The 144179-nt window shown below is 41.0% G+C and overlaps 7 protein-coding genes and 1 long non-coding RNA gene across 10 annotated transcripts in view; 4 read left to right on the top strand and 4 right to left on the bottom strand.

Moving 5' to 3' along the window:
• The window catches only part of LOC133127716 (uncharacterized protein C18orf63-like), a 16152-nt gene extending 7820 nt beyond the window's left edge, over window positions 1–8332 (top strand). The window contains exons 11-14 of the mRNA XM_061240805.1: window positions 1684–1867; window positions 3222–3830; window positions 5800–5883; window positions 7867–8332. Of these exons, the coding sequence (XP_061096789.1) occupies window positions 1684–1867; window positions 3222–3830; window positions 5800–5883; window positions 7867–7989 (1000 nt within the window). The 3' untranslated portion in view covers window positions 7990–8332. The remainder of the gene's footprint in view (window positions 1–1683; window positions 1868–3221; window positions 3831–5799; window positions 5884–7866) is intronic.
• Window positions 8333–31053: 22721 nt separating this feature from the next.
• Window positions 31054–47982, bottom strand: dipk1c (divergent protein kinase domain 1C). Its single transcript, XM_061240511.1, has 4 exons — window positions 47425–47982; window positions 34309–35049; window positions 33182–33346; window positions 31054–31739 (listed from the first exon to the last, which is right to left on the bottom strand). The coding sequence occupies exons 1-4, from the start codon at window positions 47611–47613 to the stop codon at window positions 31494–31496; spliced, it is 1341 nt and encodes a 446-aa protein (XP_061096495.1). The 5' UTR covers window positions 47614–47982; the 3' UTR covers window positions 31054–31493.
• A 2306-nt stretch (window positions 47983–50288) lies between these two features.
• afg3l2 (AFG3-like AAA ATPase 2) lies at window positions 50289–67365 on the top strand. Its single transcript, XM_061238381.1, has 17 exons — window positions 50289–50531; window positions 52001–52100; window positions 54511–54579; window positions 55296–55411; window positions 55520–55672; window positions 55938–56012; window positions 56488–56612; window positions 58570–58843; window positions 59182–59319; window positions 60299–60452; window positions 61306–61413; window positions 62033–62158; window positions 62340–62450; window positions 63282–63397; window positions 64417–64617; window positions 65170–65364; window positions 66161–67365. Exons 1-17 carry the CDS (start codon window positions 50433–50435, stop codon window positions 66401–66403), a joined length of 2403 nt encoding a protein of 800 aa, XP_061094365.1. The 5' UTR covers window positions 50289–50432; the 3' UTR covers window positions 66404–67365.
• A 1323-nt stretch (window positions 67366–68688) lies between these two features.
• On the bottom strand, window positions 68689–71717 carry tubb6 (tubulin, beta 6 class V). The gene is made up of 4 exons (XM_061238382.1): window positions 71406–71717; window positions 70711–70819; window positions 70341–70451; window positions 68689–69957 (listed from the first exon to the last, which is right to left on the bottom strand). Exons 1-4 carry the CDS (start codon window positions 71460–71462, stop codon window positions 68894–68896), a joined length of 1341 nt encoding a protein of 446 aa, XP_061094366.1. The 5' UTR covers window positions 71463–71717; the 3' UTR covers window positions 68689–68893.
• Window positions 71718–72682: 965 nt separating this feature from the next.
• cidea (cell death inducing DFFA like effector a) lies at window positions 72683–77011 on the bottom strand. 3 transcript variants are annotated; one of them, XM_061238383.1, is made up of 5 exons: window positions 76809–77011; window positions 76075–76213; window positions 75333–75488; window positions 74465–74637; window positions 72683–73512 (listed from the first exon to the last, which is right to left on the bottom strand). In XM_061238383.1, the coding sequence occupies exons 1-5, from the start codon at window positions 76847–76849 to the stop codon at window positions 73410–73412; spliced, it is 612 nt and encodes a 203-aa protein (XP_061094367.1). In that variant the 5' UTR covers window positions 76850–77011; the 3' UTR covers window positions 72683–73409. The 3 variants fall into 3 exon arrangements, with proteins under 3 accessions (XP_061094367.1, XP_061094369.1, XP_061094370.1); XM_061238385.1 differs by having other exon boundaries at window positions 75336–75488; window positions 76809–77005; XM_061238386.1 differs by lacking the exon at window positions 76809–77011 and adding an exon at window positions 76381–76425.
• Window positions 77012–79735: 2724 nt separating this feature from the next.
• On the top strand, window positions 79736–88443 carry eci2 (enoyl-CoA delta isomerase 2). Its single transcript, XM_061239359.1, has 10 exons — window positions 79736–79890; window positions 81217–81379; window positions 81619–81717; window positions 82326–82511; window positions 82867–82936; window positions 83306–83408; window positions 84295–84415; window positions 84891–84980; window positions 86204–86347; window positions 86890–88443. The coding sequence occupies exons 1-10, from the start codon at window positions 79838–79840 to the stop codon at window positions 87043–87045; spliced, it is 1185 nt and encodes a 394-aa protein (XP_061095343.1). The 5' UTR covers window positions 79736–79837; the 3' UTR covers window positions 87046–88443.
• Window positions 88444–99203: 10760 nt separating this feature from the next.
• Window positions 99204–121089, bottom strand: LOC133127085 (uncharacterized). Its single transcript, XR_009708585.1, has 2 exons — window positions 120963–121089; window positions 99204–99324 (listed from the first exon to the last, which is right to left on the bottom strand). It is a non-coding gene; the product is annotated as an uncharacterized LOC133127085 (long non-coding RNA).
• Window positions 118154–130276, top strand: inhbaa (inhibin subunit beta Aa). Its single transcript, XM_061239713.1, has 2 exons — window positions 118154–118397; window positions 127708–130276. Exons 1-2 carry the CDS (start codon window positions 118169–118171, stop codon window positions 128499–128501), a joined length of 1023 nt encoding a protein of 340 aa, XP_061095697.1. The 5' UTR covers window positions 118154–118168; the 3' UTR covers window positions 128502–130276.
• Window positions 130277–144179: the final 13903 nt, after the last annotated feature.

Genomic DNA, 144179 nt, shown 5'->3' with positions numbered 1-144179 from the left:
TCACAAAAATCCCCCTGCCTGTCAATACGCAGGAGGTACTGGTTATTCAGAGACTTGAATTAGCCTGTGGGTGGAAACTCATGCAAACTCCACACAGAACGGGTCCTTCTTGCTATGAGGCACCAGTGCTATTCACTGCCCCACACTGTAAGCAATTTTTTGTCAAATACAAGTTAGGTAACCATAATTTATCAGCCAATGTACTGGTCGTCAGGAAGTCATTTGGTTTCCAGTTCGATCCCTCGTTCTGGGTGTGTAGCAGGACACATAACCCCCAATAGCTGGTTGGTGCTTTGCATGGCAGCCTATCGCCATTGGTGAGTTTGTGTGTGTGTGTGTGTGTGTGTGTGTGTGTGTGTGAATGGGTTCATTGTAAAGGGCTTTGGATAGTGCTATATAAATGCAGTCCATTTACCATATGATTGTGAAGATTAACGTGTCAATACAATGTTACTGGAGTATGTATAAAACAATATATAAAACCCTTGACAACTTAAGACTGAGCTTGCGCATTTTATATATACACTCAGTCACCACTTTATTAGGTAGACACCAGCTTGTTAATTCAAATATTTAATCAGCCAATCATGTGGCACCAACTAAATGCATAAAAGCATGCACATGTGGTCAAGAGGTTCAGAAATGTGATTTAAGTGACTTTGACTGTGGAATGATTTTTGGTGCCAGACAGGGTGGTTTGAGTATCTAAGAAACTGCTGATCTCCTTGGATTTTCACGCACAGCAGTCTCTAGAGTTTGCAGAGAATGGTGAGAAAAACAAGACATCCATTGAGCAGCAGTTCTAAGGGCAGAAACGCCTTGTTAATGAGAGAGGTCAGAGGAGAAGGGCCAGACTGGTCAAAGCTGGCAGGAAGGTGACAGTAATGCAAATAATTACACATTACAACAGTGGTATGCAGAAGAGCATCTCTGAACACACAATGCCTCAAACCTTTTAAGTGGATAGGCTACAGCAGAAGACTAAATAAGTTTAATAAATCCCTAATAAAGTGCTCACTGAGTGTATATGTTGACTTTCTGAACAAATGATTATTTTGACACCCTGTTCATTTTTACCAACCAATTTTCCATCAGCAACAAACATACAGACGCTCACTTTTTACTTTTTGGCAATAACCTGGCAAAAAGGGCTTTGTTTTTCAGAGTTTCTGATCCTCTAACGCTAGACCCTGAGTCATTTATTGCCAAGATAAAGCAGCCTAGCACAGAGCCCCGGGACAATGTTGCCAGCCTTTTCAGAATGTGGTTTTCATTACGAGAGGAAGAACGGTAATTTCATGCAGACTCTGTAGGGGCTGATGCTCTTTGTAAGGTCTGAGATCTGTGTTTGTATGAATAAGGCTGCAGACTTAGCGGGGATTACATTACAAGTTGTGTGTGAGGTCATGTGGAATGAGTAATGTGTATTTTGCGCTTAAGGAAGTTTGCTTGAACGTGTATTAAGAAAATAATCAATTTGTCACACTCTACTTGAGAAAGACATGTATTGATAGATGCATGCTGTCTATCTGCAATAGATGGATGGATAGAAGTACAAACAGACAAATACATTCAGTGATTGATATGGATAGTCATACTGTGTGAAAATCCCTCAAAGACTGCACATATGTTCTGTTTTGATTTATGTATCAGTCTTTTCTCATGTCCTTAACCCTGGCTTAGATACCCCCTGTGCTGCATCAGGGCTCTGCCCATTCAGCGCTTTCCCAGGATCGACCTGCAGGGGGCACTGAGTTCCTTCTTGTTAGACCTGAGACCTAATCTCCAGAGTGTATGTGGCTTCACCATCCGCATGACAAGCAAGCCCTGCTACCCCACCACCAGCCTCACTACCACTAGCTCACAGGTACAGGAGACCTATCCATGTACACTTGTGTACACACACACACACACACCAAACATATTCACAAGCACTCACACTGACACGTACACAGTTTGGTGATCCAACTCTGTTGGATTGTGGGAAACTCCAGATTGTGTTTATTTTTAGAACTGAAAATGTTGATTGATTCCTGGTCTCTGTTCTCTACAGAGAATGAGAGCTATCATAATTGTTTTGTTCTTTCAAATCTTTAATTAATTGTGAAAGGACTATATATTGGGGTTAAATCTGGAATGTTCAAAATGATCATATTTGTTTTTTGTTTGCAAATACTGATGAACAACAGATAGAGATGCAAAACAAGAACCAATTTTACACTGGTTTAGTCAATGGCTATTGAATACTTATTTAATTCAACTTTCCTTGTTCATGTTAGCTCCAGCCCAGACTGTGATAATAACATAACAGTTGCTTATGTAGTATTTTTATTCTTATAAACCTCCAACCCCCAGAAAGTCTGTTATTAAGCATATTTGTGTAATATCTGGAACATGGTTCAGACGAAAGCCTGAACATGATAGTTTTTTTTTATGTCATCAAATTTTCATTCTACGAGAACATAGGAAAAGGAGTAGAAAAACATGTGTTTCATTTTTTCCTCTGGTGTCGGAAAAATAAGGATTAATGGTTCAACACTGTGAATGTATTTCTTGTCCTGGGGCAAGAACCCTTTGTCTTTCTCTTGGCTATGTGAGAGCGGACTTTGGCAAATGTCTCTGAGTGCTCACACTTGGTTGAATATGGAATATTTTCTTCTAAAATACTTAAGTGATTTGTCCAATCTGTGAGAAAGAAATTATAATTCTGAGGTGAAACAATAGTAGACGCCACATTAGGTCATTTCCTGCGGTCTGTTGCAGTCTACAGATGGAGAAAGTCTCTGCCAGAGCTAAGCGTATTATATTTATATTTGTCCGGGGAGCAGCTGGGTTATTTGACAAATGATGTGCCATATGATTGAACAATAAATCTCTACTCTTGAGCCTGCACAGATGTCTGTAAGGCCAATTTGGTGATGTACATCCTGGCGTGCGGTGCTCACAGTGACTTCTATGCTATAAGTTAAAGGAAACAAGGCCATTTAATTTGCATTTGTTTAGTATGCACAAGTGTATTCTCGATGGCACCTGGTTATTTTTTATTGAACTTGTTTCTCAGCTTTCTTTCTAAATAATTGATGCGCACTGCGCAAATGCATTATCATATATATGCATGTGAAATGCTATTATCCTATTAGTGTGTTTAGAGCTGCCATCACGACGGGAATTGTGTGTTATACTGCTGCTGTTTCTCCATAATTCTTGTTCTCTGATTGCAGGGTTCCTGCAGCAAACCGGTCAATCTGAAGAGCAGATCCTCCAGCCGGCCGGTGCTAACTCAGCTACCCCCCAGCCTCCCTCGAAATGCCCCATTTGGAGGAGCTGCAGAGGGGCGCTGTCCAAGCCAGCCAGGTGGGCGTAGCATTAGCCACCAGTACAGCGGGGGTGAGGCGGAGGCCCCTCTCACTGATACCACTCCCAAAAACGGGCCTGACTCCACCTCCGCCTCTGCTTTTACCCCTACTCCTGCCCCCGCCCACAGAATCGTGCCCATCTTTAGAAACAAGGCGCTCGAACGACACGTCAACGTCACCAAGATCCTGGCGGAGAGGAGGCAGCAGAGGCGGGAGGAGGGTCTTCATCACCTGCTGGGGTCCGATAGGCCCGCCCCTGGCCCCGCCTTTTCCTCAAAGCGGAAAGCGGATGCCTGCCTCGGGGTGGGGCAGAGCCTGCCTGGCCCCGCCTCTCACCCCAGAGTGGGGAGTCCCTCATGCCTGCAGGGGCATAATAGTGTGGGTGTAGGGAGAGACCATGAGCCCAGAGGGACTGTCCCACAATTCCCTGCCATGAAGACAGAGATTCCTGCAGCAATCCCTAGCAGTGCCGGGGTGAGTCGGGCCGTAGAAACCGCCATCCACCTCATTCCTTGTTGTGGTTATGTTCCAGAGCAGGGGTGTCCAGTCTTATCTGAAAAAGGGCCGGTTTGCGTGCAGATTTTGGTTTTATCCCAGCAGTATGACACCTGACTCTACTTATGAAGGTCTAGATTGGAGACCATGATCAGTTGTCTAGGTGTCATTGTGCTGAGCCAAAACAAAAACGTGCACCCATTCCATTATCATTTTGGATGAGATTGGACATTCCTGTTCCCGTGGCTACACTTCTCACATGATGGTAACATAACATATTCATTTGGTAGAGTTTGTGAAATGTAATTTTTTTTCTCTGTCAAATCTGTCTTTAAACGTATGTATACCGGCATAGATTACTTGGAATATGATACACATGTTTATTACACAGTGCCAAAGTATATCTAAAATTGTTTTGGCTCTTTAAAAGTTTTTTGGCTCCATACTCCAGCACGTTGAACTTTTAAATAAAACAAGGACTATGAAGTTAAAGTGCAGACGTTTAGCTTTTTTGAGGTTTTTACATCCATATTGGGTTAACAGTGGAGGAATTGCAGTTGTTTTTATACAAAGTCCCCACAATTTTAGGGGACAATTGGCTGTTGTTTCTTGGACAGGTGTGTTAAGTTTCATCATTAGTTCATGCATAGAAGAGCTAGTAAAAGGTCAAGAGTTGATTCTGGGAGTGCCTTCTGCATTTCATTTGTCTCTCAACATGAGGACCAAAGAAGTGTCAATGCTAGTAAAGCAGCCATCATTAGGCAGAAAATCTTAATTAATCAATCCGAGACAAAGCCAGGTGTGTCCTGACCAACCGTTTAGTACATTGTTAAGAAGCAAATCGCACCGATGAGCTCAACAATGGCAAACAACCTGACAGACCATGAAAGACCAGTGCAGTGGATGACAGAAGAATCCTTTGAAAACCCCCTTGTAATAGATCAAGAACACTATCCAGGACGTAGATGTGCCAAAGACGACCATCAAGAGAAGACTGCGCCAGCATAACCTCAGGGAGAGTTCACCAGAATTTGCAAACCACTCGCAAGCCTCAAGAATAGAATGGCCAAGTTACAGTTTGCAAAAAAAGACATAAAAAAACCTGTAAATTCTGGAAACTGTACCAGTGTGATGGGAAGAGGAACGTGTGGAGAAAAAAGGAACAGCTTATGATCCAAAGCATACCACCTCATCTGTCAAACATGGTGGAGGGGGTGTTATGGCTTGGGCATGTATGGCTGCCACTTGAACTGGCTCGCTTGTGTTCACTGATGATGTCACTGCTGACGGCAGCAGCAGGATGATGGCGAAGTATTCAGAAACATCTTGTCTGCTCAGATCCAAGCAATTACACAAAACTGATTGGACATATAGCCAAAGCAACCAAGGAGTTTTTTCCTGCCAAAAAGTGGAATGTTCTTGACTGGCCAAGTCAATCACTTGATGCAATTGAGCATTTCACTTGCTGAAGACGAGACTGAAGGCAAAGAGAAACAGGCTAGAGACCTCAGCTCTTCAGCCGCCTGCAGCACAGGCCTGGCAGAGCATCGCCAGAGAAGATAGCCAGCATCTGGTGATGTATATGAGTTGTAGACTTCAGACAGTCAAATCAGCAAAGGATTTCCAACGCAATGTTGAATATGATGACTTTATTTCAGTTAGTGTTCATTTGTCCAATTACTTTTACTCCCCTAAAATTGGGGGGACTATGTATAAAAAGGTCTGTAATTCCTACATGCTTGACCCAATTGGGATGTCAAAACACAAGTTAATTGTCTGTTTGGCTTTGTATATAAAGCACTAAATCCCATGTCATCGTGCGGTCGCAGATTGCGGACCGTTTATGTGCCGCGTTGTGTAAGGGCATAAAACATTTTTACAGTCTCGTGCCATTTTCAACTTCTAGTTACGACTCCCGTTGAAGTGCTGAAACTTGTGTTTATCTCAGGGAGACTGGTTCCAGTCTAAACCGAAGAAACCCAAGGTCAGTGTTGTGGAAGTGGACGTGGAGCATTATGCAAGAAGCCATCAGGTACTGCAGCATGCCCTCTGTTCTGCTGGGTATACTCTGTGTGTGTCCCTCAATGGTGCAGATGCTTACCTGCTACTTGACCCGCACATAAGTCAACGATATTGTTTTAGACATCGGTGTTTAGAGAAGGGCTCGGCAGGATCGCCCTCGGACATCTAAGATGCTGTCAGGTCCCTTAAATCTTTTTCAATGAACAAAAACCAAACAATAAATTTGGGGTTGTCTGGACCAGCTTTGCCAACTCAAGATTTAGGGCATCGGGAGGTCATGTGAGTGCATAAACTTGTCTTCCCACTGCATTTATTATGGTGCGGTCATTCGTGTCATTCATGACGCAGGAATGCATTTCTGGTTAAAGAAAATACACCATAGTTAGCTTGTGGCAAGCTGGGTAGTTTTGTTAAAAAATAGGATTTAAAGCCCATCTATAACAACGAAAAGCCCCGAGAGACTAAACTGTGTTCAAACCTCAAAAGATATATATGACCGCGCCTCACCGCCTTAGAGTATCATAGCGCTTTTGAGATCACAGTTGATCTTGACGGCTGTAAAAGCAAAAGATTGCTTGACATGTACAGATCAAAGACTGTTCTGTTTTCTTGATTGAAGCCTGATAAACATATATTCAGCTGAACTGATGGAGTAGGCCTATGATTTAATGTATCTGGCATGCGACGCCCTCCCTTACTTCATATAGCCATAAAACAGCCTGCCTCAGGAACATAATCCAGATTGTCTATTTGTAATCACTCTCGCTCTGCACTATGGACAGGGTGCCTTTCCATTACAAGAGTAATAATATTTCTGTAGTGCTCAGTGCCAGGGAAAGGTGCTCAGCTGCACTTCCATTATAAATAGATGACTGCCTCTAAGGTGCAAAGCCAAAAGTTCTATGATGTCTGTACGAACAATTAACCGCCTTAAAGTTTCTTTGTGCCATCATTGCATAGTCATACAATTCATTTTGAATGTATTATATGAATACATGTGTAATCAGTGAGCACTTTATTAGGTGTTTATTAGATTTTTTTTTTTTTTGACTTAAGTCTTGCTGCTGTAGCCTATCCATTTTATTTGGCAAGTTGTGTGTTCAGAGATGGTCTTCTGTATACCACTGTTGTAATGTGTGGTTATTTGCATTACTGTCACCTTCCTGTCAACGTTAACCAGTCTGGTCATTCTCTCTCATTAACAAGGCGTTTCCGCCCATAGAACTGCCGCTCACTGGATGTTTTTTTCACACCATTCTCTGCAAATTCTAGAGACTGTTGTGCATGAAAATCCCAGGAGATCAGCCATTTCTGAGATACTCAATCCACCCTGTCTGGCATCAACAATCATTCCACAGTCAAAGTCACTTAGATCACATTTCTTTGGTCTGAAAAACAGCTGAATGTCTTGACCATGTCTGCATGCTTTTATGCATTTAGTTGCTGCCAAATGATTGGCTGATTAAATATGTGCATTTACAAGCTGGTGTACAGGTCTAAATAATGAAGTGATCACTGAGTGTATATATTTGTATGGACTGCATCAATGTACAATATGCAAAATAAATACTAACAATAGTAAAAATGTGGCGGAATTGTATTGATAAATAAAGGTTCTTTCAGAAGCTCTTTCAAGGTTTCTTGCAAAGTGTTTGATAAATCAGTGATCCAAAAATGCCATAAAAAAATTCCAGCATTCAGACTATGTTCAAATGAAATAACATTTAATGAAAGTGTAATTAATTAAATGTTACTTGCACAGAGGTTTCTAGCCCATCTGTTACTTGCCTCACTGTTTGCAAAGAAAAACACTTTAATTGCAGGGTCAAAGTGACAAATATTGAATGCAGACTGTAGAGATTGACAGTCAGCCTTTTGCACTGGTGAGAAAAGAGCTGCCCCTCAAACAAAGGAAGCCGAGGGAAAATAAATGAGGATTGATCGAGCGGAAGGGCTGATCGGGCGATTGACGGATTAGCTCCTCTGCCCGCAGCTGTCAAAGATCAATGCTGCGACGCTGCAGGCCTGGCTGAGGGGACGAGGCGTACCTGTCCGCTCCAAGGACAGGAAGGAGGAGCTGGTCGCCAAGGTCATGCACTGCCTGAGTGAACTGTGAGGACCAGCAGCTCCGGGGTCTGGTCTGGCAGGTTGAGTAACCGGCGCGTTCATACTCGACGCGTTTGCCCTGTTGTTCGTTCCCAAGTCACAAGCTAGTGCCAGTTGCACTTCCCCTTCAACCATTACAGACCAAAGGAATGGTCTGTGGGTCTTTCTGCATTGATTGTAAGGATGACATTAATTTTACCTGAACTTTGTGTTTAATTGAATTAGCACACTTTAGGCCTGATTTGCCAAGACCTTTAGCTTGTACAAAACCAAGAGCATGGCCAAAAACATGATTGTTTCGGATTCAAATACTTTTCTGTGCTCGATTGATCTTGCCTGGTGCGATTGAGCCAACCGACCAATAGCATGGCCAAATACATGATTGTTTTGGATTCAAATACTTTTCTGTGCTTGATTCATCTTGCCTGGTGCGATTGAGCCAACCAAGAGGACCAGAAGGAGAGGTTTGCACTTTTTGAGAGCATTTCATAGGTTCCAGTACATCAGACAAGCTCAGTAAAGTGTTGAGAACACCATAGAAAATTGACCTTGGAAAATTCTGCAGAGTATTTGTTTTGTACCAACTGTTAGTTTTGCATGTGCTGCAAGATTTTGCACATGCTAACGGTCTTAGTAAATCAGGCCATTTCTGCCTCAGTTTTTATCTGTGAACACGAAGGTATGCTCTTCACTTTGGATGTTCTTGTGGTTTCATATTTCCTCATTTGACAATGAGTTGAAACTGTAGTTTTCTCTCTTTAAAGTTTAAAGAACAAAACTGCTCCTTTGTGGTTTTTCCTGCTTTAGAATTCATACCACACTGGGATAAGTAGTCAAAAGCTGTCGAATAAAGGAGTAAGCAATTACTTTTTTTGTAATGATTTGGACTTAGGACACATGAGCCTGCTTTATTGCTAAATGTAAAACACATCATTGGAGAAAATTCAGAGCTTAGTGAATAAATTGTCCTCATATTTTCTTCTTGGAGAACTTTGTCAGGTTATAGTGTAGTAATGTTGGGTATAGTAAGCGGTAAAATGTTAGAGCTGGTTTTTAAGATAACCCTGACTAAACTGAATGTCAAAGAGAGCCATCTGAGCGAAGTGTAGATTCCAGTATCCTTCACTGCAGGCAAGCTACAGAGCTTTCGATCTTTGAAAGGCGAGAGATACATTGCTCAAGTTTATTTTTTAAAGTTTATGCAGGGAAAATCGTTATGACCTAAAATAATCTCTGAAAGGCAGGTTCCTTTCAAGGGTAAGAACATCTTTTCTTTCTCATGGCTATAACATTCTTGGGAGTGAAAATGTTCCATGTATCAAAGCTTCTAATACAAACCAGACTCTTGTTGGTTTTTTCCCCCCCTTGTTAAGAGTAACTGTTATTCATTAGCGTGAGGGCCACTGCTTCACACAGTTCTGCAGATATACTGTACAGCATATGCCACCCTTGTCAGCACCGTTGCATGTTGGTGTTATAATTAGTTGTAACGTGAGATGTGTGTAATAATAGCTGCTTCCCAGTTGACATGGAGCCAGCAAACAAATGTATGTGTTTGTATTCATTGTGTTATTCTTGTTAAAAACAAGCAAAGCCTGCAAGAAGTTTGAGATCAGGCCAGATTGGTTATTTGTCATGGCAATGGGATATCTTCTTGATATTCATGATATTCAATGTAGAAGGGCTTCTCTGTTATCAATATCCACACAACTGAAAATATTTATGAAATGCATTAAAGGTTGTCATACATAGTAGAACAAGTTTACAAGGCTGGATCATTGGCATAGAGATAGCTGCTTATTAAAGTGTTTAATAGAGTGCTGCTTAGCAGTAACCAGGCAGCAACCAACATGCAGTTCTTTTTCTGCCTTTCAAGACACCGTCTTTCATGGCGATTATCATCAACACTGAACCTTTGTTCAGCCGTTTCCAAAAGAGTGGGCCTCATTCTTAGGTGCAAGGCCTATGTGCTTTTGCATATGTGCGAGTGTGTGCGTGTGCATGTGTGTACGTATGTGTGTGTGTCTGCGTGCGTATGTGTGCGTGTGTGTGCATGCACACACGCATGTCGTTATGTGTGCATGCGTGTGTGTGTACGTGTGTGTGTGTGCGTATGTGAACTTGTGTGTGCGTGCATGCACACGTGCATGTCTTTGTGTGCATGCGTGTGCGTGCGTGTGTGTACGTGCACACGTGCATGTCTTTGTGTGTGCATGCGTGTCTGCATGTGCTTGCATGTGTGTTCGTACATACACCAGAGAAACAGGTGTGAGGAATGCAGTGCCGCTGTAGGAACACTGGGAGTAGCTGAAGCTGCTCCAGGAATGTCTGGCGGAGCCGTCACCTGGGGCCAGGATCAGGCATTCCGACAGCAGGGACAGGCCACGTCACGCACTGACCCCATTGCCACGGCAGTGCTCTGTTTACATGATCCATGGCCCCTCGGAGCGTAAGGCAATCCGTCTCAGACTAATGGGGAGGTAATGGCTTTTTGCTGCGTTAAAGTTTATTGGGGCCACCGAGAAAAACATCATTGAGGTTCACCGTAGGTGCAAACCTTTTGAAATTGAATATTGTGCTTAGAAGCACACAGTTCACTTCTTGACCTCCTGCACAGGTTAGAACACATTTGGGCTGGATATAGAGTAAAGGTTTCAGTTTCTTGCTGTTACTTCCAGTTATTTTTCATGCGAATAAGTCATTCTTCATTTTATGAAATTATTAAAATTGCTAGTGTCTGTCCACTGTTGATTGCCTGCAATTTCAGTTAGATGTGCAACAGCCTAATGTTGTACTGTATGTCCCTTGATACCCCAAACAAGCTGGCTTGTTGTCAGGCAAAGCATTTATTTGCATGTGTTACAAGAGATAAATAATTGTTTGGCATCAATCTACCAAAACTTTGATCATTGTTTTCGGATCATTTGTCTTCCATATAAACAGTGTGTTGGAAACTTCCTTGCTGAGATTTATAGATGCCTTATTACTTTCTGTTGGACAGGGAGGAAGACATCTGGGTTCCTTCTTTCTTTGTTCTGATAAGAAAACATTTTTATTTATGACAGGTGTTTAATGTGATTGATTATACATCTATGTGTTATTTTTTCCTTTTAGTTTTTTCTTTATTTCCTCTGTCTGTGCCTGAATTAGACTTGACTCCAGTTAAAATAGTGATGCAAGTGGTGAAAAACATTGAAGTGTTTCATATTGTGGGAGCAATGATACTTCTGGGAAAATAGCGAAATAAAATGTTTAACACGTAGTGTAGTATTCTCCTGACAGATAAAATGAATGGCTCAGGCTCATCTAGAAATCTGAAATGGATCCAGCCAAAATGCTAGTGTTGCTATTTCAAGTTCACAGTCTACATAACAATCTATATTGTATTAGCCATAATGGCTGTGCACTCATATTAATTTTCTAGGAATTATATTGAAAGAAACATTCTCTGTTGAAAATACATTACAGATTGAAAATGAGACATTTTATTGTAAAACTTACCATTGGGTTCAAAACCTTGAAAGTGCTTAATATATAGGCATGTAGATATTTGACTATTTTGACTATATTTATTCAATGTGCATTTCATCAATAATGCTTATACAGTATCCCACTAAATCCAAATCCAAACTGTGACACAGTAAATTCTATTACAGGTATGGTTTTAAAAATATGCATTATCCTTGATTAACTTCTGTGATGGGTTGTCACTACAAACAAATCTTGCCTATTTTTTACTCTTATTAAATTATTTAGCATGTAGGTCCTTGGAAAGTGCTGGAATTTGGCTTTAGAAGTTTAGTAGGAGCCATGAAATAATAAATGAACCTCTTTATAATTCCTAAAATGCCCATATTGGACAATGGGATGGAGATGCATGTGGATACCATCCAAAAACCCTGAGCTGATCTGATTATTGCCATTCAAAACAAATTAAGTTGTTCAAAACAACTCAAGGCTAAAATGCACTGTAAGGAACCGCAAACCTGAGCTTTAAATGTTTAGATGCATTAAATGGTAAGACGAGACATGTGTCTGGGTTGAAGGGACTTAAACAACAGTTTTCATGCAATCACTTCAGAAAGCTGGGGGTCCACAGTCGTTCACATACAGAAGGAAAATTGGTTGCAGTCCTTTGAAAGCACCCATAGCTGGGCCTTTGTGGTGAACTTCAATGTTTTATGTGAGGACTGTGTCTGTTCTGGAATTCATAGATACTAAAAACTAAAAACTAATTTCTTCCTGGTGTGAGGCCAGGCCTTTATTGGCTGCAGATAATTCACTAAAAATAAAGATCTTAATGGAAACATCACACTTATTATGGAGTGGAGTCAAGGTTCTTGTACTTTTATACAACAGTGGAGCATGCTTAGGAAAAAATGTATAAAGTTTCCAACAAAAGCAGCCCCTGACAAAACACATTTTAAGTTATTATTTAATGTTATCACCCATGTGAAAAAGTAATTGCTCTGTTAAGCTTAATATCTGGTTGTACTACCTTTAGCACTAATAAACGCCACCAAATTCCTCCTGAATTTTGATATCAGTCTTTCATATTGCTGTGGAGGAACTTGAGCCCTCTCATTTTTGCAGAAGACAAATTGTTGAATGTATGGATGACATTCATTTTACATTAACTTTGCGTTTAATTGAATTAGCACACTTTAGGGCCTGATTTGCCCAGACCTTTAGCTTGTACAAAACCAGGAGCATGGCCAAAAACATGATTGTTTTGGATTCAAATACTTTTTTGTGCTCGATTGATCTTGCCTGGTGTGATTAAGCCAACCAACCAATTCAGACCAATTGTTAGGTTTTTGAGCATCAACTGCTCGTTTCAAGTCCTGCCACTGCATCTCTATTGGGCTGAAGTCATGACTTTGACTGAGGGTTGAGAGGACTTGCTTGTGAATAATATATTTTTTGCTGAGATGCAACAGATAAAAATTTGGAGTTGCCTTGCTATTATTTACCTACTTCTGTGTCAGTCATTCAAGATTCCATTGTTTTATTTCTGTTCAAATTTCAGAACAAAAGCTTAAATGTGCTTACATCTATGGCTGACATACAAAATGTAGCTTAAAGAAAAGAGAATATATATTATCTACATTTAGGTTAGGCTAGGTTAGGTAAGTTCACACAGAGTGTAAAATACATTTTTAACACATACAATTTTAACATTTTATTATTTCCAAAAAGCAGTGTCACCGCTGCCTGGTCTCCGACAGGCTGCTGTTACAGTACGTCTTTGGCATAATAAGTGGACTGTGTCTAAGCAGGTTCAAAGTGAATGCTTCCTTTGTTACTTTAGTCTGCTTCGACTTCATTCTTCTCTCAGAAGAACAGAAATAAATGGGAATGTGGACTGAAGAAAGAAGCTTAAAAAGTGCCCTTGTCTCCATCTTTCTTTTCTGAACCTGTTCCATATTATTTTCTGTGACATTTGAAAACTAATATGAAGAAAGTGTTACTTGACATCAGTTACTTCTACAGCTCATGATTTCAAACCATTTTAAAATGAACAAATGGTTCAGTTTTATCCAATTCTGCAGCATAATTTTTATAGTCTATCTTCAGTTGAGTTCATTAGAATGTCTTGGTTTCTTCATATGTTTGAAGACTCACAGAGGACATTCAGGGTCAACAACGATGCAGTATATTTTCAGGCCCAGAGTTAGATGTGAATGACATCAAAAGCTTTGGTTCGCATTTTTTGCTCTGCAGATTTGAAACATGCTTGCTGCTATGAATAACAGATTCAACTTTTTATTGCTGTCCTTGTTTTAGATATAAGTTGCTGAGTTGACATGATATCATAACCTTTGTAAATAACTACTGGGAAATGGTTATTTCATCATTAAGTGCAAGTTGTTGGCAGAGCAGCAAGATGAAAAAATGGCAGTGGGAGTCTCTGTGCTGTAGCCTAATATCATTTTGATTTCCCGATGGACGGGGATTACAATTTGAATTAAGCTGAACCATTTTTTATATATTAAAAATAAATATTTGGTGCACAGCGATGACCAACAGCTTGATGATTAAAAAATGGTTAAAATTGATAAATGTCCCATCAGAGTATATATTGCTCTCTTCAGATAGCAACAGGTCGAGAAAATTGTGAAAGTACAATAATCACAATAATAACAGCCTGTATTCTAATATAGTCATTGAGGTCCATTGATTGACGTTTTTGTCAAATACCCAACCCCCATCAACAAGTCAAACACATTATATAATTTCACATACTTCTTATTCAAAAGCTGAATGGCTCCTTATTTATAAGCATACTGAATAATAATACAATATTTTGAGAATGTATTTAGATGCTCACCGATATAAAATGGGGTCATGTCACTGAAAATACCCTCTATTGTGCTGTTAACAGTGTTTTCACGGTCTTCCTCAGAAAAGATAAATGAATACAGACACCACTGTAGGTAGCTTTAGGATGGTCCAATTGTGGAAATGTCGTCACTATGAAAGGGAAAACAGGGAGACTGCGTTTTAGTGATCTAAAATCAGGACAAATTGAAATCGTATTCAGCATATAGCTATGTATTTAAACCAGCGCTATATACCAGTGCTTATATTTAGCTTTTACCAATCTATTTAAGAGGGAGCAGTGTACCGGAAGCATCGTTCCCAGATCATCCGTATTACCTCCCCATTAGATGTCCATTTTCTGTGGTCGTAGCAGCTATCATTTTGTACGATTTTGCCATGAAATATCTGACAGCTAAGATTCGCTAAATCGGGCGTCATGCCAAGAGATCCAAGACGGCCAACTAAATATATCTTCTACGATTTGGAAATTTTGTCTGTGACTGCAGAATCGTAGCAAAAATCGCACAGTATATACCCCGTATATGGTCATATGGTAATGTGGAAAGCCTACCTTTAGGAATATTGCCACAGTTATTTAAATAAATCAGTCCCAAGGGAGCCATTAGAAGGGATGGGATTAAGTAGTCAAACCATCACTTTTGCTGTAAAAAATTATTGACTTTATATTTCTGCAGAGAATATGGGGCTTTTTGGGCTTTCACCATTGACTTAGAATGTGGAGGGTGTTGTTTCAAGTTCTTTTTGCAACGCGTTGCAAAAGGCGTTGCAGTTCGCTCTTTAGCCAATTAGGGTTAGGGCTTCACTTCGAGAGGCTTGTTGTTGGCACTTGGTAAGGCAACCAAGGAGTTTTTCAGGGCCAGAAAGTGGGTTGTTCTTGGCTGACAAAGTCAATCACCCAACCTGAATCCAATTGAACACACATTTCACTTGCTGAAGACAAGGAACCAGGCCCCGAAATAGGAACTGATGACGGAAACTCACTCACTCTCTCTCAGTAAATCTAACCTTATTAGGGAGACCGGTGAATGTACCATAACAAATTGATGATTTTCTAAGCTGAAGGTAAACATCAAGCGATGTGATATGAATGCTATAAATGATATGTTGAACAGTGTGAACAGTGTGAACTGTCTCCTGGTTTTGGTATCACAACTCCTTCCCCATAATTTTCCTTGGAATCTAACACTGGTGATTCCTCTGGGTGGCAGACTTTAGGCAGAAATAATAAATATGAAATATGATGTTATGTTAGTTCATTTAGGTTAACTATTTTTGGTCCCATAAAATGGGGGACTGTATAAAAATGGTTGTAATTCATACATGGACCACTGGATATGGATGTAAGTGCCCTTAATTTAATGTTGAGAGTCTTTAAATTAAGGGTACTTTAACCTCATATTCATGTTTTCATTTCAGATACAATATGGAGTACAGGGCCAAAACAATGCACTGTACTGTAAGTCAAAGTCAATAATGATAATAGTTTTCTGACTTGTTTGGAAATGTATATATACAAGTAAAGATCAGACCTGGGCCAATTATGTACCTTTAACATTAGCTGTTCTTGACAGAGCTTGCCTGGTACGCTCAAATGGCAAAATACAGATCCCGCCCATCTGGCATGCCAGGCAGGCTCAATCAAGCCTCAAAGTATATGAAATGATTTCAATAGTATCTGAGATGGGTCTGCTGGAAAAGCAAGAAATAACATTCTGTAATCTGTAAATCCACAGAGTAATGCTGTGCTATTCCCCAGTCTGTCACATGCAATCACTGTCCATTCAGATTGTAGAAAATAAAGGCCCTTCTCCTCTGACCTCTCTCATTAACATCTTAGGCATCTTCGCCCACAGATGCCTAAGATGCCGTTCACTGGGTGTTTTTTGTCTTTCGCACCATTCTCTGTAAATGCTGGAGACTGTTGTTTGTGAAAACCCCAGGAGATCAGCAGTTTCTGAGATACTCAAATCACCCCATCTGGCACCAACAATAATTCCACGGTCAAAGTCGCTTAGATCATATTTCTTCTCCATTCTGATGATGGTCTGAAAAACAAGTGAACTGCTTGACCATGTCAGCATACTTTTATGCTTTGAGTTGCTGCCACACGATTGGTTGATTATTTATTTGCATTTACACGCTAATTTATAGGTCTGCCTAATAAAGGTGGTCACTGAGTGTATAAATATTGCAGTCCTTCAGTCTGTAAGTATTTGGACAGTGGTACAATTTCTGTTCTATTGGCTCTGTACTGCAGCACATTGGTTTTGAGATGAAACAATGAATATGAGGTTAATGTGCAGACTGACAGCTTGTTACAGGAATGTGTGGTTTTTTTAGTTGGCTTCAGCTGTTTCTGATTTGTCAGATGTATTCAATCGCTACCCTAGTGTAGGTATAAGAAAGCTTTCATTATCTAGGCTTGATTCTAGGCTTTTGTTTGTCGTTATTGGCTTTTGTCCACATGAGTAACTGAAGTTAACTAAATTATGTAAAATGTTATTGCCAATTTAACTTTGTATGATTGTATTTACTGTACAATAATTGTTAGGGGTGCCAATAATATTTTGGCACCTATGGTTTTCAGAAATAATGAGATCACTGAATAAAAACGTTAAAGCATGAAAGTAAAAGTATTGAAATAAAAATATGTAAAAGTATGTGTTCTTTATTATGTGCAGCCTTTTCTTCATTTTAACAAGGGTTGCAATAATTCTGGAGCTGAATGTATGTACAGTAAACAAATAAACAGTATAATTATTGAGAAACTTAAACTGCCACCGTGTGAAAAATACTTTACGTCATTAATGTTTCAATCAGACCAATCAAAATCAAACATTCATTTAATATTGAAAAGATTTCACTAAAGTTTAATCAGGATTTCATAATTATTGGTTTAGTACTTGGTGCATCCATCTCTGACAAGGATAACAGAATAGAATCTGCAATGCTTGACAAGGTTAAGGAACATTCTTGGGTTTGCGCTTATCTTCAGTTGAGCCTACAGGTCTTCGATTGGATTGAGATCAGGTGCCTGAGATGGCCAATGAAGAACATGGATTTTTGCATTTTACTGTCCTTCAAGATGAGTGAATGACAAAGGATGACTCAGTTCACCCACAACCCCCCTTTCCCCAACCCATGAAGTTCCCAAACAGTAACATGTTGTCTCTGCGTGGATTATTTCACTCACTGACCTTTCAGTGGTTAGTTTTGCAAAATACATTTAGAGTCCAGATGCAAGTCAATCTGCATGTCTGTTCCATGCCATGAATTTAGCCAGATTTGTAATGGCAAAAGACAGTTTTATTACTTGTGTCTTGAGGTTAAACAGCCATTCAAGTACAATTTCTCTTCAGGTTTGGAAAGGGGAGGTTTGCAGTGTTCGAATGAGCTTGAACATGACTGCTTGATTCCTGGTAAATATCACATGTCTGAATGGATTGAATTCCAGCTTAATGCCTATTTCCCATTCATTCTAGCTTTCTGCAGCTGTATTAATTTGGTTATTTTCCTGTTACACATTGAATGCTTCCCAACATATCAGCTGGACAATCTTGCTTGGCTCAATAATATACCAGACATATTTTAATAAATGTAGTCTGGAATCTTCTGTGGTATATTGTGATTCAGAAGATACTGTGCTGGAAAAAAGAAGTTAGAACAAAAGCACATTGGCGTTGAAAGAGGAATGCATCAGTTCTGCAGAGCTGTAAACCTCAAAGTGCCTCTCAGGTGAGATGAGTCTGACCTGGGGTTTTCCTATCATTAGCAACCTGTCAGCGCCTCCATTCCCTCACGCTCCCCCTATCTCCGCCCGAAACCTAATCGCGGAGGTGCTCGGGGAGATAGCCGGCCAGATGCGGAGCCTGCCAAGAGATACTTTCCTAATCGAGAGATGTCCCCTGTGTCACATTTTCCCCTTCCTCGCAATTTCCCTCCTGGTGGGGGAAATTTGCCGCCCAAAGTAAAGAAGTGTCGGCCTGGGATTTGCACAGCACCGCCTCCTGTCATAGCTCAGGTGGTTCTGGGGAGGGTTTGTCCTGGGAAACAGACGACGGCATACATTATGGAGCGGGGGGCCCTGGAAATATTTCACATCCCGGCATACCACCTGACCTTTTCAAATATTTCCAGACTAGAGCGTTTCCAAACAACTGCACAGCTGATAACCTTCAGAAAAGCAGAAAAAGAGGTGAGCACCTGGACCCTTCTAGTTAGCTCTTCCATGAACCTCAGCATGCTCTTCTGCATAGGAAAGGCTAATAAGCTGATCTGCTCTAAGGAAAAAAATGACACTGCATGATTTATTAAAGCTTTTTCTTCTGAATTAGATCTCAGGGTAATTTGTACTTATCATGCTCCCTCTGCCATGACTAAGGGCCTTGTGAGGTACTCAGACCGAATCTCATCCATACCTCCCCCCCTCCCCCATCTTTCCCACAGAGCGGAGAGAGCGCCATAGATAGTGCTGTCAGTTGAAACGTTCTCTGGGCTGTATTCCCTGTTAAATCTGATGGAAGTAAAGGGCTCAGGTTTCTCCCACAGCTCACCGGGTTTCACTGCGTTCGGACTCTGGAAGAATAGCAATGCACAGGGACGTTACGACCAAGGAATGAGAAAAAGTAAGGTTGGGCGAAGGGAACAGCTGCCCCGTCGTTGCTGCAGTGTCTACCATTTTCAACGGTGTCAATCGCACTGCGAAACACTCGAGCAGAGCTGGCAGGAATTAGTCGACTTGCACATTGTTTGCGTTAATAATGAAATAGAATGCGTAACATGGAACAAAATAAGCTTGCATAACCCCTAAAAGGACCCATAGAATTTCTGGCAATTAACTTGGTTCATTACTGTGGTGAAAAAAAAAGAAACTTTTTGGAGCCATATAAATGTCACTCCAGGCTTTCCTTCACTCAGCTGGAATCTGTACACGTGGAAACTCGCAAACCAGAAATTTACGGATTTATAATAACCTCCTGCTATATTATTTGAATGCCTTGGGCTGGTTTTCATTTCCAAGGCAAGATTCATCAGCCAAAGTATGATTTGTCTCTATCATCAGAATCTGGGGCCTGTTTAAAACGTGATTGAAAAAAACACTCTTTATAATCCGGGGTGTTCTCAGGCAGTTGTGCTTTCTTTTAACCCTAATGTTATGTTAAGATTTTATGACCGCTTTTATGTTTGTGGTCAAATTTATCTTAACAGTTTGAATTGAAAAAAAGATGTCGCCTATTTATTGTCTCCCAAATGGCTAGCCTTTTATCCATAAATATGACAAATCTGTGAGAAACATTTCATTTTAGGGCCTGAGGTAAGTGAAAGTTTGACACCTGTAGGGGAAAATGGGAAAGTTTGACATCCATATGGAAAAATGGTTATATATTCACTTACATTGTACACAGCTACAGAGGGTAAAGCTAACCCCATACATTGCATTATCTCATTGCATTATGGTTATTTAATGTTTGATCCCACCAAATTAGAAAATTGAAAGAATTATACAGTATCAAGATAAAAAAAGGCTAATTGGTTTTTAAGAAACTGAATGGGGTCAAATAGACCCCAAACATAATATAAAGGTTAAATGTAAACAATCAAATACACTCAGTGATCACTTTATTAGGTAGACCTGTACATCAGCTTGTTCATACAAATATTTAATCAGCCAATCATGTACCAGCAGCTAAATGCATAAAAGCATGCAGATGTGGTCAAGAGGTTCAGCTGTTTTTCAGACCAAATGTCAGAATGGGGAAGAAATGTGATCTTAGTGACTATGGAATTACAGCCAGACAGGGTGGATTGGGTTTCTCAGAAACTGCTGATCTCCTGGGATTTTCACGCCACAGCCTCTACAGTTTGCTGAGAATGGTGCAAAAAACAAAAACATCCAGTGAGCAGCAGTTCTGCAGACAGAAATGCGTTGTTAATGATAGAGGTCAGAGGAAAAGGGCCAGACTGGTCGAAGCTGACAGGAAGTTGACAATAACGCAAATAGCCACCCATTACTATATTGGTATGCAGAATAAATACCAAATACAGTGCTCTCTGAGTGTATATTCTTCACGTCCAATATTTTAAAAGCAGATATGCACAGAGCTGGCTTGTTTTTAAACCAGCAGTCCTGGGATCTGGAATTATGAGTTGGTATGGTATTGTTCAGTTGCATTTTGTAGTGCTGTTTTGAGCTGCCATGGTTCAATATCAGGAACACAGGTCTTATTAATTTGCAATTGGTCTGATCTGACATATAGAATGTGACCCACAGTACAACCCCTTTGTAAAATAACAGCAAGAAAAGTCATTTTCTATTTTACCTCATTAATTAAATGGGAAGGGGGTAGGGGGGTTGTATACAGTCACAAGTCTACAAGTCATTTTCATTTCATCCAACCACCATTTTCAGATCAATGGCTATGGCTGACTTGTAGATTGTAAACAGCAGAATTTCATTACAGTCAACTAAAATATGTCACATTAACATGTAAAATCTGTTTCCAGAGATTCTTAAGTCTTATGAGATTATGACATTTTTTACTTGGTCTGCCTTAACAGTATTAGACGGCAGCCTACTACCTACAGCCTCTCCAGAATCTATTTTATAAGCACCTTCCCATTTCGATGATTTTGTAAAAGACAAATGTATGTCTTTCATTTAGACATTATTTGAATAAAAATGTAATGCTTTGAATTTATTGTGTTGGTTAAGAGGAAACATATTTCTGAAGGGTGTGTGCGCGTCGCATGTGTGTGAGTGTGTGTGTCTGAGTGTGCATGTGAGTGCCTGCTCTGTGATACGCAGAAGAAACCCCAGTAATATTCGGAGTGTTATAACATTTTTCCCACAAGCTGTTTTCCTTTATTTATGACCAAAACATAATGCAGTACCTACAGTACCCGCACTAGGCCCTGGCAACACATCACTCCCATCCTCCATCAACTACACTGGCTCCCTGTGCAATACCGTATTCAATTTACAATCATTCTACTTGTTTTCAAAGCCCAACATAATCTTGCACCCTCTTATCTTTCAAACCTCCTGACCCCATACCAACCAACCCGCACCCTACGCTCCACCAATACCCACCTCCTGCTCACCCCCACTGCACATCTCCGTTCTATGGGTGACAGGGCGTTTAGTGTAGCTGGTCCCAAACTCTGGAACTCCCTCCCACTTGCACTACGGAATATCACCTCACTGTCCACCTTCAAATCCAAGTGTCCTTGGGTGACGTGAAAGGCGCTTTAAATAAAATGTATTATTATTATTATTACAGTTAGGCTAGGCTAGATGTGTTCTCATACACACACAAATACACTGTGTGTGAGAGCGAGAGAATGAAAGAGAACTTAATTTGTTATTCAAAAACTTGCTGTGTTCCCTACAATGGATATTACTTTTTGTTTTTCGTTTCACACCAGATGGAGAATAGCTGTTATCCACATTAGTAGCACAGTAGGTATTTCTTCTCACGAAATGCGTTCCAATGAGTTATAGGAAACACCCCATGATGCAATGTGTTCATATACAGACCTTGTGAAAACTGACACAGCAGCACATGAAATCTACAACAGGAAATACTCCAATGCACCACATTGTAATGAACAAACTATATTTTTGTTTAATCCAGGACAAAATCTTGAATCTACTCTCCAAAGCATCCTGATACAGTTTTGATCTTGGTCTTTTCACACTACCATAAAAGATAAAGCAAATTTAAGTAAACAGAATTATCCAGAGATACTAACTGACACCAAAATGAGTCACATGAAATAAACATATATTTTTACCTGAATTAATAGCATGATTCAGATGTGACACATTCTGTCAAGGGCGTACCTATCCCATTTTAATATTGGCTTCTTGTTGGTATGGTTCTTTTGAAGAAAGAACGTATTTAGTGCGAGTAAAAACTTTATATTGAGATCTGTAAAAAAACTAATGGCAAGGAAAGTGAAGTTCCACCCTGCTTCACAATGTGCACAAAGCCTTTGCTTGTGCCTTTGTTGAGCGACATTTCTCCTAAATCGCTTGAGTGGGTTGTCCGGGAGACTCACTGTTTATACAATGAGTCAATTGTTGAGCAGAAGACCATCCCCTCAGAATAATAAATCAATTTTTGATTTGATTTTCTCCCCTTTTCTCCCTCTGCGATATTTAACGCCTTCCGTCTTTGCCAAAGAACACTTGTTTACTGCCTGGAAAGCCTGAATGTTGTAGCTGTACGGCGTGCTTTTCTAATTTTATTTATATTTTGACGCCAGGCAAAGGTTGCCAGGATAGTTACTATCAAAGGAATTGCCAGTGTTGTGCCATTTTTCTTTATTCCTTTAAAGGGATGACTCTCTCTGATTCAACTTTCAGAGGGAAACCTTGATCAAATTTTCAGAGCTTTTTCAATTATTTTTTATTTATTTTCCATTTCAATCTTTTATGACCCCCAGCTTTGCCCTTGCTGAAAATGGTTATATGCTTTTACACATTTTCTGCCAATCTGAGAATCTCATTTAGCCTTAAAATATCTCTCCACTTGTCTATTCGATAAAACTCCTGAGCATTATTTTCTTGACAATGTGAACACTGCAGACAGCAAGAGGCTGGGGGAGAGCTATGCTGAATTCTTGGCACCGATATTGCATGGAAAATAACTTGTGTTCAGCAGGTCACCCAGGACAAGTGATTAATCACATATCCACAATTATCTTAATTAAGTTGTCAATAATGTGCTTTTTGTGTTGATTTGCATTCTCTCGTTCACCACATTAATCACACCACCATCACAGCTGATTGGCAAGAGGACTTAAACCGACTACCAGTGTAATGTCAAAATGGCTGCCGCATGCGTACTTGTTGACGCATGTCATGACCTCATTAATCAAGAATTTGCCTTTGTTGAATGTTCCTGTTCTTTGTCATTTCCATCGGTGGGATGTTTATAAATTGCCCAGGATTAACCACACCCCTAAACAAACAAGCACCAGTGACAACACTCTCACACATTCCAGAACCTTCACTTCAAACAAATCTCTCTTCTGGAATAAGACAATACAAACTCGACATGGTAACACAAACCATAGCAAGGCCATCATAAGGAGAAGGTTTTCCAGCCAAACCACAATACAGAACACAGAATGGATAGGCAATGTGTAATAAAACCAGATTATCTTAAACAAGTATGCATTTGACTAGCAAAGTTGGCATACCTTTACAACTTCAAGCTTTTATCCATCTGCAGCAAAAGGTTTTTTTTGCCAAAGGAGCTAGAAACAAGTGTTGAATATGAGCTTGTACAGCAATGGAGAGACGTATGATAGTTAGAAAAGCTGGGGTTTTTTCTTTGAGTGTCTAAAAGATTTGTGTATTCCACTGGGCATCCTGTCTGTATGGTTAATTAAATAGTGAAGTATGCAATGATGGGTAGACCAGGAGGCTCACAGAGAAAATCTATTTGCACGGTGTGACACATTTGGCAAGGCTGAATTTGGATGCATTTTTGTAGGTGGCATCAACAGCCTTGTGTTGGCAGGATACTGTTTTGACAGTTTTGAGGCTTTTCAAATCAGCAAGTGAGGCAAGGTTTCCTCATTTAGTAAAAATTGAATTTGGCTTTGGAGTCATCAAGCCAGATGGCAAGATATTTGCAGTAGTCAAATTGGCCAGAGTGAGTACTGTTAGAGTGTAAAAAGCACTGTTGATCAGATATTATATTAGTTTTTGTTGGCTTACAACATAAGTCAAAGCTCTCTGCTGGATTTCTTTGAACTGCGATTCTATGCAGCATGCCTGGTCTAATCCAAAACTACTGGTTATATCAGTAAAGCAAACAAATGTTGTACTGTCACAATCAGGCTCAAACTTAGGAGTGGGTATAGCTTCTTATATAATTATCTTTGTGTATAATTGCTGTTGAAGCTAACAGAAGGAAGACTGTTCATTTCATTTTTAAACTCAGTTGTTTTGGATGTTTCAAAATAACGATTAAATAATCATTTGCTTTGGCCTTAGAATTATGAAACAATCTTTCAATAGAAGAAGCTTCGGTGAACTAATAATTGAAGCCTTGTGCAAGACAGCACCTCCAGGATCGCAAAAATACTGCAGTTACAAGCCAAGACTAATGATTATCTGGCTTAACTCAATTCCCCATCTCTCCATTAAGGAGAAGTGTTTTCTGGGTAGGCAAACATCGTTTTCAGTGCTGCTGGGAAAGAGTGTGGATTTGGAGCCTGTGGATTGACCTAATATTTTATTTTACCTGGAAGCCTATTTATTTAATATTTCTATAACAAACTCAAACTTCATATTAACAATTAGCAATTCAAATGAGATGTTGATGATGTGTAATTTTACTATTTTTTCCGTGCCTGTTAATGGTTATATACCTGCCTATACCTTTCTGTTGTGGTAATGTCAATAACAATTGTCTTTGTAGTTATTTTAGACAGGAGTCGCTATCCCAGTTCATCAGGGCTGTTTTGGAACACAAAGATAAGAGGCAAGACAGTAGCAGTTTCCTCCTGTCTCAGACACAATCACACAGCCCTATGACCAGAGAGATGGGAAGCGATAACCTTTGCCCTAGACTTAAAAGGGGTCAAGATCAGTTAATTTCATGAAAGACTCCTCAGGCCGCTTCAGCATTTACTATGTTTCAATTTCAACATTTTGAAAAAAATAAGGACCATAGTCCAGCAGTTTCTACATCTTGCAATACTGGAGGACATTTATTGGCTATGCTTCGAATTGCTGGGCACATCTGAATATTATAGAGTATTTTATGATGTATTGTGGTATAGTTTAAAATGATACAGCAAAATTGTCTCCAGGTCGTTTCCAGATTGGTGGACATGACATTGACATTGAGTAATTTATGTGTTGAATTTGGGAAAGTGGAAATCAGTGACCTGGATTCTCTGCTGGGCCTGACCTGTAGCTCCTTTAGATACATTTTTCCCAGGGGGTGAGAAACTCTCAGAATGCTGAATCTTTCCCCGTATTTAACCGAACAGCTGGAAAACCCGGTGGTATGTGAACCTTATCACAGTGCTGACGGCAGAGAACTATGTCTAACCTCATTGTTAATCTCTTAACAATCTCCCTCCGCTTGCTTCCAGAATAAACAGGTACTGAAATTCTCATGTGTATGGCTTAATGCTGCCTCCTGCTTTTCCTGGATCCGGCTGCTGTGTAAAATTCCCAGGCCTGATTAGTGTCCATCTGGATCGGCCTAAGGCCCATTTATAGTCCCACTGGAGGATTGAAGGAACAAACCCTCACTGGAAATTGAAAGAGGCAGAGTTAATGCACAGATGCTGTTGGAAACAAGAGAGGAAACTCATGGTGGCAGTTTGGCCAACCACAGCATTTTATTTGCACATGTTGTTGTATCAAAGATGCAAATAAATAGATTTTTAATACAATATAAAAAGCTCAGCAGCTCTTGACTAAATATCAATACTGTACTTCTCAGAATTAACATGATTTATTAGTTCATTGATATTTTAATGTTTTATTAATATAATTTGATATTTATGCAAACAGTTAAGATAAAATCTAAAACAATAATGTTTGGAATCATCTGAATATATTTGTGTACTCGTCTCAGAACTTTCTAAATTCTCTGCAAGTTACTGCAGATTTAGCTTAGCACAGTGCCATCATATAAGAACATCACAGGATGTTCTTTGTTGTCAAAAGTAAAGAATAATAGTCTGTCCCTGATGCTCTCACAATGAATTGCTATCCTGTCAGAAGAAAAACACCCTCTTGTGCAACTGTTTCTAAAAATCTTTTCCCAGAAACAATTCAAACCAAGTAGATGCAATTGAACACAATTATACAATCATTATCTTGAGCGGCAAGGGGCTCTCCCCTCCTTTCTCCCTACACATCTCACTCTTGCCTGATCTCTGGCACGGACATGAACAGTATTAATTCAGAAAGTTAGCTTTTTCCATACAAGATATTCATTTGGCTGAATGAATACATATAGGGCCAGTTTCACAGACACCGTTTAAGAATATCCATTCAAATTGAATTGAATCTGTGTCTGTGAAACTAGTCAATAATGTAGAAAAGTACGTATGCTTTGTGGATCAGTTTACATGTCTCAAATGTAAAGGATCGAATAACCACAGCAGAATGAATACAGCTTGGTTTCCACTGACCAATATTAGTGTATGTGTGTGTGTGTTGCTATGACACATATTTTCTGACTAATGCTTGGAAAAACAACTGCTGAATCTGGGCTGAATGTGTCCTTAATTTGTTTCAATTAATAAGAGTTCTGTTTTGCATCCTTGCCAGTTTTATTAGAAACACAAATGTCACATTTAATTGTGAGACAAATTTGAGGTCAAATGTTAATTAAACCCAGACGTGTCTTATTGGTTCCCTAGATATTGGCGGAAAGATGTTTACAATTTTCTTCTCCCCACTGAGACCAGATCACTTCAGGAAGATTGTTGAGCTTGACACAAACACGTCTTGCCTTTTAAGAAATGTGCTGTATTTTATTATGGATTTTTAATTGGTTCTTATGCAGAAATGTAATGCGCAGTTAAAGAGACAAATGGATTCTTCCCAGCCTGATCTATTGATAATGCTTAAAGGACCATACTGCTGAGAAGGAAGCGGGCACTGGAAGTCATTTCTGGCTATGGTTTTACACATTATAAACATGCCTATTTCATCTTGGCTTCTTTGGGCTCCAGGCCAATGTGCTGCAGCATGGATAGTTGGCCAACTTGCTGTCGGCTTGTGTCGTTTTACTGTGGAAACGCCTCTGACTTGCCTGAGGTAAAGATACTCCATGCAGCTAAAGCAGGTCATTGAAAATGCTTCGGGGAAGGGTATAAAGTGCTGCCTGAATTCAGGAGGGCCTTTCGCATTTTTTGGCTATGATTCACCGCAGTGCTCAGCTACATTACTTACCTTAATCAATGTCCCAAAATAATCACTGTTTCTATTGAAAAATATCCTGGAGGATGCATAAAGTGCCCCCATTTCATCCTCCATTGTTCTGAATCAATTGAAAGATTTCATGGACAATAAAAGCTCAATAGCTTCAAAATAAAAAGTTATTTGGAGAAGGGTATAATTGCATCAAATTAGGTGATCAAACCTGCGATTAAGATTTCATGTTAACCTTTCATGTTAATTTTCTTTACAACATCTTTTATTTTCTTCTCTTTTCCTTTTTATGTTTAGTCTTAGGTTGTAAATTGTTTTCCCTGTCATGTGTTGTTTTGTAGTTGTTTGTGTTTGTTCTGTCATTGTTGTGTATTGGATTGTTCTGTTTGTGCTGTAATTATTTTTTTGGGACCTCCTCGAAAACGAGAGGATACCTCTCAAGGGGTTTATCCCGTTACAATAAATTTCCTACTTTAACATTTGACATTAAATTTGTTCTCCTTCAATTTTTGAATTCAGAAACCTAATTTATCATCACTGGTTCATGGAATTCTGGGTAAGCCGTATATGCTCATTTCTCGAATGTCATGTATTTATTAAGACTAAACCAAATGGCATGCTGAAGTCCCCTTTGCTCATGTTCCCCATTTCATGAAAGCCATTAAGATGGTCTTATAGCTAACTTCTGTCATTTTAAATTGAGCGAGAGAGTGTGTAATGGAGTAAGGGAGAGACAGCTCTGGGCAAATCTGTTGAATGGGTAGCATTCAAGGTGAAAGGGCAGGACTGTATGTGGATGTATTACGGCGAGTCATGGTGCAATATGCTACAACAGCTTTAGACTTCATCGTAAAAATTCACGCATTTTGGAAAACATATTGAGTTCTTATGTTCATTGAGGTTGAAAGACTGAAGGCAATAAAATTATTAAGGTGACAACATTTGGGAGGGTGGCCTGTAGCGTAGTGGTTAAGGTAAATGACTGGGATACGCAAGGTCGGTGGCTCTAATCCCGGTTGTAGCCACAATAAGATCTGCACAGCCATTGGGTCCTTGAGCAAGGCCCGTAACCCTGCATTGCTCCAGGTGAGGATTGTCTGTAATGTAATGTAATGTAACATACAATAACCACATGGCGGTGGTCCATCATGTACTTCGACTCACTGACTGAAATAGAAACTGGCCTACACGTTTGCATTATTTTTATCTATCCAAGTTACCTGATTTTAAATGTGAATTAATGAATAAGCTGGAGACCTTATCTCATTAAGAATTTCTTCTCGTCCCTGGAGGTAAATTATGTGCAAGACCAGACAAATTTGTCTTTCACCAAGACAGCTTGTTCAGCTCATCAGGGATTTTTTTCCTTTGTGAGAAACGAGGCTAAGCTTTACTGAGTGCACTACTTGATGAAACCTTTCTGGTGAGATATATTTTCTTTCATTTTCATGATTTAGCTGTCACCAGACAAGTGACCTTTAGCTGTGGTGCCAGAAGAGAAAAGCTTATTGATATCTGATAGCTCTGGTGTGATTATATCCGTGAATACCCATTCATAGCTGCTTTGGTGTTGAATGCTGACAAACTTCATTTTCATACACAAATATCGTACACAAAAAGGAAATGCTAATGTTTCAAGCTTCTCTCATGTGTGGCAATGGTTTTGTAGCATGACAAAATAATAAAAATATATATATTCCTGGCTCTTCTCCAATTGAACATAAAAAGATCCCTGCAGAAATCATAGGCCGTGTGTAATCCTCATGGCCAGTCATATTTCTATTTTGACATAGGCCTTCAGATCGGTATTTATTCATAGATTGCATTAATTTTTCCACCGTTTTACTGACTTCTCATCTCACTTTGGCTAAATGCCTAAATGTGAAATGTAAATGTAAAGAAGAAATTATAATTTGTAAATAGCTGTGCAACTCGCATGCCCTGTCAAGTTTTAGTAACAACCATTCAGTTTGAGAAAATAACATTGCTTCAGGGTATGGTAACATTATGCCACAAATGTTCTGAACATTTAACCTTTGGGCCATGGGCCCAGAATAATTGCTACTTTGTGCTTCTACCTCAAAACACTGCTTCCCAAGTGTAAACACACTATTGCAAGGATTTATTTCTTGGTTTATTTACCTAAAATGTGTTTGGTTTTTAGAGAAACAGTTCTATTCTTCTCACACCTGCACTGGAGAAAATTGTCATGACTACTGACTCACATACAGTACTGCGCAGAAGTCTTAGGCACCCTAGATTTTTAAAATATAAATGTGGTCTTGTTTGGATGTTTATTGCTTTGTTTTGAGATTTCCAAACATTTTCCAAAAATTTTATGTTACAGATCATTATTTGGTATTTTGACGGTTAACTGTTCAGTGCTGTAGTAAATTGTTTGATATTTAGAAACTTTTCATTTCATTTCATCTTCATGGCTTTTGTTTTTACTTGTGCCTAAGACTTTTGCACATTACGGTACATATTGTAAATATGTTGCAACAAAGCCCCACAGGATTATCATTTCAGATAAACTACTATGGACCTGTAATACACCTTTTCAGTGGTGCTTACCTGTGCTACAACAGTGCTAACGTGCTAGCTTCAGTTTCCTTGTGTTCTGCAATACAATTTGTTTCTTTTATTTCCTCATCTTTGTTTTTTTCACTCTGTTCCATAACAATTTTCTGTATTACGTGTAATCAAATAAAATATTCAGTTGTGGGAACAGTGCTTCTGTTGATTTGTATTAATATCCTGTCTTTCTTGGAAATATGAAAAACGTGGTTAGTGTTAACCCCTATCCAGAGGAGCTATAATAAAAATCTTGGCACTGTTGCCCCCTTTAGATGAACAGCTTATGTCTTCAGACTATTAAGCAATTATGCAATTTATGCCAACGTGTGCAATTTTGGCTGCTCATGTTATATAATACGGTAGTATTCTGGGTTATTCTGAAGGGAAGATATTACCAGACGAACGGAGGGAATTAGACTGATGGCCTGTCCTCTCTTCATCTCCCTTTTACAAGACCAGTATAAAGTTGGCAGTGAAGCCTACCGCACTTTGAATCAAAGGTAGGTCTGTGCTCTCATCTTCCATGCATGACAGTGACCTAGCCCATGACCTCCGCACACCGGAATGTTCTCCCATTGAGAGGAGCTCACCGATCACTGCTTCTGCTCCCTCGGGGGGAGCAGAAGCAGGCCCCATCATCACCACGGGGGCTGCTAGCAGAGACCTCCGAGAGTTGTTGTGAAGAAACAGAGACAAAATGGCGTAAATCACAAGTAACGGGCTGGAGTTCATCGGCAGGTGAAGTGTCACTGCCCCTTGTCACATTGCCCTTGTGACATGTTTAGTCTTCCACTGTTTTCTAAGAGGGTGATGGCGCTTAGTCTATCAACCCCCCTCTCCCCGCCTTCCCCACCTCCCCGCCCTTCCCTGTCTAGGAAATGAGCCGCGAGGCAGTTGGAACCGGATCTTTACGGACAGGCAAATTTCGCCCACTTTCCTGAACCTGTGAAATGAAGGAGAGGAGAGAATCGACATGACCCTGTCGGTTCGAGGAGCCCAGCTGTGAAGAATGCAACACAGATGCTAATCTCCCGAATTTCCTGTCCATTCCCCCTGCAGGGCACTGAAACGCTGTGTCAAAGAGAAGGTGATCTGACTGCAAGGGTCTGTTGTTATTTGTAGCTACACGCATGAGGGTACACTAATAGCCTGTACCATGGATTAAAATTCAGCACGGTGAAATGGGTAAATGACTGCATATGGGATGTCCAATAAAATTGCACAAGCACAATGTGCTAGAACCCTGAAGATCACCAAAATATGTTTTATTTCTCACAAATGTTTGCAGTGGTGAGCATGTTATCAATGGCAGTACAAAATACAACTCAACTATGTTATGCTTGTTTCTCAACCTGTCCAATTTTCACTGTATACGCCTTCAGCCTACACCAGTTATTGAACCCATGCGATATCGATGAGCAGTGTTATGATGCATCATTATACATATATCTCCATCACTGATCCTGTTTTCTTCAACCACAGGCCAACTCCCAATGGTGCATCAAAATATGTAGTACGGTCAAATTGTCCCATTCTTCTTCAGTCTTAGCACACACATCTGAGGATGTACGTCAGCCCCACAGTCACAAGATGGCTGCCCACCTCTCACAAAACACTCTCACAATGTTGCTGCAATGTAATGGCAAGTTACAACACAACATTCCAGTAGAAGTCTGTTAGAAGTTGAGTGCCGTGTGTGAGCGTCCCTCCGCGTCCCCCTGTCTCGGGCCGTCACGTAGGAGCTGTTTGAGGATGGCGAGCAGGCGCTGCTGGATGGCGTGGCTGCGCTCCGTCTCCTCGCCCCCCGCCGTCTCTGCGCAGTCCTGCACCGCCCGCTGCAGCGCCACCTGCAGGGGGAGCCCCGCCCTGGCACCCAGCAGCGTGGGCGAGAACCACAGCCTGAAGATCTTGTCACAGATCACCTGGGAATGGGAGGAAAGAAGAGTGAGCTAACTGGGGAAAAGGGATTTCTTTCAGGACAACGCCTGTCTGAAAAGTGAGGCATTTATGCCATTCTGTGGGGACAATGAAGCCTCATGAAACTAAAAATGGGTAGAGCTGATGTGTCAGATAGGAATGGTTCTTTTTTTGGGAGAGTCTTTTGACTGGCTCATGCAAGTCAGTGTACATAGCACATGCTACAGTAGCTCAATCGATCTTTGAGTTACTGAAGCCTCGCTTTCTCAACACTGCATTTTCCCCATTGCATATCTTACTTTTAAAGCACTATGCTCCTATAAATCTGCAATGTCTGCTCCTTGAAGTTTAATAAACTCAACAATGCAATTCAAGGTCACTCGTCTACTATTTAATGTATTTTCCACCCGATTTAAGAAGCTTATGCCATGCAATATTCATGTGCTTTCAATGTAAATGATTTGTTTTTGTTGCCATCAGCCATACTGATTATACTCTGTTGAGACTCTGAGTCACGGTTTCCCATCCTCCGCGTTGACGACAAATAAACAGGGCTCGCTGAGAGTCGTGATTAGCGTTTCAATTCGACATACCTGTGGTGCATGAATGTGCCTTGTCAAAATGTGCCTCACAATTAGTTTTGCCCCCTGGGCTTTTGGAAAATAGCAAAGAATGAAGCAAAGAGTTGCCCTGAGAAGAGGATTAGTCACTCTTTTTGCAAACATAATGGAAAATTGCAGTTCCACACTTTAAGTCCGGTATCAACGTTTGAAAGTTATCTGGTGCAAGAAATGTCTAATTTAATTATGCTAATACTCAATCAAGTGTACGATTGGCGTGAAATCTTTCAAATTGAATTATGCTGATACTCAATCAAATTATTCTGAGTACTGGCATAATTGAAGTGTGATGGGGGTGATGGGGATGGGGTTGTCTTAGGACATTGCTGTTTGGCAAGTCAGTTACTGGACAGCATTTTCTACTTTGTTTTCTGCTCATGAAAATGTGTTATTGTAATGTTTAAAAGCATCAACACAAGCACCACTGGCCTGATCAGTGATCAAGATCATTATTATTTTGGAAACAAACACAACTTAACTGAAGTCTAATTGTTATTTAAAAATCATAATAAGGCTGAGCATAATGTTTCATAAATTGCTTTACATATTGTTGTTTTTTGCTCCTTATCTGCATGCACACACAGGCTCCATTGTTTTATATTGTTTGCCACTGAAGCCAGACTTTAAATTTGATTAAATATATCTGTAGACCCAGCTGACTTTATAATGATGATAATTATCATAATCAAAACAAACAACAAGGGGTTCAAAAACACCTGCACATGGTAAGAGAATTGAGCAAGAGAATATGGAGGTCTGATTATATGCATCTGAATTTTCAGACACGCATTATTTCATTACACTGTTTCACCGCCTTCATTGCCTACCTGTAAGTTGCTGTTTATTCGCTTTGAGCCACACTTGTTTTTATGCACATCACATTTCGAGATGCAGTCAAAAAAGTTGCAGTCATCGTCGTTGGTGCAGTTCTGCTCTAGAATGTCCTGCATTTTGGGCTCGAAGAAAGCCATGTCGACATCAATGGCCACGACCTGCCCAGCAGCAAAGACAAAAGGAAATTATGAGAAAAAACTTGAGGTCAAGTCCTGACAAATGTTAAAGTGTAAATGCAAATTACAGCAATACTGAAACCCAAAAACTATAGATGCTTAACACCTAGGCTAATGTTGAGTACTTGCCCAGGACATAACGAAGGGCTACAAGCATCTGTGACATGCAGTATGAAAAATAAGCCAATGCATGACACACTATCTGTCAAACATATTTCTAAATGGGATACTATAAAGATGTAATTAATGCTTGAATATAAATCAGGCCATTATTTCTATGTGCCTGCAGCTAAATCCCCCAACATGACAGCCGTCTGATACACAGAGTGGAAAACTAGATGCAAGGTAGCAGAATACATGTTATCACGACCATACCACAAAGTACCACACAGATGTCAACAAACATTGAGGAAAATGGAAAAGACTCATAAAATATGAATGCAAACCAATTTTACTGTAATTACATAGGACACAATGACTCACATTGAAATCCCAGGGCTTTGGGCTTGCATTTATGGAGCCCTCCAGGTCCTCATTTTGAAATAGCGACTAAGCATTGTTTATGTTAACATTCAGGGTAAATAATTCATAATTATGAATAAGGACACCATATGCTGTGCCTGCATATGTAAATGTAAAAAGTATAGTACATGTTCATTGAGAATGCCCTTTTAAAATTACCAGAATAGGAAAATCTGCCAAATGTGAGTCGGTAGGCATGTCTGTGTGTGTGGACATAATAAAGATAAATTCTAATATCATTTATGGCCCTAATAAAACATTTTGTACTATGCAATATAATCTTTGGCAATGAAAAATGAAAGTCTTCTTTTGAATTATCAACATAATGCCTGTGACAGCCGTGAATGAACAGAATGAAAGTTAATAATTATGACTGATGGTGGTCAGTTGGTAGGAAACAGAGTATGATGCCCCTGTCTCACCGTGAGATCCTTCCTGATGGCAAAGTTCTCTGGCTTGATGTCACAGAGGTGGAGGCGGTGAGAGAAGTCGTTCTCAAAATGCCGGACCATCTCAAGGAAGCTGAGGGCGATCTGGTGCACCATGTCCCTCTCCATCCAAACCCCATGGCCTGAAGAAAAGGAGTGTGAGAAGGAGGAGGAGGAGCCATCACCCGCTGACCCAGACAGGCCTGAAATCTCCTCCAGAGAGAAAAGGTTCTGGTTCCAGGCGTGGCCAGCGATGAGGTACTCCACAGCGTAGAAGTGCCCGCAAGACCCCAGCACCTTCACGACATGCCGGCTGAGGTCCTGCAGGACTTTGAAGAAGGCGTACTCCTCCTGCTGGAGCAACGACCAGAGGGAGGCCACCTCGGCCCGGGAGTAAGGCCGGCCCTGCTCCCGCAGTCTCTGGCTCCACAGCTGGGGCACCGTGGCGTTTCGCACCTCCAGCCCAAGGGAGCTCTTGATTTCCAGCATGGCGTAGAAAACGATGTCCATGGGCGACAGGTCGGGGGCGTCCTGGTAGTCCAGCAGACTGAAGCTCTCGTAGGAGGAGAAGTTCTCCAGCTTGGACTTCAGCACTACGGGCACGCCCCGCCAGTCGGCCTTGATCACCTTCTTGCCATTCTCGAAATACAAACAGCGCTTGTACTCTAGTTGCCTGGTCACACACAGGTCCTCACAGAGGTCTCCTGTCAGGATGCCCTGTTTGTACTCCTTGCACTGGAAGAGACGGTGAACACACGTGAGCAGCATGTCAGCCTGGGATTTTATTATTAAAATACATAACAAAATATAACATTAAAACCTGTTTTATGTTAAAAACAGTAAGGTATTTAAATAGTAAATGGCACCAATTTTGAGCAATTTATTTTCCATTTTCATACAACTGGCAAAAAACATTTTTCAAAACCCACAGTTTTATACTAAAACCCCTCTGGTCAGTATTTGATTTCTATCTGGTAATCCTTTATCTATCTTGTATTTATTGAAAATCTTTTTCAATATTCCTATTTTTCATTATTTCCAACTCATTCCTACCACTGGCAGGCAATTGGAGTAAATGTGTTTTCTTGAGTTGGAACCACAACACAAGAACAAAATATTGAACTTCTTGGCAAAAGGCTTGTTTTCAGTCAAACATGTCTTAGTAAGATGTTTCAATCCATCCATTCATAGACTCTGACAAATGCACAGGGAGTATTAGCTATACAGTACATCAACCCCAATGCAACAGATCATACTTTCATACTTTCGATATTCCTCTCAAAAATAATGTCTGGTGCCATTTTATTACCATTAAGGAACATGTATATAGGGCTCAGTTTGTGTTCACTTGACCACAGAACATGGGAGGGAAAAGTGCCTTTGAGATGCAGCTTGGCAGTTCTTTACTGCTTACATTTTTGTGGCTGCTGCTTCACGAGAAGAGGCTAGTTTGGCCTGAAAGAGTAGTTTTGAGATGATCTCATCATCAGCTTTGATGGTCCCATCAATTCCAGAATTGCTTTAAAATGTAAGATCTCAAATTGCCCGTGGATATGAGTTTGCCTCCTGAAACATTGTTTCCTCACATCCTATTTGAAGACTTTTACATTACATTACATTATTGGCATTTGGCAGACGCTCTTATCCAGAGCGACGTACAACAAAGTGCATACCCAGACTTGCATTCTCTTCCTTTCCATGTCGCAACCTTCCCAGAAGATTTAATCATCTCGATAATAGGTGTTTGGTGGAAAGTGGAAACATCTGCTTCTTTTGATTTTCTTTTGAAGTCCTCTTTGCATAGACTTTTAAGACAACTCTCAGACAGACTATGTCAGCAATCACTAATAATTGTTTGCTGAATCCTGTGAGTAACCTTCTTTTAAATCTTATGGTAACAATCTTCAGTGTAATGCTAAACGGAGGTGGAAAGGGGGGCGAAGTGGTGGAAATTAATGTTTAAGGAGGATTACATTCAAACCATTTTCAGCCACATTCCAATGTAAACAGCTGCCACCTTTAGTCCAGAAAAATGGCTAATGGCTTTAACTATTTAATCTGTTGGGCAGTGACAAATTTGCATATATTTTTTGTTTTTTCCACAGTAACTACTTCTTGTCTGCACAGCCACCACCAAATGTGAGCACTCAAATCTATAGCGGTCTGAAGTAGTGCGTGTGTTCCAAAAGTAGTGTTGCAGCAGTGCCCTTTTTCATCATTAGGAGCTTGCATCATCATTACAGAGCGGAAATATCTGTTTCAAGTAAAGTACCAAAAACTCGCCACAGGGAATTTGATGAGGAGGGAATGTGCATTAAACACAGAACTCTCATACAGTTCTTAATGAATAACATAGGCATTTGAATCATGGTTATGTTTTGTTTCTATTTATACAGAAATCAGACATAAATATGTATTTCTTTGTACGGGGTGTCTCTTTTTCACAGAACGGGACAAGAGACAAAAATCTGAAACCATCTCTCACAATAAAATAAAAACAAACGGCATTCCTAATTGTTGCTGGTTTCAACATCCATGCAGAATATGATTTGAACCAAGTGTTTTTTGTCCTGGAAAATAATGCTGATGTTAACAGTTTATGCTGTTATTTTTTGTTGTCACAATTGTACCATACCTGTACCATGTTACAAATATCCTACACATTTGACAAGATTTACGTTTGTTTAAATTGTACTCAAACCATTCGTGATCACCTCAAACACAATGTGACTTATTGTAACAAAAAATGTTTGCTCTCTGAAGTGATATTTCACAGCTTTAAATAATTCATTGAGAATTTACAGTTACAATTGTGCCGGTTCTCCACTATGATAACTTTGCCATTTCACAAATAGATTTTGTATGTGGTGAGATGGTTTTAATAATCATTGTATCAATTAAATAGTTGCTTTTTTTTTTTTTTTTTTTTTACAAATTCAGAGTCTCATGACTTGACTTTTCAGAGTCTATGCAGTTTGTAGAAGATTATTTTTATTAAATGTGCCCATTATTTAGCCTACGTCCTTAATCATTGTGTGTGTTAACAGTTGCTGCCATTACCGGTCTGTCCGCCCACGGTTTCTTGAAGAACATTCATAAGTCATACACTTAATATAGCTGACCACAGTTACTGACTTTTGCAGATCATCTACCAATTTATCTAGACTTATTTTACAGCTACTCTAATGAATGCTTGGAGGTTGGAAGTTGGAATTTTCAACAAAGAAATTCCGACCTCCGACTCTGAATGGAACGCAGCTCTGCTGTGTAGTTTTAAATCTGTGCGTAAATTGTTAACTTTGTAGATTATCTACTGTGGTACCGTGTATAAATTGACGATAATTTCACTGAAAACAAGATATTTCAAGAAAAAGGTTTATAGTCCTGCTTTAGAGAATGCTCACATTTGCCACCTGGTTGGAAATCTTGCTACAAATGACTGCTCTGCCTGTTACATGCCAAAATGCAACACGGCTGCCCCCTTCTGTCTGAACCTCGCAAGTATTTTTTCCCAGCTGGCGGCATTCTTGATATTGCTCAACACTTGGGCTACACTTAGCCAATTTAAAATGAATCATTCCTCCATGTGGATTCACATAGGTCACACAGTCCTGATCTACTCTTTGTCAAAGGTACTCATGTCTTTTTTTCCTTCATGCTTTATATGCCTCTATATATTTCTATGTGAATTCTGAATACCTTTTCCCATCTGCAATGGCATTTCAATTATTATTTACAAGCAAACCACTTTTATGATATCCATGTGCTATATTTTACAAATGTGTGAGTTGCCTAATATCACTACAGATAAGACTATGCAGCGAACTATTCCCTTGGCAAACTGGTTAGCACAGTTTGGCTACCATATAGGGTGAGAATGATATCTCTTCCAGAAAAAGGCTGTAAAGTCAAAATAATTTGAATTGCCTCCACGCCGTTCCTGGCATAGTTTTTTTCAGATTTTATGGTAAATCATTAGTGCAACATTTGAACAAATTACTTTCATGGTTGGTTAAAGTGAAGCTATTTAAATGTTTGGAGTATTACAGGAATTGCAATAACTTGGGGGGTGACCTGAGAACATAGCAGTTGCACTGCTGTAAAGAATTTGTGAGCTGACATTTAAAAATCATTTGGTTTTGTGCTTGTTGTAAGTAATTCCCCATGTGGAAGACAAAGTTAGTCTTTCTTATCAGATGCAGTAATCTACTTGCGGTCAGTTGGAATCAAGGGGGGTCTTTGTTGGACGGGCTCAAGCATTGAATCAGAGACAGACACATTCCATATTCTTTCAGCTCATATAAATTCAGCTTACAGAGAACAAAAATACTTCTTCACACTTAACGTAATTATGGAATTTCAGTTGACATTTGCTGAAATCAAGCAAAGCACATTATGTATGGGTTTCTGATCTTGAGGGCAATTATGGTTTAGAGTAGCACCTCTAGTGCAGGCATTCCAAGTCGCATTGCAGTGCATTTCAGTTTTGATAAATAAATGAACCTGTAATCATATTTCAGCTCTCCCTTAATCTTCTCAGAGAAATATGTAGTATCTATATGGTATATTACTCATATGACGTTTACTGTAAAGAAGGACTTCTTCAAAAATCACAGCCTGGATACTCTTCTTAAAATATTTTTGATTTCTGTTGTGAGATTTTTGCTTACATATACTGCATTTGCAGTTTAACAGAAGAAAGCTTGTGGCTGCTACTCATTGAATAAATAAAGGGCTGCGCATGAGCTGGTCAGTGTTGGCATGCAAGGAATGTCCTGAAATGGTGGATCAGGGTCTTAAATTTCTCACACAGTTCTGGATAAAATGAGTGAGCGTTGAAATACAAAACTAAGAATAGACCCTTTGTGTCAGACAACTCTGTGACCATTAGAATAAAAAAACATGTACACACATGCAAATATACAGTATAATGCTGCCATCGTTATATTGTTCTACTTGAAAAAAAAAGGAACAATCCAGTGCTTAGTTTCAATCTCCAAACACCAGTGAAAGTTACCGCAGTAGAGGACTGCTTCATAAATACTCTTTAATTGTGTAGAATGGAACTGCAGAGTGGCATTTTGGGTGGAAAACATTACAATTAAATGCATTCATCCCTAAGCTGACAAACAGAGAATTGTGGGTAGCCTGCTTTATCATAGTTCAAGGCTGTAGCTTAGAGGAGAGTCCTGCTTTAGAGAATGCCCCAATGATTCTCTCCTACACTATAAATTGTAGCATGGAAACATACCAAAATATGATCTGGATGAGAAGCAGCTTTCCAAAGGAAGATGTTATCAAGGTCTGGGACACTCAAACACTACTAAAGTGTATTCATATAGCACAAAAATAAAATACTGAGACTTATCTTTTAAGAAGGTGGCTCACAAGACCTCTATCTGGATATGGATATGTTTTTTGCAATCTATCATTCATCTTATGAGCAATGTATTTAATAGAACATTCATTTCTCAAGATTATTAATATAAGTAATGACATATCATTTTAATTTTAAAATTTCAATTTTATCTAGCAATGCTTGGGGTTTATTTATTAACATTAAGCAGTTTGCACTTATCACCTTCTCAAATACTCCTGTACTAAATCCCTGCATCTTTATTTTTTTCTGAAAACATTTTCATGGAGACTTGTAGGGAAAGTTCCTGCCTATTTGCCTACCCTCCATTATGTGCAGTTTGCCTTCCCAATATCATGCTGCATAAGTTCAGAGAATGAGCACTCAACCTGTCATTACTGCAGATTGGTTGTTTCAGGGAAGGTCATATAACTATCCTTTGCAGATTATTAAAAAACTTTATAGAACTGATTGAAACGTATAAAACATGCCTGCAGTCAGATGCATGTATGTGCCCAACAAAACTAGACTACATAACATTTGTCAGGCTATTGTAGGGTTTGGAGAGCACCTTATTCTTAACTTGATACTCATGAGACACTGTATGTCAAGAAGGAAAGAACTCCAGCCTTGCATTTCGTTAAGGGATTACAGTAATGTAGACATGTTTGTATAGATTGAAGAATCGCAGGCTCAGAGTTTGACAAGATCCCTTTCCCTGGGACTAACTTCATGAGTGATGGAGTCTGACTAAGAAATTATGCTATTTAAATCATATACTCTGTGGTGAGCATTGAACATTTTCCGTATTCACAGAAGATATCACTCTTCAGTACCTTATTGAATAAATCAATATGCCTATTATGTACAATAACAATACAGAGGTTCTGGTCTCAGATAGAGTTTGTATGGGAGGAAACTATAACAATATACAGTGTACTTGCACATGCCTATATGTTTTATTTAAAAATATTGTAGGAGGAAGTGTGTCTAGACAATTTAGCAAGATGGCTAAAGATGGTTTGGTTCTGATCTCTCTCTCTAACAATGCTTTTTGCCCACAGTACTGCTGCTCACTGGATGCTTTTTGTTTGTTGTAAACTCTAGAGACTGTTGTGTGTGAAAATCACAGGAGATCAAAGGAGTTTCTGTGATATTCAAATCACTTAGTCTGGCACCAACAATTATTCTACCATCAAACTCACTTAGATCACATTTGTTCCTAATTCTGACATTTGGTCTGAAAAACAGCTGAACCTCTTGACCGCGTTAATTGATGCCACATGATTGGCTGATTAAATATTTGCATTAACAAGCTGGTGTACAGGTCTACCTAATACATTGCTCACAGTGTACACACACATACACACACACACAAACACACACAAATAGTGTAACCATCAACTGAACAAGTGATTTCCACACATTCTAACAGCCTAAATTTTGTATGTTTCACATTATACTGCATCTGTCTAGGCATTTGCCTAGGCCCCATGTCCCTTCAGATATCTAAGGGGATTGATGAACTTTCCTTTGCCAAGTCATAAATATTAACATATTAGCATATACAGTTAGGTTGGGTCAATGTCCTGACAGCTAACAGATTCTGATGGGAGAAGGACTGTATTGTTTTCACCAAATGATTTCCACAGACTCCCAGTGGTTTGACAGCCACACCCACCCATTCCTGCATTCAGCAGACCTGTCACAAATAAAGTTATAAATTCCAGTATAGACAGACTAGCCTATTTCTGCCTGTGTGACTCCACGTTACCTCAAACATAATACATTTAAATTACTGTTGAAATATAATAATACCCAGATTAATAGAATTTGATCACATTGGGAAAACACTTTTGGGAATGCCTATATTCCAAGTAACTAAAGAAGGAACAACAAGCTACTGCAATTTTTTACAACTGCTAACAAGCATTTTTTTATACTGAGTTTACTTTTACTCCACACAGTTAGCACAACAGCACGATATGTGAACAAAGTTGTAAAATATTTTTTTTATTGCTTTGACAAAAAATGCATTCAATGGACACAGTTTCCAAAAATCTTGTATTCATTTCTCAGTCTGGCTAAACCACCAAAAATAAATTTCTACAGCCCAATTTGCAAATGTTTGCACATTCTATTTCAAAACTGTTAAACTCAAGTACAAAACCTAATGTATAGGCTAAAATTGAAGTGGATAGCAATTTGCTAACCCACAAATACTACATTGTAATACATTCAAAATGAGCAAAGTGCTAATTGAAGTTGATGCAGATTGTGCTTCTGATTGTGAATTGGCTATTTAAAAGAACAATCACACCTGATTCAGTTGGAGACCTGAAAATTTCAATTTCATCTTTGGAATCATTTTGTTCAAGATGGACCCAGGAAAAAATACAAAAGTATATGAAAGAGGAAGACAAATGGCTGGATGATGGAGGGGGAGAGGGAGATAAGTATGAACTTGTGGTGCCATTAAACATAGAGGATGGATGCTGGATGCTTGGATATATCAGCTGATGTTTGATCAGGCATGCACAGAGGTTTGTTCCCCAATGTATAGCAAGAGAGCACATATGGTGTGATGTTGAGAACATGTAGCCAAATGAAGTAGACTGGGTAGACAATAAACAGCATTACTGTACCTGAGACTTCCAGTATTTTTTTCACTGTAAACTACATCTATTTTACTGTATTCGATTATTGAAATTTTATTTGTTTCTCATTTTCAATTGTAATAGCTATATGCCAATAAAATCTTTATTGCAGCATGTTGATGACTTGTCCTGTTGCATACGTATACTGTGGTACATTCCATCCAGTAAAGATGTGTCATTCTGCATTGTAATGGAATGTTTGTAAAATAAAATAAAACATTGCTACACGATGAATCAAAGAACAAAAACAGTACTTTAATTACAAAGACAAAATCTGTCACTTTGTTACACAATATAAACATTGTAGTAACCAAACACAATTTAAATTTGTCAAAATTTGAAATATCTATTACATCAAATGTGTTTATTTAGAACACACTGACTGTTCAATTTTTTTCCCAGGTTTTTCCAACCTTGCACAGCAACATTTTCTAAACGGGGTAAGGTACTGCTTCGGTAAAAAGCACATGATGGACATAACCAGATTTGACATGAAAAATGTGACAACCACCCCCAAAGTACATTTTTTCCAAAGTTGTATTTAGTGACAACATGTTGTAGCCTAACAAAACCTATATAAATGATATCCACAGTTTGCAATGTTGATAATTGTTTGAAGATGAATTAATAGCATGGAAGTATAGAAGGAAAACATCAATTAGTTGAAATTTTATTTTTTGGCATTAAAAACATTAAACCGCCCCCTCACTTCAATGATGTGTGGCTTATTCATTTAGGTGAACTGAATTGATACCAAAATCTTTGAACAGCGCTTTCTAGAGAGTGAGATATAAGCCGTGTGACAACCATCTTCGGTCTCCTTTATGATGAGTTATGATAAAGTGAACTCATTATTGAAATATACTTGTTAGCAATTGTAAAAATAAAAAATAAAAACTTGAAATGAAAAAACTGCCTGTTGAATTTGACTTAAGGGGCATTCATCCATGCAATGTTTTTACCCTCCGTGTTAAATAAATAAAACATTACAGTAGCCCTACAGCAGACATTAACGTACCCAGAACAAAGCCATCCATAACTCAGGGGGAGAGAACGGTAGCGGAGACCGGAGAGAAAATTCTGGGTGTGCACAAAACAGATGGCATGGTCATTAAAACAACAGAACTCCGAACCGGCTATAAATATACTTTGACGCGACTTGTACGCGCGGCACGACTACAAGGGTGGCTTGCTCCCAGTTTCACTGGATCACAGTCTAATGAAGGTAATATACTGAGCTGGTGTCCTCACCCACTCCCTGGCTCCCGCGTCTGTCTTTGTAAAGGAGGTAGCCTGAGGCTCGTCTTTGTGTGTGGGTTAAAACAGGCTCAGGTTGTGAAGCGTTCCGAGAGCTTTTTGTTACGCATCACAAAAGGAGCGAACTGGCGGTTACAACATGAAAAGAAAACACTTCAACGGAAGTACATAATACATTAAATAGTATGTATGGGTCGGGAAGGAAAACATCTGATAATGTGAAGAAGACAGGTGTGTGACAAACAAAACTCTATTGTAATTATAGAATGATCCCAAAACATTGGAAACCTAGCTTCTAATGCAGCTGCATAATTTGTATTTCTTTTTGGTTGCATTAAATGAATGAAATTAAATTTGTTCATTCACATTCTAACACTGCTCAGCATTTCCCAATCCATCCCAACCATAGCATGATTTCAGGTTAATCTGTGGTGTGATATGGTGTTGAAATGTATATCATCAGAGATTCAATGCAAGGCTACTGATGTATACTTTACTGCAGTCCTGGGACCACAGATTTGAAAGCTGAACGGTACAAAAAAAGTACATCCATTTCTCCCAGCAAGTTCTCGTTATCTGAAGATATGCTTACTTAAGACTGAAGAAACCATGGAAATGTGAATAGGGCCAAACTGAATCACATTACTTTTTCTTTCATCGAGGACAGAATGCAGCTGTTTTCTGTTGTCTCTCTCTCTCTCTCTCTCTCTCTCTCTCTCTCTCTCTCTCTCTCTCTCTCTCTCTCTCTCTCTCTCTCTCTCTCTCTCTCTTTTTACCAGCTGCTGGCTGGATTTATCTTTTGGCACAATGCATGGGAATCAAAATGGGTTTCAAGGGACTTCAGTAACATATATTAAGGTTAAAAAAAAGATATCACCTTAATATAAGGAATCCTTCTGTCTGGAAACAATCTGTGATAAATATAATTATTTAATTAAAATAATGCAGTACAGTATCTCCATATATTAAGCATTGATATGAAGATGAACGGATACATTTGGCAGCTCCACTGACCTTATTTTCAGAAAGTGGTCATTTTTTTATTCTTTCACGAAATCTAGCCTGTTGTACCAGGAGAAATTGTACACTTGGGAAAGCCACTTAATCTTTCTTCAGTAGAGTCACAGCTGGCTAAATGTCCAACAGAAGGTGAGAAAATATGGACAGAGGGAATTACTCAGGAATGCATGCCGGGCAGACAGAAAAAAAACTGTACTGTATAAAGTAATACGTACAGTGGGGTCTGAAAGTCTGAGACCACACCGAAAATCTGGGGGGTTCTTTTCATGTAATGACGAAAATAAACAGAAAGTTTAAGGATTTTGTAAAACAAATGAAAGTTACTTCAAAGCTTTGCGAGACCTACCTGAAGACCAAAGAAGAGCAAGGAAAGCTGCACAATCCACAACTACCTGACCTCAACCCCATTGAATATTTATGGACACTTGAAGACTGACAAAAGCAAAGCATTCAGTAAAATCACAAGATGATCTTTGGAACATTGTCAAATAATGCTGGGGTAACATGCAGTCCAAGTCCAAGACAGCTCAAGTGCACATTGCCATTAAAGCAACAGGGGGACATACCGAACACTGAATTCTGAAATGTAAAGCAAGATTCAACTTTTCCCTCAAATCGTCATGCTGATTATATCATTTGTAAGTAAAAAGTTTGGATTAAATTAGAGAAAAATGCAAAATAGAAGCATTTTCACTGGCAGTCTCAGACTTTTGTACCCCACTGTGTGTACCGTAAATAATGTATACAGAAAACAGTTACTGTTTTTAAAGTGATTCCTTCCAAATTTGCTGCTCAAAGTTAAAAAATGAAGCCAAACACAGCATTCATATGTCATACGAAGCTGGTATCATTTCAATGTTATTGCTTACTGCACCCACATTTGCTTACAAGACCAACAATAACACACAAGAAGCCAGCATTTACATTGTGTTAGTTTCACGCAAACATACTTTTACCACTGCCCGCATCACACTGGCAGTTTATATCCTGGAATAGATGCAGCGATTATGAAAGAAAAACAACCCGAGATTTAGTCACGTCTCGCCACAGTAGAAATTACAACATTCCCATGCAGTAAATTCCTGGCTGGTTGACCAACGCTGAGGAGAGTTGACAGTGGTTTGAGCTTAACAGTGTTGTCTGACTTCTCCAAGCCAGAGGTTATGTGTGGGAAGGCCAGCTTGACTGCAGCTCTGTAGTTCTAGGCATTGAGCCAAAAGGAGTCACAGAAGCCAGAGTCTCGGCTTGCAGTTTGACCTATTTGTCTTTACCATGCAGATTTGCCATCAGAACACATTGCAGTATGATTGCACTGCGACCTTGATGGGCAAGTACACGGCTGGTGGAAGTAGTTTGAGATCTGTTAACACATTTACAAATACCTATTTGAGTGATTGATACCACAAGTAATGAGAACATTAATTCTCAGTTTTATTTGACAATTTCCTTTGGTTCAGTTCAGTTGGTCACTGGTTCAGTTCAGCTGGTTTTCATCACTTGTTTTTTCCTCTCTGATTATTTTGCACCTGCATTACAGAAATGTAAACCCCCAAGGGCTAGATTCTGCAAGCTTTTAATCTTTTAATTACTGCATGTTTCTGGTTCCTGAATTGGTTCCCTCTGCCCATTTTGCGATGGTTTCATAAAATTCTGTTAGCAGTTTCTATCTCAAGCTCTTGTTTTTGTCATCCGCCTAATCTTTTCAACTGTGGTCTCTGAGGTGAAACTGTACCACATGTCCTAATGGACTGACTGCAGCATTAAGAATTATCCAGTTTACAACCATTCTCTTTCTCTTCTTTTCTGTCATTTTGAGATTTTAGTGGAAAGACATTTTTGAGATCCCCTCTATTGCCATGTTTGGGACTGAAAATAGCTTATAAGCTATGGTGCACAACAGAGTCATTATTCTGTTTCTGCCAGAAACCTTTCTCTGTAATGTAAGAACAGATGTTAAAAATGCCAGAGCACTAATCAAAAAGCCCACAATTGTCATTATGCATTCAGCTGAGGGGTAAACCTCAATCAATCATTTTAATAGCGTGTGCTATAATGTGAAATTCCTGATAAGAAAATAAATTGGAATTACAGTATGAGTTTACCATGAATCTCTCTCCCGACACCAACCTAGCTACTCCAAGGGATATTCATCTGAACACTGCGTTGATATTAGAAAAAATAATTTTGCATGATTTCAGGATTTCAGGTTCAGGTGCACCTTTTTCTCAACTAAATTTACTGTCCATTAACCTGCCTGACAGGCACATAAAGATGCTGTTGTTAAATCTAATGCATGCATAATTAGAAGACTGTGGGAGACAATAAAAACAAGTCCCCTTAGTAAACACCACAGGAGCATGCTTCTTGAAGCAAGTTGATTAAATACATAAATCTCACACAGGCAAAGAGGAAATTCAGAGGCAATGGTCTGTTTCTACCACTTCTGTTTTCATTGACCTTTTAAAACGAACAGTTGGATTAAGTTTTTGTATAAATACAAAGAATACTTTTTGCAGTCTCCTGAAATCTATCTGTAGTAAAAGGTCATCAAGCTTCGCAAAAAAGATGCGTGAATTTAACCACAGTGTTCTCACAAATGTTGTTGACACTCTGAACAGGATTTCAGTGAGAAACAGAATAACTGAATGTGTGAATCATTTGCAGGTTTGTGTGCATTAGTATTTTTAGGAATCAATCTGTGTGTAGAGAGGAGTACATTATATGCATGTACATTACATACTCACATAAAGACCAGACACAAGTATTTGTGTTTGTCTGTTTTTAAGAAGCACAATAAAACAAATAATTGAAAGCCCCTACCACTCTCTGAAGGACCTGCTTGCTCTTGTCATTGGTGCAGAAATCGGAGAAAATGGTCCTGTGCACGAAGACCAGGCCGTTGAGAAACACCCAGAACCCGAACCAGAAGAGGGCAAAGAGGAGCGTGGTCCTCCGGAAGACCCTCAGACCCAGCCACCTGAGGATGCAGCCCCGTCTGGGTGGCCACATCGCCCTCCGGAACGACCGGCCCTGGCCGGGCACCCGCTCCTGCCCCGGCAGCGGCCCCGGTCACTCAGGAGCGAGGCGGCACCGGCATCTCTGCAGCCAGTGCTGGCGTCTGTATGAGAAGTTGCCATCCAGCCTCCCAGAGTTGAGGTGCAGTGGCTTTTCTGCTCACAGAGCAGGCTCTCTCTTCTCTCCCCCTGCCTCTCGTGCCTGCTCGCACTTGCCTGCACACACATACACACACACGTGCGCGCGCAGGCACACACACACGCTCACACACACACAGTGCCGTCCACTCCCACCCCTTCAACTCCTCCTCTCTCCCTGTGCTCCTTCCCCTTCTCCAGAACGGATGCGGCTCCCTGGGCGTGCTTCAGCCACACTCTGAGTGCTCAGCCAGCGAGCTGCAGAAATGTATGTTTTAAAAAGTAATCTCTCCCCTCGCTCCCCCTCTCCCTCTCTCTCTCTCTTTCTCTCTCTCTTTTCCACACATACACACACACACACACACACTCTTGGTTGGTCAGTCTCCCTCTCTCTCTTTCAGGTTGCCTGGACAGCCCCTTTTCGTTTCCAAGGCAGCGGGTACTTTGCTTTGGCGGTTCCTGGCACACTCTCAGCCCTGTGTGCTTGGCAGTGTTCAATGGAATCTCCTGTCTTCAGTGAGGGACATAATGGTCAGTTCTGTAACTGCGCCTGTTGATATAAATAGTACATTTGCAAATGGTAATTAAGTAATGGTCAAGACCTTTTCTCACTTTTAGATTCAAATTAATTTCAGAGTTATAATGTTATCACTCTTGGGTGCTCACGTTACACTGCAAACTGATAAAGAAATACTTCTAAAAATGAAGAATAGAAGATAGATAAAATATAAAAAGAGCTACTCTGTTTGCATTCTTGTTCAGGTCTCAAAATAATTAGAAGAGCTTGAACAACGAAGGCACTGTTTGTGTGAATGATAAACCACTGATTGGAATTTTAATTATTTTCCAAAGAAGAAACCAGAGACTTGCCGAGTGATGAGAATACTTATACATTTTTTAGCTCTCTGTCTAACTTTAATTGCCAATTAAGTAACCTAGTCCCATGTATTTTGCATAGATATTTGCCAGCGGATGAAACATTCAGCTCTTCAATTCAGTCTAATTAACAATATCACCTCATCAGTGATTCAGGAGATGTTAATGATTTGACACCACTAATTGCTGAATTAGCATACATTTCAAATGACCTTCCCCACCACAAATAACCTTGCAAAACAAAATTATTTCATTAAGAACACAATGATAGCTCAGCAAAAATGTAGATGTTCAGTTAATATTCTGCATTTTCAGCTTTTATTTAAGGGCATTCTTTTATACTTTGGATTCACAATATAGAAATTACAGTGCTGTTATACAGAGTTGTCAAGTTTAGTACTTTGTTGCTTATCCTTTGCATACAATGACTGTGACCCATCAGCAGATGCTGAATATCTTCTCTGGTCAGGCCTATACTGCAGCCATCTTCAGCTCCTATTTTTTTCAGGGCTAGTTAAGGCAACTATAATGAAAAACGATTATGTTTCATATGTGGCGGCCTGTAGTGTAGTGGTTAAGGTAAATGACTGGGACACGCAAGGTCGGAACTGTACTGTCCTCTCAGGTCCTCTTGGCACTTGTTCTTGTGTTTGATTTGCACTTTGTTGTACGTCGCTCTGGATAAGAGCGTCTGCTAAATGCCACGTAATGTAATGTAATGTAATGTAATGTAATGGTTCTAATCCCGGTGTAGCCACAATAAGATCCGCACAGCCATTGGGCCCTGCATTGCCCAGGGGAGGATTGTCTCACGTTTAGTCTAATCATACCAACTGTATGTCGCTCTGGATAAGAGCGTCTGCCAAATGCCAATAATGTAATGTAATATATGTAATACTTATTCAAGTGGATTCAGATCAGGTGAATGACTTTGGCTATAAAAAAATCAAATTGTTGCTGTCGCAGTATCTTTTTAACCATTGCTGTAGGATGAGCTTGGAGGAAGATAAGATGCTGAAAACGCCAACAACACACTCCAAAGGCAATCAAAAGCATAGTCAAGACTAGATACTCAAAGCTCTTATACCTACTCTTTGGACCCGCCCTTGGTCCCAAAAGGTTACGTGATTATTACGATTCAGTATGTTCATGCTTTTGTATTTAATTAAAATGCACTTGAATGTGGCAAATGCAATCAAATTTAAGAATGAGCACCCTTTTCGTGGAAAATAGCCTACCAATAGATCTACATCGTGCAGTTCATTATACAATAACATCCCAATATTGCCATCTAGTGGTAGCTATATGTGTTACTAAACAACAGGCGCAATTATCGTGCGTCCAAAACAAGTTATTAATGTTTTGTAAATCAGTTTTCATTTAAATAAGATGACAGCTTAACAATATCAGACCGATAATTTAAAAACTGCCGTCGTTAAGTTTGCAAGTAGACATTTTGATGACATTTACATTTAAAAGCCGCTCGTTCGTTCGTATGTTACAGAGTTATTTATTATACTCTTAATTACTTTTAATACGCCGATTAATTATGCTGTGCCGCCTGCCACTGCAATCCACTCTACCAAAAAACTGGCATGCAGAAGACGCCTAGGTAGAAGGGCGGAGATTAGTCTTTACAACGTGTGCCAGGTTAGGACCGACGTAATGACGTTTTGAGAACAAAATGGCTGAGCGAGGTCGTTGTAGCTTGAATAACATTACTACAGTAACTGTGGCACGTTTCAGATGTACGTTTTTATAAAAATTAAAGTCATTTAAATACCACCGTATAGTTTAAGCATGGCCCACCGATATCTGTTCCTGTCAAAGGGCTGTCGGAATTTATTAAAAAGCATATTAGCACCAAACGGCGTCACATCAAACTATGCGCGGCTGGTGGTGAGTTCAGTGCAAGTGCAGTTTTACTCATCTAGCTAGCGTTAGCTAACAACTCAATGTTACCTTGATCGTTAACAAGTCAGTTGATTAGTTTTTTTTAACGATGTACTTTGTGATGTGACAGTTTAATGCGTTCACGTTATGGGCGCTGTGTGTCTGCCTGCGTACAGATTGCTTTAAAAAAATGCCAATGCTATGGTTGCTTGCATGGTTGGTTATCTAGCTAGCCGGACAGTGAACGCAAACAACGACAAACCTGTGCAAACAACAGTTTTGTTTGTGTAAAATGTTACCAACTTACTAACAAATGTAGCAAACCGTTACTTGGCTAATGTTAAGGCTTGGTATAAAGCATATACATTTTAACCGCAATGTCGATAGTGGCGTTATAGGCTACATCTTGCAATTTGGCTAACGTTAACGTTAGTGAGTAGAATTTTTAGTATTTTCCAGAATTAATTAATGTTGGATCTCAGTTAAGAGAGGTTTCAAAAGTTTGATTTGAAGTGGCCTAAGAAGGTAACTAACGTTATATCAAACCATATATAGTTGATCTCCCTCTCCCAGTTTTGAAAAGTCACGATGTGGAATTGCCGATAGGCCTTGGATGCACAGCTCATTGAAGACACTTTATCACACACTTTATACAGACACTTTTTATTAAGTGTGATCATCAGTGATCAGTAGATGTCTTTCAGTAAAATATAGGCCTGTCTTTATCCATGTTTCAAGCTTGTAAATTATATTTGGCATTTGACCATGCTGAAAATATTTCATTGCAAAAATGACCACAGCTGTGCAGTTAAGGGTTACGATATTGTTCAATGAATAAATGTAATTAACAGCCACAATGGTTAGCAAAGCTAATGGTTGCTTACTAAATTAGTTCCAACCAATAAGCCGGCTATTGGTGATAAAACGTTATTGTCATGTTATTTTATCTGTGTGCTGTGGCAAACTTGGTTGGGTCCTGAATTTCAGGACCTTTGAGGAGCTTTCTTCCTCCTCAAGAACATGACCTGATATGTAATGCAACAGTATAACATCAGTCATGAGAACATTGTGTTACTATGGAGTAGTAATAATAATAATAATAATATGTATGGCATGTTATATGAGTTCAAAGGTATTAACATTTTGACAATGCATCGTCCTAGTCCTGCCTCTATGTTCGGTTTGTGTGATTATTAACATTGCCTGAGGAAACCATGAAGTAGGGGGTGTATGAATAGAGCCAGCTTGAATTTATTCCAGAGAATAAGCACGGCTAATGGAAGCTGGTAAAAATGTTCTGCAATGTTCCCAGAGGTCAAATCAGTTTAGTTCAGAAACAACCTCATTGTGACTCTTTATAACTTTGTGGTAAAATAGGTTCTCTGAATTTATATAATGCTGAATATGCTGATTAATATATATTTTTCTGCAAAGCTTTGTGTTATGTAACCATTTTTTGTGTTCATTTTTGTAAGGTCTTGGGACATGCTGACAGTCTGGTTGCTGTGAAGAGCAGAGGGGTGATTGCCAGTGTCTTAGGTGTGCACAGGACCTTTTGGTCAAAGCCTCCTAAAGGTAGGCTATATTGACACATGCAGTATGATGTTTCCAACCCCAGCTATAAGAACCTAAAATCCATCTTATTTTTTGTGATAACTTGCATAATACCTTACAGCAGGGATACTCAATCTTTTCCAGAAAGGGCCGGTGTGGGTGCAAGCAGTTACTCACCTGATTCTATTAATCAACCATTAGAGCCTTTGCTTAAGACCTCGATTTATCAAATCAGGTGTGTAAATGCTTGGTTTGAACAAATGTCTGCACCCACACTGGCCCTTTATGGGCAAGTCTTGAGTATCCCTGCCTTTTCGTATCAATCCTTATTTTCTCATATAAAAAATGGCATATTGGATATTTCCACAATGCTCTGGCTAGAGCTGGGCAATTAATTAAAAATGAATTGTTATCGAGGAGAAGGGTTCCCTACCCACAAATATTTCCTATGAAACTGTTGGGTAACTACAACACCCAGTCACAGCCTTGTCCAGCCTTTGTGAGCTTGTGTATATTCTAAGCTTAACTTACAAGTACACCAACAGGTCAACTAGGCCTAGGCTACTTAGAATGCACAAACATAATATCCGTTAATTTGAGACGTTCTTGTACATATAACATCATGACTCTGTCCGTAATAAGACACACATCCGACAAGCTGCAGTGACTGATATCTGAAGTGATAGTTATCTAGCTATCTGGAAATATAGCTGGAAAACGTATTTGTTATAGTTTTATTTATGATGTAAAGAGGGAAAAATTCTTAGCAGTATGTATATTAAGGCTAAGTTGAGAGAGAACGTGATATTAATTACATGAGTTATTTAGCTGACTCTTTTATCCAAAGTGACTGACAGTTGCAGGGGACAATCCCCCTCACAAATGTGGGGTTTAGGGCCTTGCACAAGGGCCCAACCGCTGCGCTGATCTTATCGTGGCTACACCGGCGGTTGAACCACCAACCTTCCGGGTCCCAGTCATGTTCCTTAGCTACTAGGCTACGGGCTGCTCCCATATTGATTGAATATTTATGTTTAGGTACTGTACAATATTTACTTTTAGATTGAGTTTGTATTTCATATTAAAAGTCTGATAGTCTGATAAATTGTCAAAGGTTATATACTTGTCTTAAATGGGCATTGTGAATGGTAAATAATGTTCATTGCAAATCTGTAAATTGTCAATATGCTATGATAAATATAAATATTTATGATAAATAAAATGTTAAAATAGCTTGTAATACATGGAGATAAGATGATGCAATCATTCCCTCTATTGTCAGGAATCTGTGATGGTTGTTTAAAAAGTGTTTGAACCGCAAAAATTGTCTATCGTTATTGAGGTAAATGTATCAAATTATCGTGATATTGATTTGAGGCTATATCTCCCAGCTCTAGCTCTGGCTATTTTCCACTGGTGGTGTCCAGTGTAACAATCCTGCTAAGTAAATAAATCTGATGATGCACAGGAACTTGCATACCGATTGTGATGGAGCAAGTGTCTAAAAGCCAAAAAGTGTGTCTTTAAAATTAAGTTTGATATTTAGCTCGATATTACAGTCCCCTGTCAGATGACATTGTTAGTTGTGTCTAGGCAGCCTTCTTTCACCAATATATGCTACTGGTAAATTATCTTCTAAGAAAAACAAGTACTTGATATGCTACCAATAGCTTTATTTTGAAATTGATTGGTACTTGGAGTGTGAAAATGAACAGTTACCATCTGTTACCACTGATGTCGGCAACTCACCAAAACTGAAAAATTAAGGATAGGCGGTTGACTCTTCTTATCAATGTTTGTAATGAACAATTCTCAACCTGTCACTTACACAGGAATGGCACAGTATACGGATAGATGTATGTTCAATAATTCTGTGTACTGGAGGAAACTGCAGCTCATTATGCAAATAAATATAGACAAACACTGGTATTTAGCCAAGATATTTCCCAGTGTTCCTAGTCCACTTCAATTTTAATGAAGATCTTATGAAGTACATGTCATTTGAAATATTTCTGTCCTTTTTGATGATCATCTTGATTGCAACCCAAGGCACCATAATTGATAGTGACTTGTGCACTGCTTGTGCAATGCAGTCTTGTTTTCCTAGAAACGTTTATGTACAATTTCTGCCATGGATCTCATATCTCTCTTCCTGTTAAACCACAAGGAACACACAAAATAGCCACTGAAACTGTAACACGCTTCCATTTGTAGAACCAAAAAATAAACAATGCGGTACCTTTTCATTGCTGGAAAAGCAATGAAAGTTTGTAGTTTCAGTTCCAATTTACTCAAGGATTTAAAGCATTGTGTGGTACTCTACAGGCTAAGGTCTCCATTAACTCTTAATCACAATCACAAAGGCACTAATGATTTTTCAATTGTCATACAAGAAGTGTGCAATGTGTCCTAATTTTGTTTATTTCACCAGGATTTGAGAAGTATTTCCCCAATGGAAAAAATGTCCCCAAGAGCAGTGAGCCCAAACCAGAGGCTAAAGGTATTCAAATACTCTACACTGCCCTCTTGCATTGAGACTGTAACTGCCCGATGGATATGGCTTCATCACTTCACCACCACATGGCTGTGCATCTCCACAGTATATGAAAGATTCAGGAATAGGGTCCTTTTTCTGCTTCAGAGTTACCTCTATAAACCGGGTTTTGTATTTTGGAACAGAAAGGCTGCATGAAGAAGGTGGTTCAGCCATGGTTCACGGCTTGTCTGGAGGTTCTGGTCTTATAAGAAGTCCCATTACATTACATTATTGGCATTTGGCAGACCCTCTTATCCAGAGCGACGTACAGTTGATCAGACTAATCAGGAGACAATCCTCCCCCGGAGCAATGCAGGGCCTTGCTCAAGGGCCCAACAGCTGCGCAGATCTTATTGTGGCTACGCTGGCTACATAAGTCCCCTTATGTACAAAGTGTTTGTTACTCTTGTGTCTGGTATTTTCAGCATTCCTAACATCATAAACCCTCACCATTTCCCAAGCTGTTTTCCTTATCCCCAGTCCCATCATAAACCTACAGGTGCTTAGACACAGCCTTTGTTTTACCATACTGTCCCATTCCTCCCATTGTACATATCAAGGGAGTCTCATTTAGCTTAAAATAGCATTTCAGAGGGACACTTTCCTCTAAAATAAAATGTCTTCACTAAAGCAGGTCTTAGAAGATCTGATTGGCTGTTCCTGTGTTGTTTTTTCCCCAGAGCCCACGCCTACAAATGGGCAGAGCGCTAAAGGTGGAGGGGGAGGAGCTTCAGGAGGCAAAGGAAAGGGAGGGGGAAGGAAGGAGGACTCTACCTGGTGGAGTAGATTGCAAAAGGTTGGCCATGAAGCTTGTGATGAGTGTAAATACAGTGATCGAGTTATGTAGTTAGGATCCCCACGCAAGCTCCCGAGTACACTTGAAAATGATTGATCTTCCATTCAGGGGGATATGCCATGGGACGATAAGGATTTCCGGTTGTACTTCCTCGGTGCAACGGGCTTCTGGGCAGTGGTCGGCTTCTACTTACTCTTCCGAAATTCTGGCCGTGAGGTCACCTGGAAGGACTTTGTCAATAATTTTCTCTACAAAGGAGTTGTAAGTGTTTAATCTCAGCCCTGAGTTGAACATCCATTATACTTCCGTTCCTCTGTTGTGTGCTGAGTAATCGGTAACTTCATAGCTTTTCAAAGGCCATTGTAAGTGAGCTCAAATGTTTTACCATGTTCATTTCTCTGTCCTGTCCTTAACTCTAAATGCATCCTGAGAAAATCACTGGTTTGTTGCTTCTTAATAGTTTGTTCAGGACCAGTGACACCCGCCCCTTGTATTGCTAAAACTCGGACAATCCATCTTTCCTCAGGTGGAGAGACTGGAGGTGATTAACAAACACTATGTCAGAGTAGTCTTCGCCCCCGGACAGTTGCCGATTGATGGAGTGAGTTTGTTTGATTTTCTTAAAATGTTTCCATGTTTGGTTCCAAACAGTCTCACAGTTGCATTAGCAGCCATACACCAGATTTACCGCTACCATACTATACTAAAAATGACCTTATTCCTACCGAAAGGCTTAAGCATCATCATCATCATCATCATCATCATCATCATTATTAGTAGTAGTAATAGCAGTACTAGTAGTATGAGTAGCAGTAGTAATAGTATTAGTAGTTGCTCCGGTGAGCGTATTTTTCTAGGGCCTGCTTCTGTTGTGTGTAATATATTCAACTGCTGAGCTGCCATTTAATTCAGTGATAAGAAAACGTACTGTATGATCATGTAGATTTAGGTTTAATTGTTAAATCTGAAGAAGTTCTCCTTTTGAAGATAGCTGAGGGCTCTTTAACCGAAAGTCACTTTAACCGTTTATCTTGGCATACTACTTCACCCATTGACCTAAACTTCTCCTTGTTCAGAAATATGTGTGGTTCAACATCGGAAGCGTGGACACGTTTGAGCGCAACCTGGAGTCAGTACAGGCAGAGATGGGCGTCGAGGGGGAAAACAAGTTGCCCGTGTTATACTCTACAGAGAGCGATGGGTAAGACCAGACTGGTGTTGCGACAGGGCACAGTGTGGCAGGTTTCATTGATGTGGTGCAAATTGGCAGGGCTGCCATCTTAACGTCATGCAGTTTGAATTCATTCAATGCAAACTGTAGCATGTGACACTGTGCCATGCACTATTCCATGAGAACTTCACTTGGTGAAAGGATGTATGGGTGGGGTTAATGGCTTTTTTCACACATTTCTGTTCAAATGAGCGTATGTGTGTAATGAAAGGCTGTTTTGGCTTGTGACCATAAATATTTTTTTTGAATAGGAAAATGTAGGAAGACTGTGTTGCATATTTGTGGTTTATGTTTCACAGATTCATTTTATAAATTAATTTCTGTATCTGAAATTCTGGAAGAGAAGAATGTGAATGTGTCCCATTTGTACTCTAGAGGGCGCAGTGTCTGTGTGAAATGAATTGCTGCCCCAGTCCACAGTTTCCATTCATCACATTTAGTGGGTCAGCGTCTCCCTTACATGGCAATATTTTCATAACCCCGTCTGGGATTCAGCACACAGTCACGTTCTCGAAAATCCCATAATAGGTAGCTGGTACACTCAGTGGTAAAGGGGATTGTGGGAAGTTCGTATTTTGCAGCTAGTGCAGTTTCCAAACCATCAGAGATTATTTCCACGAGATGTATTTCTCTTCTGTATTTCTCTGAATGTTTATCTTGCTTTCAAGGGCACTGACTAAAGTGAACCAGCACTTACCCTAATTGTACAGTAACTACAGCCTCGTTGTACATTATAGCTTCGGTATTATAGCGGATTTGTATACTGTCTTACAGCTCTGGCGAGTTGCTTAGCTGCACCACTTACAGAGCCTGCTCACTTGCTTCTAACCAAGCAGATGTAAGATTGAAACTTGCAATGTGAGCACAGAGGAGAGTAGTGTTCCAGCACAGAAGAACAGGAAGGATAAAGAGATTGGTTTGAAAAAAGTGATCTTATGGCGGAGGCATTCTCGGAATGTTTCCCCGGCGCATTTCGGCCACTCAGCCCGGCAGAGGAGGAACGCAGCAGTCCGGAAAAAGAGGTGGACTCGCGTCGTGACCCTGCCTAATCTCTTAGCCCTGAGAGTCTGAGCTCCTCTGTGTATGCTGCCCGTATTTTAATGTTCCTCATCACATCTGGACAGCGAGTACATTCTGCTTTAAACCCATGGAGGCAGTAAAACAGTCAGGCTCAAGGCTGCGTTTCCCGAAGCCTTCTTAACGCTACATCATTTGTAAGTTATACCTTAAGCTGTACCATAACGTTTCAGCGTGTTTCCAGAAACGTTCTTAGCTAAGTATAGCTACCTTCTGTACATCACACTTTCGTAAGGTTTGTCTGGACCACTCTTAGCTATACCTTATTGATGTTGTCAGCTCACTCCGCTAGTGGCCACCACTGTTATGACCGCAAGCCTCTGAAATCAGCTGTTGCTCCTAGTAATATCTCAAACAATATGTAAACTAATAATTCTACAGTTGTAGTTGGCTAATGTTACTAAAATACCACATTCATAGGAGTGTTTTCATGCAAGGAATAAAATTGTACATTACGATGGATGCATGTTACACTTTATTGAATTATTGTCATATTCCAAATCCAATGCCATGACGTGTGTGTCTGTAGTGTTGCGCTCAACACTACAGACATTCTCACTTGTGATGTCGGTCACATCCGTTCCACAGAGAGTGGTGTGGAATAGCTTTCCAGGACATGTACTGGGAGTTTTCAAGACCAGGCTTGATATGGTGGTAGATACCATTTAGCTTTTTGGCACACTTTCAGCAAAGACAAGCATTGCTGGGCTCAATGGCCTGTTCTCCTTATGTTATGTTTTATGTTATGTTATGTTATGTTATGTTATGTTATGTTATGTTAAACTGAGCCAGCCTCTGCTTTTGACACTTGTTCCACCCACTTTGTCGTGTGTCCTGCTTCCCCTCACAGGTCGTTTCTGCTGAATGTGCTCCCCACGGTGATGATCTTGTTCGTCGTGTGGTTCTTTTTGCGGCGGGGGCTTGGGGGGGCCGGGCCCAAAGGCCGGGGCATGGGCGGGCTCTTCAGCGTGGGCGAGACCACCGCCAAGATGCTGCGTGACGAAATCGACATCAAGTTCAAAGACGTGGCCGGCTGCGAGGAAGCCAAACTGGAGATCATGGAATTCGTCAACTTCCTGAAGAACCCCAAGCAGTACCAGGACCTGGGGGCTAAAATCCCCAAGGTGGGAGACATAGACAAACACAGGCACACGCTCACCACACGCTAAATGCACTCGGAGCTACACCGCCGCACAGAGTCTGTAGGATAAGACAAGATAACAATTAAGCGGAATTTACATATGCTTGTTAATATAAAAAGTTTGTTAATGTAAAATACGGTAATTACCCTGGTAGCGTAAACACATTGCACATACACTGAAACGCAACTAGCAAGTTCTCAAATTACTCATTCTATTAAGAACCTGCTTTCTGTCCCTGTCGTCAGACTCCTGTTCACTGAGTGAGGTTTTTCTCTTGCATAGACTTCCGCCCTCTCTCCTCCTGTCTCTCTTCCCATTAGGGAGCCATTTTGACAGGACCTCCTGGCACTGGGAAGACTCTGTTAGCCAAGGCCACCGCCGGAGAGGCCAACGTCCCCTTCATCACGGTTAATGGCTCGGAATTCCTGGAGATGTTTGTGGGCGTGGGGCCAGCCAGGGTGAGGTTTCATACAGTTTTTTTTTTCCTGTTTTTATAAACACTGATAATGGCAGAGGTGATGGCAACACTGTAAAAGAAATACCTTCCGCCTTTGGCGACTTATCCTAAATATTTGGCCTGATTTGGAAATTCTAAAAAAGTCAACTCCTTAAAGAAATACAATTAGGTTCTGGTACCCTGGTATGAATGTCTCTCTCTTCTCCTATCTGAGCTTCAGAAACTAAGTGACCGACACTTTAATGCAAAATTGCTCAGTCAAAACTAAATTTGCACATATAATCAAACTATGTTCATTAATTGCAGTCGTGATACAGTCTAAATCGGGATGAGTAATTGTGGGCATTGTTGTCATGGGGCATCATGCTTGGCGATTCTAGGTAGTAAAAAACCCAGCATTTCTAGTGTGGTTTACTGCTTATCTCTCCTCTACAGGGTTCTCCTTAAAGAATGCAACGGTGGTGGTGCGCCACTGTGTAACGATGTTGCACGCAGTTTTATGTTTCGTAATTCTTTCAGCAGTACCAGAAAAGGCAGGCAGTACCCACCGGGGGGGTTTGTTTGTAATGTTTAATTTCTTTTTGGTGTTTGTTTTCATAAATATATTTCTCTTGTAGTCCTTTTTATTTTGATGTGTTCAGTGATAATAAAATCTAAGTTTACTTTCGTCACTGGCCTAATTGGCTTCTGGTTCTTAACCCTTTTTGTCTGAAGGCATTTTTGTTGGTGGCTTTAGGGCCACAGAATGCAGTAAATATGCGTTAAGGTGCAAAAGCTCCATTGTCCTCCATGACCTCCAAATGCTTTGAAGATACCAGGGCCCGAGTAACACTGTTGAAAAAATATTGGGAGAACCTTTCAATATTAGCTGATATACTGATATACTTGAAGTTCCCAGCATCAAATGTCTTATCCGTTCATATACTGAACTAGCAAGATCAAAGATGAACTGAATAGACCCATTTTCCCTCGGTGCCCAGGTGCGCGACTTGTTTGTGATGGCCCGAAAGAACGCCCCCTGCATCCTGTTCATCGACGAGATCGACGCGGTGGGGCGCAAACGAGGACGGGGGAACTTCGGAAGCCAGAGCGAGCAAGAGAACACCCTCAACCAGCTGCTGGTGGAGATGGACGGTGAGAGAGAGGGCGGGGGCGTTCGAGGGAGACTCGCTGACATTTTAGCGTGCGGTTCAGACATTAATCGGGGGATGGCATTCCGCACCGAACAATGAAACTCCATCTCTGCCCTCTGGATTCTGCTGACCCCTCTCTTTTTCTCAGAAACCTGTGCTCATCACTACTGTTGTCTAATGTAAATCTCTCTATATCCATCTCTCTGTTTCTCATTCTCTTGCTCTCTTCCCTTTTCTCCATTGTGACTCCCCTCTTAGCAGTTTGAAATGAAGCTCTTTGCATAGTTCGCATTGCAATCTTGCTATTTTGCTAAATTGTACTTAATGCGTTTGCTGTAATCCTCATATTTTCCCCAACAGGCTGAACTAATTTACCTTCAATCCTAGGTTTTCACATTTGTGGTGAGGAGTATTTGCCTCTTGCCTCTGGGGTTGTATGTTCCTCTGAACCCTAAATTACGCATGTGTCATCTGCCAAATTATATTCATATATTGTAATAATACATTTTAACTGTGAAGCGCTTTTCCCAAGCTGAAAGTGCCTTACAGTAAAAACATTAAAGAAAAAGTACATTTGTAAATTAAAAATACAAGAAGCAACGCGAATTGCAAAAAAAATAGAGCAAGCAATAAAGACAATGGTTGCAAGGAACCTGAAGGGGGGGATGATAATCCCCATCTAATGTAATGCAATGTAATAATTGTTGTCATCCCCTAATAATCCTAGGATGTATCACTTGCGAACCTCAGTTTAAGCCAGTGTCCTCTCTGCCTGTGATGTTTTTACCATATAAGAAAGCATAAATGTTGGCCACATATGTTTAATTGTGGACCACTCTCTTCCCCCTTCCCAGGGTTCAACACAACTACTAATGTTGTGGTGCTGGCAGGGACCAATCGGCCCGACATTCTGGACCCAGCGCTTTTGAGGCCTGGACGCTTCGACAGGCAGATATACATTGGTATGCCAGTCTCCCCCCCCCACAATTCTGCTGTATCTGTGTTGTGTTTTGTATTGATTATACACTCAGTGATCACTAAGTACACCAACTTGTTAATGCAAATATTTAATCGGCCAATCAAGTGGAAACAATTAAATGCATTAAAGCATGCAGACATGGTCAAGAGGTTCAGCTGTTTTTCCAAATCAATGGGGAAGAAATGTAATCAAGTGACTTTGACTGTGGAATGATTGTTGGTGGCAGACAGCCGTTTGGTGCGAAAAACAAAAAACATCCGGTGAGCAGCAGTTCTGCAGCCAAAAAACGCATTGTTTAATGAGAGGTCAGAGGAGGAGCTCCATATATAAATAGCAATGCATTACAACAGTGGTATGGAGAAGAACATCTGAATGCACAATGCATCAAACCTCTAAGCGGACAGGCTGCCGTGGCAGAAAACTTAAGTCTAAAACATTAGTCCAATAAATACCTAATAAAGTGCTCACTGAGTGTATTATGGTTTCTGTTCACATAGAGCCTTTCGTGATCTTGTCATTTTTCACAGTGAAGTGATTATTGCTGTCCTTGTCAACTGTCCTAGCTTTTCCCTTTCCTCATATTTTCTTTTGATCTTTTTTAGGACCCCCTGACATTAAGGGCCGGGCCTCCATATTCAAAGTGCACCTTCGGCCCTTGAAGTTGGACCCAGCCATGGACAAGGATTCACTGGCCAGAAAGATGGCCGCCTTGACCCCAGGCTTCTCCGGTGGGCAGTGCGGGCGGCTCTCATCGGCGTTAAATTTACATGTGTGGTTTTACTGAGCATAGTAACTGACGACTCCGCTGCGGGCCATGTGCAAAGGCTTTGTTATGTAACACTGTGAATCCTCTGTTGTCTTTACTACCCTGTTGTGTGATTAACAATATTTTCCCTTAAACCGCGCTAGGTGCCGACATCGCTAATGTCTGTAACGAGGCCGCGCTGATTGCGGCAAGACACCTCTCAGACGCCATCAACCAGAAACACTTTGAACAGGCCATCGAACGCGTGATTGGAGGTGAATGCATTTATGAGTCTTTGCACACATATCCTGCTGTAATGTTGAGACTTGTGAGGAGCGGCACCTGAATTCCCCACAGTTAGCTTGAGTCACTCTAAGTCTTGTTATGCGGATGCTGCTGCCAACTCTCACTGTAGCCAATAGTGCTGCATACCTGTCAATGCCAAACTTGCGCTTTAAGTGGTGCTTCACAGCTACTAATCACTGTGCCTTTTGGATGGATACTTGGTTATTCGTCAATTATGGTTCTGAATTTTGCTGCCTCTAAAACAATTAGCTAAGATCCTTACTTTTTACTTGTTATAAACAGGCAGGGTGCAAGTGTAACTCCGCTTTTGGAGATGCTGGAAGGTGTATTTCCGTCACTAATTAGGAAAGCTAACTTTGCTTCTGTCTGCAGCCACTCGTAGAGGTAGCACAGTTACCATGGAGAGCTACTAGGTCTGCTGGTTTTTGTTGTTACTCTGCGCTTAATTAATCAATTAGAGCAGTTGATTACACACTTAACTCCCCTCACTTGGTTACCTGGGTGCTGATTTTAAGGTGCAAACAAAAACCAGCAACTCTAGAAGAGCGGGGTTGGAGACCACTGCCTTAACCAATATGCATGGGCTGCATACTAAATGTGCTACCACTTTCAGTAACGAGTAGAAAATGTAATTAAAAAAATAAAAAACAGAAATACAAGTTATTTTACTGGACACACACAGGGATGGAATTGGTATTCTGAAGAGCTGGAGCTATCCCTTTTATAGGCGTAATGCCAGCGGGTATCACCATTTGAAATGGGTGCACGTACAGGCAGTGATCTGCATTATGATTGTGCAGGTCTTGAGAAGAAGACTCAGGTCCTTCAGCCCGAGGAGAAGAAGACAGTGGCGTATCATGAGGCTGGACACGCGGTCGCCGGCTGGTTCCTGGAGCACGCCGACCCCCTACTGAAGGTGAGACAGTCAGTGTATCTATCTCCAATGTTTCTATGTGTGTTGGTACTGCTAAACCCATAATATAATGAAAGTCCCCAAGGTTGACAGACCTTAAATTATTATTAAATGATATGGTGAATTTCGACTAATTCACAACCAATTTCGGATTCTCTCTTTGACTCTGTATTCATCTCATTATTCAGCATATCTTTTTGCATGATAAATTCTGGGGTTATAACTGTCTAAACAAAGATTATGTCTTGTGGTACATTCTTTTTATGTATGTGTGTTAAGTTTACATTACACTTATTGATTATAAAAGGGACTAACATTGATGTTCTCTGTTACTGTATGTCGGCCTGGATAAGAGCATCTGCTAAATTAATAATATTTTGCATACTGTGTCATTTTCTGGATTAAGAGTCGGGTGAAGTATAATTGTGGCCTTAGTTTGGCTCGACATTGTGGCCTCTAAATTGATTCTGAGAATCTTAGTGCGGTTTAATGCTAGACAGTTCTTAACATACTTCCTTCTTACTGAACCTCAGTTTATCTGATGTTGATAGAGGTTGACACCTTGCCTGGATGTCTGGTCTTTCTCATTTCTTTGAGTCTTCTCTCCAAAGGCATCCTTCAGAGCATAAACATCTCACAGCCCGAACTTCAAACAAAACAAACCAAAGTGTAAGGAGAAACATTCTGTTAACACAGTATGTTTCCAATAGCAGCAGTTCAAATATTTACAGTAACCTATACCTTATATGTGAATACTGTACATTTATGTGAAATTTAGGAATGTCAGTAAGTAGACTGGCCCTGCCCAGTCTGGTATTCCTGTTTTAGAGATGCAGCCTGTGAGATTTGGACCTAAATATTTGGGTAAAATATCCAAATAGTGGCCAAAATAAATCTGCAATTTGAAATGCGTTTTTCATTACAAACGCTTGGAGGCAGAAATTACCACCCAGTTTTCACTGAATTTGGCAGACTGAATGTCACTTGTTGATGGATAACATTTTTGTGAATGGCTCTTCCAGGTGTCTATCATTCCACGAGGGAAGGGGCTAGGCTATGCCCAGTATCTGCCTAAGGAACAGTACCTGTACACAAAGGAGCAGCTGCTGGATCGCATGTGCATGACACTGGGCGGCCGTGTCGCTGAGGAAATATTCTTTGGCAGAATCACCACTGGAGCCCAGGATGACCTGAGGAAGGTCACACAGAGTGCCTACGCTCAGGTAAGGGCATTCACACTGCACGCTCTTCATAGAACGAGCACTTGTATAAGGGCACCAAGGATGCAGTCTTGTGGAATTGTTCCGAAATCAGGCACTGTGTGGACCACTGTGTTGGTTGATGTGGTTTGTCCCAAAATAGTTTATTATCCATTTTAAGACTTTTTACGGCATGGAAGAATTGTGTGCTAACACCCAGAAAAGCGATGCTTTATCAGGATGGCCCAAGAGAACGAGCCCAAGAGAATTTATGTAATTGTTTTGGCTTCAAATGTTTTTCTATGCTTTTTCTGAGCTTCTTTGGTGTATTGGAACCTACACCTACCTAGAAATACTCCCAAAAAGTACAAACCCTTCTGGTCTTCTTGGTTGGCTCCGTTGCACCAGGCAAGGTCAATGAAGCACAGAGAAGTACTTGAAGCCAAAACCATTGCATATTCGACCCAGGTCTGTAAGAGAAAGGATAGCCTTACTCTTGGGTTGAGGTAGGGTTGATGATTCTCAACGCTGTTGTCACCCAAATGCAGTCCGACCCATTTGTGGCCTTGTTCTCAGATCGTCCAGTTTGGGATGAATGAGAAGGTGGGCCAGATATCATTCGACATCCCACGGCCGGGCGAGATGGTGCTGGAGAAGCCCTACAGTGAGGAAACGGCCCGTCTCATCGACGGAGAGGTGCGGCACCTCATCCGAGACGCCTATGATCGCACCCAGGCCTTGCTCTCCCAGAAGAAGGCTGAGGTGGAGAAGGTAAGATTTGTTTGTACAAGCAGTGGGTTGTTTAAGAAAATTTTAACTGCAAACTTTGAAAACGGAATTTCACATGAGAAGCAAAACCTTTTGCAAAGTTTCAGTTTGTCTTGATGTTTGTGTCATTTGTGCCTGTATGCACACATCTACATTTCAGTGAGATTGCTATATATTGTTTTGATGGCATAGTCTCCATTACAGTACCTTGTTAGCATCTGTCTGTGAGCATTTGATTTACTCCTTGCTGTACTTCTTGAAATACTACTTTGCCAATGCACATTGAAAGTAGTGAATCGGTACTGGAGAGACCTAGGGTGACAAATGGTGTGTCGGTGTCCTGACAAGCTGGTCGGTGCCTTGTATGGCAGCCAGTCGCCGCCTTGTATGGCAGCCAGTCGCCATTGGTGTGTGTGTGAATGGTTGAATGAGAGGCATCAATTGTAAAGCACTTTGGATAAAAGCAGGATCCAAATGCAGTTGTAGTTCATCTTTGGCAGGTTGTAGTCCACTTGCCCCTTGCTTTATGAGGTGATGAGCAAATTGTGGTGCAAAAAAACAGCAATAAGCAAGAGAGGCATTACTAAAGCTACAGTCTATAGCCTTTTTGGATTTTGTCATCAATTTTTGCCACCTTCATCCTTCATTTCCAGCAGGTTTATCTAGAGATTTAGATATATTTCATAAAATATACTGATGGAATTACAGTGCAAAAAGTGCTTCGACAGGAAGACTGGTATACACAGGAAGTACAATATTCATTTTGTTAAGGGCAGTAATTTGAGCTCCTGTCCCTTAGGTGGCTCTGCGCCTTTTGGAGAAAGAGGTTCTGGACAAAAATGACATGGTGGAGCTTCTCGGACCGCGTCCATTCGCAGAGAAGTCAACCTATGAGGAGTTTGTGGAGGGCACGGGAGGCATGGACGAGGATACCACCCTGCCTGAGGGGCTGAAGGACTGGAACAAAGAGCGTGGAAAGGACAAGGAGGAGACCACCGAGGAGCAGATCGCTCGACAGATCACTGGCGGAATGCCCTTCTGAACTCACTCCCTGACCCAGGCTGTGAGAGAGGGAGAAGGGGGGGATCTCTTCTTTTCATTTCAGCCCAGACTCAGGGTACATCATCACTTGACAGGAAAGCATTAAGTGTTGATGTTTAGATTCAGAGTACAGAGAAAGTATTTAAGATGTTTGGCTGGTCTGTGGAAAAACTTGACGTTGGAAGAAACGATCATCTTTGACATACTCATTTAATCTGCTTCTGTGAAGTGGACAAGTTGAATGGCAATGTATACATTTAAACTATTACTATGAACACACAAATGAAGTGCATTCTTCAAAAAAAAAAGAAAGGTAGTTTAATATTCAGTATGATTCAAAACATAGCTTGTCAAGAAGTGGAGCAGTTGTTGTTTTTATGCAGATACCAGCCATTAAACCATTATCGTATGAGTGATCATAATGGCTCATACGATATATCATTGCTTAGATAATTATAAAATGGTGGGTAGAGTGGCCTTTCCACTGTTATTTTAAGTTGTGTCAGAAATCTAAACTGAAACGCAACGAGACGCTTAAGTAAGCTAAAAAGGCTAAAAAATTGTATTCCTGCAAATGCACTCAAGTGACGCGCCCCAGGTCATTTACCGTTCTGCATTCTCAGTGGCCTGCCTACACATTGTGACATGCTACTCTGCTTCTTCCACTTATCACTGCCTAGCTGTATGGGCTTGGCTCTCACCTGAAGACCATGACCTGCTGTGAGTCGTTTGTATCCCCACTACATCCCCAGTGTGCATCTGCCCTGTGATGGGCGGCGTTTCACAATAACTTATGGGAAGTCTATGTGTATATGGGAAGTCCGCCTGTTATGGGAAGTTTGCGTGTTGTTTTGATGCCAAAGTTAATGGATGCACTAATTAGACTGAGGTGATTTGGATTAATGCTGTTGGTATTTGTTGGATGAATAAAAAGCAACAGGCCTTCATTAAGGCCAGATTTTCCATCTTTTGCATGTATTACATATTGGTGTAATGTGTACATGTATTTTTTGTTCTATTGTGTAAATGTTCTTGAAGCCTTGTAAAAGATATTTGGGTGGAAAAATGTAAAAATGAATCCGCAGAGTTAATGTTATTTTCCATCTATTTCAACATTCGGCACAACAGAACCACTGTTAGCGGGGCTGGAATATCTTCACAGAGTTCTTCACAGAGTGGCATTCTCTGCATTGTTAATTGAACAGAAGGCACAGGAACCCTTGCTCAGCAGTTGTATTGAATGATAGGGGATTTTGCCCTGACTCTCTTAGGCCTCATGGGCAGACGACCAAACATGAAGAGAAAGGACTAGGCCTTTAAAGTGGTAATATTACGTTCCACACTCAAATAAGGAGTGAGACGGTGCACTAACACACCATGATATGTTCTGCATCACGCAAACGAGTTTTCAAAAATATATCACGTCTAGCAAAACTACATAAGACAATGAAGCTAGAGGAGCTGTACTTTACATCCCTACAGTGAATTTACCCGCTCTTGAACGGTGGCCATTTTGCAACTATACCGACAGGTCACTTTGAACAGAGAATGCCTTGCACTTTCCTTGCCTTTCATGGATTCTTAAATACTTTTGTTCATTAAGATGGTGATCTTCCATAGATCATTTTACGTTTTCCAGTGCGTGACCATGCTTCTCCACCTGTTTTTCACTGCTGTCATGTATGAAGTGGTTTAAAACTGAACTTAAAACCATTTTTATTCATGAATAAAAATTAAGCAGTATATAACTAGACAATGACATGACCCATCTTCCCCCTATTGTTTAATTTATAATTGTAGTAGTAAAGTGTGTACAAGGTTTAGAATGCAGTAGCTTTTACTCACGCATAATTGTCTGTTCTGTGCGGGCTGCTTGAAAATAAGTTAAATGAACTGTCGACTGTTACCGTACCATACACAAACTATACCATAAGCATTTCATGAAAGCATAAACCAAGTTAGTGTTTGTGTTGTACTTCACTATGCAAAGTCATTCCCATTTCTTTTATTCCTCAGCCCACCTCAGCTGATGTGTTTTGAGCTGATGTTGCCATGTATTGTAGGTATTAAATATTAAAATCCTTCACTCTGAAGGATTATTGTGAAAGGTACTTTTTACTGTAAATACAATCCATTATTTAGATTATTATTCTTAATTCTTTCTCACTTATACAGTATATACCTTCAGTCTCACATTTTAGTTGTGCCTAGGCAGTATTTCATAAGTTTTATTTCATCAGCAAAAAAAGTTTATAATATTCTGGTAGGAAAAAGCCTTGGATCACATGACAATTTGCCTGCCTTTGCAGTGGTTTTATTTGGCATAATCTTCATGTTGCTGCATTAACAGTCATTAGACATTCTAAACTTTTAAAAAAAACATTCACAGCTTTCAAACACACAGGTCACATAAAAAGAAAATCTGCATTCTCATAGGAAAAATGCCTTTTAAGAAAATGGGGGGGGGGGGGGGGGGTTGTCCGTTTTAGCTTCATTCATTTAATTCCTCCTCCTCATCGTCAAATGTTTCGTCTCCGTCGTTAGCGGTGGCCTCCTGGTATTGCTGGTACTCCGACACCAGGTCGTTCATGTTGCTCTCGGCCTCTGTGAACTCCATCTCGTCCATGCCCTCCCCGGTGAACCAGTGCAGGAATGCCTTGCGGCGGAACATGGCGGCGAACTGCTCGGAAATGCGCTTGAACAGCTCCTGGATGGCCGTGCTGTTGCCGATGAAGGTGGAGGCCATTTTGAGCCCCCTGGGCGGGATGTCGCACACGGCCACCTTGACGTTGTTGGGGATCCACTCCACGAAGTAGCTGCTGTTCTTATTCTGGATGGCCAGCATCTGCTCGTCCACCTCCTTCATGGACATGGGCCCGCGGAAAACGGTGGCCACCGTCAGGTACCGCCCGTGTCTCGGGTCGCAGGCGGCCATCATGTTCTTGGCGTCGAACATCTGCTGGGTGAGCTCGGGCACCGTGAGGGCGCGGTACTGCTGGCTCCCCCGGGCCGTCAGGGGGGCGAAGCCGGGCATGAAGAAGTGCAGGCGGGGGAAGGGCACCATGTTGACGGCCAGCTTGCGCAGGTCGGCGTTGAGCTGGCCGGGGAAGCGAAGCGAGGTGGTCACTCCGCTCATGGTGGACGACACCAGATGGTTGAGGTCCCCGTAGGTGGGGGTGGTGAGCTTGAGGGTGCGGAAGCAGATGTCGTAGAGCGCTTCGTTGTCGATGCAGTAGGTCTCGTCCGTGTTCTCCACCAGCTGGTGCACGGACAGCGTGGCGTTGTAGGGCTCCACCACCGTGTCCGACACCTTCGGGGAGGGCATGACGCTGAAGGTGTTCATGATGCGGTCGGGGTACTCTTCGCGGATTTTGCTGATGAGGAGGGTGCCCATGCCGGACCCCGTGCCCCCGCCCAGGGAGTGGGTGAGCTGGAAGCCCTGCAGGCAGTCGCAGTGTTCGCACTCTTTCCTCACCACGTCCAGCACTGAGTCCACCAGCTCTGCCCCCTCTGTGTAGTGGCCTTTGGCCCAGTTGTTCCCTGCACCTGTCTGTCCTGCGAAGCATCAAAACCGAAAGGAAAGGAATTTAATACCTCCGCCCACACCTTCGCATTTCCACCCCACCCGCGGCAGCTGGAGACCATTCGTCATGTCCAGCTGAAGTCTGGTGTTGAAGTGAAGTCATGTAATGGTTGTCAGATTAAGCCCTCGATAGGAGAATTAATTTAATCGAGGAAATCTTATCTCTCTTAATGTATTTCAGTATTTCAAGTAAGCTTAGGTATGTAACTTAATTCAGTGCGTAAGAATCTTTCCTCCGTATTTGTTAAAAGACAACTTTTTGGTTTGTCATCACCCTGACACTGGTGTGTAGCCTACAATAAATGCAAAATTTTGATAGGACTGTGAACTGATGCTGTAAAAGGACAGTACTTACCAAAGATAAAGTTATCAGGTCTGAAGAGCTGGCCAAATGGACCAGAGCGGACGCTATCCATAGTACCAGGCTCCAGATCCACCAGAACCGCCCGTGGGACATACTTGTGGGCTAGCACATAACAGAACACCGCACTATTATTCATACACCCAGAACATTAGGACCAGACAAAGTACAGAATAAGACTGCACAGACAGAAGAAAAAACAGTAGGCAAATCAATTCCAACCCATTAAACTTTTACAAAGGACTATATCTGAATTGCGCTATATTTAATTTAATTTTCATCAAGGAGGAGGTCATTATGCAAATAGGGGAGGAGAGAATTGGGTTACAAGGAAGTTGATTCATACACTGACACACCAACTTACAGGATGCCTCGTTGTAATACACATTAATTCTCTCGAGTTGAAGGGCTGAGTCACCGACATAATTTCCTGCAGGATCAATGCCGTGTTCATCGCTGATAACTTCCCAAAACTTCAGGAGAACACAAGAATAGCATGGAACATCGTCACAGTTCTTCGACGTGAATTTGGACACAGTTAAAAGCAGCCTATATGATAAAGGTTTTGGGGAATTAATGATTCATCGGCTGCCCGCTCTAAGAATAGACAAGTGAAACGTACAGCTGCTAAAAATTCCTGGGATACTCATACTAAGCTGCATGCAGTTTTGCCACTCCCTAAAGAAACTCAGAGAACCGTTACACAGCCTTACAATAAATTAATAGGCTATGGTCGATTTTTGATTGTTGTCAGTCAAAATATTAAATGATTATCAATAATTTAACTTATATGTAAGTCTACTACTACTTGGAACTAATGAAAGTAGACTCTTATTTACTGAAACATATATGTACATAAATACATCAGTTTAAACTATTAGAGCTAAATGTATATAATTAAATAGCAATAGCAACTCTGCTGTTTGTATTCTAAATGATATACCCCAGGTTACATTTATCCTAGTAAAACAAAAATGGTCCGCATATGATTAAAAGATATGCTAACAAAGAAACAATCAAAGAAACTTTCAAATTAATTAAGCAAAAAACAAAACTTGCCTTTGTTCCGATTTGATTGCCACATTGTCCCGCTTGTATGTGAACTATTTCCCTCATCTTTCTTTGCGTGTCGCTGACCAAGTCCAATAATACAACTGAAAAAGTGTAAATTCGTGAGATGTGCCTTAAATGATAGCAGGACCGCTTAATTCTTGTGCTCCCCGGTTCAACGGAGTCTCCACACCCCGAAAGAGTGGGCCGAACCTACAAATGACTGACAAGCCATCTGTGCAATCAGCTGCCAGAAGTCCACGGCTACGTCTGTCGGAATTTTTTCTAAATTTCCGCCTCTGCATGCGATAGGCAGAAAGAGACAATAGATATGAATAGAAGTTGATTATGTTTGATCAAGTGGATTATAGCTATATTTGCATAGAGCCTGAGTAGGATCTTTCTTTTTTCATTATTAATCTGATATGTCCTATGGGGTCTGGCTTATCTGGCCCCTGAAGAATAATAGTTTAGGTCACTACAAATTAATAGCAGTAACACAGAACACAATTGTGAGGTTTAAAGAATGCTGCTACACCTTTGATAATTCAGCTCCAGTTTCCAGTGTCAATGCTAATATATATTTGTATAGACTTTTTGGATATTATGCAATGGCAATTCTTAAGACACTACTTTGTGTAATTTTTTGCAATGTTCATTTACTTTAGAATAGTTGTAATTATGGTGTATATACCCATGTAGTTATTGTCTATAGGTGTATCAAAAAACAATGTGCAATGTCAAATGTCAAATGAATGCAAGAGAGCAAGCTCTCCCTTTTCTTGGTTTCTCTCAAATAGAAACATAAAACCAAAATACAGCATGTTTAGGGCAGAATAGCAGTCTCCCCTTGTGATTAGAATACCATCCCATATATCAGATTATTAGTTTATAGGTAGATTTTTCTGCCACATCAGGACATGGTTCATTCTGCTTTCACCCACAATGTCACTGGGAATAAAAAATAAAATAAATAAAAAGAAGCTGTACACAGCCACTATTCCCTTGTTGTGCATTCAGGCCAGTTCTTCAGGGGAGATTTTAGTAGCTAGCCACCAAGTATCGCCTATCAGTAGATGATTAGGAGATTAGGGTGATCAGCCACCGAGCACTAAAAATAATTTATTTGTCGGAAGTGCATTATGAGTTTAAGATGGGATTCTAGGGACAGTACGATTCGACTCTTCTGTTTTAATGGTGAATGTAATACCATCTGCTGAGGGCCAAAAAAGAATATCAGATCTGGGAAGCAATCCAGTAAAAGGTCACAAGGGAGATAGACCTGCTTGGTTAACAAACTTTATTCAGATATATGGCTCAGCACACTACACGGGTGTGTACTGGGAATGGAAAATGCATTCCATTGTGATGTTAATAACATCAAAGTAAATGCAGGTGCAGAAACATTCACATTTTTCTCAAGCCAGCATTACCCTTAAGAGAGTTTACAGGCCTTATGTGACCTAATATTAAACTCTTTTATGGTCAAATGTTCAGGTTTTGCCAAATGCTCTGCAAAAACACCAAATACAACTGTGCAGTCAGGCCAGTACAAACATCCTTCCCAGACAATTCCTGATTTATACCAGTACATCGCCCCCACCAACCACTGTTTTTTAAAAATATGACATAATTGGACAATAACTCCTGTTCGGATAGCATAAAAACCTAGTCAAATGTCTTTATTTACAATAAAACTAAGTGGATCACTTCTCAGTTGGGAATGTATAACACTTTAAAATAGCACTTAAAAAGGACACCTCCATAACACTGACATGACACTATTGTCACATCACAACACTGACATGCATATATAATCTTGCAGCTCTATTCACATTTTATAAATGGCTGTTTGAGGTTTGTTCAAGGTTTTAAGTTTAACATTAAAATGTCTTACTTAGGGAGACGGTACACAACGTTCATTGGCAGGCAGTATTACTTCACGTGGTCCATGGTGGTTAGGAGTCAGAGAAGCAAGTTGGTTTGGGCCAGCAGGCACAGTGCTAGGCCGCACTAGTACTCATCTTCTTCAATATACTGTCGCACGTAGGAAGAGCCACACAGAAGCATATGGCCTGCTACACGTGCCACTTGTGTCCAGCATCGCAATAACCACCTGGAACAGATACAGCCATAAAACTGCACATCATAGCAGGAATATTTTTTTAAATTAGCACCACAATGTATGTTTGCATAAAATACATTGCCTCTAAAATGTTCCTCTGTATTGTATTCGCCGACCTACGGTGTAGGCGGAACCAAAGAGCAGATGTGACTGGTGCTAAACCTATTTGCATACATTTTGTGTAATTCTCATTGGCTGACTACAGCCAATGAGGGTAATCGACAGACAGGGAGCATATAAAGTAGATATTTTGTATCTGGGCGCCCCTGCACCTCTTAATGGTAATGCGGTCCCTGACATCACTGCAGAACTAAAATTGTTTTTAACATTGCCACTGCAGGGAGACTTATGAATCCTTAGTAAATGATAAATGGTTGGCATTTATATAGCGCCTTTATCCAAAGCTCTGTGCAATGAATGCTTCTCATTCATCCATTCATACACACACACCAACAGCGATTGGCTGCCATGCAAGGCACCAACCAGCTCATCAGGAGCATTAGGGGGTTCGGCATCTTGCTCAGGGCCACTTCAACACACCCAGAGCGGGATCGAACCTGCAACCCTCCAACTGCTCTTACTGCCTGAGCCAATGTCGCCCCTTTGTAATGAGAGCAAACGTGTGCACAATCTAGATTTAAATTATGTGATGGATCTTGTGGTGCACACCTGGTCTGTTTCAGGATGTTGTGCCAACTCCTGGTCTTAACTATTCAATTGACTCAATCATATCTTATCTGACATGCATGAGTACCGGCTACAGCTGCAGACTGCAAGTGTATCCTAATGATTTTACTGTGCTCAAGTACAGGCTTGAATTTATAGAGCTGTCAGCAAATTAAAAACAAGGCAGTTGGTTGGAACAAAAACCAGAACGCAGAGTTGTGCACCCCTGTGATAGACCCACCAGTCCGTTTAATGCAGAGAGCAGCAAACTACTCACTTCAGAATGTGCTTGGCCCGCATGCACTTTATATCATATGACAGGGTGTAGATCTCATACAGCGTAGCTCGAATGGTCAAGCAGCCGATGAAATCCCTCGGGTCCAGCTTGTACAGGTCAAAGCTCAGATAGGCGATTCCACTTCTTTTGGGGCGTCTGAAACTTGGGTTTGCCTATGATTTTGGGGGTGGGGTTAGTATCCTGAATGCATGAGCTTCCTGTTTGCATGTTCTGGTGCAGATTTTAAAGAAACAGGGTATAGATATGACTGAGTACACATCACTGGCATCACATAAGACTAGGGTTGTTTTCTTACCATCCCCAGACTAAACATTAAATGTTAAATGTTACAGTTTTGACCTCTTGTGGTGGGATCAGGAATGACAGTACAGTACATACAGAGTCTTCTCCTAGTCATGTATGTAACAAAAGCACGCTGCTGAAAATTCCATCTTAAACCAAGCTAAACTAGTCAAGCTAGCTGAAGATGCATTTTTGACACTTTTGGCTGTTCCCCAGCGGACCAGTCTATATAGACACCTTGTCCTCCAGTTGTCCACCAGCTTACTCTACCAGCTTAAGATGCTTTGGCCAGCTTTGACCAGCTAGAGACCTTACTTGACCAGCCATAGACCAGCACAACTTAAACCAGCTTAGAATCCCAGCAGGTTTTAGCTGGAACACAAATATCAGCCAGCCACTGGAACATTTATACTTTAACGGTTAATTAAGAGCATTATTATCAGTCACACGTTAGTGCTGATCATCAGAAAAGGTTCATTCTTTAAAATAGCTGAACAGTATGACAGAAGGAAATTTGAAGGGCACAATTAATTGAGGTAGTCTGAAGTATATTTGAGTGTACTGCTACCTGGCTTTGTGTCCACATTTGTCCTTTCTCCAGCACCATGAGCCGAGAGTTAGCAGGAAGGGACTGGAAGAAGGCCTCAGTGTCCACTAGTGTACCATCCTCCTCAAGCACTAGTGTTAGAAATTGGCACACCAGCAGCAAGCTGTTCGCTGCCTTAAAAGGGGAGACAGGGCACTGTCAGAGAATGCACCGCTGACCAAAGATATGGGATTTTAATGATGGTTTAACACACTCTGTGACATGGGTGTGACCCCAGTCCTAGAGTAACACAGTGTTGGCTTCGGTTGTTCTCAAAGGATTTATTAAAGCAGTTAATTACACTTAACTCACCTCATCTGTCTAAAAGTTAATGAATAGATAATATTTTAATGGGAAAACAAGGGTTGAGGTCCCTTCTACACCAGGAAAATGTAAAGAATGAGTACAGGTAATTAAGAGCAAAAGGCCAAAATGATCTGCACAATAAATGATGTAGAAATCTATTTGAAAAGATTCCTTGATTTTCTTTGGAACAAAGCAAAGTGGAGGCCATAAAGTGCGGAATTAAGAAAACAAACTATGTTTTGTAACAGTTAAGCACTGATGCAGACGTACCACCCTCTGTGCTGAAATGCCTTATTTTGCAACCAGAAGATATTTTAAGACTTTAAGCTTTAGCAGTTCGTTTCCATAGCAACTCTGCAATTAGGAAATTATATCCAAAATATGCACATTCCAATCAAGCAGACCAGACCCCGACCTTTTCCAGAAGCTCGTCCAGTGAGGTGGCCATCACAGCCCTCCTCTTGCTGCAGTTATGGGTGCAGACTTTAAATGGACGGGGCTGACGTGCAGGTAGTATTTTTCTTGTTAGTGACATACCAACTGAGGATACTGACCTTAAGGGGGGATAAAGACCAAAACATTATTTTAAATAAATAAAAATAAATAGTCCTCAGATGTTACAAAAGTGTCAAAACGAACAACGATTTAACTTCATATGGCAAGAGAGAACGCATGTCGAATCTCCGGGCCGAGAAAGGTTCATTCCGTCCAATCACTATACCTGTTGATTTCACCAATTAGTTCCATCCTCTCTGGTTGAAGGTGTGCTCATTAGTGAAATCAGCTGGTGTAGTGACAGATTGAAACGAAAACCTGCATACGCTTGGCCCTCCATGGTACATGATTGGGCACTAGTACTAACGCTTGTAACGAGCTAAACGGATCACTCGTGATTAATGTACTGTAGTTTAATCGGTATATATAAGTGCAGAGTAATTTTATTTGTCAGACAAAGATATACTTAGGCCTACTCATCATACAAATCAAATAAAAAAAAACAAAATCAACCAACAATCATCGCTTCAAGCTACATCGCGCGCAGCGGTAGAATTAAATTTTGTCCGTAGCTTACAGGTAGCACGTCAAAGGCCAATTTCTTAAAAATGAAAAATACTTGCATTCACATTAGAATACTTTCAGGCAACTCACCTCATAACAGATACTGGGACCAGGGATTTCGCATACTCCATAGCTGATTTGGGCTAATCGACATTCATCCGAGGGAAATTCTCAAAGCAGCGAACAAAACTGCGGCAAAAAGTATAGGCTATTCAATAGGAGACCTTTACAAGCGAGTGAGGTGTTGCTGTTCTAATTTGCAACAGCGCTATAATGTGGCAGGCCCGGATAGCAGGCGTGTTAAGAAATTATTTTTTCGCAACATTACTATCACACGATTGGTCGTTTGTCGGTGACGAGAAACAAGTTTAGGTAGGGGTGCGTGTGCGTGTGATGGAGAAACCTAGGGTGCGTCCCATTATTTTTCACTCCACCCTCCTTTACTCCACTTCCCACTACCACTCTTTCACTCCAGCGGAGGTATGGGGAGTAAAGGAGTGGATTTTACAAGTGGAGCAAAGGAGCAAACGAGGGGGAGTGAAGAAAATCTGGATAAGCTTATCGGCTTCTCCGTCATCAAAGTAGACATTCTGTGTTGATGAAATAGCCAAATCATAAACTTTAAGCTCCCAAAACCAATTACAGATCACGTGGTCAGTTAATTTAAAGCTACAAAATAGCATTTACGTTTCAAGCACAAGTTGCATAGTAGGATCCAGTAGCCTGTAAAACACGAACCTCACTTTTCAGTAACGCAATTTCTCAATAAGTAAATACATTCGAAGCACCTTCAGATTGCCACCTGCTAGTAAAAACATGGAGAGAATTTATTCCAGAAGAAACTTTATAATTCATATAATTTGTTATTTAGCTGAGGCTTTTCTCCAAAGTGACTTACAGTTCATTAGACGTTCCCCCCGGAGCAATGCAAACCCCCCTGGTTTAAGAAGGTAATATAATTTTAATAATATTAATTATTTTTCTGATTACTATTTCACAATTAAAACATTTTATTGACCAATATAATTTCACCAAATCAGTCATTGAAAAAACAGATTTTAAGTTATGTAGCCTACACTCACTCAGCACTTGATTAGGTAGACCATACACCAGTTTGTTAATGCAAATATTTAAAAAATAAAAAAACATCCAGTGAGGGCCAGACTTGTCAAAGCTCACAGGAAGGTCACAGTAATGCAAATAAACACACATTACAACTGTGGTATGCAGAAGATCATCTCTAAACACACAAGGCGTCAAACCACTAAGTGGCTACAGCAGCAAGTCAAAAAGAAAAAGGCTAATAAATACCTAATATAGTGCTCACTGAGTGTATGTATATATAATATCCATCCATCCATCCATTATCTGAACCCGCTTATCCCGAACAGGGTCGTAGGGGGGCTGGAGCCTATCCCAGCATACATTGGGCGAAAGGCAGGAATACACCCTGGACAGGTCGCCAGTCCATCGCAGTATATATAATATAATATATATAATATAATATAGTATTATTATAATTTATTGACTTCTTTTTTAAATAATTTGTAGTCAATATTATTGCAACCTTGCCCATAATGTTGAGTTCCCATGGCAGAAGTAGCCACAGCTCAATAAAAACAATCCCATACTTTGGAGTGCCTTTTTTATCATGCACATTTGTAAGGAATTTCAATATTATAAAAGTTATGGTAATTATTGGCTGCTGGTGGAATGTGTGTTAACTGGTGTAAGTAACACAACAAGCAATGGAACAAAATAATTTTTGTTATGTTTTTCAATACTGCAGTTTAGTCAGTTTTAAGCAGTAGATGGACTGCATTTATGTTACTTATTTTCGAAACACTTATTTCCAAAGTAATTTACAATCGATCACTCTCATTCATCCATTCACACATATACACACACAGCTTATAGAGAGCAATTGGCCATCAAGTGTCTTGCTCATAGGGAGCAATTGGGTGCTGGGTGTCTCTGTGACAAAAATCGACCCACTCGGGGCAGGGATCAAGCCACCAACTCTCCGACTACCAGGCGGCCGCACTCCACACTTACTTACTTTCTGAGCTAACGTCACCCAATATTATTGGTTCTGTAATACAAAATGCTCTTGCAAACATAAAAGTTGGAGTTTCAAAAGTATACTCTCAATTTATATTTCATGGAATAACACCCGATAATCTTAAAACATTTCAAACATGAAACCCTTCATGAAGACAAGGCATTATGATCAGTACAAATTATATTATATGAATGGTAAATGGTTGGCATTTATATAGCGCCTTTATCCAATGTGATTGTATGTGATTGATTTGCACTTTGTTGTACGTCGCTCTGGATAAGAGCGTCTGCCACGTAATGTAATAATGTAAAAAAGGCTGTACTTCTCATTCACACACATGGTGATTGGCTGCCATGCAAGGCACCAACCAGCTCGTCAGGAGCAATTGGGGGTTAGATGTCTTGCTCAGGGACAATTTGACACACCCAGGGCAGGAATCAAACCGGCAACCCTCCGACTGCCAGACGACTGCTCTTACCTCCTGAGCAATGATATGGTGCGGATGATATGGATCAATGCTTTGATCCATATCATCTGAGAAATTATTAGAGATACCAATTACCTAAAATCGCTTCATGGATTCAGCAACTGAAGCTCATTCACGTATTTTCACACAAATGGCTGATTTTTCTTGCAGTTGTGAGACAGCCACTTGATGCCTTTAATTCATTCATTCATTCAGGTTACAGTTCCATCTATGTCTCTCGCACTCTCAGCTCATTATTCGAAGGTCGGAGCTATTTGATACATTGAAAACTGACACCCCTACCTTAAATTCACCATCCGCTCAATAGTTGGCGCTGCACATTTAGAGCTAGGTCAATATTTTGTAGAAGTTTATTAGAGGAAGTATGACGCGACAGGGGTTGCTCTAATGGCCAATCGCCAACCTATCATACAACCGTGGGTTTCTTTCTGCCCAATCGTAGATGATAGTAATCAGAGGGGGCGAGATTACGGTTTCATACTGCACCGTCAGTTTGCCGGAGCATACAGTCTATGGTTAAAGCTATTTCAAAAGCAGGCTAGAGAACTTTTTAACTCTGACCTCATTGGCATGGCTGTCACTTTTTCCATGATTTCTCGGTGGCGTTTTGTGAGATCTGCCAGGTGAAAATGACCTTATATTTGGAATGCACACGTAAAGACTATACGGTGGATATTCGTGTTAATTGAGTACTTAGCTAGCCAATTGTAAACGCATGTGATGTCGAAACGGAATGATTAACCGGTGCTGTTTCGGGTTCTGCATAGGGAGTTCTGCATGGCTTTCCTAAAATGACATCAACGATAAGCAAGCTCGTTACTAGCCAACTAACTTTCACTATGGAAAATAATCTATTGCTAGCTGGTAGTGTGCTTGGTAGAAGGTTGCCGGGGAATTGTTCAGTTAACATTAGCTCTTGTAGCAGCCAGTACGCTAGCTTGAGAGTTCTCAACAGTTAGACTCACCAGCCAACTTATGAGTAGTAGTTAACGTAAAATCAGTAACTAGCTAACTAGAATAATCTGTGCTGTTCATTTTACTAATTGAACATAACTTCATAAAGTAACGTAGCGTCGTACTTTCAGGTGTCTTGCTAGCTAGCTACAAACCCAGTCGAGGGCTTTGCCTCTTTTCTGTGTGCAAATGATCGTGACCTTTGGCACAGTTAGATTTCAGGGCTAACATGCAGGACATTCGTTACAAACGAATACTAATTTGACAGCAGTTATGGAACGTTTATATTCAATAAAGTATAACTTTAGTAGTTGATTAGAAAATTACGTTCTTAACGTTTAGTTTTATACCTTTATTTAAGCGAGTAGGCCAACTGCAAACTTGGTTTTTATAGTATTACTATAATAATGATTATAGCCTGTTTGTGTATTTATTTGGTTCCTCCCAGTATTGAGTTTTAAAGGTACAATAGGTAATTTCGGACTTCGGTCAAGAGAGGAATAGCAGCAACAAATACCTTCAAACCACAACACTGTTTATCCCTCCCCCTTCTCTGTAAACGCGCTGACGTTGAAATCCATTGGCAGTGGCAATTAGAACCAATTTTCAACTCAATGAGCTTGAAATATTGTACAGTTATACAGTGTTTAGGTACAGAGTGTCGGCCGTCAACTATATGAATTTAATGACTATAAACACAGGCAGAGGTTGAGTCAACATGTCCGCGAGACTTTTTCAATGGTAGGTAGGGATTTACCTATCATATTTTTGGTCTTGTAACAATATATTCTTTTTAACAATCTTACCTATTGTACCTTTAACTTTAAATAGAATTGGCCAGGTGTACAGATTGTGTCTAATCTGTACACCTTTGCTTGTGGTGTGCTTGGCAATAGGATTTGCCCTGAAATCTTAAGTCGCAGGTGTTCAGATTGTTACATTCATTATATTCATTCCATTCAGGTAACATTTTTGTTTTTGTTTTCTGTGAATAGACTGCTGCAAGGGTTACGGTTCCCTGTTCTCCAACTGCACACAACTGGGTCAGTGATGGGGGTGACTGTGGAAGACTTCAACCATGCCAAGGCCCAGCTTGGTGCTCTGAAGAAGGACCCAGGCAATGAGGTCAAGCTGAAGATATATGCCCTCTTCAAACAGGTGAGACCATCCTGCTGTATATTGGCCCATACAATCAATCCAGTGTTGAAACCAGGTAAGAGTTTGACTGAGTGAGATTTGTCCACAGTCTCTAAACTTCACAAGGATGTCAAAGGCTAGAAGCAAATTGAAATTATTCTGGGTTATGCATTGTTCTTAAGCTTTTCCATCTCCCGTTTTCCTTATTTTTCTTTTGGACTTTGTCTCCTCCCATGCCCCTTTTCTGTGTTTCTGTCCAGGCTTCTGTGGGTCCTTGTTACACCCCCAAACCAGGCATGCTGGACTTTGTGAACAAGGCCAAGTGGGATGCGTGGAAGTCTCTTGGAGATGTGTCACAGGTACAACTACAATGCTGGCTGCAGAAATCTTAATTAGTAGTGAGCAGTCAAAGGTTCTGTGTATAATTGCATTGTTTTGGCTCCCAAAGTACCACAGGTAACTGCATCAGATAAAAAAAGGCTGATTTTAAATGTGCCACAGGTGATTTTTGCAATACAATTTACGGCCACACACACACACACACGGGAGGCTGTGTGTGGACATACCTATGCACTGTTAATGAAGCATGTTTGCTGGTTACACGCGTTGCTCCCATGGGCTGTGTGTTCTGGCAATAATATTAAAATATTAGTATTCAATCATGATCTAATATGCAAGCAGTTGATTCCTTACTGCTTATTGTATGTTGCTACTTAGTGCTATCTACTGAATTTGCATTTTTGCCATTTTAGAAGATTCCTTACTGCATTTTAGAGAGAGTAATACGCATAAACAAATTGCATGACAGGATTTTCATGTAGTCATTTCTTTATGTACATACTTAATATTCTTACCGAATCTATACATTTATAATGTACAAGTAAATGTAAACTGGCAGTATTTCAAATGTGTTTTTGACCCAGGTCTGCTGAAGCTACAGTAGTTTGTTTCTGTTTTACTCTCTCAGGACAAGGCCAGAGAGGACTACATCAATCTGATCTCGTCACTGGTAGAGGCGGAAGGGCCTGCCCAGGCTGTAGCTAAGCCTGCTGGGAGCAGTGCTGCATTTGAGACACTGCTGGTGACTACAGAAGACAACATCACCACCATCCGCCTCAATCGGCCAACAAAGAAGAATGCCATCACAGTCGGGGTGAGTCCATCTTGTCTGGACCTCTACATGGCCCTGACTGCAGTGTTTACTCTAAACACTTGTGTAACAATTGTTATTATCTTCATACCTTACTGTCTGTATAATGTATTTCTGTACATTATATAAAAAATGTACAGAAATACAAAATATTTTCAATGCTAAAGATGAGTAAGATTCAGTTCTGTACCAAATCAAATGCTTTCCAGGTAGTTGCAAAAAGTTAGTACTATTAAGATGGTTCTAAGTCTGGAAATACCTGATGTAAATACAATTGCATAATTGAGACTCTTTGAATGTATTACTGGCAGGGAACAAAGAAAACCTTATAGGTGTATATTGACTCCATTTCCTCCAGATGTACAACGAGATTATCAAGGCTTTGGAGCTTGCAGGAGAAGATGACTCTGTTATCACTGTGCTCACAGGTAACCAGCTTCTGTAACCGTCTCAATTTGTGTGAAAGTGAAAAATCCCCACATATGTCCAGCTCACTGAATCCTAGTAGTTTACAGTTTGTGCACATACAAGATTCATTTATATCATTTATGACCAGCTAATGAATGGATCAAGACTAGCAAATTATCCTGCCAAAAGCACACTTTGCTTATGAAATACTGTGGTCCACAAATATAAATTCTAGTTTTCTAGAAATTCAAATCTGTCAGCTTTGGACAGACTGTGTATAGACCTGGAATCTGGAAGTCTCATGACATCTTATTCTTATTTTGAAAAAGTGTTTCAAGCATCATAATCATATAACTTGTTTGACTCTACCTGCTTGACTATTCTCCAAGGTAGTGGAGATTTTTACTGCAGCGGCAACGATTTGAACAACTTCACAAAAATTCCAGAAGGTGGAATTGAGCAGATGGCCAAAGACTCTGGAGAGTTGCTTAGGTAGGCAATTGACCCAAATTATATGTACTGCATGTGTATATATTGTAAGCTCTATATGTCCATGTTAAACTGGTACATTGTCACCTTTTATAAAAGGGTATTCACATACATTTTGGTTTCACCATGTAGCAATTACAGAACTTACAAAATAACAAACATTGAAGAAATAGTCAAATCTTGGTTCTGTGTGATATCCGTCATCTCACAAATAATGATCATCAAAATTCATGATCAGTTTCATGTTTTATTGTAGGCTAAAATGGTTAAAGAATTGGGGTTGAGAAATCTAAGGGCATCTTGGAGCTGTGTATCAAGGTGGTCCCAAAGTAATTTTTAACACTACATACAGCCAATTACCAGAAGGCTAGATCATGTACTCAACAAGTTCAGAACAGAACACAACGCAACGCAACTTTAACGAGCATTTTTTTTTTTGTCTATATGCTGAATGTGAGTAAGTATTATCGTGCTGGTAGCATTAAACCTATTGAGTGATTGCCATTTCATTGCACACTCACTGAGCACTTTATTAGGAACACAGGTACGCTTCTTCAGAGTGATTGCAGGAGCAAAGTGTGGAGGCTAAAAGGAACTGCAAAAGTTCTGTGAAACATGGTTGTGGGGGTATTATGGTTTGAGCATGTATGGCTGCCACAGATACCGACTCGCTTGTCTGAAATGGGTGGACAATGTGTTGCCATTTCTAGATGGTGTCACGAAAATGTCCAAAATGCTCTTTAATAAAAGCTGACAAACTGCATGTTAACCGCATTTGAATTTTTTGATTACAAATCTAAAATTCTGATGAACAGAGCCAAAACGTAATGTATGAATGTGTATGTGTATTCAACCAAAGCCTATCTCTCTCCGATATCTCTCTGCATAGGGGGTTTGTGAAAGCCTTCATTGACTTCCCTAAACCTCTGATTGGTGTCATCAATGGACCAGCTGTTGGAGTGTCAGTCACACTCCTTGGACTCTTTGATGTGGTCTATGCAACAGAACGGGTAAAGTGTCATTTCTGGTGTCATTGTTTACATGGTATGCATTATCTAGTGGTGTTTGCTGGGCTGCTAATGTTAAATTTAATGTTGTATATAATGCAGTGCAGTAACGCCCTTGTGTAGCCATTGATTTCCTTCACTAAACTGCAATATAATTTAAAAAATATATTTTACATTGTGTCATATTCATGTGATAATAAGGGGTGTGATGGTTCGCTAAGGTAGGGCCTGTGATGCATTTCTGTCCAAACTAAATTAGAAAATTCAAACCGTGTACAGCTGACAGTGTATTTATATCGTTTTAAAAGGCCACACCTTTTCAGCTTCCTAACTGTTGAAATAAATGCTATTGCTCTAAACTTGCCTACATTTTAACCCATATCTTGTATGATGTTATGCTATTACTGTTAGCAGTAGAGTGCTGCAAGAGGGCTTAGACCTCTGTTTCAATTCCTCTCTTTCTGGGTTCACTTCTCAGGCGACATTCCATACCCCATTCAGCCAGCTGGGTCAAAGCCCAGAGGGCTGCTCCTCCTACACCTTTCCTAAAATGATGGGCGCAGCTAAGGTGAGAACAGCATCCCCTTATTCTCCACCTGCAAGCCTTCTAAGGCACAGTAATCGCCATATTGAGTGAGGCGCACACATTTAATGATACAAAGTACTGGTCCGAGTGGGCTATTAACTTATTACTTTAGCCCGGCGCTACTGAACTCTGCTTCCTGTGGGCCGCAGTGTCTGCAGGCATTTGCTTCAACTGTGCGCTACACCACCTGCTTTAACTCATTAGCTTATCCGAACCAAGCAGGTGAAATAATTAGTGAAACCAGGTGGTGTAGTGTATAATAATAATAATAATAATAATAATAATAATAATAATAATAATAATAATAATAGTAGTAGTGGCGGCACGGATGGTGCAGTGGGTAGCACTGCCGCCTCACAGCAAGGAGGTCCTGGGTTCGAATCCCTGTCGGCCGGGGCCTCTCTGTGCGGAGTTTGCATGTTCTCCCCGTGTCTGCGTGGGTTTCCTCCGGGTACTCCGGTTTCCTCCCACAGTCCAAAGACATGCAGGTTAGGCTGATTGGAGAGTCTAAATTGCCCGTAGGCATGAGTGTGTGAGTGAATGGTGTGTGTGCCCTGTGATGGACTGGCGACCCTTCCAGGGTGTATTCCGGCCTTTCGCCCAATGTATGCTGGGATAGGCTCCAGCCCCCCTGCGACCCTGTTCAGGATAAGCGGGTTCAGATAATGGATGGATGGATAGTAATAGTAATAGCTTTATTTGTATAGCACCTTTTATGCAGACTGCAGCTCAGTGCTTAACAGGAAAAATACAAACCAAAAGGCAAAAACAGGAAAAGCACAGCAATCATAATCAGTTATAAAGGTTTAAAACATAGAAACATAGAAACAAGTATGCTAGGAACAAATGCCTGCAGACACTGCGGCTCACAGGACGTGGAGTTGAGTAGCACTGCTGCTTTAACCATTTAATGCCGATGTCCGGAAGCCAAACGTTGGCTGAGATAGCAACTGTGCTATGAAAATATGGAGTGGCTCCACCGAAATCCCAAAGCGGTTTGGCTAAGAAAGCTGAGAGAATTTAGTAGGGTTTTAATAGGGGCTCAAAACATTTTGATTGGTTGAAAGGTTATAAGGTCAAGAGTACCATGTGGCACTCTTAGAATTGTATGGTAGTTATGCGTGAGTGTCATATGGTACTCTTGGGACTGAAAGGATTCATTGAGATGAAGTAATTATCTGAGCCGGAGATTCTTTGTTTCCCAGGCCGGTGAGATGCTGCTTTTCAATAAGAAGCTGACGGCCAGTGAGGCCTGTCAGTGTGGCTTGGTCACAGAGGTCTTCCCTGACAGCAGCTTCCAGACTGAAGTGTGGACCAGACTCAAGACCTATGCCCAGCTGCCTCCAAACGTAAGCGTTTCCTTCTCTTCCTGTTAACATTGCAGGACGGTCTGAATACTGTTCAGGAATTATTCCCAATAAATGTATGAATAATTGTATGAGCATTTTTAAATGCCAGAATGGCCAGAAAAGTGTTCAGTATCCAGTGTATTTATTTATTTATTAACCATTATTTAACCAGGCAAGACCCTTGAGGTTAAAAACCTCTTTTGCAAGGGTTGGCCTAGCAAGAAGTTCAGAATTTGGCACATTAACAAAAAAAACAAAACAAAAAAAACCAAATGCTATAATTTAGCACATAAATTCTGGAACTATGACCCTTTTGGCTGCCAACCAGTATATGTAGACCTCTGTAAGGTTCTAACAGTTAGAATTTGGCTGCCTGTAGTTACCTACAGTCCTGAATGAGTAATGAGTAAAGACAATAAAACTTCTAAAACAAAGTTAGAAATATAATATTATCCACTAAAAATAATTATCAAGTATGTTTTCCGGAATATTCCGTGGTATTTTCCCAGGTAATTCCTATGCCATTGCTCCCCTCTCCCCAGTCTCTGGCACTGTCCAAGCAGCTTGTCCGTGGGGTGGAAAAGGAACGACTCCACGCGGTCAACGACCAGGAAGTGGAGAGGCTGGTGGAACGCTGGCTGTCTGACGAATGCATGAACGCCATCATGAGCTTCTTCCAAGGCAAAGCCAAACTGTGAGTCCAGCCTGAGGATGCCCAGGGAGTTCAACATCCTCCTCCGTCCTTTAGACTCTGCTACTCGGACGCATGCACTTTAACAGTCCGCAGTACTAACTAGAGTGAACTTGCTATCAAGTGCTGCAGTTTTTGTCCCTTTTAAAAAAAAAAAATGCCTTAATACTAAGGTGACATCCACCTTTATGCGCTGTAAAAGTCAGTTTAGGACTACCGGCGGTCATTCAGGAATGCCATGTTGTGTAACCTTGTGTTGATGTTCCATTATGTTGTCAGTTAAACGGGATGCCCATATTCCATATGATCTTGTCAAGCTTCACTTGAAATAGGAATATGTGTTTGGATTACTTCTTATGAAAACTGGATAGTGGTTGACCAAGATCACTGAAGTATGAGGCTTTTTATATTACGGTGGACCTTGTGTTTATTAGTAGTGCTTTAAATGGGGGGGGGGGAAACAAGTGCAGGAACTTGGGTCACCAGAGTGCAGTCGCAGATCAGTGGAGTTTGGGTTAAGCTGCTGACCGGTGGGGTTAGGGGGTCTTTGGGAGCTTAGGAGAAGTAGCAGAAGACTAGAATGACGAAGCAAAACTTTTGGAAAAAGTGACGGTACACATATATGAGGAGAAAATTTTATTCATAAAACTGATATGAATGAACACAGAAAACATCCTCAGTTTCCAACTTGTATTCAGAAATAGCCTTATTCCAAGTACTGTCATTTAAAGCTGACCCAACTCCCTATTTGGCATACAATAAAGTTGGGACTTTTGTATAGACTTATACAGGAAAGTGTATGCAGTATGTGAAGTAACACTTCAGTAGGAACTATTGGAACCTCCATCACATATTTTAACACTGTTTTTGATCATCTTGTGAAGTCACTTCTTTCTGTGAAATTGACGATTTAGGGTTAGAAGATGAATTTCAGATCCAAGATTAACTTTTCTACTTTTTATAAGCTGTATCTAATGTGACAAACGATTTTGTGATTTCTTTCTTATTTTATTTGTTTGATTTTTTTTGCATTTGCTTTTTCAGTGTAATTAAAATTTATTTTACAGTACAATACTGGTAATTGCGATGCATAGTAATGTTTTTCTTTAGTGATACCACTCAGTCTGTGCATGATTACACATACATCATTACTAATGTATGTGCCTTTTTGCTGAATTACCTTGTTTCTCCACAACAGTACATCAAGTAATGGGTAGCTAACTGTTCTGGAGGAACACTGAAACTGCTGTGTGTTCCTTCTCTGTCTGTCTTTTGTTTGTCTCTGAGGATATTGTTTGTCTTGAGTTTCTCTGCTGTGCTGTTAACACGTGAGAAAGACACAATATTTATTTAGTTCTTTACTTGGATGTAACATGTAACACACAATAAATGTGGTTTCACTGTATCTTGCCTGTTCAGAATCAATGCAGTAGATTGTTTCCTTCCCAGATACCGTATAACCAAATTTCAATGCACTGTGTGTTAGCTTTGTACACTAGGGGTGCCCAACTCTGGTCCTCGAGGGCCGGTCTGCTTACTGGTTTTTGTTCCAACCAATTGCCTTGTTTTTAATTTGCTGTCATCTCAGTAATTACTCTGGTTCAAGCCTGCACTTGAGCACAGTAAAATCATTAGGATACACTTGCTGTCTGCAGCTGTAGCCGGTGCTCATACACGTCAGATAAGATATAATTGAGTCAATTTAATAATTAAGACCAAAAGTTGGTACAATGTCTTGAAACGGATCGGCCCTTGTTGCGCACCCCTAATGTGCGCACCCCTAATGTACACACCACAGGTCCCCCAACTGTGGAGGTTGGTGGGCTGGGATGGAGGGACAAGGGCACGTCATGCCACCCTTTGCTCTCAAGGCACTATTATGCAGCACTGATTCCACAGATTTACCTTCTTTTCTATCTAGCATTTCAGGTAAATGGCATCTTTGAGTGCTACATCAGTTGCACTTCATTCAGGGTTTTGCGCCTTCTCCTTCGTGGGTTCAGGCTGTGTGCTATCCAGTTCACCCTCATGCTCTGACTCAACTCTAGTTAACCCGGCCAGTGGGTGATTTAATGCCTGATGGCTCTCAGGTCTTGAATGCCCTGCCAACATTTTAGACTATTCTATTTCCTGAACGGTTTCATGTAGGTGTATTTGAATAAATTCTTATCTGCTGAGACAGGCATTCTTGGGTATGAGTTACCATTAGTACGACTATTATTAATTATGTTACTTTGAAACTTTCTTCCAAAATAGGGTGATAGAAACAAATTGAACACGGCTTGAGAAAGTAAGTTGAGAACTGCATTAAGTTTTTGTACATTTCTTTGTACATTCTTTTTTGTACATGTCATGAAAACCAGTGGTTAAACCAAATAGACATTCAGGATGCTTTTATACAAAGTATGGTGCACCAAAGATACATGGGCACTTTATTTGGTAGACCTGTACACCAGTTTGTTAATGCAAATATTTAATCAGCCAGTCACGTGGCAGCAACTAAAGGCATAAAAGCATCCAGACAAGGTTCAGCTGTTTTTCAGACCAAATGTCAGAATGGGGGATAAATGTGATCTAAGTGACTTTGACTGTGAAATTATTGTTGGTGCTGGACAGGGTGGTTTGAATATCTCGGAAACTGCTGATCTAAATGGTAAATGGTTGGCATTTATATAGCGCCTTTATCCAAAGCGCTGTACAATTGATGCTTCTCATTCACCCATTCATACACACGCTCACACACCGCCGGCGATTGGCTGCCATGCAAGGCAGGAGCATTTGGGGGTTCGGTGTCTTGCTCAGGGACACTTCGACACAGCCCGGGCGGGGGATCAAACCGGCAACCCTCCGACTGCCAGACGACTACTCTTACTGCCTGAGCCATGTCGCCCTGTGATCTCTGCGATTTTTGCACACAACAGTCCTAGAGTTTGCAGAAAATGGTGTGAAAAACATCTAGCAAGCAGCAGTTTGGCAGGCTTTTTACATTATCGATGAGAGATGTCAGAGGAGAAGAGACAGACTGATCAAAGCTGACAGGAAGGTGACAGTAGCGCAAATAACCACGCATTACGATAGTGGTATGCAGAGGAGTGTCTCTGAACATGCAACATGTTACACCTCTTAAGTGGATAGGGTTCAGCAGAAGACCAATAAGTCTATAAATAACCAATAACTAATAAATATCTAATAAATACCTCAGCGGAAATGCTTCAGTATCTACTGAAAGCAGCACAGCAAGCATCAGTATAAATTGCAGAATAGAAGCCCAATTTATATATTTGTATAAATTTAAATGTATATTGATATAAATGTATTGTAGTTACTCTACTCAAATAATCAAATAGGAGCTGTAATGAAATGCCATTGCTATCCAATAGAGGGCACAGTATACACAGTAAAAATGAATGCTGGAAGAGGTCTGTACACATTACAAGGGGACTGCTTGGATTACTGCCCTCTATCTGTGATACATTACATTCAATAATGCAAATATGGACTATTTAAGAAACTACTTTTTCGTGCTTCAATGTTATCGGCAGGCTTTTTATACTATCAGGATTCATGTTGACTCCATGTGTATTTGTCCCTCAGTTTCTCATGAGAGAAAAAAAGGAAGGATTGAGTTATAGAAGCACCATACTGATTCTTGAATAAATTAATTTTGAATGGGTCTTGACTTGATGTGAATGACTTTGATTTAAGCCCATTTCTGTAGTATTAGCTTATATTTGTAGTGGCACGCTTAAGAAACAATGAATGATTTAACAGAAAATGGTTATGCTCTCAGCACATTTAATCAATAAACATATAAGTTTGAACAAGTTTAAATTATTCATCACTACTGTGAAGAAACAACTGAACATGTGTGGTTAGCAGGTAACTATTTTATAGCATGTCAAAAACACTTATTTATTACAAATAAATTTAATAATGTGAAGTTTCTGAACTAAGATACTGGAAATTCATTGTTTGGGAATTGTGCCGCTAACATGGAACCACTCTTTGAAATTCATTACAACCTCAGTTGAGAAAACTGGGGGCGATAAAGAAAATAATTTTGCCTCATGAGTATTATTTACACCCTGCATACCGTAAAGTGCCTACTGCATTAAATAAATAAACTAATGGGCCAAAGGGAAATTGTTTAAATATTTTTTAAGAAAGTGTACATGTGTTGCTTCCTTCTCTTCAATATGTCTAATCTGAAAGTGTTTGTACAGTGTGACCTCCATGATTGGTGGCTCCCCGGGCAGAACAGTGCTGGCTACTGTAATGAACAACAACAGGAAGGAAGCTGGGGAGGATTGCGCTGTGGGATTCTGCAGGGAATACTAGGGGAGGAACCTCTAGTGCAGCGAGACACCATGATGACAGGGCTCTCAGACCGCCCCCACTCCTAGCATTCTTATAGTTACGGCTGTAAAATCCAGGTAACCTTGGAGGGAAATGTAAAATGGAAATTTAATGTGGTCCCACTGACAATCCTTGGGTACTAGTCTGTGAGAAAAATATTTTTTTAAAGGCACTATGACATTTTATGAGAAATTTGACCCTGGGAAATGGATGTTTAGACATTAACTTCGAGGAGCTTTTGGGTGTTCTCGCTTTCCCCTGAATTCACTTTCAAATACTCGCTGGCCTTCTCTGTAAAACATTACATAAATTTTAAGATCCCAACAGATATCCATGAGGTAAAGGGCAAATAAGCTTTTGGAGAACAGCCCTGGATGCAATTTGATATGGCTCTTGATGTGGCAATATGAACTCGAGTTTTCATGGCATCAGGGACGACTGAAGACGGAAGGGATGATGACTGGGGGAAAAACTACATACATCAGCAGGTTGATATTCCTTACCTCCCACCACGGTTCTTTGAAAAGCAGGGCTGAGCTTGCATTGACTGTATGAATCATGAGCAGGCATTTGTGGAGATGGTTCACCATGGCCAGAGGTAGAAACATATGGTTTTGAGTGGTGTTCAAAGGAATCCCCTGGCCAGGTAAAAGATAAAATAGATCTGCCCTCTGTTCTATCTAATCACTGGCACTTCACTGGTGCCAATAGGGCAGGTGTTTCTGATATTGTTTCGGGAAACTACATGTGTTTTGCATATCTCACCTGCCTGGCTAACCTTTTACTGTCTGGCCGTGTTGAAGGATAATAGCCCTTCATCTAGGGAGATGAAACAGGCACAAAAGGTTATATTGCCGATATCTACTGATGCGCAACAGTGACATCAGTGTAAATTGTGTGGATATGATTGTAAGGCTTCCCTACCTCCAGAATATTTGATTAGAGGCTAAGAATCATGTGTGAGTGGACAACATCTAGCTGTAAAAGCTAAGGTATGACAAATTAAAAGGCCACTAACACATGCCAAATAGCTATCTGATCTCTCTCATTCAAACTGGGAATCATTGCAACAGTATTAATGGGAACTGTAAATGTGGTAATAAGCATGCTAATTGGATGGCTACAGTAATCTAGACACAGGAAGCTAATTGTTTGTAAAGACTGATTGAAGAATCAGTGCTTATACTAACTCTTATCTCATAACCTTCTTTCAGTGAGACCAGCTGTCACAACACTATCACTATCATTCAACAGATTTTTTAAATTCACAATTGCACTGGCACAACAAGGCAAAAAAACTGCATGGTATTCGGGAATTAAGGAATGCAAGGAATTTAAACTCATGACCCCGACCATCAATGATCATGGTCACTTCCATTAAGACACTTCCATTACATCACACCAGTGCCTCATCTACTACTAACTGCCCGAGAGGTGACACTCCGGAATAACCCTGCACGGAAACTTGGGTGGTCGCAGAAATGTGATGTCAACGTGGCTTTGAAGGAAGAAAGAAAAAGAAAAATCAGAAACAACACGTCATGCTCCATTAAAATACTGCCAACACCCAGGCTTCACGTTTCAAAAGCAGGAGCATGATTCACACTTTGTTTGTTGGTTAACCTGTTCTTGAGATAATAACAGACCACAGTAGGAACCCTGCTCCTTCCAACTCCCTGCGATGTGTTGGGCAAATATAATAGTTGCAAAAGATCCTTAGCCAATCCATGGTTGCCTACTTTAGAAATGGATGAGGATGAACCCTTGAACATACAGACAGCAAGAATCTTTTCCTTATGAAGACTGAAACAAGATTATGGTTTGGTTCGGATCTGAGTGGTCCAAACAACACATATGCTTATTCCCTTATGGATATTTTTGTTCAACTGCCCTGTCCTTTCTAAACCAGAAATCTACCTAATCCACCTTTGACATGGCAGAAAAGTAATAATGTGTGTATGTGCGTTCCCTTACTGGAATATTTTAAGTTATTTGCATTTTCTCACTTATCTGAGCGGCCGACATTTAGAATTTCAGAAATCAAACGGCTGTTATTGGAGAAGCTTCCTTCATCTGGGAAGTTACTAACTCTTATCTCATAACTTTCCTTTCAGTGAGACCAGATTTCACAGTTACGGTTCACCCAGCACCCTTTCGCACGCTTCATCGAACTAAATTGGTGGTATTTCCACTGGCACTAGCGTAAACATGATAAGTGTTCACTGCATGACGCCACAATTTTGTATGGGGCATGGACATGGTGACCTGAGCCATGGCCCCTGAGGATTGGGAGGGAGAGTGACATTCGATAAATGAAAGCCAGAGGTAAAAGCAGGACAGCCGGTCCCTAGTTGTTTGAATCATCCGTGTTTCAGCCAGACTGCCTGCAGTAATGGACTGATATGGTTTAATAGTAGGGCACATAAGGCCACCAATAGGTTCTCATTGCCCCCCACCAATGGATGCCATGTCAGAGGAGCGCTCCCACAGTGTTGTATGCTTTTCCATGGTCACACCATTTCCAAATTAAAGGAGCACTGTCACGCGTGTTTGCGTTGAACTTATTTGGATTAAATGCTTAAAGTATGTGTGTGTAAAATCCTTGCAGTTTTGAATCGGAATTTACAGAGAAATAATAGACAGCAGAAGACGAAGCAGCTGAAGCTAACCGAGAGGATTAATTGGAAGTATCCACAACCAACGTTTAGATACAGCTAGATAGCTAGATATTTACTTACTCCAAATGAATCCTCCTATTGCTGCAGAAGAAGTACTGCAGGATGTAGCAAGTGTCCGAAGCTGCATCCTGCAGTACTTACCAACTTCTGCAGAAATATGAGGATTAATTGGAAGAAGTATCCACAACCAAGGGGTCCAGGAGGGCAACTATGCGAGTAAGTAAATATATAGCTAACAAGCTGTATCAAAACGTTGCTGTGGATACTTCTTCCAATTAATCCTCTTAGTTAGCTTTGGCAATATTTTTATGCTAACGTTACCATATTTTTGTGGGAGTGTTATGTTATTGCCTGGATGAGTGGCCGTCCATAAACCAGTCTCTGGACGTGTTTGTTTTGAGAAGTTTTGCCCCTTATTTAGGAAACGGCTACACTGACGGTGATTTAAAAAATGCCTACACACATAATCTAAGCAATTAATCCAAATAAGCTCAACTGAAACAAACATTACAGTGCTCCTTTAAGAAGGTGCAATATGTTTGGATTCTGGGTCATTTAAACCTTTACGACTGGGGTTGATATGACACGTTTCATAAAATGGTAGATTGACTCTATGCTGCAGACAAGCAATAAACCACAGTGGGCTCTGTGGCCTGGTCTTGCCATTATAATTTCTTATTTCTCTTATGAGTTGAAGGACTTTCCACTCACATAGTTTGTTGGATAGTATGATTGACTTAAGCATAGACTAAACTATTTTCTCACAGGTCGGGGCATCTTGATTTATCATTTTCACACTTTTTGAATTGGTTTCTAAATGCACACATCTGTAAAAACTGCACTGAACCAGAATGTCCAGGAAGTGGCAAGCTCACTAGGAGCATATACCGAAATTGCAGACAACACACATGAAAATAATCTGCGGAAGTTTTCTGGAGTGAATCGTTTGTCCTTGCATAAAGAAAAAAAAGTATGAACACTGCTTTTGGAAAATGCCGGAAAAGGTCTTGTCTCCGACGGAGTCTTTTGGGATTTGAATCCTCAGCCCACTCGTTACATGCTGAGAGCTGTGGCAACTTCTCCACGCTGTTGCTCCCACAGTGATGGATGGCCGTTAAGCCTGTCACCACTGCTGATGAATGCACCGTACCCCAAGGAAGAAGGCTGGGGCGGTGTGGGGGGGGGGGGGGGGGCAGTATGGAGCAGCGGTTATGGATTTGGGCTAGTAACCGGAAGGTCTGTGCATCCGTGTCCCAGCGGAGACACTGCCGTTGTACCCTTGAGTAAAATAATTACCAGTGTAAATATCCAGCTGAAAAAATAGACCTGTTAAAAATGGCAGCCATGTAAATCAGCCAATAATCTTATATTGAGATAAGACAATGAACTATCTGGAGCTTAAAACATGTTTTGAAAGAGGAGTATAAGGGAACTGCTCTCTTGCATTTGGCAAAGGGCTTTACCTGGAGGTAAATCAAATGTAGCACACAAATACATCCTCTGGCATTAGAATTGCCAGCCATATTAGCTGTAACAAATTGCAGAGATAATTATATGTAAAAACATATGGCCGCTATGGGAGTATATCTCATGGTAATTTTGTAAACATCGTGCTGGACCCATAATTGAAAAATTTATTGAATGAATTTTGCCTCTTTTATTTAACTATGAGTGTTACCCTCTATAACAGAATAGCATATGGAATCTGTCAGTGTGGCGCTCAGCATTCCTACCTCCTACACACAGACCCAGACTTCCATGCTTCCTGCATCTGCTGATGAAAATACAACCTGTGTGTGTGTGTGTGTGTGTGTGTTGATGTGGAAACCTTTATACATTTCAACATTTAGCGCAACATGACATAACATCTCATGAGGGTGTGAGCTTTGGCTAGTCTGTACAATATCAGATGTTTTTCAGGAAAGCTGGTCATAAACAGCGAGCGCCTGGCTTTTGGGCCGCCACAGAGCGCGTCCTGGGAGGTTTCCGTAACGGACACCGTGTAGGCCGAGAGGAGGCTTCTCGGAGGTGACCGTGGGTGGGGGTGGAAGGGAAGGAAAGCCTGCGGAGCAGCGTCCCGGGACGTTCCTGTCCGGGATGACTGATGTTCCCTGGAAGGGGGGCCGTCGACTTCACCCCGGGCCGACCTGCTAGTGCCAGGGCTCTCGGGTTCACATTCGGGGACCGTCAATGGGGCTCTGGGGGAATGATTAGGGCAAAAGGGAAGGGGGGAAACGGAACTGGAGATAATCAGAGGGCTCCTGGGTCCCACTCGTTGCTGGCTGTCCAGCGCAGAGCCTGAGCAGTTTTACAGGGAAGGCTTCAGTATGGAAGGTTTATTATCTTGCGTGAGTGATTTAGGGGCTCAGGGACTTACATACAGCAGAACTGCAACATTTCTCTCTCAAATTTCAGATTTGTGTCTATAAACTTTTCACCTAACTTTGCAGGCAGATGATTTTAAAATAAGTAGTATACAGTATATACAAGATGTTCATACAGTGCCTTGAAGAGAACTAGCCGCGTATTATGAAGTGACAATAGTGTATACGTGCAACAAGTGGACACTGAAAATTTTGAATTGCTGTAAAGCCTTCACCATTCACCATCAACTTAGTTGAGCATTGTTCTCACAAAAAAAATACATTTTGATTGATTCATATTTGTGGAATTAAACTGGCACATGTGCTTTGCATTTTCCATGCTCAATTTTTCACCCTAGTTTGCTTGCTGACATGCTCTGTTTCATGTTATTATTGCTTCAGTATCTAAATGTTCAATACATGTTAAATGTAATTTATTGTATTAATAATTATTATCATAACATCAGAATTCTCATCCAGCATCAAATACAGACATGAAACCAGTTTAGTCTTTTAGTTTAGTTAGGGTGTGCACATGCATGGTTCTTATATGAAGGAACAAATCTGTTTTATTACTGATTACAGAAGAACTTATCTCATTTCATTGAAATATAATGTAACTGTTACAAGCAAATCTTATTTATTTCTGCGAGTAAATATACAATATATTGCAATATATGCAATAACTTAATTTCAAGAGATTCAGGCAATGTACCCTCTTATCAGATGTTAATGGCAGAACCAGAAAAATAAAGGGAGAGGGTGCAAGCAATGCCGAAGGAAAGAATTGAATTATTTTGTCAGATGGACATGTGATTGGAAATGACATATTTTCTCTTTCAGTAATTCTACACTTTCCAGCAATCGTCCGGGAGTTCTGGAACTAAAGACAGCATAATACCTTATCTAGACAGATTGAAGTGCCTGAAGTTTGAACCTTAAGTTTCAGCTTCTGTGTCTGGAGTTTTCAATTCCAAGAAACTGGGTGGCTTTTGTCAGTTGAAATACCAGCAAAAGCAGCACCCTAATCCTATGATTGATTCTCTTAGCTGGAGACCATTAGTCTTTAACTTGAAGATCCAAACATAGAGTGAGCTCCATAATGTTTGGGACATAGACATTTTCTTTTTCTTGATTTGGCTCTCTACTCCACATTCTCAGCTTTTATCTATGGGTATTTGTACACATATTGGGTTTCACCAGTTAGACATTACACCACTTTTTATACGTAGCCCCTCATTTCAGAGCACCATAATGTTTGGGACAAATGGCTTTGCGGGTGTTTCTCATTTGTCAGGAGTGTTCAATTGCTTCCTTTGTACATTTATAAAACTTCTCACTACAGAGACAAATCAAGGAAAAAATATGCCTGTGTCCCAAACATTATGGAGCTCACTGTAAAGTACAGGGGCGACATGGCTCAGGCAGTAAGAGCAGTCGTCTGGCAGTTGGGGGGTTGCCGGTTCGATCCCCCGCCCGGGCTGTGTCGAAGTGTCCCTGAGCAAGACACCTAACCCCTAAATGCTCCTGACAAGCTGGTCGGCGTCTTGCATGGCAGCCAATCGCCGTTGGTGTGTGAGTGTGTATGAATGGGTGAATAAGAAGCATTAATTGTACAGCGCTTTGGATAAACGCGGTATATAAATGCCAACCATTTACCATTTACTGTATATCTTGGTTTAAAACTTGCTACTAACCACCTCCATAACAATGGTTTACTCAGCATGCTAATTGTACTCAGTATACTAACTGTTCATCCCCAGTTCAAAACTCACAACAGATCTGTTTTGTTTTACAATAAATACTGCAAACATTGCAAAAAAGTGCCTTATGGTATTTATTTTTACAGAGAGCAGTAATTAGGGTGCTGCTTTTGTTGGTATGAGACACAGCTATACTCATTGTTTCTCAAGGGTTGACATCAAATTCTGTAACAGGTGTTCACACACTAATTCCTCAGGTTGATATTTACATTTAACAGAGATTCTTATCCAGAGCAACTTACATAAGTGCATATACATCATGTTTAGGCAAGAACAGTGCTGATGCTTGGTCAAGAGAATGACAGCAAATAGTAATTGTCAATACATAATCTAATAACATATGTTAGATACCAGATTCCATAGTAGGTTCAAGAGGGAACTGTATTATTATTAGGAATAAAATGGGTAAGGGGATATAATTTTAGATTCATGCCATGATAGAGCCATGCTTTATTGAGAAGAGGGCCCTTTTAGAGAAAGGAGAATAAATTGCATAGGCAGAATGGCCTGGTAAGGCTTGACAACCGATTGCAGGTAAGGTTATGTTCCTCTGGGTGTACTATAGACAAGCCCTCATTTATAAAATCTAATTTTGTCTTAAATTGTAGCTTACACAGAAAACCACCAGTTATTTATAAAATCACACTTGGATATTATGGATACACTTGGATACCCTAGATGTACATTAATTACAGTACTTTACATGCTGGCTAGAAATCTTGAAATGCAACCTTATTTACAGAACAATGGCTATTATTGGCTGCATTCACAGGAAGGGGCAATGGTATAGAATGTTCCTGTAATTTCTACATCATGTGAGCTTTACATATGGCAGGTGCATAAGACACAGATATGCCACATAAGATCAATGTAAAGCAACTTTTATTTTTGGTCTCAGTTATAAATAAATAAAATAAATTCAAGCATAAGCGCAACTTGGGAAATTATTTTAAGTTTACAATTAAGTTTAAATCCAATAAATGCTTTTTATAACTAAGGCACCAGGACTAGAGATTTGTATTTTATTTGGTCCAAGATTGGTAGCCATGGAAGGAAGATGAAGAGATGTTTTTCAGCTGATTGTCGATGAGTTGGGCAGCAGTATTCTGAATATGCTGGATGGCACCTGCAGGGAGACAAATGTACAATCCTGTCACTTAATGTTAAACCAAAGCGACTTTCAAAGGTGCATTTCACATAGTAAGCAAACACTTAAGATAAATAAAGTTACTGCAGTTATCATAAATGCTACCATCAAGGTACCTCCCTCAAGTCAGGACAGCACACGGATTTGAATGAGCTCAGTAGCAGCCATAGTGAGGAAATTAGTTTGTAGAGAAGAAAATGGCAGCCCTGTGTTACTGTTATGCTATTGTCATTGAAAGACAATCTGTTATCCAAGACTACATCAAGATATTTTGGCAGCCAGGGATGCAGACACTATTGTGCTACCAAGGGTGATGGACAGATGGGGGGAGGATGTATCTGGTAGATAGAGTACAACAGTTTTGGCAAGACTGAGTGTAACATGCTGACTGATCATCCAACTCCAGCTATCATTAAGGCATGCTGTGATGCATGAGGCAATGTGTTCCTCTGCTATTGGAAAAGACCTAAATAGCTTAGCTGTGTGTCATCAGCGTAGCAGTGGTAGGAGAATATCTTGTGGAGATATTTCTGAGCCAAGAGATTTAGTGTATAAGGTGTCACGACCCCGCTTCTGTTTTCTGTTTGGTGTCTGTGTTTTTGCCTTTCTTTTGCAGTGCTGGCAGCGGTGGTGGGGAGGGGGGGGGTGAATGCTCTCACTCTTGCCACAAGCTTCCGTGCTGCTGTTTTGTGTGAACCGCAGAAATAAATCCTTTAAATTTCAATTGCCACATGTTGAAAGTTGAGTGGTCATGTTCCGGCTTTGAGTGGTTGATACAAAGGAAAGAGGGAGGGGGCCGAGAATGGATCCCTGTGGGACTGTGCTAAGACAGTGACAGCCTGATAGCTCTCATATCTTCATCGGTACAGAGGCAAAGTTGAGATGAGAAGCTGTTATCATTGCCAACTTAAACCTTCATGTTCTTAGGTAATACTTGCCCTATGGGGGTGCTGGCCACAGTTGACAGCATGGTCAGGATAAGAAACTAGATTGTGGTATATCCATGCACTAGAACAGAGCCTCAACAGGATGAGGCCCTTGGCAGTCTGTTGAATAATTCAGATAAATGACCATGGGCCTCATGTAAGAACCACTTGTATGAACAGATTTGTGAATGTCCCATACAGGTGATTTAAGAGAACTTGGCGCATTCACCAATTTCTTTATTTTTCCCTTAGGTAGAAACAACATTTACAGTTTCCAACCTGTCGTACAAATCATGTTAGCAACACCTTCCATTGATTTTCTATGGAGAGGGCTTGCAGTGCATGATGGGGCTGCATTGCGAATTTCTTGCCTCAAATGTTTTCAGAAACATCTTTTAGTGGACTGTTTAGGAGGAAAAAAAGAAAGTTTATCAATGGACTGCCATATTGTTATGTTTAGGCAAAATCAAATTAACTCAGCTACTCTCTACGTCCCTTGTTTTTGATAATCCCATTGGCTATCTATGCAATGGAACCCAGCGACAGTACCATATTTGCTGTATTATAACAGGAATATGAATTTAGGACAGTTAGGAGCGTATGTTGAATCTGACATGACTCACTCATATGAGCCCTTTGTATGAAAAAAGTAATTCATGAAAAGAGTATGAAAATGTTCTTGCATGTGGCCCATTGTCCCCAACATCAAGGTTAATTCCAGTAGAGTTCACCCTAGTTCTCAATCTGCTTACCACCAGCAAGAACAACAAAAATAGAATAGCCTAATGTGTATTAACAGCTTCTGTACATTCAAAAACCATAATCTATGTACACTGGTAATTATAACAGCAATGAAAATGCTTTAACAGCCATTGGAGAAAGTGAAATTCTTATAGGAATTATTGGACAAAGCTTGATTTTTCAGGCTTTTCACAGGCTTCACCATGTCAAATGTTTGCATCCTACCTGGGGGAATAGTTTGTTGTTGATTAGAAGAAACTTATATTTTGACAAAGTGCTGAGTGCTTTTAGCTGCAGTCTGTGTTTTAAAAAACTCAGAGAATGCATAATCCCCTAAAGAATGTGTTTTAATGACCTGCAGACAACCCCTGAAAGCTGCAGAGTTATGGCATTGTATATAATTATCAGCCACATATATGCATGGGGCATTTAAGTCAATCCCCTGTCCTGGGTAAGGTTAGAGAAAATCCCTTAAGAGCTTTCGACCACTTTAATTGAGTATGATTCTCACAGAACAAAACCCAGGGCCTATTTAGCCTTTGTGAGCAGACAAAAGACACATAAAGACTGCAGGGTCATTGCAGGCCATCAAGGTTTAGCTGTTGATGTCTAGGTGCTTTCAACACTGCCATTGCACATAATATAGTGCTTAGCTCAGATTACTTTAAGATTGATGGCTAAATCTCCCAAATACTCACCACTGAGTGTAAATTCATGTCTTTATTTTTTATTTTAATTGTAAGACACAGCTCAAGCAAAATTCACCCTATCTTCCCTTGACACTCGGGTCAACTGTTGGGACACTGCACAACTTGAACTCAGAGAAATAAGTGATTGTAACTCCAGGTTCCACTAGATGGCAGTGTAGCAACCGTTCAATCTTGCTTGAAAACCTCACAACCCTTCGGCTTTCCTTTGGGTGTCCTGAAACAGATACATAGCCAGGGTTGTTTTGGATTTCAACCAAGCCAACATTTAAATTCACATGGAAGATCATTGCTGGGAAAACATTCAGCAACAATAGTAATAATAATAATAATAATAATAATAATAATAATAATTCATTCATTCATTCATTCATTATCCTAACCCGCTTATCCTGAACAGGGCCGCAGGGGGGCTGGAGCCTATCCCAGCATACATTGGGCGAAAGGCCGGAATACACCCTGGACAGGTCGCCAGTCCATCGCAGGGCACACACACCATTCACTCACACACTCATACTTATGGGCAATTTAGACTCTCCAATCAGCCTAACCTGCATGTCTTTGGACTGTGGGAGGAAACTGGAGTACCCAGAGGAAACCCACGCAGACACGGGGAGAACATGCAATCTCCGCACAGAGAGGCCCTGGCCGTCGGGGATAATAATAACAATAACAATAATAATAATACAATTATTATGATTATTCTGTTTGTGTGTATTACAGTCTACAGCGATATCCTAATTTTTGATTCTGGGAGAATAAAATATAGAACCACTTTTTACCTAGTCATCATCCTTCACCTAAAGAACATTGGGGATGTTGTTGTTAGGTTGTCCTTTTGCTGTGAGAAAACTGAGTACATTACCCAGAGAAGATTCCAACATATTTTGTTCTAAACAAGTTCTGTCAAAGTCAGTTCCAAGCATGTCACATACTTGCTTGCTACATCCCCTGATGGTTATCATTTAGTGATAAAAAAAAGTAATGGCAATTTGTTGAATTATTTACAAATGATAATATTGAAATGGCAGGTTTGTTTACCACTGTTAACATCCTTTATAAAATTAACATTAATGAGTGTCCACAATTCATTAATGAAACCAATTAGGATATTGTGGCAAGATGTGCTCCTTGTTACTTACAGTAATGTAACAGTAACAGTAAGAACACCCAGAAGACTGGACAAATGCATGACCTGGGAACATTTACCCCACCTTTCCAAGAAAAACATGTAAGATGTAATGTTACGCTCCTAGAATACAAACCTTTACTCCAATTACATCGCAACCTGTAATCTCACACAATGTGTAAGAATTTCTCTTCGAGCATGAAATGAACATGACGTATGCTGACACGCTGTAAGAACACAACGCGTCTTTGCATGTTCGTGTACCGGAGGAACACGTGTAACACTGAAGGACTGAAATAAATGTATCTGTGTATCTGATCAAACACCTTCTGCCATGCCTCACTCTGTACCCATAAACCCTTGCTTTGCGTGGTTCCGCTTCCCACGCAGAAGCTGCTGGGTGGGCGGAGTGCTGACTGAAGTCTGAAACACTTACTGCATCTTGGGCTAAAGACTGCAGCTGATGTGCGCATGTGTGTGTGTGTGTATGTGTGTGTGGGGTATGTGTGTATGTGCATGTATGCTGTGTGTATATTCCAAAGTGGGAGCCTCTGCTTTATAAATAAAACCTAAATTGAGGAGGTTGTGATTGCCCGGTGAATCAAAGCCACATGTCCTGAAATAAATCATGGAAACTAGCGACTCAGGACATCTTGAGACAGAGGAGGTGAGAATGCTGTTTCATGACAGGTACTGAGTAAATGTCCTGGACACACTGGGGCAGCCTTTGTTTTGCTGACTAAACCTACATCAGCCTTCCACTCACAATGATGTCATTCTTAAGGACCATCTGTAAATGCAGAAAGCTAAAGGCTTGAAAATGAAGTTTTGAGATTTTTTTAAGGTTTTTTCTCAGCAACTCAGGGTGATATCTACTGCACAGCTAGACCGTGACACAGAGGAAAACATTTAAACTCAGTTGAAATGGTGATTTAATCAGTGAGAGTCAAAAACCTTTTTTTTTTACCTGAATTTGATTTACCATATTAATTTCACTGCAAAATGATTCGGTGGAACAATATTTTATCAAATAACAAAGATAAAACAGGTAAAGGATAGAAAACAATGGAAAAGATCAAGCAAATATTCTGGAGAAACAATTATTTTAATATCTACTACATATCTGGCTCATAGTGCTTTGAGGCTCATTTGATACCCTGGACCTTTGATGACTTAAAACCATTTAGCCAACAAATTTGTTCCATAATCTAGCAGTGTAATTTACAGCTGAATCTAGTACCATGCTCTCAAGACAACCTGAAAATAAGATATCTAATCATTGCATGCAAAGAATATGTAACAAAATGCTACACATGACTACTTTCATTTACATAACATTGCTGTGTCCCAAACATTATGGTGCCCTGAAATGGGACTATGTATAAACACTGCTGTCATTTCTACATGGTGAAACCAAAATGTTTAATGCTCTTTATTAAAATCTGACAATGTGCACTTAAACCACATGTAATTTATTTTATTACGAATGTCTAATTGTGTGGCAGCAGTGCAATGCATACAATCATTTGACTATAGAATGATTGTTGGTGGCAGACAAGGTGGATTGAGTATGTCAGAAACTGCTGATCTCTTAAGATTTTCACGCACACTAGTCTCTATAGTATACAAAGAAACAAAAAACCAGTGAGCAGCAGTTCTGCAGACAGAAATGCCTTGTTAATGAAAGACAGGAGAATGGACAGACTGGTCAAAGCTGACAGGAGGGTGACAGTAACGCAAACGACCACACATTACAATAGTGGTATGCAGAAGAGCATCATAAATCTAAGTGGATAAGCTACAGCAGTAGAAGTCTAAAAAGAACTAATAAATAAATAATAAATAAATAAGTCTAATAAATACCTAATAAAGTGCTCTGTGAGTGTAGCAAAACTTATTCTTGACAGGAGAGCAAAGCTTAGATTGGGGGTGGGCTGGCCATTTAATTTTGTGTGGAATGAGAATGTATTTCTAATTGAATAATATTTTTGTGTGTGTGTCCATCATGTCTCACTATCGTAGTCTCTAAGGATGTTTCAAATGATGGGTTGAGCCATGCCTTAGGCGTTTTGCAGAGGAACATCAGAAAACAGTTAGTTCCAAGGCCCCTCTTTAATCTACTTAATCTTGACAGTGAAGAGTTCCCTTGAGAACAGAGCATGACATTTTCAGTACTAATACACATTCTGCACATGTGCATGCAGGCACACCCCCACACACACACACACACTAGGGAAGTAGATAGTAGTTAGAAATCCAGCACGCAAAATTCAGTTCAGAATCTTTATGAAAATAAAGGCAGCTCGAGGCAAAGAGGAATAGCAGGGAATAGGCAGTTTGTTATCAAGTGTCCAGGCAATGGGTCAATACTCCAGCAATCAGATATATCAAGGGTAATCAAAAGCAAACGCGTAGTCACAGGCGAAGGTTCGGCAGCAGACAAAAACAGAATCCAAAGACAGTGGTCGAAAAACAAAAACAGGTTGATAAACTACGGATCCAAATTACACAGATGGGATAAGCTAAATGCGGAAGTCGAAAACAAAACAGGTTGTAAAGAGTATCAATCAGAAATAAATGCTGGAGAGTATGGTCGGAACAGATAACAATCTGGCAGCGAACTACACAAACAAAGGGATTTATATAACACAGGTAACAAGAGGGAATGGCAATCAAGTGTGGGAAACAATCAGGAAGTGAAACACAGGTAAAACGAATACCAGTGAATGAATGAACTGACAGACTCACTACGGTGTGTACAGAGGGTAACAAAACACGAAAACGCTGAAATATTAGACAAAGACTAGACAACAAAAAACACAGAACCTGACAGAACACCCCCCCCCAATTCCACCAGGAACCTTCAGGATGCAGTGGACGGTGGAGACGTTATAGATGGTGTAGCCTTTGGCGAGACGGGGGGTGGAGGGGGTTTGGCTGGAGGGCTAAGTGGGGAAGTGACAAAGGGTTTCACCCATAAAACATGAAAGACTGGATGGACGCAGCGTAGAGGAGGTGGCAGGCAAAGTTTGACCGCAGAGGAGGTGAGAACACAGGTGATGGTGAAGGGACAAATGAATCTGGGGGTTAGTTTGGGGCAGGTGGAGTGGAGGGGAATGTCCTTGGAGGACAACCAGACTTTCTAGCTGACAGTGTAATGGGGGGCTGGGCGGCGGTCAGTAAACCCCTTCATGTCAGAGAATCTTTTGAGAAGAGGGGCTGGGGCATTTTTCCAGGTCTGACGGGCATGCTGAACAAGGAGCTGGGCGCTTCCATTGGTGTCCTTCTCCTCCTCCGAGAATATTAGTGGTTGATATCCAAGGCAGTAGGTGAATGGAGATAGAGTAGTGGAAGAGATGGGTAGCAAGTTGTATGCATACTCAATCCACGGGAGGCATTCCATCCAGGAGGCCGGTGACTTCTCCACCATGCAGTGTCTTCTCCAACTCCTGATTGAAACGCTCTGTCTGCCCATTGGTCTGGGGATGAAAACTGGATGCTAGTTGAGGTTTGGTGCCGACGAGCAGGCAGAAGGCCTTCCAGAACTGGCTGGAGAACTGTGGGCCTCGGTCCGAGGCTACCGCCAGGGGAAGGCCGTGCAGGCGGAAGACGTGAAGGGCGAGGAGTTCAGCAGTCTCCTTGGAGGAAGGGAGCTTGGGTAGGGCGATGAAATGCCCATACTTGGAGAACCGGTCCACCACCATCAGGACAACAGGCATTCCCTTAACGATGGGTAGACCCTGGGGCCGTATCGGGTTTCATGGTTGCCACCAGAAGCGGTAGTCCAGGAGAGCCAGTGAACGGCTGACCCTAGGATGACAAGTAAGTCGGGATAAGTGAGCCCACTCCAGGACAAACAGACGGACCGTGAGGTGGCTATCAGGGTACAGGGAGGCAGGATGGTGGAAGGCTCTTCGTCAGCTTGAGGAGGTGAGTACAACTGGGAGAGAGCATCAGGCTTGACATTCTTGGAGCCAGGCCGGTAGGTCAGGGTGAAGTGAAAGCAGTTAAAGAACAACGACCACCAGGCCTGGCGGGTGTTGAGTCTCTTGGCCGACGTCAGGTACTCAAGGTTGCGGTGGTCGGCCCAGACAATTAATGGAGTGGTGGCCCCCTCCAGTAGATGGCACCACTCCCCGAAGGCCAACGTCAATGCCAAGAGTTCCCGGTCGCCGATGCTGTAATTTCTCTCCGGGACAGCACAGCTCCGACCCCTGTGTCGGATGCATCCACCTTGAGGGTGAACTGCTTCTCTGGGTCGGGCATGGTCAGGACAGGATAGGAGGAGAAGCACCTCTTCAGCTCTCTGAAGGCTGAGTTGGCGGCAGGTGTCCAACAAAAGGTGACCTTGCTGGAGGTGAGGGCAGACAGGGGAGCAGCGACAGAACTGTAGTCCCTGATGACCCTCTGATAGAAATAGGTGAACCCAAGGAAGCGATGAAGCTCCTTGTGGTTAGTGGAAGGAGGCCAATTTGCTACTACGGAGGTCTTTTCCAGGTCCATCTCGATCTGCCCCCTGGAGACGACAATGCCGAGGAACTGGATGAAGGATTGGTGAAACTCACACTTCTCGGCTTTGACAAAGAGACAGTTCTCCAGAAGGCGACACAGAACTTGACGGATGTGGATGACTTGTTCCTCCAGGGTAGCAAAGAAGATGAGGATCTATCTTGGTATACGAACGGCATCGCAAGGTGCTCATAGTGGCCACTTGGGGTGTAGAGAGTCTTCCACTCATCTACCTTGCAGATGCAGACCAGGTGATAGGCATTGCAGAGATCAAGCCTTGTGAAGTACAGGCACTTTTGAAGGGAAGAGAAGGCCGAGGAGATGAGTGGGATGGGGCAGCGATTCTTAATGGTGATGACGTTGAGCCCACGGTAGTCGATGCAGGGACGTAGGGACTTGTTCCTCTTCTCCACAAAGAAGAACCCGGCTCCGGCTGGAGATGATGAGGGACGGACCAGGCCGGCAGTCAGAGAGTCACTGATAGATAGGATCTCTGGGACTGACAGGGAGAAGAGACAACCTCTAGGGGGAGTGGGGCCAGGATGCAGCTCGATGGCACAATCATAGGAGAGGGGAGGAGGCAGGGAGCAGGTTCGGGACTTGCTGAAGACCTATCCAACGTTGTGGTAGACAGGTGGGATGGAGGACAGGTCAGGAGGAGTTTTGGGAGCAGCAGGACAGGAATTAGGCTGGTTGGAGGCAGACTGGAAACAGGACTGGTGGCAGTTGGGGCTCCAGCTGATGATGGTTCCCCAGACCCAGTCCACTTGAGGGTTATGCTGGAGAAGCGAGAGTCTGCCTAAGATCACAGGGATGAGAGGAGACTTCATCACGTAAAAGGTGATCTCCTCCTGGTGGTTGCCGGAGATCTGCAGCTGAACTGGGGAGGTGACCTTGGAGCATTCGGTAGAGAAGGTAGCCGGCTGAAATTATATGAGCAGGACCCCGAAAGCACTGAGATTTCACTGAACATTTCATTGTTTACATTTATGGAGTTTGAAGACAGCAATGTAACTTACTGGTTGACGCGCTCATATATGGAAGTTGGTGGCAGTTCAAACTGTCAAAATTCTGAAAGATGGCCCGGTCAATATTTTCACTGGACACTCGGTAGGCTGTCACGCATTATAAGTCCGAAGTCCCTGGTGATTTGTGAATAGTTTAAATTGATTTTTATAATCGACATATCAGGCTCCATTCATGTTTTGAGTGTGTGCCAAAGTTTAGGTCGCAAATAACCGTGCTGTATCCTTCTGACATAATTTACATAGAAATGGAACTCTCGGATCACATGGACTCACTGATAGTAGCCAAGAGGAATCGATGACGATTCAGAAAATGTATAACTTTTAAAGATTTAAATCGGTCCGATCGTGGGACTTTAACCATTTATGGACAGTGCGACAGAAATTTTTGGTGTCATTGACTGACCGCTAAGCCACACATTTTATTCACTATTGCTATTGGCTTGCGCTAGCTACATCATGCTAAGCTCAAACAGCAAGGTTACCAACTTACTCGCACTTACGTCATGTAAGTTTTACCACCTCTGCTGTGAAGTAAAAAAAGTGGAAATAGTAAGTTTTCTGTGATAAATGCATTGTTGAGTTCTAGTGCACATCACACATCCATTTTGCCTTCCCTAATTTCATTGCAGTTTTATGTATGAGAGTGTCTTGGTGCCTCAGCTAGTCAGAGCTGTTTTGGCAGCTTGCAGAACACCAGCAGCATATTAAGCAGGTGGTCATATTGTTTTGGCTCATCAGTGTATACCAGATAGTTGCCAATAATGCATTGCCATTCACACTGATAAACAGCACGATAATTTCACAGTATCATACTGCTCAATATTTCACAAAATAGTGCCATTTACAAAGATTTCTTACAGTGCACCTGAACCTCCCCAATAAAACAGCTGTGAGGGGACACCCACAGCAGAGTAATTACAACCAGATGCAATGCAGCCTCATGGAGCAAGCAGTGATGAGGTCAGACCTGGCAACCTTGTAAAAACACCATGGCTAGCATGTTCCCTTTGACCAAGACGTCAACTCTGAACCCGTTTTGCTGGATTGGCCCAAACAGCATCTGCTTCCGGACAGTTCCTTTCATATCCCTAAAAAGGTCTTGAAGTAGACAGCATCACTTTGAGATTGACAGATGGGAAGAAGTTTTAATTCTTGGCCAGAGGCTAAGAGAAGAGAAGGGCCCCCATGGATGTTCATAGTGCAATGCTTTATTAGATCATTGCAGTGTCTCATGGTGCCAACACATTGGTGTTATATAAACCACTCCATCGCTCAAAAGCAAATTAAGACAGACTGCCAAAAAAAAAAAAAAAACACCGCAAAGGAGGATTACTGATGCATGAAAAAGTGTGAATCAGCTTCGGATACAATTTAAAAAAAATGTTAAAGTAAACACCAGCTTGCTACAACTGCCTTGGTTCAAAGTGGCTGCTCTCCTCAAATCACTTTTTAAACTATATTTCCTCCTCATTTTTCTACCTTCTGTCATACATTTTTGGATGCGGTGGAGGAGAGATGAAGGAAGACAGTTGTGCAGGGGAACTGAGTCACCGTGAGTTAAACTGACAGAGTTATAGGTGAGAGGCTGGGACAGACGCAAAGGTGAGTCATCGGCGAGGAGGGAGGAGGGCGTTTGCGGCCCTGCAGCGGGAGAGGGAGAGAGCGAGGGATTCCGTTCGAGCGTCACTCTCCGTCAGCCTTCGTGTGAGCCCTGGTAGCTGATTCACTAGCAGAGACCAAGCTGTGAGCACAGAGAATGTTTTCATCACCCGCCTCCCCCCTCTCTCCAGCTCCTTTCCTCCCTCCCCAGCTAGAACACGGCACTGCCCACAGACATAGAGCAAATCACACACAAGGATCAATGAGGCACAGCAAACCTTTTTTGGGGAGGTGATCGTGTGATGTTTACCCTGATTCCTCTTCAGTTGAGTTTCCTTCCTGTTGCCTTCTCTCGCTTTCTTACTTTTCAAACATTTAATTTTCAGGAACTCTGCCACCTTTTCCAACCCATTTATAATTAACAAGCCATGTGTGTTAAATTGCTGATGAAAGATAAGGGTCTTCTCTGGTCTGGTCTGGTCTGGTCTAGATAACATATACAGTATTTCACTTCCAAACCAATAAACCTTCTTAAGGTAAATTACACACCTCTCTTGATTGAAAGGCACTTTTCTCATGATGGCAAATACAGTTTAAACTGATGTGGCAGACAGTGTGTATAGTGATCACCAGCGTCCATATATTCTTGTAATTTTTCTATGAACAACTGTGCCTCTGGGGAAAAATGACCTTTGTTACATAACTGCATGGTATCCATCAAGATGTACATCTACATGTTATTCAATTCTGTGCATTGCTCTGTATGTGCTAAGTGATTGTAATTCAATGTAATGTAGCGCAAGGTACAATTGTAAATATTAAATGTATCTAATAATTTTCAGACAAATTTCCTTGTCAGATATTTTTAATTAAATCAGTGTACATAACATTACATTGAAAATAAATTAAAATATTTCTTTTTTGATGAGTGTGAAATATGGGTCCCAACATGAAAAATAATCCTTTTGATTCAATTGTAAAGCAGATAAAATGTTTGAGTCTGTGAAGCTCTTACAATAAACAAAGAAGTCATTCAAAATATCCACACTGATACCATCTCGAGAAAAACATCAAGATATTACTGGAATTTACACTGCTTCATTTCATCTTATGTCAAAAAATGGTAATTAACCTGAATCTTGTATCTTGACTTCTTGCCAAACTTTTCTTTGGTGAATGTAAACATAACATTTTTACTCCAGGTCAAATGTCAACCTCATTACCAAAGGCGGTTGACCTCTTGCAGCTTAGAAGAAGGAGAAACTGGAGTATACCAGAGGTCATGATGGTCAAAATAACAAGACGAAATTAGTTTAAAAAAGTGACATTGCAGTCTCTTTACTCATAAACTTTTAGCAGACTGACTGTTCACCCCTGTTCCCTTACTCAGGGATGAACCATTCACTTTTTACCCCTGTACCTTTCTCTCTCCAGCTCTGAATCACACCTCCCTTAGGGAGACTAACACTCTCTGTACTGTCTGGGCTCTGAGCCGTCACTCAGACCACAGGTTAAGGGGTGAGAAATGGAATTGATGTGAGCGCATGAGTGAGTTTTAAAGGGCCACAGACATTTTAAAAGTATTCTGTTCACCCGGTCTCACCCAGACTGTATCCGATTGCAGTCTCTGCTGCCGACGTTCCACATCCGTCAGTGAAAGGCATCATCTGTGCTTCTGCTGAAGTTTGGAAGGCACTACTCTGGAGAAAGGTGTGAATGAGGCTTGTCAACCTTGTCCCCATTCTCTCAACGCGCAATACACTGTAGTATCCAGTGTTTTAATCTGTTTATACAGTATAATGAGCTATGTAGCATAAGACACCTTTAGCTTATTGAGGTAATTTTATACCTTATGAGGGCTAAGGTTCAAAACTTGTGCAGCCCTACCTCTGTTGCATCTACACAGATTCAGTCTTAGAAAAACTATGTTTCAAGTGAAATGTTTGCATTTGCTGAAAGCCTCAAAAGACAGAAAATTTAATTGATCAGCCCTAGCGCACACATCAGCCTGCTTTCATGTTCTCTCATGTCATGTGTAATGAGAAATATCCCATCAGTTAGCTACTTTTAAAAGCCAAACTATAAGCTAGCTAGTTAACTCACTGTCACTGCCATTTTTCCATGTAGCTAGAGCTAGCTGGAGAGCCTAGTGAACGCACACTGTTGGTGTTTATGACTAGGCTAATGAACTAACATAGCTGGCAAAGTTCTATTTAAGTACTCCAACCTAGTTGGTCTCTTTTTGGCCACCCTTGCTTTACTGTATCCAACACGTTTTCAGAAATTGAGCGCTTGCCACTTTGGACACTGGCTAATGGAATATCATCTCTGGCTACTAATGTTACCTGCATGTGATAACGTGGGCAGAACATAATGGTCCATTTAGAACTTCAGATTAGCCCAGTGTTTTTCAACCTTGGGGTCGCGACCCCACGTGGGGTCCCGCGGAATTCAAATGGGGTCCCCTGAAATGTGTAGTAATTGATAAAAAAAAAAATTTTTTATCAAGCCTTGTAGCTTACCTAACTGTACATGTATTTCCTGATCAGGGAAAATAAAATGTCACTTTGTGCACTAATCTGGCTACTCTGTATTTGCAACACAGTATAAAAAACATGATCAAGAACTAATTCTAGAAAAAAAAAAGTCTCTGGGGTCGCCAGAAATATGTGATGTCAAAATGGGGTCACGAGCCAAAAAAGGTTGGGAACCACTGGATTAGCCTCATTCATGGTTAGCATTGTGTCTCGCCATGTTAAGTCTATGGAGAATTTATTGTTGATATTTAGAGGTCTACTTCAAATGTAATAAAATGTAGTCATGCACATATATTTCTGAGAATGAATGGTCTTGTGCCAGGATCCGTTGGATATAAATTGGAGTTATTTTTGCGCAAAAAAGTCTTAATGTTTTGTGCATATTTTTAATGGGTATCCATAACACACAAATGATGCAATGTAGCAATACCAAAACCAGTAGTTGGTGAGCCTGAAATGGCAGACCTGCAAAATGGCATTGAGATTGGTTTTGAAACTTGTGAGATACTGAGGTTCAAAATTTGCCATTACATTTGCAAACATACACTCAGTTAGCACTTTATTAGGTATTTCTTAGACTTAATTGTCTGGTCTTCAACCTTCCCACACACTCTCACGTCACCCCCCTGCTTACTTCCCTCCACTGGCTGCCTGTCATGACTTGCATCAAATTCAAAACATTGGTGCTAGCTTTCCAAGCAGTTAAGGGGTCAGACCCAGCTTACCTCCAAAAGATCATCAGACCCTACACGCCTGCCAGACCTCTTAATTCGGCCACCACAGGACGCCTGGCACCTCCCCCTCTCTGAATTTCCACCTCCTGCTCACAACTACTGTCTGTTCTGGCTCCACGGTGGTGGAACAAACTCCCCATGGAGGTCAGAACAGCAGAATGAAGACACACCTCTTCAAGCTGCACCACCTCCCTGTAAACCTTAACTGTTGTTGTTGTCTTTACTTGAGTTATTACACTAGGATGATTCTTTTGCTAGTTTTGTTTGGTAAGCTGTTTATTGTTCATATATTTGTGTGGTGCGGTATTAAAAAAGAATAAAAATAAAATTGAGATAATCAAATAGGATCTAGTCCTTATGTTGTACTGTTAGCAGTGGAAATTGTACTTCCCTCTAGGGTCTTTCAGCGCACCTATCCCTGGTAATGGGTATGCATTTTGCACTTTGTTGTACGTCGCTCTGGATAAGAGCGTCTGCCAAATGCCATTAATGTCATGTAATGTAACTCACTGGAATGCAGGGTAATGACTTCAACACTTGTTTTCAGGCGCTGATCAACACACACTCACAGCACTTGCAAATGTGTGCCTTTGCTAAAAATAAAGGACTGCATGAACCACTCATCTGTGGAGTGTTTGGTGTTATCTCTGGTTCAAGAATAATTCCATGTTTATACGGGTGGAAGGGTGGGAAGGTGGATCAGTGATTAATCTCTAATTATGGCTGTCATTACTTTAAAAACCAAAAACTAAGTAAGACTGATCATGCTGTACCTGATCCTTTCAGATAGATTTAAGGAAATTAAAAAATACACTGATAAATGCAGTTAAGCATGAGTATCATTCATCGGTTACTTAAGAATATTGTTTTCCAACATATTGAGTGTATATATATATATATATATATATATATATATACATATATATCATATCATATATATATAGTATATACTGTATATGGTATATGTTTTGATTAAAATATTTCTATTCAGAAAGAAATTAATACATAATATTTTACAATGTATCTTTTTCCTTTTCTTAAACGTAATAGCAGCACCTGCTGAATACCAGGCTGAACAGAATACATTTGATAAAATCATAATAAAACATTTGCCTGACAGCAGAGCTAACTTTAGCAGTGCTGGATAGCCCACCTTTGGGACAGTTTTTCTTGGGGAGTTGGAGTCACAACTTCAACTGAAACTTCACAACACTATAACACTACAAATTATAGCAGTGCAGTCTGGGAGATACACGGCGGCCATCTTCATGGGATGACATAAGCTGCACAGTGGCTGCATACCAGCAAGACACTTTCCATGAAATGCTCCATCTGTGCGCATTAACCTCAAACTGAAGTCTACCGAATCGACCGGTTCTATAGCATTTAAACCAAATCACAGTCAGTACAGCAAAGATCAATAGAAATGTAATTGATGTGATTTTTGGTGCAGCATTGAGTCCCCAGTTTTGTTACCAGGCAGTGATAAATGGAAAAAAGATTCTGTTAAAGAGGGAGTGCCATCACTGAAAGAAGTTTCCGCCAAATGCTCCTTGCAGTGCTTGAAAGATTGTCCCTGAATTCCCCACAAAGGACACGTGCAACCCGACACTGAGCTAAAAGACCTGAGGAGAAAATTCTCCTGGTGACTGTCAACTCATTCTTCAGTAATAAGCCTGGATTTGCTGTAACAACCACATAAAAGCCAAGTATTTCTGCCTTTCTGTGCTAGAGCCTGGAAATTAGCATCACTAGTGCTCTTCAGATAGACCCATGACAGATGCTCCTATGGCCTTTGCTTCAAATTGCCCACTGACGGAGGTGGAATTCCACTGTTATGATTTACGTGATGTACTTTGCTTAAAGGTACAGTCTTCCACCTCACATTTAAGCACACAAACACAGACACAGTCCAGTAAACCCTTCCGATACAGGCCCCACACCTGCTTAATCCTTCCCACCCCCTGTGCAAATCCTCCAGCCACCTGTTTTCCTTAATGCATCCATTCAACAGCAGGACATCACAGCTGCATTTGCTTGCAGGGAATCAGCCCATCTAACAGCAGATAACAATACAACCCAGCTGACAATGTTTAGTTCTCAGAATGTTCCAGGAAAGTTTGCCAAATACATTTGTCCAGTTTCCCGGATGTCCCTTCAACATTATCTTTAACTCACAGGGGACATTCCAGGAACAGCCTTAGAATGTTATTCAGTTTTGTTATTCAAGTTAGAAAAGAACTTGAATTGCGAATGGTCATTCTTGTGTCAGAAGTGTTAGCCATGTTAAATAAATCTGCCGCTTTAATGCTTTTCTTTGGATCATTTTGAAACGCATCTGACACACAGTATCTTCTGCAATGTTTTTTTCAATAATAAATGATCGGCGAAAAAGGAACATCGCCAGTTAGTTTGTACACGATACGCCTGGGCACATTTTTGGTGTGACTTTGACAGAACTTGTTTGGAACAATAAATATGTCCTAAGACTATTTGGGGAAACTCTCATCACGTAACATTACCTTACAGCTAAATGGGAGCAGCATATCCCAATCTTGATAACATTTGCACTGGCTGGGAATCTGCATCACATTGCTCCACTAATTCGTAATACCTTGCAGAACCGAGGAAGAATGATTTTGGACACCCTCATGTGGCTTTTAAGGTAGTACACTTGTGGAGAACAGATGATGTCCTGGACTCACCTATTGCGTGTTTCATGAAGTTCCAAGACCCAGGGGACATAGCATAGTTTAAAGCCATTTGAATCTGGAGCGCAAGTTAACAGAGAGCTGTAGGAGCCAGCAGAGATATGAGACTTTAAATGAGAGAAAGATGAAAAGTCTAAAAAAGAAAATGAAAGAGGTGGTTTCTGTGGCTGCTGGATGGAAAATGTGCAGTGTACAACCACACGAGGGAGCAGTTGAGTTAAGTGTCCTTAACTGTTCTGCAATATCACACACTGCTACCAACAGGTCCTGTATAGGGACTGAATTACACTCAACAATATAATTATTTTCCTTACATTAGACAATATTCTTTTTGCAACTGGGAACAAAAACAAATAATCTGTGCTGTGCCGGTGTTTTAAAGACAAATGGAACCAAGTGGTCTGTATTGTGCCAAAGCTTTAAAGAATGTGGTTAAAAAATTGTTAATTTGAAATGGTTTTATTCAGTGGAAAAATACATGAGTGCATGTCATCTCACAGTTTTAGGAAATAAAATACAGACACAATTTGGCCTTTATATGTATGAGAGAAGACTTATGAGAGGAGGCATAGGTGGCCTTAAACATCATTTCAGAAAGGGCCCTCAAAACAAATCAAAGTACAGTCCAGTATGTGACTGTCAATAAACCTCTGGAGCAGACAAGTACCAAGTTAGCCAAAGTACACCATCCATTTGATAAAGCCCCCAGGATAATTTAATCAACAGATTTTTCCTTAACAGACTTTGACTCTTGGATTTAAAAAAATCACTTCCACTTTATTGTAATACTTTGGAGGACATATGACCCCGCTACACACCTCCCGTTTTGCCTGTGATGTCAGGTTGTGGCTTGTGGACAGTCCCATAAGACTTCCCTCAGCTGATCAAAAAGGAAATCTCCCAGCCTGGCACTTCCTGGTGGACCCCGGTTTGGCATGAATGAATCACAGATGAAGCTACACAACGCGTATACGCCTCCTGAGTTATGCGCGGTATTCCTCTCAACTGAACTGTCATGTCACGTGGGTAAAACTATTCTGAACACGGTTACAAAAGACTGATATGTCCCTCAAATCCAAATCTCTTGCCGGTGAAGCCCTATGGTTATCACTTATGTATAGTGTGTCTTTAACAGAAGTACCTACTTACCATGAGAGAGAACTTAACATTCAAAGAGACAGAAGTAGATTGTCCACTGCCCATTATTAAATACATAATCCTTCTCTCGGTATGTGACTTGAATATAATTATTCAAAGAAAAAATAATATCCTACTATTAGCTATTTTGCATGATCTCTTCCCAATAAACTCATACATTCTACGAGTGGAGTAAAAAGTTCATATCATTTACTCATAGAAAAAAAAGAAAAGCAAAAGTTGGTCTAACACACATGAGTCAGAAATAGTGATATAGTAATAGAGGGATTGGTAGAGAGAGAGAGAGAGGGAGGGAGGAGGGAGGGAGGTATAATTACAGTGGGAGAAAGAGAGAGAGGGAGAAGTTCAGACAGAGAGAGAGGGAGAGAGAGAGAAACTAACCCTGCCCACTTCCACAAAACCATTCAACTCCTGCACAGTGAGCACTGCGAGACCTCTCCAGAGCTCTGCACATCCCTGGGGCACCTCTGCTGCTGACTGCCCTTCTCATACAAACTTTCCAAGGAACGGACAAGAGACCTGCTCTACTCCAAGACACCAAGACCAGACCGACAGACCTTCCCTTCTCACTCAACTGCTTCTCACAACTTTTCCTTTAAAAAGGGATTACACTTCTCTTCTTAACTTCTTGATTAGGTTAGCTCCTACTTCCTTGGCATACGCTTTCACATCCACAACTATATATTTGAACTCAACTGCAAATATATATTGTTAGTGTTTTTTTTTTGAGGGGTGGGAGAGCTGGTGCTTTCGAGTGTGTGAGTGTGTGCACGTGTGCGCACGTTCTTGCTCTCAGTCGCTCCTCCTTGCTGTCTCCAGCACAAGCCTCCATTCAGGATGCCTCCTCTGCCTCTACTGAGTGGAATTTTGTTGCTCTTCTTTTGGATTTCGGCCGGAGGCTCTCCGTCGGCCCCTACGGGCTATCCGCCGCTGCCGGCCGGGGGGAGCGACCGGGCGCAGCCTCCCCCCTCGGTGACAGACTGCCCGTCCTGCGCCCTGGGACAGCAGCAGAAGGACGCGCCCACGGCGGAGACTCAAACGGACATGGTGGAGGCGGTGAAGAGGCACATCCTCAGCATGCTCCACCTTCAGGAGCGGCCCAACATCACCCACCCGGTGCCCCGCGCCGCCCTGCTCAACGCCATCAAGAAGCTGCACGTGGGGCGTGTGGGCAACGACGGCAGCGTGGAGATCGAGGACGAGGGCCAGAGCCGAGCCGAGCAGAGCGAGCTCGCCGAGCAAACCTCCGAGATCATCACCTTCGCCGAGGCAGGTGGGTGGCTCAGGTGTTGAGCGGTATGTTTGTGTGTGTGTGTGTGTGTGTGTGTGTGTCTGTGTTTCCAAAGGGACTGCTATACAGTATTAGCAAGGTGTGGACACTAACCCAGTCAGACAGGTTTTTTTTTTAAACCTTATTCTTTCAAAGGACAAACTCTCAAGGGGTAGGGGCATTGAGCTTATTTCCACCTGCAGAACCACCTTAAGACCTGTTGACTTCGAGCGGGAGAGAAAAAATGCGGAGCGATTCAGATTCAAAGCCGCGATCTTTTCTCTCTCGCCGTGACTCCCGGCTACCTCCCGCTGCTTTAGAGAATCAGTCATTATCTGTGAGACCCTCAGGGTCTTGGCGCTGGAGCACAGGTTTTCTAAGCGCTGGGAGGCAGTTAGGACTAGCCTGCAATGCTCTGAAACAACAGTGGCAGCAAAAAACAAAACAAGTAAACTTCTTTGACAGAGAGCTCTTCGGGCTCAAAAAAGAAAACTCATTCAGTTTCTTTCTATTTCATGGGACAGTTTAAAGAGCACTGATTGTCACTCACAGCTGATGTCATTAACTTTGATGATGTTATTTCTGCTGTGGTAGCACAAAGTTGGCACAAAATTAACCTTTTTTCCACTCACAACCAATTTGATTGCATTGCTGTAAAATAATATTTTGAACAGTATCTATACAGAGAGGACATTACAATGACAAATCTATATGAATGGCACAGAACAGGGAATTAGACTAGATTTTTTGGAGGGAAGATTAATTTGATTCCATACAAATGGCATTATATTATTTCACCATGAAACCTACTCACTTAACAAGGAAGTTGTTAAAGTCTTTAAACGAACAGAATTGATCATTTATGAGGCAGCAAAAGGGAGCTGAGAGAGAGGGAGTGGGAGAGAGAGAGAGAGAGAAAGAGAGAGAGAGAGAGAGAGAGAGAGAGAGAGAGAGAGAGAGAGAGAGAGAGAGAGAGAGAGAGAGCATATTCAAGAAAATAGCCAAAAACGTGAGTTGCATGGCAGAGTGATACTTGCACTTAGTTCAAGAGCCCTTCACAAGAGGACCCTGCTGATTAGCAAAATTAGCAAAAATCCCTTTAAGTGCTGAATTTCCACCGGAATATTGGATTTTGATTACAAAAATGTTCACCCTCTCATCTGATGTCAAGTTGCTAAGGCTAAGTTTTAGCTTTTTGATTAACCTTATTAACATTTCCCATGTTGCATTTCTGAAATGTGTGCTTTATCAGGATCATAAGATATTGAGATTCACAGATGACGATACAAAAAATTTACCATAACTATTTATAAACTATAGGTTATTTATTGAACAGCCTAAATCACCCGTTCCTGATACGCAGACGAAACGTCTTGCTTGTAATTTAATCGTGCGTAGTAACATATATTGAACGATATGAATCACGACATTGCGTTTTACATAAATTATTCATCACAATAACGCTTTCCTTATTTTTTTCATGAAGAAGCGCAACAAGCGCGTGAGCCTCAAGACCAATTCCCTCCTCGTGTTTTCCAGTATTACTACCATGCGGGTCGCTAGCTGGAGATAATGACTAGGCTACTGTCTGGAATATCCTCGCTCGCTTTCATAATGATAGTATAGCCACAACTGAACAGCTTGCGCCAATATTCATTTAAGCAGAAACAAACCCGCTTACCCCACTTTAATTCAAGCGAACTCTGTTCACACTAGTATACATTACTGGCGCCACAGCAAGCGACGTGCCACTCCGCAATGCCCCAATGAATGCGGGACGCATAAAACGCGCTTCAGTGAATTTACTTAAATAATTCATGTTCTTTGGTTATCGTTATTATTATTTTATCCGTAGAGCCTACTAAAGCAATGCAAATGTCGAGCAGCCTACCACACTATGACTACCATACGTGTGCAGTCGTATTATCTCGTCGCTGAAGGCTTGCGCATTAGCATTTAAACAAATCGGTGAAATGACTGAATACCCCCACGCAGCAGCAATAAATACTATTCAAGAGTGCAGGAGAGCACATCGTGATGTTGGCAGCAGTAACGTTACATGGGACAAAATTTATCTCGAAACGTACCAGCGAATCAACATACTGTTAGCATATGAGCTGCGTAAACCTGTCAAAGATTGTATTATGCAGTACAATGCAATACAATAGACAATTCGATATTAATAGATAATACTCTATTTTAACTCTTACATTACTCGGCTCTACGAAACCATGACAAAGACAAATTTACCAAACGCAGGTAGCAGCTATTTTCGGGTATATTTTCTGCACAACGGCATTATATGAACCCTGCATATTTAGGCCTGTGTGCTATATTTTACTGTGACTTAAAACACAAAACGTCTAGTGCAAATGACACATTAACATCGTCCTATTCAGTAAACATCTGGCGGTGAGCAAGCGAGAAGCACCTTTCTTGTGTTACCTAAAACCTCCATAATGTCAATCGAATGGGCACAGCAAGTAATTCATATTGTTTGTCAACTGGACTGAGAGTATACATTAAAAAAAAATCGCTGGGAAATGAAATCAAATACATCGTGCTTACCGTGCATCGATTCGAATCAAGTTCAGTCTTAAAAGTCCTAGTAAACATGACCCATTGGACTATTTTGCCGATTCTACATCTCGAAAGAAATATATCCCCGCACTGGAAAAGAACTTGACGTATTTGCATGCTTTTTCTCATGCGCACCACAAGAGGGTACAGTTTCAAATACCGTTTGCCTATAATAGAAAGTAGCTATCTTTTTATCATCGCGCGCAATAAACAAACAATTAGTAAACTACAATTGCTCTCCTTGTGGAATCAATGATTCCCCGGTTTTATAATTTTAATTATCACTCCATTCGCACGCACAGTAGTCAATGTGAACATGTGCTGATGTGCAAAGTTACTTTGAACTCATTCAGATGATTGAATTATCTTCAAAAAGTGGTGAACAACGCGTTAATCACATGCTATGTTTTGAGCTATGAACGCTCCTAGATACAATTGTTCACATTTGTCTTGGTAGGCCTTGTTCATCTTGGACAATCAATCTGGAAAACTCATTGCTGCAGTTTATGTTAGATGGCAATTTCATACCTTGTGTTTGGTGACTGATAATGGATACCTGCAATCTGTGTTCAAAGTCCTCACATCATGGGGTTCCACCACAGAAAGAGCATGTGACAAGGCATTCCCTTTTCTTGTTTACTTACATAAATACCCATAATAGCTCCATTCCATAAATAGCCTTTGAATGAACCTTAGATTAAAAGAAAAAAGGCCTCTCGCACACTTCCGCCTGGGGGCTTTCATAATCAAAGACTGCAAATCAGGGGCGTTAACGATGCGCCTGGGATGTCGGGTTCGAGTCCAGTGATCCTGCAGGACTATTTACCCCATATAATTGCTTCATTCATTGAAATATGGGCCCCAATAATTGTTTCTGGCTGTGGGGTTGAACTTGTTGAAAGGGCCGTGCTTATTGGGGAGAGTTCTAAACTAGTAGTGCCAATTTCACTGTGATCTGTTCCTTTGAATGGAGCAATTAATTAAACACAACATAATTAGTGAAATTCCAATGTCCAGATTGATCTTCCTGTTGCAGCATCCTTTGCTGTACTTTCAGGACACTAGTACAGAGGCAAGAGGCACAAGTTACCTGAAATGGCTTTGTGCAAAAGTTCTTCATTCTTGCATCTGTCTGCAAAAGACTAGAGATCTAGCCGCTCTCTCTCTCTCTTTCTCTCTCTCGTTCTCTCTCTCTCTTTTCTCTTGGATATCTCTTTTTATCAGAATGTAAATCTAGAAGGTCCAACATCAATGATTATACACACTCACTGAGCACTATTAGGTATGTCTTAGACTTATTTTTTCACTTATTGGACTTTTGCTGCTGTAGCCTATCCACTTAGAGGTCGGACGCATTGTGTGTTCAGAGAGGCATTTTTGCCCACAGAACTGCTGCTCACTGGATGTTTTTTTTTTTTTTTCACCATTCTCTGCTAACTCCAGAGACTGTGGTGAGTGAAAATCTCAGGAAATCAGCAGTTTCTGAGATACTACCTGAAATCACTGAAATCAACCTGTCTGGCATCAATAATCATTCCATGGTTAAGGTCATTTATATCTAATTTCTTCTGCATTCTGACATTTGGTCAGAAAAACAGCTGAACCTCTTGACCATGTCTGCAAAAAGCTGGTGTATAGGTCTACCAAATAAAGTGCTCACCAAGCGTATGTTGCACACAGTAAAGTACAGAAAATAGTATACTGCAGTATATTATGAGCAAAACAGCTGATTGTATGGTATATTGCACAATCTAATTCTTGCTACAAACCTTTCATCATATGAAGTGAATAAAGTGAAGTGATTTACTTTAAATCCTGCTGCATTAATTGGTGTTTGCGGTTAAATATATCAGGAGACTGAATAAGCCTTCAGAGGACCATATGTTGACAAGTTGGCATTGAAACTGGAATGAAGTCAAACAGTGACAATATGCTTGCACTAAACACTCTGTCAGTTACAGTATATTTGGCTGGTATGCCCATAGATGATTCCCATATAAATTCTCAGTGGCATACCAGTTTTACAGTGGTTTTTATCAATTTTTAAGTGAACGTTTTTGTAAAGCAAATTAGAAAGTTCAATAAAACTGGAAGTGCTTCAGATTCAGTGTACCTGTGCTTGTAATTGTTTAAACATAACATATGTTGCATCATACAGGAATGTGAACGACATGTCACCTCTCAATACCTGTAGCCCTGAGGCATAATGGTAACATGGTTACAGCCAGCTGACCAAAATACTCGCTAGTTGTTGCTAGTTCCTCACAAAAAGCATTGCTCAGTGCTAATTATAAATAACAGAAAGTAATCTGCCACTCGGGACATTAAGGAATTTTCTATTTCAGTAATGCACCCCAGCTAAAAGTGAAAATATTGAAGCATGTTTGGCATGTTTTACCAGTGCCCTCCAGTATCCCTTTTCCCATCATCTTGAAATAAACTCATCATAGGCAAGGCCTACATTTTATAATAGAACAGGATCACATGAAACTTCTGTGACAGGTTATTGTTACTTTATCAGACTTCAGCCAAAGAGATATGCTGTAAACTGCAGAGGTTACATTTCTGGGCATTAAGGGAAAAGAAGGGGGGACATCCTGACAAAGACAGACCTGTATACATATTTTCCCATATCGTAGGCTGTGAAATCAAAAATAAACCCTTTGGATGTCTTGGGAACTGGTGTCTGAAGCTGCATGTCTTGCTGTGCTGGATAGGAGGGCACACAAGTTCCCAGGATGTGTGATTAAAGGGAAGACTGGGACAAATCTGGGTATTTTTGGCTGTTTCACAGTTTGACCCAGCACAATAAATGTGTTGTGCACATCTGTAGAGTACTCATCCCTTTCCAGACCTTTCCAAACGTCTTGCAGAGACCCTCCGGCACTTCAACGAACATGCACATAAGTAATGCACACTGTGGGTGATCATTTTGTACTATGGTTATGATATTACAGTATTTATAACTGTCTTACATATTTATCTCTAGGGACTTTTATCACCATACTATGCCCCAATATATCTCAGACCAAAACTGAAAACTCACTCCTCAGGAGACTAGAATTCAAAACAATCTGTCTGACAAGAGAAAGTAGGTTAGGAATTTCCTGCTAATGCCAGCAATAAAAGCAGCACCTTAACTGGACAAATTTCTGCTGCGGCGAGGTATTTACTCAGCACCACCTTATCCAACATTCACATTCCATGGCCATAACCAAAAATCCCACAGATTTTTGAATGCGAGATCAAGTTACACATATTGAGGTTGTTTCTGTCAGGAGTAGTGGTGAGGCTTTGGCTCACAGGCTACAACAGGGAGGGTTGTAAGCTCAGTTCTTAGTGGGAGAGTGATGCTGCACACTTGAAGAAACAGCAAAAACTTCATGGCTTTGAAAGAACACTCGAGAAGGTTTGGGTGCGACCACTATTGAACTGAGCCTTCTCTGCTAGCTCAATGCATCCTGACATAGTCTGTGGATATGATGCTTACTGTATATTGGGTACTATGCTGAGTCATAGTGCATACTGCATAGCGTAGCAAGTCAGTGATGAGCATCTTATTTGTTCATTTGTTTCTTCTCTCTGCATTATCAGTCAGGATACATCATGTGCATAAATGCCTGTTCGTATTTATAACTATAATCAAAAGCTAGTGGAAGTACACTTACAATGCAGCTGGTTGGCATGGTGTCCAAGCAAAAAGAGAAGTCCTACAATTGAGAAAGTGGGGCAAGTAGCTAATCTCTTCCATACATTCACTTGTTCCACACTTGCCTGCTACAAAATTAAATATTATTTGCTTTTTGGATGTGAGCCTACTTAGTCATGGTGAGTAAATCACCAGAGTAATACCTAGTTTTTAGGTCAATAACAGGTACCTGTAATTCTAACATGATATTTTTTTATATTTGTGCTATTATAGCTTGCTAACTAACCAATTGAAATGGACACATCAAGCTCTCTCTTAAATGGAATACAATAACCCAAGAATAGTTCAATACAAGAAGCAAAATGTACCTAAATGGCTAATATGGGAGTATAATCAGAGTTCATGACTTCATTTTTATTTTACAAAATCTGATAGTCCTTTCAAATGCTGAAGTTGTTAGCACAGCTCAGTTCCCTACTATATATCTATCACTGGAAATGTGTCTGGCCAGAGGCCAGTTGCGATACACCCAATAAAGAATATGACATTTCTTTCACCAATACAAGCTTCAAATCTTGTCCCATTCTTCAACGCAGCTACTATTTCTCTGCTTTGAGTGAGTCTCAGCATTTTTGCTAGGTGATAGACAAGCCCTGCTGATGATTCATTTCTCACCAGCAACAGACCAGAATGTGTCCCATGAGTGGGAAAGGGCCACTTAGATGGAGGGAAAGAGATTCAGTTTTTAAGTCAAGTGGGGTTATGCGACCGAGGACACAGTTGACCTTTGGCATGCATGTGCCACTGATGATCCTCAGCAGAGAACCCCAAGGCGTCTACAGTAAGTGCTCTCCTTCAAGACCAGTGCACTCATAAATCTTGAACTGTCAGTCTCTGGAAGCCTCACCGGAAGAATGCATTCGCAATCATGAGAACTCTCTTCCTCTTTGATTAACTGCATGCCCTGCCCCCCTCATCACTCTCCAAGGGTCGGAGACCTCCGGACAGATTAAAAATGTAAATTTGCTAAACCTGCTCAAATAATGGCTTAGATGTTTTGGGTAGGACTAAAGGCACTAGGAAAACGCCTGCTTTTTGTATACCCAATTTTGTGATGTTTTCTTAATGGGTGGCTCAATGTTAGCTCATTTGAAGCTCAACCTAGCATTATTGTGTCATTGTGTTATTGAGTTTGGATTCAGGTATCTGATATCATGAATTTACATGATGTTGGTTCAACTAATCCAGTTGTGTTCATTTCTTGAGAAAACAGTAGGACATCTTAACAGTAATTTTCCAGATGATACATTGTGACTTAGAACCTGCTAAATAACCAAATTCATTAACCCCAAAGTCTGTCATCATTAACTTCAACAATAAATATAAAGTATGATATTTCTCATGCACTAGCTACTGATGCTGGGAAGGAGCAGCTAAAAGGAAATGGGTGATTACTTATATTCCAACTGCTAAATTAGGTAAAGGTGTTATAACAATACATTTCCTGTAAGTCCAATACATAAAGTAGTTGAGACTGTTCCTGAGGATTACATTCATTATTTTAGATGGAACATTTTGGTTTCAGTTGGCATGTGCTACAGATTAGGAGACGGATCACTTCAGAAACAGGCTCAGATTTACCTGTAGTTAACACATGGATGAAATCGAAATGTAAACCATTGTGAGAATTTTGTCCAACAACCGTTTCTCAGTTTTACGGGAGAACATTCCTTGTCACACAGAATGAAACAGCCCCCGGGGAGTGATCAAAGATAATTATCCATCAAGTTAAACTGGATACAGAGCAGGATTATTGAACACATTAAGAGGGGCAGTATTTGGACAGGAGATGAACCCCACTGATGGTTTAGTAAGCTGTCAGGTAGTTCTATCCCTCAGGCCCTTGAAGACAGAGAGGAATGCGTAAATGTTATTTTCCATCACGGTGCCGAGGACAGCTGTGCAAACTGTGCTCTCGCCGCTAAACTGGTGTTTATTGTTGAGGGATTACTGCACATCTCTTTAGCCTTTTTAAAGCACATTCAGGAATCATGTAGAGTAACAGAGAATTCAAGCTCTCTTCTTGTGAGGATGTCTTTGGTGTGGGGTCCTTTGATGAAGGCTGGATTTGTATGGCTTACGTAACAGAAACATGAGTTCAGAGTTCATTCTCTGACTGAGTAGAGAGAAAGGGAGACATTGACTGTGTGATGGTTAGAAACCAATTGTTGGCTGTACTTTGCTTGTCTATCATCTTCTGTGTTCGAACACATCTGTTGTTGCTCATCACTAACACTTTGATGCTTTTGTCAGTCTCACAACATGTCCTGAATGTTTTAACATTTTCATATTCACTTATTATAATAATAATAATAATAATAATAATAATAATAATAATAATAATCTTTATTTAGATAGCACCTTTCATACATATAATGTAGCTTCACTTCGGCTTTACATTCACCCAATTTAACCAAAAAAGGATGTGCGTCTGTATGTTCGGGGAGGTTTATAAAAAAAATATTTGAAACACACACTCATTAATGCTTAGAAGCAGCTCTTCCGCTAACAGTATAATAGGCAGATATCATATCTGGTGAGAGTCTCCCCTCAACCTGGTTCTCCTTTGGTCCTTCCCTGGGTGTTAAAGTGAACGCATAAGCTGGTTCTTTCATGTTTGTCTGAAGGTCACTGTATGGGTTGTTTTCAAGCCCTGACTAAACGCATATTCAACTGAAGTAGGTTTATGGTGAGAAGGGACATACATTAAATGTATTATTAGGTCAAGGGAGAGAGTCATCATTCCTTATTTCCATGTACACCCGCATACACAGAAGGATAAGCTGAATTGTCTACTAAGGTTATCTGAAGTATGTCTTTTCAAGGTGGGCACTGCACATGGAAGGCACTGCTTGATCAATTGTGTTTTTGCACTCCTTTAGAGTTCCTTAATCTCTGTGCTATGCTACAACCATGCATATAGCCTGGATCTCCATTGTTCTAACACAACAGTCACAGAGTGTTGTCTGCAGTGCCTCAGATATCACTTCATTTTAAAACCCTTTTTGCTTTCCCTCCTTCCAGGAGAAACACCGGAAGCTGTGAACTTCCAGATCTCCCGGGAAGGCAGCGACCTGTCCCTGGTGGAGCAGGCCAACGTGTGGCTGTTCCTGAAGCTGGCCAAGACCAACCGCAGCCGGGCTAAAGTAAGCATCCGCCTGCTGCAGCGGCAGCAGCTCCAGGATGGGCAGGTCCAGGAGGCGTCCGTGTCCGAGAAGGCGGTGGACACCCGCCGCAGCGGCTGGCACACGCTGCCCGTGTCGCGGAGCGTGCAGGAGCTGCTGGAGCGCGGAGGCAGCTTGCTGAACCTGCGGGTCTCCTGTCCCCAGTGCGCTGACCACGGGGCCGCGCTCATCCTGGCCCAGCCGCCGGACCGGCAGGCCCAGCCGCAATCCCAGTCGCACCGGCCCTTCCTCATGGTGGTGGTGCGGCAGACCGGGGAGCACCCGCACCAACGGCGCAAGAGGGGACTGGAGTGCGACGGCAAGATCCGCATCTGCTGCAAGAAGCAGTTCCACGTCAACTTCAAGGACATCGGCTGGAGCGACTGGATCATAGCCCCGCCGGGGTACCACGCCAACTACTGCGAGGGCGACTGTCCGAGCCACGTGGCGAGCATCACCGGCTCCTCCCTTTCCTTCCACTCCACCGTCATCAACCATTACCGCATGCGGGGCTATAGCCCCTTCACAAACATCAAGTCCTGCTGCGTGCCCACGCGGCTGAGGGCCATGTCCATGCTCTACTACAACGAGGAGCACAAGATCGTCAAAAAGGACATTCAGAACATGGTGGTGGAGGAATGCGGGTGCTCGTAAGGTGCTCGGCGCGCGGAACAATCGCCCTGAGAACCGGTACATTTTAAACAATGAAGAAAACGGAGGAGGAGGAGGGAGAACAAGAGAGGAATTTCGCAATCCCCGTCCCTTGAAAGAGACTCGCAGAAGTTTTTTTTCTTTCTGTTCGTCCTGTTTTCTGGGACTGAATGACGTGACGCAGATTTGTTTTCAGTCATTAGCAAATCCAGTGGGTGTATGTAACTCTGAGCGGTCTCTGTGGCACTTTCAGAAAAAAAAAAAAGAATATATAATATATTTTTGTTACAAAAATAAGAGGGAGCGAGAAGGAGAGAAAATATTTATGTGGCCGAGGTGCAGTGGTGTGCCTCCCTCTCGGCACTGCAATAAAGAGATACCGTGTGGATGAGGTGCCTGACAAATCTCAAAACTATGCAACGTGTCAAGTATTACGGTTTTAAGTTTTTCGTTAATTTGTTTTGTTTTTGAACTGTTTACCTATTCAAACAAAAAAGAGGAAGACTTTTTGATACTTTTTTTGGAAGTATGTTTCATGTTTTTATTGTTGAGAGATACTTGAAAGAAACAAGTTTGACCAGCTGCTGGAGCCAAACACTTCTCTTATAATTATTTTAATTATTGTTATTATTTTTTATTATTATTGTTATTATTTTAATATTGTTTTTATTTGTTGTTTTTCTAAAAGAAACGTTCTGAACGTTTACAATTTGCACTATACCAATGTTCTAATCAGCCTAGTCACAATTAAAAACAGGTATCGGAAGAAAGGGGAGCTGCACTTAAGAAAGGACAAAATTATAGAGCACATTAGACAAAATAAAGAGAAAAAAGGAAACAAAATATAAATATTAATTTGAGTACACATATACACATGTATAAATATATTACTTTATTTTATACAACACCAAAGAGTTTGTGTGAGTGTTGCCAATTTTCAGTGTGAGGCTGTTTCAGTTAAGAACATTTTTTCCTTTCACAAAGATGTTGGGCTCAGTGAAGTTATCGACTCCACATTTTCCTCATCACCACAAAGTAATCACTCACATTCCATTCCCTTTCAGATCCAAGTGCATTGTTGTACTGGTATACTTTATGAGAGCAGCTCATTGTTAAAAAAGCACTTATGACCAACATTGTAGTGGTGTATTAAAAATGAATGTGCAACAATTATACTTATAAAAACTTTTCAAATGTTTTGAAATACCCCATATTGGCATTTTATCATTGCAAACAAGGAATTTCTTTCTGTGTTGTCACTGAGTACTGGAGCCAACTATTCTGCCCTAAGGCACACTTCTGCATTAATTTTCTTCCTGTTGTAAAGAGTTGTGTTTTCTGCTTCCTGCATTCAACACTGTACCACTGTGCAATGTCTAATATTAAGCAATTTGAATATTTTCCATACAAAGTTTGCTTTGCAGTATGGACTGAAAGAAATTCAAAAATTACCAAGATGTTCATTAATAAATCAAGGAAAATGGTGAAAAAAAGACAAAAAAAAAAGAAGAAAAACACTCAAAAAAAGGAAAAAAATGTGGTTGTATTTGTTTCCTTTCCTCAAGACAAACGAAATGACACTGAAGAAAGTGTTTGGACTAAGACTTAAAACTTTAAAAAAGACTATTTTTTATTCTGTATATATGGAGATCCAGATACCATTATGTTGCATTGCTTTGTTGTACAAATCAAAATAATGTGCTTGTGGCTATGTTTTCTATCTAATTTATTTTACAGTATTTTTCGCTTCACCATTAAAGCTAAAGGGTTGTACACTACCATGTGTTGTGGACAAATTCATCATTCAAGCAGTTTGTGAGCACAGCGTCACCATATGTGTGTGTATAAGGATTTAAGAAAAGTTTATTGCCTGTCTGTAGCAACATGACAGTGGCACCGGCGATTGGGAAAGGAAACAGCTGTGGAGACAAGGAGTGTGCTCCAGTTCCCTCGGCTCTCAGTGTCTGTACAAGCCTCCAGCTGCGCACTGACCAGGCTTTAGTTACAGCGTGAGGGCAGCTGCTGACATTTATAGAGGACCAACTAGGCCATGGGCAGGGTGTTACACCATTGAAAGAATTCAGCACAACAGTAAACACACACTCTCAAAAGAATGCGAAGCCATCCCTCTTCAAACAGTGTAAGAACCACCCAGACAGATTAATGTATTTGTAAGATAATGTAAGGATAACACAGCACTTGCACTTTGGTTATCTGTATATGAATCTTAACCTTTATTAGCTCAAGGTAAGTTATGCTGAAATGTTCTGGAATTCCTTGCACACGCACACACACACACACATACACACACAGGAACATACACTGGCATTTCATAGGAATGACAGTAGAGCTCATTTGTAAGAGAGCAACCACTCGCACACATGTTTATATCTTCTAGGGAAGGTGGTGTTGGGATGCATCAGGATTTATGTGCAGCAAGCAGCCCCCAGGGAAGTGTGAAGTGTAATTAAAGCTTGTTTCATTCAGTAAATAAATCTGGTGAGCTCCTGTACAGTCCCCATGAAAAGGGTACTAATTGACGCAAAGTGGAAAACAATCCCTTTGTAAACCTCTCTAAATACACCCCTGTGGATTTCTGTAAGTCTATTAGTGCTGCCAAAAAATAATTCCCAAAAGGCAGGAAAGACAATACCTGAGAGGTTTACCCTGCTTGGCAGCTGAACGTTAAGTACAGGGTAATTCAGTTATTGACGGATTTACACCTGTATGCTGTAAATGCTGGAAAAATTATCGTGCAATCTTTGCTAAAATCCAATAATGTTTTTCACTAGAGTGTACATATTCCCCTGTAAGGAGTACAAGAATAACAAACTCAAAAGCAAACCTGAAAGTAATCAGGAAAGATGCTGTCAGAGCCAAAAACTGGTAGTAAGTGTGAATATTTATTCAGAATATAAACAGACATGTTATAATCAGTAAAATTTCAAAATTCAAGCTACACATCAAATTAAATGTGTTGATAAATGAAACAAATAGATTAAAGTACACATACAGGTAGTCATATGAATCCTTTTGAATCCGTTTGAATTTGTTCCGAGTATAAAAACAATCCCTTTTAATTTTATCGCAAATTATTTTTTAAAATATCTGGTGCCAGCACGCATTTAGCCTGCGGTATATTGCCATACATTTCCCCATCAGAGCATGTTGATAAAGACTGTAAAATGATTAAGTTGGCACATGTATGCTGGTCTAGCTAAAAAAAAATCCAGTATAAACAGGTGCAGTCTTCTGGCTTGAGTGTATTGACTCCCATGTGAAGTTTTGTTGTTCTTTGCAGTCTGGCGAGCCGATTGTATAGTACATATAAAAGTATTTGTGAAAGAGGAACAATAAATTTAACATTCTGGAGATGCCATATTTATATCCTGAATTTCCAAAGGGATCTCTGGACATTGCTAATGCCAGGCTATGTGAAGTGATGCACTAAGACTCATAAATCTAAGATTTAGGAGTGACAAGAATGTTTCACCGGCCAAGGCAAATATTAGCAATAAGGTTGGCGTAAAGATTGAGTTCAAAAAAAAAAAAGTTGAATGCTGCACAACTGTTCAGTTAAAATGAAATACTCTTCAGGACATCCAGAATACTGTTATAGTCTCCCTGGAAAACCTTTGCCACATACTGACTATCCATAAGTCTTGATTTGTCATACATTTTTTACTTGCTGCCTTTATCTTTTCAGTCATTCTACAAAACATGAAGTAAGACAGATGAGAACGGTGTGGACTGTTTGTATTGGGGCGATACAATTTCTAAAAATAAAAAGTTATAATCATGTTAACTGGTACAAATAGTGTAAGGAATGCCTGACTAGTCCTGTCCAGGAGTTTCCCAAAGCATGTCGTAGCAGTACGAATGTCTTGAAGTAGGGGACACCAGGTATGGTTATAAATACATGTATGTTATTGTTCACAAAAGTTTTGCAAATTAAGTGACTAATGATTAAATTCATGTTGCATACTTGTGCCAATCAGCCCTGACACAGGGTTTGTTGGCACAAATTATGAGGTCGGTTGGCACAATGTTAAAATGCTTTAGTTACAAAAAAATTAAGCAACCAATAGAAAGTATTTTCAACTTTTTATTCAAATAAGAACCAAAAGCACAAATATTCAATGGGGTAATATCAATATAATAAATATATACAATATTCTGTGCCTGTTCTATTTTTGCATTTTCCATTCTGTTTCCATGTTTTGTGTCCACTCTTGCTTTTCATAGTCTGTTCATTCATTACATTACATTAAAGGCATTTAGCAGACGCTCTTATCCAGAGCAACGAACAATGAAGTGCAGATCGAACAAAGGGACAAGTGTGATGATGACTCTAGAGCAGTGGTTCTTAACCTGTGTTTGATCGAACCCCAGGGGTTCGTTGATACAGTCTCAGGGGTTCGGCAGGGGTCAAGACACACACAGACACTAGTCTCTACGAATCCTACCGTGACCATATAGATACAATTGGAACCCTTGAAGAATACATCAACTTACGAGCTAGCATACCATGGTTGGCAGCTAGAATACCCTGAGTACAACAACACAATACAATATCTAATAAAATACAATACAACAATATCTATATATAACTACATACAGTGGTGTGAAAAGTGGTGCCCCCTTCCTGATTTCTTATTTTTTTGCATGTTTGTCACACTTAAATGTTTCAGATCATCAAACAAATTTAAATATTAGTCAAAGACAACACAAGTAAACACAAAATGCAGTTTTTAAATGAAGGTTTTTATTATTAAGGGAGAAAAAAAATCCAAACCTACATGGCCCTGTGTGAAAAAGTGATTGCCCCCCCTGTTAAAACATAACTTAACTGTGGTTTATCAAACCCGAGTTCAATTTCTCAAGCCACACCCAGGCCTGATTACTGCCATACCTGTTCTCAATCAAGAAATCACTTAAATAGGACCTGCCTGACAAAGTGAAGTAGACCAAATGATCCTCAAAAGCTAGACATCATGCCGAGATCTAAAGAAATTCAGGAACAAATGAGAAAGAAAGTAATTGAGATCTATCAGTCTGGAAAAGGTTATAAAGCTTTGGGACTCCAGCAAACCACAGTGAAAGCCATTATCCACAAATGGCGAAAACATAGAACAGTGGTGAACCTTCCCAGGAGTGGCCGGCCGACCAAAATTACCCCAAGAGCGCAGCGACGACTCATCCAAGAGGTCACAAAAGACCCCACAACAACATCCAAAGAACTGCACGCCTCACTTGCCTCAGTTAAGGTCAGTGTTCATGACTCCACCATAAGAAAGAGACTGGGCAAAAATGGCCTGCATGGCAGAGTTCCAAGACGAAAACCACTGCTGAGCAAAAAGAACATTAAGGCTCATCTCAATTTTGCCAGAAAACATGTTGATGATCCCCAACACTTTTGGAAAAATACTCTGTGGTCTGACGAGACAAAAGTTGAACTTTTTGGAAGGTGTGGGTCCCATTACATCTGGCGTAAAAGTAACACCGCATTTCAGAAAAAGAACATCATACCAACAGTAGAATATGGTGGTGGTAGTGTGATGGTCTGGGGCTGTTTTGCTGCTTCAGGACCTGGAAGATGTGATAAATGGAACCATGAATTCTGCTGTCTACCAAAAAATCCTGAAGGAGAATGTCTGGCCATCTGACCTCAAGCTAAAACGAACTTGGGTTCTGCAGCAGGACAATGATCCAAAACACACCAGCAAGTCCACCTCTGAATGGCTGAAGAAAAACAAAATGAAGACTTTGGAGTGACCTAGTCAAACTCCTGACCTGTATCCTATTGAGATGCTGTGGCATGACCTTAAAAGGCGGTTCATGCTCGAAAACCCTCCAATGTGACTGAATTACAACAATTCTACAAAGATGAGTGGGCCAAAATTCCTCCACAGTGCTGTAAGAGACTCATTGCAAGTTATCGCAAACACTTGATTGCAGTTGTTGCTGCTAAGGGTGGCCCAACCAGTTATTAGGTTTAGGGGGCAATCACTTTTTCACACAGGGCTGTAGGTTTGGATTTTTTTTCTCCCTTAATAATAAAAACCTTCATTTAAAAACTGCATTTTGTGTTTACTTGTGTTGTCTTTGACTAATATTTAAATTTGTTTGATCTGAAACATTTAAGTGTGACAAACATGCAAAAAAAAAAAAAAAAAAAAAAAAGAAATCAGGAAGGGGGCAAACACTTTTTCACACCACTGTAAGTGCCATTATAATCTATGTCATGCACAAGGCTAATCATGGTGGCGAGGTAGGGAGGGAAAGGTACAGCCAGAAGAGATGAGTCTTCAGTCTGTGTTTGAAAGTGGTCAGAGACTCTATTGTTCTGACATCCACAGGAAGGTAATTCCACCACCGTGGAGCCAGAAATGACAGCAGTCGTGACTGAGAAGGTGTCCCAAAGTAGCCGAACGGAGGGGTCTTGCTGGTGTATACGTTCTGATAAGTGATTGAATATATGCAGGGGCTGAACCCTTAACTGCCTGGTGCACCAAAGTTTTAAATTGATGCGAGCCATAACAGGCAGCCAGTGGAGGTCGCTGAGCAGGGGAGTGACATGTGAATGTCTGGGGACATTGCATACCAGACGGGCTGCGGCATTCTGGATGAATTGTAGAGGTCTGATGGCGGATGCTGGAAGGCAAACCAGCAGAGAATTGCAGTAGTCCAGATGGGACAGGACCATTGCTTGTACGAGGAGCTGAGTGGAGTTGGTGGTGAGAAGTGCATTTTTTCCACTAGGCGCATGTAGTTGTTGAAGACCTCCAGAGAGCTTAAGTATTGTTTCTGTTTTTTGCGTGTGAGCATTAGGTATTAAGGAAACCTTGTGGGTTTATCAGCTGTTGTAGATTTGTTAGTCAAATTGCCGTATTAGTTAACCCAGGTGTGTTGCATTTTGTTATTAGTTAGCGAATCTAGTGGGTTTTCCACCAGCCGCCGGCAGTTTTGCTCGTTTCTGTTATTCTGATTAGGTGATCAGAATCAGATAGATACTTTGGACGCTGCAATTAAGATAATTATTAGATTGCTAGTTTGCATTGGTAATTAGCAGTTTATATAGGCGTGCTCAGAGGTCCCTCCCATTTGGAATGGTATGGTGTGTCAGTACCCCATTACAGTCTGCTCTCTCCCCTACAGAACACACTTCCAGCGACGTGGCCCTCCACGGCGACGGAACCCCACCAACCTCTGCTACCCCTCACTGAACCCCTGTGAGAACTTCACAGTTGCAGGGGGGCTATGGAACTGCCAATCTGCCACACGGAAGGCTAACTTCATTACTGGTTATGCCTCCCTCCTGTCCCTACAGTTCCTTGCCCTCACCGAGACCTGGATTACACCAGAGAACACTGCCACCCCCGCTGCCCTCTCATCCTCCTTCTCCTTCTCACACACCCCCCGGCCCTCTGGCCGTGGAGGTGGCACTGGCTTGCTGATCTCCCCTTTGTGGAAATTCTCTGCGTTTTACCTCACTGACCTATCCCTATCCACATTTGAATGCCACGCTGTCTCAATTACTCACCCTGTTAAACTTTATATTGTCGTTGTTTATCGTCCACCAGGTGCCCTGGGAAGTTTCCTTGATGAGCTTGACACTCTACTCAGCTCATTCCCTGAGGATGGCACCCCACTTATCCTCCTGGGAGATTTCAACATCCACCTGGAAGCCTCCCAGTCTGCTGCCTTCTTACCACTACTTCACTCCTTTGACCTCTCTCTGCAGCACTCTCCCCCAACTCACAAGGCTGGAAACCTTCTTGACCTGATCTTTCTGAGGAACTGCTCCTCTTCTAACCCCACTGTTACCCCTTTACACAAGTCCGATCACCACTTCATTTCCTTCTCCATCCCCCTAGCTGCTCTACCTCCCTCCCCTTCTCTCACCCCCACTGTTTCTGTCCGATGTAACCTCCGCTCTCTATCGCCCTCCTCCCTTGCCCCCAGAGTCACCGCTTCCCTCCCTCCATCCTTCTCCAAACTACCCACCGATTCCGCATCTTCTGCCCTGCTTTCCTCTCTCTCCTCAGCCTCTGACTCTCTCTGTCCTCTTGTCTCCAGGCCTGCTCGATCCTCCCCTCCCAGCCCATGGGTTTCCGACCTTCTACGTTCCTCCAGGCCCAACCTACGTGCAGCTGAGAGGAAGTGGAGGAAATCAAAAGACCCATCGGACCTGTCTTCCTACCAGTCTCTCCTGGCGGCATTCTCCTCCACTATCACCACTGGCAAAATAAATTTCTACCAAACAAAAATCCAGAATTCCACTTCTAACCCTCATCAACTGTTCTCCATTTTCTCCTCTCTCCTCAGCACACCTCCCCCACCATCTCAGTCCTCCCTCACTGCTGATGACTTCGCAGTATTTTTTGACAAGAAGGTTGCAGATATCCGCAGCACCTTCGCGACCACCCCCACCTCTGTGCCTGCCTCCCTTTCTGTGACTGCCCCCTGTTTCTCCTCTCTCTGTCCCCTTACAGATGCTGATGTGTCTCACCTCCTGCTCTCCCACCGCCCTACTACTTGTGGCCTGGACCCCATCCTCTCAAACCTCGCAATCACGCCTGACATCCTCCCGTTTGTCACCTCCCTTGTTAACTCCTCTCTGTCCTCTGGCTGCTTTCCCTCATCATTCAAGAGGGCCTACATCACCCCACTCCTAAAGAAACCCACTCTAGACCCCTCCTGCATTCAAAACTACCGTCTGGTATCTCTCCTTCCTTTTCTATCCAAATCCATTGAACAAGCTGCCTCCAACCAACTCTCTTCCTTCCTCTCACAGAATAACCTGCTGGACCCCCACCAGTCCGGCTTCAGACCTGGCCACTCGACGGAGACCGCACTCCTCTCCGTCAATGAGTCCCTTCAGGCTGCACGAGCAACCTCCCTCTCCTCTGTCCTGATCCTTCTTGACCTTTCTGCGGCGTTCAACACAGTCAACCACTCCATCCTCTTAGCCTCCCTGGCATCTACTGGGATCTGTGGCACAGCCTTAGAGTGGATTAATCTAAAGTGGACCATCTAAAGCTCAACCCAGGTAAGACAGAGCTAATCTCCATCTCTGCTCTGTCCTCTCCCTTCTCCAATTTTTTCATTTCACTAGGGGATACCATAGTGACCTCATCCCCTAGTGCAAGAAACCTTGGAGTGGTGATGGACAACAGGCTGTCCTTCTCCAAGAACATCGCTACGGTGACCCGGGCGTGCAGGTTCTTCCTGTACAACATCCGGAGAATCCGACCCTTTCTCACCACCTACTCCACTCAGCTCCTTGTCCAAGCAATGGTCCTGTCCCGCCTGGACTATTGCAATTCTCTGCTGGCTGGCCTTCCAGCATCTGCCATCAGACCCCTACAACTGATCCTGAATGCTGCAGCCCGTCTGGTATTCAATGTTCCCAGACATTGACACTGTAGCGATGTTCTCAGAGAAGGACAGCCTGTTGTCCATCACACTCTGAGGTTTCTTGCACGGGGCGATGAGGTCACTATGGTATCCCCTAGTGAAATGAAAAAATTGGAGAAGGGAGAGGACAGAGCAGAGATGGAGATTAGCTCTGTCTTACCTGGGTTGAGCTTTAGATGGTGGTTGCCCATCCAGCTCTGGATGTCTCTCAGGCAGGTGGAGATACGGGTAGAGACCTGTGTGTTGGATGGGGGGAAGGAGAGAAAAAGTTGGGTGTCATCGGCATAAAATTGATATGACAAGCTATGAGCAGAGATAACAGGGCCAAGGGATCTGGAGTAAATAGAGAAGAGGAGGGGGCCCTGGGGGACTCCTGCAACAAGGGGGCATTAATTCACTCATTCAATTCACCTGTGCCTCATTTGCCTGTTCCTCACACTCACACCTATTTGTCATTTCAGTCCAATTACCTGTGTATTTATAGCCATATGTCGGCGTCAGTTCTTTGCCAGATTGTTATGTGCTTGTCTCTGTTTTGATCTGCTGGTGTTGAATTTGGAATTAACTTTTGGATTACATTTTCTGGATTTCCCTTTGTACCTTTGCCCGGTCAGACTGCCTATTCGTGTACAAACTCTTGCCTGTGATATTGACTCTGTTTTGGATTTTCTGTATTGCATCTGGCTGCAGGCTATCAATCCCTGCTTGTTTTACCACCCTTGAAGTTAATAAAGACTTCTATTCTATGCATTATCTGGTTATGATTGGTTCCTCAGCTCTGCGCCCTGACAGAACAATCTGGCCAATGATGGGACCAGCAACCTCGTCCGACACCCAAGAGTCCTTCCGACTTCAAGGACAGAGATTGGGTCATCACAAATCCGAGATTCACTTTCTCCATCAGGATCTGCGGACTTTGCACGCCCAGATGACTGGCATCTCCAACTCCCTCTCCGGCTGCTGGACACCTAGTGGTTGTCGTTCCCGAGATACCTCAAACCTGACCCGAACCTCGCCTTCCACCCCCTAAGAGTTACGGCATGGCTAGGGTTCTGACGGGCTCCTCCTTGAATTCTACCCCTTCAAACTTCCTGGAAGGGAAATCAACAACTAGTGCAGGTTCTTATCGACCCAGGGACTGACACCAACTTTATGTGCCCTACCTTGGTCAGCCGACTCAAGATTCCCACATCCCCACATCCCCACATCTGGACTAATGCTCTCAATGGCGCATCCCTGGCAAAAATTGACCACATCACTGCCCCTGTGAGGATCCTGGTCGCTTCATGTACCCATGGTGTTGGGTTGGCCCTGGCTTTTGTAGCACAACCTGCAGATTGACTGGGTCGAAGGGTCGATTACTGGCTGGAGTCTGCACTACCATGTTTCTTGTCTTCACCCTGTTTCCGGACCATCCATTCCTGATCTACTCACTGAAGGGGCACCCGCTGCCCTCACTCTATTAGGACCTCCATGTCCCGAGCCAGCAAGTCCCGCCATCAGTCTTCCCCTAGGCACCGACCCTCTTCTTCTTATTACAGTCCAAGTCCAAAGCCAAGAGATCATGAGACAAGAAAGCCAAAATGAGATGCAAAAAGAAAGTTGAAAAAACAAGCAGCGGTCAAAAATCCAGAAAATCAGAAGGCAGAGGTATATAAGGGTAAGGCAAAATCAATGTAGATAAAAACAGAAGAATAAAATCCAAAACGAAATAATTAGAGTTGCAAACGAAACAAAGGGGCTAAGCATACTCGAAAACAGGAAACAGCAAAACGTTGTCGTAAGGAATCTCAATAAACATGGCAGAGACTGAGGTTTAAATGCATGAGGGAAGGTGACAAACTAGGTGGCGCACAGGAGTGAGGTGGGCTAACAAATAGACAACAGGTGAAGAACCTAATAGGGGAATGATACAATAACAAGGGGGAAACGACAATGCGGACTGGATGCACGTAGACACACATGAAAGACATATGGCTCCAGATTAGGGAGTGGACATTTGCAGAGAGTTAGGAGACGTAGTGATAGTGAGAGGCAGGTGCGAACACTTCACTGAACATAAGCTAGTAATCAGTAATAGAATAGAGAGGCAGAGTTACCGAGCAGAATTGAAATGGGAGATAATTTACTAACGTTAGTTATGTGATTAAATCTAAATTACCCAAAACTAGTGACTGTTAGTTAATTAGTTAGACAGTTAGTTTGTTAATATAATTAGTACTGTACAATATCTATGATAGTTGTTTTTAGAAAGATTAGTGCTATACAACATGAACTAGCAAAAAAGCAGGAAGTAAGAAAATGCGAGACTGGGAAGGAATCGTCGAAACCCGGAAATTACCGAAACCACCCGACTAGTGCAGCACACAGACAAGGGAGTGACTCTGACTCGGAAACATTCAGACACATACATAACAGAGGATGATGAATGCAATGGACTGTAATGGATGACAATAAACCAGATACAAAATAATCCTAAATATCAAGAATAACAATAAGCAAACAGACTAAGAACAGGAACATTACAGGCCTGTCACGATATACAATGGTAAAATAGAGTTGAAACCAAACAGTATTTTTATTCAGTTGATCTGTAGAAATGCCATACCTATAGGCCTTCTCTCCTTTCATCTTTTTCCCTCTCTCTTTCCTCTTGCGTGTGTGTATGTGTGCATCCGTGTGTGTATGCGTGTGTTTGTGTGTGTGTCTCCATGTGCATGCAAACCTATGGACAGTGTGTGCCTGCGCCCCATAGTGTTTTTGTGTCTGTTTGAGACTGATAGGACAGTAACCACAATATTGTGCTCAGAGCCCCCTCACATACACATTCATGTAGATTTGTATAAGATTATGTTTAATCATTTTAATATATGAATAATGTATGGCTTATCACATTAACAGTGTGTCAACCAACCCAAAAATAAGTGTGCCAATCAACCCCACTGACATTGGGACCCACCTCAGTGAAAATATGAGAAAATAGCTGTGAGCCAACCAACCAACCTCTCATCTCTTCATGACATTCACTCATTTTACTGAAGTCATATGTGAAATTTGTATTTTTTCCACAACATCCGTGGAGTAGTCATGAGATTCCAAGTATTGCATTTGCCGTTAATCCCTTTTCCAAGTATTCCAAGTATTGCGTTAAGCCTTCGTACTGACAGAGGACAAATCAATTACCCATCTAAACATACCTAAAACTATGTCCCCTACACTAACACAAATGTGCGCTTTTCATGAGCAGTTTTGGGAAAGTGATCTTATGTACGAATGCTTCGGCAAGTTTTCTTTTTGTTGATTAAAAAGACTATTCAAAATGCCTCAGTAAATCGGGTAGCGTATTGTCTAATGTCAGTTATGTTTAAGAAAGTGCAATTTGTTAGCACAAACCTCAATAATGAGCAATAAACAAACAATATTGTAATTTTGATTCCATATTGAAACACACCTGAAGAGTTAACTGAAGGGAAGGGAAGGGAAGGCGATCTTCAAGAGTTACTCTACTCTAAAAATTCTCCTCACATCATATTTGCTGTCTTGAAATTGTGTGTGTTGTCCGTTTTCAAGACACATCACTATTGGGAAATTCACCCCAGTCTAGTAACATTTTTATGCAACACATTTGCTTTTTATGCCAAAAATAATTGTATAATATAAAAAGGCATGCCATCAACAGCTTGTATTGTGCAGACCCTTACACCCCTCAGTGTCTGGATATTGTCTCTTTTTCCAACAGCCAGTTAAAAAATAGCTAGAGTTCCAGATGACATTAAAGCCACCATAAAGTTTGTGAAAACAAATATTTTGTGTTAAATTGGGAATGGAAGGGACTAATTGAAGATATAATAAACTATTACTGTCTGTTCTGTTTTCTGTTAATGCAGTCTTTTAGACTGACAGTACAGAGGCCCAAAGCCTTATATTAGCTAGCAACATAACATAATTTAGTGCGTGACTGCTTTTAATAAAATAAAAAAACACCACAAAAACAAAATCTTTCAGTCAAATAAACATTACAAACATATGGATCAAGACTTTTTGTGGTCATGTAGCAAAGACAAGCTTGTCTGAAAACTGCAGTGAGAATAACATGAGCATGTTATATCAATTTCATGATATAAGGCCAGTGTTATTGTGGCTCCAATAGATGTACACTGTACAAGGGGTATGGCTGTCAGCACAGTTTATACAACTGGACGTAAGTAAATTTAAATTACAGGGATTATTTCCGCATATTGAGCTTGTTTGGAGAATGTTGCGCAAATAACCTCAGATGACCACAGTGATACTTTCGTGTCAGGGAATTTCATGTTTTTAAGAAAAGTATGCTTGTTATCGTCTTCAAGGAATGGAATAATTTCTCTGATGCTTTGTTGCTGGGGCAGTTCAAGCCTGGGAAATCTCTGTATTGTAGTAAATGATATAATATCTGATGCAAGTTTTGTCTTGTAGTTCAATCCATCACAGCTCTGTGTTGCTACCACAACAGGAAGCACCAACTGATCATATATTAACCCCTTAAACTGCGGTGTTGTGCCTATTATGCACTGCTGCCAGGAAATGCAACCCCCCTAGCGGGAGCGTGCACACATCATCCGTTTTGAAGGTTTTTTGCGAGTATTTTTCATTGTGATACTTTGTGAGGGTAAGCGATTTATACTCAACATGACACATTTAAAACGCAAATTACAATCACTAATAAAGAACACAAACTCATTGTTTTCCAAGTATATATTCAATATATATTCTACGAAAATATAGCCTAGCTACAATTACAAAATAAACCAGAATTATTAGATCAAGTTCTGCGTATTTGATATGACTACCTTCTACCTTCACTTTTCTTACTTGTATGTTTACAAGCACATGATTTTACTAGGCTTGGCCTGTATATAGGCTACCTATATGTCGGCAAACTAGCCTCCTTATGCAGGAAATCAGTTTAATCAATCAAAATTGAATCCCAATCTGTCACTGACTATTGCATGTGTGACAAGGCGAGTTAGACTCGCTGTAGTCCCTAATGGTGCAGTAATTGGGGTGGGGGAGTGGCACCGGCAGGACCTCATCTTTTGAACCAATCTCTTGGCTCCCTACCTTTTAAATGTTTTTCCTTTCGCTTCCTGTGATCTTTCTGATTGATTTCCTGTTTCCTGTCTCGTCCTCTCCTCATGTCTGCCTGCCTTACCATGAGAGCTTGCCGTCTGTTATCTGTTGGGTAATTCGTCGCGATTTAGCTGTGTCCCCTGATTTCGATGCGTCTGTTTGCGGAGTCTTCTCCGAAACACGGAAGTAACAACTCGCGCAACTTAGAATTCCATGGATTGTTTGGTGCAATAGTCACTGCTGTTTTGCCTCGCTGTTTTATTTGAAGTTCGTTTGGTTGCGCTTATCAGGCAGGCGGAACCCGCCTGCTGTTGAGTACGTTCACTAGTGTCCCGTGTTGCACGGCTATAGACTAGTTGTTGGCCGGACGACCTAAGGTGCGCAGCGGCTGGTGCACGTGGTGTGTAGCCTATATTAGACCTCCGTGCCTGGAGTCGTCTTGGTGTGGCTTCTTAGAGGCGCACTTGTACTTTTCTATTTTCTTTATTTTCTTTATTTTCATGTATTGAAGCAACTGGTATAGGTAGGCTGTAGTTAGGTTATTTCTTGGACTTTTAGGACTTGTCTCTTGTTGTATGGTGGGCTCGGTGCTGATTGGTGGCGGGGTTAGTCAATAGGGGTACCCTCCTCACGTGTTAGTGTGTAAGTGTTAATGGCACCTGAATCACATATAGTATCACCTTGTTTGTAGTAAGGCTTGCTGTGAGAGAGCACTGGGTTGTAACTACACATTGGGAGCCCTGAAGGTGAGTATGCCCCATCCCATCAGCGTGGTCACCCACCATCCTTAAGCTTTACATCAGTCTATTTTATTCCTATTTATTCTGGTAAAATTGACATTCAAAATAAATATATTTTTATACGAATATGAGCTTTTGTCTTAACCTCATTATTGCCTTCCAGCATCAGAATTGATTTAATAAAGTAATTGCATTTAACTTAGACCACGTCTCTGTCTTGTTATTATCAAACTGTAAAGGGGGCCTCTGTTATATTGTGTGACTGGGCGTACTTTAGGTTGAACCTTACATTTATGCACCCGGTTACACATGCTTGAACCCATCAGACCTAACTACATCCATGAAATCCACAATGGTAACATACACTCACTGAGCACTTTATTAGGTAGTCCTGTACACAGGCTTGGTAATG

This window comes from Conger conger, chromosome 4, assembly GCF_963514075.1.
Source record: "Conger conger chromosome 4, fConCon1.1, whole genome shotgun sequence".
Taxonomy (NCBI): Eukaryota; Metazoa; Chordata; class Actinopteri; order Anguilliformes; family Congridae; genus Conger; species Conger conger.
This window is presented reverse-complemented; position numbering and strand designations above follow the sequence as displayed.

What these genes read in the sequence shown, in the direction of transcription:
- dipk1c (XM_061240511.1), bottom strand. Translation starts at nt 47,613, where the DNA reads ATGTGGCCACCCAGACGGGGCTGCATCCTCAGGTGGCTGGGTCTGAGG. An exon ending in AGCAGGTCCTTCAGAGAGTG is followed by an intron (nt 35,050 to 47,424) that starts GTAGGGGCTTTC and finishes CGTCTCTTCCAG; the next exon opens with TGCAAGGAGTACAAACAGGG. An exon ending in GAATAAACAGCAACTTACAG is followed by an intron (nt 31,740 to 33,181) that starts GTAGGCAATGAA and finishes TCCCATTCCCAG; the next exon opens with GTGATCTGTGACAAGATCTT.
- afg3l2 (XM_061238381.1), top strand. Translation starts at nt 50,433, where the DNA reads ATGGCCCACCGATATCTGTTCCTGTCAAAGGGCTGTCGGAATTTATTA. An exon ending in GGTGGAGTAGATTGCAAAAG is followed by an intron (nt 55,412 to 55,519) that starts GTTGGCCATGAA and finishes TCTTCCATTCAG; the next exon opens with GGGGATATGCCATGGGACGA. An exon ending in TGGGGGCTAAAATCCCCAAG is followed by an intron (nt 58,844 to 59,181) that starts GTGGGAGACATA and finishes TCTTCCCATTAG; the next exon opens with GGAGCCATTTTGACAGGACC.
- tubb6 (XM_061238382.1), bottom strand. Translation starts at nt 71,462, where the DNA reads ATGAGGGAAATAGTTCACATACAAGCGGGACAATGTGGCAATCAAATC. An exon ending in GCAATCAAATCGGAACAAAG is followed by an intron (nt 70,820 to 71,405) that starts GCAAGTTTTGTT and finishes GTTCTCCTGAAG; the next exon opens with TTTTGGGAAGTTATCAGCGA. An exon ending in GTATTACAACGAGGCATCCT is followed by an intron (nt 70,452 to 70,710) that starts GTAAGTTGGTGT and finishes GTTATGTGCTAG; the next exon opens with CCCACAAGTATGTCCCACGG.
- cidea (XM_061238383.1), bottom strand. Translation starts at nt 76,849, where the DNA reads ATGGAGTATGCGAAATCCCTGGTCCCAGTATCTGTTATGAG. An exon ending in GTCCCAGTATCTGTTATGAG is followed by an intron (nt 76,214 to 76,808) that starts GTGAGTTGCCTG and finishes TCCCCCCTTAAG; the next exon opens with GTCAGTATCCTCAGTTGGTA. An exon ending in TGTGGACACAAAGCCAGGTA is followed by an intron (nt 74,638 to 75,332) that starts GCAGTACACTCA and finishes CCAAAATCATAG; the next exon opens with GCAAACCCAAGTTTCAGACG.
- eci2 (XM_061239359.1), top strand. Translation starts at nt 79,838, where the DNA reads ATGGCTGTCACTTTTTCCATGATTTCTCGGTGGCGTTTTGTGAGATCT. An exon ending in AGAATGCCATCACAGTCGGG is followed by an intron (nt 82,512 to 82,866) that starts GTGAGTCCATCT and finishes CATTTCCTCCAG; the next exon opens with ATGTACAACGAGATTATCAA. An exon ending in AAATGATGGGCGCAGCTAAG is followed by an intron (nt 84,981 to 86,203) that starts GTGAGAACAGCA and finishes TTTGTTTCCCAG; the next exon opens with GCCGGTGAGATGCTGCTTTT.
- inhbaa (XM_061239713.1), top strand. Translation starts at nt 118,169, where the DNA reads ATGGTGGAGGCGGTGAAGAGGCACATCCTCAGCATGCTCCACCTTCAG. An exon ending in CATCACCTTCGCCGAGGCAG is followed by an intron (nt 118,398 to 127,707) that starts GTGGGTGGCTCA and finishes CCCTCCTTCCAG; the next exon opens with GAGAAACACCGGAAGCTGTG.